Source organism: Polypterus senegalus, chromosome 12 (assembly GCF_016835505.1).
Source record: "Polypterus senegalus isolate Bchr_013 chromosome 12, ASM1683550v1, whole genome shotgun sequence".
Taxonomy (NCBI): domain Eukaryota; kingdom Metazoa; phylum Chordata; class Cladistia; order Polypteriformes; family Polypteridae; genus Polypterus; species Polypterus senegalus.
In genome coordinates, this window is record NC_053165.1 from 40,846,564 (window position 1) to 40,990,742 (window position 144,179).

General features: G+C 40.5%; 1 protein-coding gene across 2 annotated transcripts; it reads left to right on the plus strand.

Moving 5' to 3' along the window:
- Window positions 1-200: 200 nt before the first annotated feature.
- fbln2 (fibulin 2) lies at window positions 201-84,567 on the plus strand. 2 transcript variants are annotated; one of them, XM_039770941.1, is made up of 18 exons: window positions 201-625; window positions 21,452-22,619; window positions 42,881-42,992; window positions 43,309-43,438; window positions 43,902-44,088; window positions 53,478-53,669; window positions 59,720-59,806; window positions 66,103-66,204; window positions 68,092-68,232; window positions 72,339-72,473; window positions 75,386-75,523; window positions 75,752-75,895; window positions 76,103-76,231; window positions 76,322-76,447; window positions 82,592-82,708; window positions 82,839-82,967; window positions 83,079-83,202; window positions 83,858-84,567. In XM_039770941.1, the coding sequence occupies exons 2-18, from the start codon at window positions 21,497-21,499 to the stop codon at window positions 84,213-84,215; spliced, it is 3,474 nt and encodes a 1,157-aa protein (XP_039626875.1). In that variant the 5' UTR covers window positions 201-625; window positions 21,452-21,496; the 3' UTR covers window positions 84,216-84,567. The 2 variants fall into 2 exon arrangements, with proteins under 2 accessions (XP_039626875.1, XP_039626876.1); XM_039770942.1 differs by lacking the exon at window positions 68,092-68,232 and having other exon boundaries at window positions 202-625.
- Window positions 84,568-144,179: the final 59,612 nt, after the last annotated feature.

Genomic DNA, 144,179 nt, shown 5'->3' on the forward strand with positions numbered 1-144,179 from the left:
TTTATCTGATGTACAACTGTTAGTAACGTTGGAATTCCAAAATAGAAAGGCCCCGAGCGCACATGTAATAAACAAAGGAAACAGATGAGGGGAGGATTTCAAACTAATGGCACATGTTGGTAAAAAGAAGCCTTTGTACTCCTCCGGGTTAATCAAATACTTAGCAAATATAAGCAAAACGGAAGCCCCCCATGCCACGTTCAGTTAGGAGCGCTATATACACCGGTTGCACTATTTTCCTGTAAAAGACACACCTGAAGCTGCGCCGAACCGACAGTCGTGCTCTTAAGCTGGGAGCCCCGAGAGTCAGCGAGAGGACGAGAGGATCAGCCAGCCAGCCAGCCAGCCCCCCGCCCACCGAAATTATAAGAGGGAGGAACTTGGTGTGGCGGGGCCGAGGCGCCTGGATCAGGTACACACACGCCGTCACTGCGATCCGAATTGGAGCGGACCAAGAAGCTGCCAGCTCGTGGGCCACTGGCCCCCCTCTAGAAACTCAGCACAGCTCGTGCGGGACACTGCAAGGGAATACACGCCAAAGTTCCCGAGAACTTCTAGTCGGACACCAACTTGGAAAGTCGCATACTGGCTGCAGGGATCGTTTGGATATTGTGACAGCAAAAAGGTAACCGAGGCGGAGATGGTGACAAGCGGTACTGACAAGAAACATAACGGGGTGCAGAAATACGTTAACGGTCGGGCTTGTTAATGATCAGAAGCATGCAGGCAGCAGAAAAAAATGTCCAACTGGAGCATTAGGAATTACAAACGGTCCTAGGGAAAAAAGAACCCAAGCGAAGGAATGACGATCAGAACTTCGCGAAGCACGGTTCATAAAAAGTGTATATAACCAGGCCTCTAGTGATCAGAAGAAGCCCTGGATGCAACTGGGGCGCTAGCAATTGAAACCACTCCAGGGTTGAAAAGAGATACCCACGAGAGCGCTTGTAAAAAAAGTCCACGAATGTCTGATTACAAACTGTTATTACCTCAGGATATAGAAGAAAACGCTAATAATTGTCATGATCAGAGGCGCAAGGGAGTATAGAAAAAAAATGTATCGATCATTTGAGCTAGTGTCTTCATATAATAGGGTGCAGAGAAAAACGAATGTTAAAAAATAGAATGAACAATTAAGTGTACAGCTAAAAGGAGAAAAAAAAGTTTCAGATCATTAGCTTTACTGAGGGAATACAGAGAACGATGACCACTTTAACCTCAAAAACTCCGTGGTGCAAGGCTACCGGCGAGGGAAGCTGTAATGATCTGATACACCCCAGGGTTCTTACAAAAAAGCACAGCCAGTGGTCGGAACCAGTTAAGGATGCTGAGGGGAGAAAATAAAAAGAAAATCTCCCAAGCAGGAATAGAGATTTACTTTAAACCAGGTATGAAGACAGCTGTTGGTCTTTAATTAAAGGTGGCACACACTGGGCTAAAAACTCGAAAGAGCATGTTCTCTGCACATTAGATCATTTGTTTCACATTATTGTATACTTTTTAAAGCGATGTATGTGTGTTGTATAATTTTCTTTTGTTCTTTATTATTAGAACGCCAATGCGTTTTTACTGTATATAGCGCCTTTTACAGATATAATAGAAGTTGCGCCTTTGGCGCTGTACAGAACTTTGGCATTTTTTAAACGCACTCTCCTTTCAAATTGCCACAACGTCGCCCAAGGTTCCCAGTTGCCTTAAGCGATAGACACCTTTGCGAGTTAGACGGGTTACATAAAGTGGAACATATGAATCCCGAACTCAATGGGCTCTTTATAGGTGCAGCGGAGTCGCGCAGCTGGCGAGTCCAGCTGTCATAGTTCGGGACTCCCCGCGGGTGAGGAGTTCCGCTCGCCTCAGCCTCAGAGTGCACGCCAGTAATTACTTCAGCGATCGCCTTCAGTAGGGCATAGGGCTTAACCCGAATTCTCCATCACCTACGTGGTTGATATTTTTGGTGAATCCACTTGATTAGCGTGTTTTTGATGTAAAAGCACGCAAATTAACTTTATAGTAAAAATATAAAAGGGCTCTTTATATAGTTTTAGGAATAATGCCAAATGCGTAAATGTCTTTTATAAGTGAGGCTAGTATCAGTTTGTGTAGCTCCTTGTCATAGATAGTGAGTGCAGAAATACACACGCCAGGTGCTGATGATAAAGGTAATGTCATCCTTCTCTTCTCATTATTTATTTGTTGCTATTTTGGAACAATTAAGAGGCAGAATTTAAACAAATAAGTAAAGAGAAAGCAGAAAAATGAAAGAAGAAAGCTGATTATTTTAGTTTAACTTGTGACTCCATGATATGAACCTGCCTAAATTTGTTTTCCTTCTTCCTTGTATTTATAACTTTTGAAACTGAGAGGTAAACTAAACCATCTGATTAAGCAAGGAGTTCAACTGAAAACAGTAAATGGCCTCTGTTTAATAAATTGGCTAAAATGGAAGCCAACAGCCATTGGGACACTTCAGGACTAAGGCTGCACTAGCAGTATATGCTCTTTAGTTTCATTCAGTATATTAATACTGTGTGAAGACTTTGCCATTATGTTATTATTGTTATTTATCACATGGATTCTGAAAATGGATGAACAATATATCGCCAGTTTTCTTTCTTTGCAAACACAGTGCAGAAAATCAGTTACTTTCAGATTATATCCCCTTTAAAAAAGCAACATACAGAGTAAACGCAATAGTAATTACATAAAAAATATCAATGCAGCTCTGAAATGTCGTGTGACCTAACTATCTTGCAATTTAATTTCCTTGGATAGTCCATCCATCCATTTTCCAACCCCCTGAATCTGAATACAGGGTCATGGGGGTCTGCTGGAGCCAGTCCCAGCCAACACGGGGCACAAGGCAGGAGCCAATCCTGGGCAGGGTGCCAACCCACTGCAGGACACACACAAACACACCCACACACCAAGCGCACACTAGGGCCAATTTAGAATTATGGATTATGGGAGGAAACTGGAACACCTGGAGCAAACCCACGCAGACACGGGGAGAACATGCAGGCTCCATGCAGGGAGGACCTGGGAGGCAAACCCGGGTCTCCTGGCTGCGAGGTAGCAGCGCTACCACTGTGCCACCGTACCGCCCCCTCCTTGAATAGTACCTCCTGATTTTGTGACAGCTACTGTGCAGTCTAACCAGTTTCTATATGTAAGCAAATCTTGGTTGGAATAAACCAAGAGGTGATCAGCATTGGTCCTGGAGGGTCACAGTGGATGTAGGTTTTTGTTTGAACCCAGTTGCTTAATTAAAAAACACTCCTGGCCAATAACAGATCATATTTAATTTCATGACTTATTAGTGTTTTAACTTAACAATGTCATGTCATTCTTAAATCATAGATTTTTTTTTTCATTTCTACTGATATCATCCAAATAATTTAATGCCGAAATGGATGAGTACTTTTCAGTTCTTCACTTTCTTCCATTTCCTTCTGCATACTTTATTAAACCAAATGGTGTATGATGAATACACCCAGGTTGAAAAGGAAACAAGCTGGACAGAGAACTGCTGGCTCATTTGTCTTTTTAAAACTAAAATAAGCAATTAAGGGTTCAAAATTTTAACAAGTGAGATAACAAAAACAAAGCAGAAAAATGTCACTTGAGAAAAAAGTGCTTCATCAGCAATAAATAAAGCAATTGGGTTGGAACAAAAACCTCCAGCCACTGTGGCCTTCCAGCACCCATGTTGCTCCTGGCCACAGTGCATGAATATTGTGCATCCTTGATCCATTTATTTTAATGGGCTTCTTTTAGTGCAGCATCAACAGCAAACTGTCTGCTCCCCCTGTTGATGTGATGCCATGCCTTGCCCAATAGCTTCTCTGATGCTTCCATGGAGTAGAAAGGGGCAACGAGTCTTGTGAGCTCTAGCACCATTCCCGTAGCCCCCGGAGAGTCGACTGCCTTTGATTGAGTCTCATCTGTCATGACTATAATACACAGGTGCAAATGACACTGTGTTCACTTCTACATAGTAAAACATAACACCTTCATAGCTGAAAACATCAAATGGATGAAATGTACCCCCTCAACTTTTGCATTTTATTTATTCACTAGCAAAATACCCGCGCTTCGCAGTAGCGAAGTACTGCCTTAAAATTTTTATTAAGAAGAAAAGTAAACCTTTCTAAACTGAGGGAAAATATACCAATAATTATTTGTTAAGGATCTCTTTGTCTACCACATTGTCATTTCGGCCCTCCGGTTGTAATATGACCAAGCTGTGCACTGAGCTTACTCTTGAGCATGCAACGTACAGTTAGCCATGTGAAAAGCAATCTTGTTTCAAATCTCACAGCTTGGATTGCTGCTGTCATAATCGGTTTGAGTTTCATGGTTTGTTTCAATTACGTATCCACACCATAATAGACCTGGACTTGTGTTGAAGTGACATTCGGCATCTGTCAAGTGTTGTAAGCATACAACCGGTTTCATCGATAACTTTGCATCCAGCTTTTGAGAGTTTAAATAATCATAAACATCAAAGTGTCCACTACTGAAATCGTCACCTGTGAATGTAAGATGTTTAAGAGGCATTGGCGGTTGTCGAAAGGTGTAAAATATTTGGCCATTTCGGTACACTTGAAAGTGACAACCGAACAATTCAGCGGCAGCCATCAACTCACATACAGATGCATAGGTGAAGGGCTTAAGCATTTCACTCTTCTAGTGCTCCTGTGTAGTATAATTATCTCTTGTACCATCATCAGTCCACACCTTCAACCTGTCCCAGTCATTCAATACATAAGACACAATGTTCATCCGGATATCAAGAGTGAGCCTGATATGGCCGTGCAATATGTAACAAAGAGAATGGAAAAGGTAGGTGCCATCTCCGTGCATGGAAATCACTCGGTAAGTGACAGTTCTTTGATCGACGGTGATCACCTCGATAGACATGATAATGGGGGTACGGTTGTAATGATAAAGGAAATGGGTACTTGAAAAATGTAAAGTAAGTCTGAAATACCTACACAATAACTATAATCGTAATAAATGAACAATAAAACAGAGGAGAAGCCGTGGATTAAATAAAAAGGCTGTAGTTATCAGCAGGGAGACGTGAATCCCGTGGCAAAGCAAGGAAGGGAATGTAGAGACTGGAGTGATGGACGGCCTTATATAGGCAGGCAGCCAACAACGTGGGAGGCGTTGGGATGGGGGACCCAACGCCACCTCACACGGTGACCGAGCTGCAGGCTATAGACGTATATATGTACGTAAGTAGGATTCAGTTAGCTTTGGGAACCCGTGTACCAAATTTCTTGAAGATGGGCCCATAAGTAACAAAGACCGTTGAAAAGTTCAATATGGCGGCCGACAGTGGCATCATACCACCGAAATAAGTACGTACATTGGTTTCGGTTAGCGCAGGGAAGCCACCTACCAAATTTCGTGAAGATGGGGCCATAAATAAGAAAGTTCAACATGGCGGACGTTATCGACCGTTATGACCATTACGTGTAGAATTTCAAAATGAAACGTGCTTAACTTTTGTAAGTAATCTGTAAGGAATGAACCTGCCAAATTTCAGCCTTTTACCTACACGGGAAGTTGGAGAATTAGTGACATTGGAAAGTTCAATATGGCGGCCGACAGTGACATCATACCACTGGAATAAGTACGTACATCGGTTTTGGTTAGCGCAGGGAAGCCACCTACCAAATTTCGCAAAGATGGGGCCATAAATAAGAAAGTTCAACATGGTGGACGTTGTTGATCATTATGACCGTTACGCGTAGAATTTCGAAATGAAACCTGCTTTTGTAAGTGCTAACTTTTGTAAGTAAGCTGTAAGGAATGAACCTTCCAAATTTCAGCCTTCTACCTACACGGGAAGTTGGAGAATTAGTGACGTTGGAAAGTTCAATATGGCGGCTGACATTGGCATCATACCACCGAAATAAGTACGTATATTGGTTTCGGTTAGCACAGGGAAGTCGCCTACCAAATTTCGTGAAGATGGGACCATGAATAAGAAAGTTCAACATGGCGGACGTTGTTGACTGCTATGACCGTTATGACCGTTACGCGTAGAATTTCGAAATGAAACCTGCTTAACTTTTGTAAGTAAGCTGTAAGGAATGAGCCTGCCAAATTTCAGCCTTCTACCTACACGGGAAGTTGGAGAATTAGTGAGTGAGGTCTTTGTCTTTTATTAGTATTCAGTAATCCCTCACTATATCGCGCTTCGACTTTCGCGGCTACACTCTATCGCGGATTTTATATGAAAGCATAACTAAATATATAACGCAAATTTTTCGCTGCTTCGCGGGTTCTGCGGACAATGTGTCCTTTTACTTCCTGTACATGCTTCCTCAGTTGGTTTGCCCAGTTGATTTCATACAAGGGATGCTATTGGCGGATGACTGAGAAGCTAACCAATCAGAGCACGCAGTTAAGTTCTCCTGACTGAGAAGCTAACCAATCAGAGCACGTAGTTAAGTTCCTGCTTGCTGAATGCAGTGTTAACCAGGAAGTCTCGTCTCGCTCATTCAGCATCAACGTGTTTCGCTGTGTAAAGAGTTGTGCTCTTTTGTGTTTACCTTTGTGGATAGCCAAGCCCTTCATTATGGCTCCAAAACGATCTGCTACTGCTTCAGGGGCCGTGCCCAAGCGCAAACGGAAGATGTTAGCGATTGCCGAAAAGGTAAACGTTTTGGATTTGTTGAAGGCTACGATTCTTTTTATTTAAAAAGTAGGAAAGGAATATAAGATCTACGGCCGCAGTGTCCTTTTAACCAGGGTTCAAAACGAGTTGTAAATGGATGTAATAAGGCAGTAGTCTGGATGGAATCTGCTTTAGGGATTTGGATTGAAGACTGCCAGAAGAAGAACAACGGCAGTGCTACACAATCGCCTGAAGTGACTCCTTTAAGGGCTGTAACGCTCTCCTTTGTTGTGCAGTAAAATAAAACTCATTGTTATCGGACAAGTCATCGTTTCATTGTTGGTGAGTAACCATAATTAATTTTCTACTTACAGTACTTAGTACATGTACGTACGTTTAGTGTCACTGTACACACATTTACTGTATACTATTTTTCTTGCATTGTACGTATTTATTGCTGGTGGCCTGTCTATCGTAATGGCTGTAACATATGTGGTATCTGAGACACTCAATATCTTTAAAATAATATTTAGGTTTTACTGTATATAAACAATGTGTTTATATACATAATTTCAATGAATCTTACCTAATATCTAAGAGAATACAAAGGGATTATGCTGTATAACTCTGCGGGGAATATTTATAAACAGTGTGGGAGAGTTTATAAGGACTTAAAATATATACAAATAACCATACAAACATATGGTTTCTACTTCGCGGATTTTCACCTATCGTGGGGGGGTCTGGAACGCAACCCCCGTCATCGAGGAGGGATTACTGTAGATACCCCATATCTGACATTACCCAGGCACTAGTGACTGTATGGAACATTTGGTCTTCTGGCATGTGAGATGGCTTAAATGGTTTATATGTTCTGCACCATTGTTGTTTAGCCTGATTTTTCCACGTTGGCTTTTCTGTCCCGATTCTTCCATCACCTTGCCACTGGTTAATCAAATTTTCAGTGATTGTTGGCAGCATAGACAAAGTTTGACATTTAGGCTGGGATAAGGGGGTGGATTGGAGCGTTCAGTGCACTGTACTGTTATATTTTCATGGGTTAGTGATCCACCCACACAGGCCAATGGCTTGCCTTGCATTACAGACCAGTGGCCTGCGTGCACACACTGCACAAGACATCAGGCTAAGGCACATTAGTGGCCCTTTTGTAGAACAGAATTTTCATTACAATCACCGCTACACTACAGTAACAGTTACATTACAGGCTGAGTTACAACACAGTACATAATATTTGGCAATGATTATAATCAAAACAGACTCAAAACAAAAGCAAAGAAAAATAAATGAATACAATATAAAACTGACAGAATTGTTTTTCACTGAAAAATAAGAATTGCTGTTTATTGTCACAGAAAATCAAATAAAAATAATCATTTCCCTATAGAACTGCATTGTTTTTTAGTGATATTACCTGCTCACGATTAGTATCATCATGCACACTCATGATTCCGTCATATAGTGAGAAAGAGATTCAGCACGTGCATGGCACGTCAAGTGACAAGAAACGAACAGATCTATATAGGTATATATTGTATGTTTACTCCTCCATGTGCTGGCGGGTAAATTTAATCTGTCCAGTTAGGGTAAGCCAACATTGTAGAGAGCATGCCCTCTCCTTTACATGGCACAATCAGACACACAAGCAGATGTGCAATCCAGTATCTTAAACCTATAAATAAAGTATTGGTTTATTTTATTCTAGCTAATTACTACAGATAATAGTTTGAATCTGTGATCTGGGGGTGCAGTGGATAATCTTCATATCTTACATTTTTGAAAAAATATACCAATCCCCCATCCCCTGCAAATTGTCTACTCTAAACCCCATTAGCCTGGGTATGTGGCTGCTGGCAAAAAAATATCATCAGAGCCACATGGAAGGAGCCATGACAGATTGAAGAGATGGTGAGAGGCCAATCAGGGACTGACTTTTTATGAATTGAATCTAACTACAAACATCTGTAAGCACAGCAATAATTCTAATTTTCTGCAAAACAAAATTGTCCATCGGTTTCTTTGCTTCTATTTTGAGTCTGGTCATTAACATACATTATGTATTGTGTTGTAAAGCTATTTGAAATATAAGTGTTAGTTGTACCATGTAGGCTTGTAACTGTAATGTAGCAGTGTCTTAGGGCATTTGTAACACTAGTCCTATGCCATGAGGGGAGCCAACACTGTGCCATAGCCTACTGTCTTACGCAATGTCCTGAGGCAGGCCAGTGGCCTGTAATGCGTAAAGTGTATGGACAGACGAGAGACCCAAGAAACGTGATCAGCGCGGTACACTCAGTGCTCTAACTGCTGCAGCTGCTAGAGGGGATGAGACACAACAGTACTGCGACACATACCATACCCAAGGCTAAATGTTATAAATTGTTCATAATATAAATTTGCAATATGCAGTAATTCTCACATTGAAACTGAAACAGTGCCGGTCGAAACCCATTTGGAGCTCTGGGCAAGAGGGAGATGGCGTCCTTCGGTGTCCATAGCTGGCACTCTGTACTGTTAGACTTAAACAACTGTGAGGAGGCTCCCCTTGGTGTCTGGGGCATGCACCCCTTCAGCAACATAAATGGTACCCCTCTGTGTACATACTGTGCACGTTATGGACTTCACACGCTTTAACTTTCCTATTGTTATTGTGGTTCAGGCCCCCATGCTACCCATGTTGCCTATACCTAAATCCGCCACTGAGCTGAAATTACAAAAAAGAACCGTTAATGATATTTAAATGACATAAAACACTGCTTTTTTAAGTTTCTTTATTGTAATTATAGCAAAATCAGCAGTTTTTAATTTTTTTTAAACACGTTAGAAAATGCAATGGTGTGACATTTGGGTGTGTTTAGGTATTGGGTTAACTGTTTTGGAAGTTGGTAATTTTTTTAAATGTATTTTTCAAAAAAGAGACAGGTATCACATTTTTGTGTATGTAATACTTTGTATGTGTTAGATGTCCATCCATCCATTATCCAACCCTCTATATCCTAACTACAGTGTCAAGGGGGTCTGCTGGAGCCAATCCCAGCCAACACAGGGCACAAGGCAGGGAACAAACCCCGGGCAGGGCGCCAGCCCACCGCACAGTGTCAGATGTGCCATAGAGATTTGCTCAGACTGCTGCACCTCTGTTTTTACAGGCAGCACTTTCAGGCATAAGCTGAAGGCATTCACATGAATCTTTTGCCATCATAATAGCTTGCACTGAATGCTAAATATCTATTTGCCAACAGGAGCAGCTATCAAACTTGTAAAAAAATAAAAACACTGTATACAAAATATACAAGTTGAAATAAAATCTCTCTCAAACTAAATTTGAAAAAGTTAACTACTCCATAATTGATGTGGTACAAAAGGTTTACATCTTTCAGGCCCATCACTCAAACCAAATCTTAAGGTGGGCAGTTGAATATATAGGGGTCACTTGTTAATGTGATTTCCAACATAAAATGTAATTAATTCTTGGTTATGAGAGCTACTTTAATAAAGGATTGATGTTAAAAGAATTAAAATTAAATGAACAGCAGCAACAATGATGCTGTAATCAATTAAGCACCAGATAGAAGAGTCGGTTCATAACAAGAAGTCAGTGCCACTATGAGCAGACATTCCAGGCTCCAGGAAAAGAACCAGCATTGATCTTTTATTTCAAATCCACCAGCACACATATACAACCAGACAATAAAACGTTTTGAACACCACAGCAGTTTTTAGGCATAATATAAAAATATATAAATCAAATTGTATATTAATCAGTTGCACTTCTCTATAATAATGATGCACTTATCACCAGAACAGACACCAAGGCAGATAAAACAAGCATGTACAATACAAGCAGCACAAACACCATGGTGGGTATGTGACAAATGCAGCAAAATAGAGAGACAGAAATAATAACTCATTGTGTGTGGAGCACCATTAGTATGTGTTCAGTATAACTTGTTTGGGATTGTCTGTCCTTACGTCGTCCATAGTAAGCAAACTTTGAGAATATGTCACATTATGTGACTTTTTCAGCAATTTTCAGTTGTAGCCTTTAAATACAGAATGCTAGAGAGTCGGAAGTAAGTCAGCTGTGAGCTCCTATGAAGACGTCTAGCCTGACATACCCTGTGGCTCACTCCAGCTACTACCACTTACAAGGTGCATTATGTCTCCAATTGTTACCAATAATCGGGGTCATCTGCTATAACAGGATTTGAATGCAGAGTCCTTTCCAATAATCCTTCTATATAAAACCGGTTGGGATTGTCCTTCCGTCCCATGAGTGCTACGCAGGCGCGGAGTTTCACACACGCCCCGTCCATTTTGCAATACACGATGGGATTTGTAGTTTCGTTTTTCCAGGTAACAGATGATTTTCTACTCCAGACTGTGCGATATCTTCTTCTTCTTTCTTACTATATAAAAGCGGTCGGGATTGTCCTTCCGTCCTGTGGGTGGAAAGCGTAGCGGTATTCCACGTATCACAGACTTACTACTTGCAGCTTGCGGTACGAAGCGACATGATGTGAGCAGAGTTCTGGTGCTCCCATCGTTCCCTTGCTTTTGTGCGCGATGCGCTGGAAAAATAGATAAAATTATGTCTCTGGAAATAATTAATGTTGACGGAGTACAAATGCCTCACCGCGTAGTAAATATCAGGGGTGTTCAAAAGGGTGACCTCAATATAGAAAAAAAGTTTAAATTTCATCACAAAAATAACAGAAACTACGAGTATTAAAGTAATACCGCTCAAATGCAATATAACCAAATTAATGAGTTTGTATAAAATATCAAATTGATCTACATATTGAATTGCCTTAAGAAGTGGTCAACTTAAAAGTCGGTCGCCTTAAAAGGCGTCTGTAATAAAAGTTGTGGGAGTGATTTCATGCACTTTTTAATATCCGTACTATAACTTCTAAAAACAATGTTGTGTAATTATCAACAATCTACATTAACGACTTTGTGTGTATGGACAAGCTCCCGCTTGATGTAGCACTGCATTACCACCAGTATTACATATATACAGTGGTGTGAAAAACTATTTGCCCCCTTCCTGATTTCTTATTCTTTTGCATGTTTGTCACACAAAATGTTTCTGATCATCAAACACATTTAACCATTAGTCAAATATAATACAAGTAAACACAAAATGCAGTTATTAAATGATGGTTTTTATTATTTAGGGAGAAAAAAAATCCAAACCTACATGGCCCTGTGTGAAAAAGTAATTGCCCCCTTGTTAAAAATAACCTAACTGTGGTGTACCACACCTGAGTTCAATTTCCGTAGCCACCCCCAGGCCTGATTACTGCCACACCTGTTTCAATCAAGAAATCACTTAAATAGGAGCTGCTTGACACAGAGAAGTAGACCAAAAACATCTCAAAAGCTAGACATCATGCCAAGATCCAAAGAAATTCAGGAACAAATGAGAACAGAAGTAATTGAGATCTATCAGTCTGGTAAAGGTTATAAAGCCATTTCTAAAGCTTTGGGACTCCAGCAAACCACAGTGAGAGCCATTATCCTCAAATGGCAAAAACATGGAACAGTGGTGAACCTTCCCAGGAGTGGCCGGCCGACCAAAATTACCCCAAGTCTGAGAGGTCACAAAAGACCCCAGGACAACGTCTAAAGAACTGCAGGCCTCACTTGCCTCAATTAAGGTCAGCGTTCACGACTCCACCATAAGAAAGAGACTGGGCAAAAACAGCCTTCATGGCAGATTTCCAAGGCACAAACCACTGTTAAGCAAAAAGAACATTAGGGCTCGTCTCAATTTTGCTAAGAAACATCTCAATGATTGCCAAGACTTTTGGAAAAATACCTTGTGGACTGATGAGACAAAAGTTGAACTTTTTGAAAGGCAAATGTCCCGTTACATCTGGCGTAAAAGGAACACAGCATTTCAGAAAAAGAACATCATACCAACAGTAAAATATGGTGGTGGTAGTGTGATGGTCTGGGGTTGTTTTGCTGCTTCAAGACCTGGAAGGCTTGCTGTGATAGATGGAACCATGAATTCTACTGTCTACCAAAAAATCCTGAAGGAGAATGTCCGGCCATCTGTTCGTCAACTCAAGCTGAAGCGATCTTGGGTGCTGCAACAGGACAATGACCCAAAACACACCAGCAAATCCACCTCTGAATGGCTGAAGAAAAACAAAATGAAGACTTTGGAGTGGCCTAGTCAAAGTCCTGACCTGAATCCAATTGAGATGCTATGGCATGACTTTAAAAAGGCGGTTCATGCTAGAAAACCCTTAAATAAAGCTGAATTACAACAATTCTGCAAAGATGAGTGGGCCAAAATTCCTCCAGAGCGCTGTAAAAGACTCATTGCAAGTTATCGCAAACGCTTGATTGCAGTTATTGCTGCTAAGGGTGGCCCAACCAGTTATTAGGTTCAGGGGCAATTACTTTTTCACACAGGGCCATGTAGGTTTGGATTTTTTCTCCCTAAATAATAAAACCATCATTTAAAAACTGCATTTTGTGTTTACTTGTGTTATATTTGACTAATGGTTAAATGTGTTTGATGATCAGAAACATTTTGTGTGACAAACATGTAAAAGAATAAGAAATCAGAAAGGGGCAAATAGTTTTTCACACCACTGTAAGTTGGACAAAAACGATTTTGTTGCTAGGAGGTGTCTACTAAATTTAATAACAGAATAAGTAAAAAACATAATAATAACAAGAAGTGTGCCTTTCAATCAAAAAAAAAAAAAGAACGAAAAATGCCAGTTTAGTTCTCTTTAAATTCTCACATATACAGTACGACATGTGTATACATATATCTCTTTACACAATTTCTTATTTTATTTTATTAATTTTAATTAAAAGCAAATAACAGTCCATACAATCAAATCAAACTTATCAAAAACAAAATTCAAGCCCCACCCAAAAAAAAGAGAGGAGAGCCAGCCAACAAAGTAAATCTTTGAAGCAGCAAGGAAGTAAGAGTATCATTTACCCCCAATAATTATTATTTACTATTTATTATTATTTATTAGATCCTGCCATATTTTAAAAAAGTTTTGAACAGATCATCTGAGTGAGAATTATAATTTTGCCAATTTCAAATAGTATAAGGCATCAGTTACCCACTGACTTAAAGGTTTTGGGTTGATTTGAGCAAGATAAGTCTACGTGCTAGTAGTGAGGTTAAGGCAACATGTTTGTTTGTCCTTCTCCACTTTAACTCCATCTGGGAGACCACCAAACACAACTATTAATGGGTTAGGAGTGATTGTGACATCGAGGCTGTCTGATAGGCATTCACAGATTTTTGTCCACAATGATGTTAATTTGGTTTAGGCCCAAAACATGTGACCCAGTGAGGCTGGAGCTACAATTGCAATGTTCACAGGTTGACTCTTGCCCTGGAGACATTTTGGATAGTTTTAATCGAGATCAATGTGCTTGATAGAAGATTTTAAATTGAATAATTGAGTGCTTTGTGCATATGAATCTGGTACGTATTCTGTGTATGGCTGCCTTCCAATCCTTTTCTGAAATGTTAAGTGAAAGATCCTTTTCTCATTGCTCCCTGGGATCTTTGAAAGGAAGGGACTTTAAAATGTTTTTCTAAATTGTGGAGGTGCTATCTGAGTCTTCAAGACTGATCAATATTTCTTCTGAAATACAAAGATTTCCTCCGCAGGATGTCTGGGCTTTCCCTTAAAGATACGGTGAGAAGCTCAGTCATCCGGTAGGGGCTCAGAGTAGAGCCGCTGCTCTTCTGCATTGAGAGGAGTCAGATGAGGTGGCTCGGGCATTTGATCAGGATGCCTCCTGGATGCCTCCCTGGTGAGGTGTTCCGGGCACGTCCAACCGGGAGGAGGCCCCGGGGAAGACCCAGGACACGCTGGAGGGACTATGTCTCCCGGCTGGCCTGGGAACGCCTTGGGATTCTCCTGGAAGAGCTGGAAGAAGTGGCTGGGGAGAGGGAAGTCTGGGCCTCTCTGCTCCAGCTGCTGCCCCCACGACCCGACCTTAGATAAGCGGAAGAGGATGGATGGATGGGTGGAATACAAATAGGTGGGAGGTGTGGAAAACTGGGTAGGTTCAGTTTAGCAAGGTTTCTAGCTTGAAAGTAGTGAAAAAATTGTGTTGATGACAAGTTAAATTTGAAGCTTAATTACTTGTAGGATTCAGAAACATTATCGATGTAGAAATCTCTAAATGTTTTAATCCCAGACCTTTTCCAAGCATTAAATACTGTTTATGTTTGAGAAGGTGGAGAAGAGTGGTTGTCATGTAGAGGTACAAATGATAAGAGCTTCTCTGTCTTAAAGTGCTTCCTACATTAGTACCTTATTCTGAGAGAATGATGGGCGATTGGATTATTAGTGTATTGACAATAATTTGTTTTTACTGGGGCAAAGAGCAGGGCGTATAAAAAGTATTGCAAAATTTTCATTCTATTTCCAGACCAGGATTATGTATATTTATCGATTTGTGTCGATGTCCAGATCTTTATAACCTGTGTATTTGCCACCCAGTAATAAAACTGAAATTTAGGTAGTGCCATGCCACCTTCTGCTTTAGGTTGTGAAAGCTGGCCCCGGCACAGACAGACGGACATCATATTTTGCTCCCCACACACCGTTTATTTACAATAATCCAATATACAAAGTCACGTGCACTCACAAACCCCAGTGCCTCTTGCACCGAATCCCCCAAAGTCCAGGGCCCACAGTCTCTGTGCCTTTCTTCCTGGCCGCCTCCTGTCCGCTCTCCAGCTCAGTCCTTCTGCCTCCCGACTTCCACCACCGACTGGAGGGAGGCGGCCCCTTAAATAAGGCTCCCGGATGAGCCCCAGGTGTTTCCGCACCTGTTCCTTGGCCACGCCCCAGCGTGGCGGAAGTGCTGGCTGCCTTCCTGGCAGCTCTCCGGGCGCCACATAAAGTCTTCCCCCCGGCACTTCCTGGTGTGGCGGAAGTGCCGGGCTCCCGGGATAATTAGGCACAGGGGCGCCGCCTGGCGGTGGCCACGGGTCCCTACAGGGCTGGGCTTCCATGCCCTGTACCCGAGGCCCCTGCGTAACCAGGACGGACGCCCCACTCTGTCTGGAGGAGGCACTCGCCTCCTCTTGTCCTCAAGCGTCCCGGCCGGGCTCCAGCCCCAGCCGCGGACCGTGCGGGATAAACCGGCATCGGAGCGCCGCCTGGCGGTGACCACGGGCCCCTACAGGGAAGGGCTTCCATGCCTCAACCCGTGGCCCCCAACAGAACCAGGACGGACGCCCCCTCGCGGTGTGGAGGAGGCACAAGCCCTCCTCTCGTCCTCCAAGGCGTCCCGGCCGGGCTCCAGCCCCGGCCGGGGGCCACAAGGTCATTGTAGAGTTGCCTTTTGAATGCATAAATGTGTAGAATTCCAAATAAATTAGGTTATGACTGAGTTTAATTTCTTAAGAAAAAAGATTTGTTAATGTATATGGGGATATCCAACACCCCCCCGTGACCTTGTAGTTAGGATAAAGCGGGTTGGATAATGGATGAATGGATGGATGGATATGGGGATAATTTAAAATAGAAAAAGAAGCTTATGAAGTATGTTCATCTTAATACACATATTTTTAAATACAAAGCAGTATTTCTTTCTCATAAAATAATTATTAACGGATGGGCCTAACAGTCTGAAAGGGTGGGCATAGCTAACTGAGTCCAGAATGAAAGGTCTGCTCTGTTTTAAGGATTTTAAGGGTTCTTCAGATGAACCATAAAACCAAGGTTCTGACTCTCTGTGGTTATTAAAGATCCCTGGGTATCCTTCGTAAAGATCCTAATGTCCTGGCTAAATTGTCCATCATTCTGGCTTCCTAATAATCCCATCTCTGACTGGCTAATTATCTCTAACCCTTTCACCACCTAACAGCTAATGTGTGGTGAGTGTACTGGCTCAAAATGGCTGCCATTGCATTATGCTGCATATTAGTGGTGGTTGAAGTAGCTCCCCACTCCCCACTTTGAGTACCTTGAAAAGTGCTTCATAAATGTAATGAATTAGTATTAATTATAGGCAACTAGCAAGAAAGAATTTGCTTATGGCAGAATAGATTTAATGAACATATCAGTTGATTTTTAATGCAGTTACATTATTTATGTCCTTAGAAGACTTTTCACATATAAAAAAGAAACTTTATTTGAGATTTATTTTAGTAACATTGTGCATCCATTATGGTGAGTCAGACCTTCCCTAGCCATTCATTTAACTCTGTTCAAATTAACCGAGTAACTTCATAACAAATAGGTAAAATCATTTCAAATAAAGGGTAAAGTAATAGACAAGAAAACATTAAAAATGTGAAATTCTTAGAAATTGTCTCAGAATTGTCAGATTAAATTTTAGAAAATAAACTGTTTGAAGTGGCAACAGCTCTGGTTCTCCAGGAACCTAACTTCACTAGTTTGTTAATTAATCATTCATTCATTTATTCCATTCTCTTCTGAACTCACTTTTTCATTCTAACTGTAAATCCATTAGCACTGTACACGCGACAGGAACAGCCCTGGACAGTCTGCAGGACTCACTCAGGTTGATTTTATTTCTAACTTTAAATCTTCAGTTTCACTGGTCAGCAGTAGACTATTCAGCTATCGGGATTATAAAATGTATTCACTAGTGAATGGTAATAAATTGAATTCATATTTTTTTTTTTGCTGTTGAACAACAGAGAAAATGAATTTTGTCAAAATTAAAAAAGTACATATTTTTTTGAAACATTTAAAAATTCCAAACTGAAAACAAGCAACTTCTACCGTGTCTCCCTGGAATTAGTTTTTCAGTAGATGCACTACTTTGTTCCAGATTTCATCTGAGGGACATTTAGGAGAAACATCTAACATCTTTACTCATCCGGACACTACCGTTTTTTTTTTTGTGTTTTTTTTTATAATTTTGCTCCAGTCTCAGTCTCTCTGTTGCTGTATGTTTCCTGACAGGGGGTTAGGCATTACCCAGGGCACTCTGAAACATGATTGTTTTTGGTTTTCAACAACTCCATTGTGCCTTTGACCATATGTTTTAGGTCATTGTCCTGTCAGGAAATCCATTTTCTTCCACATCCCCGGTCTCATGCCAACTTCTGCAGGTTTTTCTCCATGATTTCACCCTACTTTAAAGCCTGTATGTTGAGTTCTTTCTTCACAAGTTTTCCACACCCTAACACAGAGCAGCACGCCTTTGTCATGAAGCTGTCACTGTTCTACTCAAGCGTAGGATGGCAGACACTTAGCTGTAAGGGCAAAAGAGATCTTCTTCTACTTGGTGTCAGGTTCTTTTACATGCTAATATGACCACTGATGTCAGCTTTTTAACTTTCTTTACTCTCATGAATCCCCCTGCAATTGAATTTGTATACCGAGGCACATATGAAAGTCCTAAAAAGTATTTTTCCACCTTGTTTTCTCTATGTTTTATGTTGATAATAGTTTGATGAATGCACCATTAGGTTAACTGACGATTCTAAATTGGCCCCGTGTGTGAGTGTTCAAGAGAGTGGGCCCTTCCATAGACTGACACTTTTCCAGGGTTGCTCTCTGCCTTTTGGATCACTGTGGCAAGGATAGACTGTGCCTGCCATGTGCCTGCATTTGATTAAGTGGGTTTGAGAGTATTATGTTATGCTATAAAGAACACAAATGCAACACTGTTTTATTATGAAGAAATACCCTGCGGCAGGAATTTGCATTTAAGTCCTGTCGCCCAGGTCATTATTGCTTTTATTTCCAGTATGACTCTGACTTCTGCACATTTGTTTTTTCAAATCCACCATGGCGCATTCTGCTTCATGAGTCTGTAATCCATCATTCCCTTTGGCAGTTAAACCTTATTTCATGCACAGTCCCTATGTGACCTGGGAATGTTCGCTGGTCAGATGGGATCTATTCCCAAAATGACTCTGGTAACATATTTGTCTAAGAAGCTGCATCTGGACTGTTTAGGCCTAAGGCAGTAGCCAATCAATCCTTATTTGATATAGCGCCTTTTACTGGGCTCTTCAAAGGGCAATTCCCGGGGGTCTAAATACACTCCAGTTACCGTCTTGTTTTGTTTTGTTTAACTGTTGCCACAAGGCCAAGAAGGAAAGCTCTAGAATTTCCACTGGGCCCCTCAGCAGTTTCCTTTCTCAAATGGCCAGCACATTTCACAAGCAATTTCCATATATGTTTACTTAGTTAAATGTTTCCAACCCACCGTACCATTGCCAGTGTCTGTGGTGCTACCATCTTTCCTGAGCTATAAACACCCGGATGCCCAAGATTTCCTGGCAATCACTGAGAGATGAAGAGATGAGCACAAGATCAGCCACCTGTTTCCAGAGATGACCAGGTTGCAGTTAAAATCTAATTTTCCATGACCATGTGGTTTTGCAGTACTACTTTCATTGATTTCAGCAACAATGCAGCTACTTTGTGTTTTTCTATAAATCCATAACAAATGCTGTCTTGTGGGGTCTGCTCTACCAGTTGTCTGCTATGAGACATTGTATCCACAGTCTCACAGTAAGCCCGCACTGGCTCCCTTTTTCAAACTACAAGACGCGTGGGAAATTATGGTACAACATGGCCTTCTCTGCAGGAGCAGAGATGAACTCTGGGTTCAGACATGGCCTTTACTTTGATCAGGAGACTTGATGAATAGTAAACACTTTGAAGATGCATAGGCTTTAACCTCAGGGGTGAAAGGTGACAATGATCTCCCAACAGTAGCTTACACAAAACAATCTTTGACAATTTGTTGATGAATCTCTCGCTGGAAAGAGAGAAAGAGAGAGGAAAAAAAAGGAAAGAGCCAGCAGACATTGCATAAGTGAACAGTGGGAGCTTAGCAAGATTTAACAACTGCAGCAGCTTGGGTGTAAAGAACTGCTGTTGTCATTGCAGTTGAGGTCCGTCGTTTGGACAGACAGCAAGTCACACAAATTCCACAATTTAGCAGTGTTAAGGCATTTGCAGGGTACTCAGGGTACCCAGTAGTTCAAAATACTCAGAACTAGATTAAAGAAAAGTCAGTCAGAATACTGCTGGAGAATGAAAAAAAAAACAAAAAACATCAAAAATCAAATGGCCTGGGTCCTCTGCTGTGTTACCAATGTTTGCATCATTGACTTTAATATAAAAATGCAGTAATCTCAAGAGCTGAGGACCACTCTCTTTTTAGAATCAGACCCATCCTTAGCCACTGCCTCCCAGTGTGAATCCAAGTCATGTCCCATTAGAGTTGCTAACCCATTGTGTCCATGAGTCACACCCCAGTTCAGCCACTGATGCCCAATACGCCCAGTTGGGCAACTTATGCTTGGTGCATCTCTGAGACAAAGTTCATTGACTAACACTCAAATCACACGCCAGTTTGATCACTCACATGTCATGTTCCATTTCTGACACTGATACCCAGGGTATCCCAGAGTCACATCCCTGTTCAGTCATTGATATTCATTGTGATTGTGTCGCAGAGCTTCATCCTGACTTGTCCTTGAGTCACATTTCACTGCAGTCACTGCCATCTTTAATGTCTAGGAGTTATGTCTCAGTTTAGTTACTGCAGCTCACCAAGTCCGCAGTTCCCTTTTTAATTAACCCAGTGCTGCACAACAGGTGCTTGACGAGACCCCTTTTCAATATTGTGAACCCCATCTACATATATCATGGGGTGCACTTCCAAACAGGTGCTCAGGCGTAGTACACTCATGGTATCTCTTTCAGGCTGGTGAAACATAGTGTAAGATCCTTGTCTTTTGCTCGACGGACTTTAGGACCCTGATGGCAAGATCGGACAACTTTGGCTTCCTCTTTATTAAATGCAGATGGATGGACTTGGCGTGATTACTTCAGACTGCTCCTTGTTAGCTGTGGAATATTCATCTTTGCCACTTGTGTCTCCTTTAACCTGAGAACAGAGTAATGGTACCACAGAGTTTAGCAGCTAAAGTTTTCTATGAAACATTCCTAATTTCCGGAATCCCTAGTGGCAACTTCCGTGGACAAGTGCCATCCGAGGACAACAGCATCATCTTTCTTGTGTAACATAGGTGAAGTCTCTTCATCATGATCATCCTGCCATAATTGTGTTTTGAATGAAGGCCCGTCCATTCATCCATCTTTTCTCATGAATATTGTTTTCTAGGTTTATACTTAACTGACACATTGCCAGTTACACAAGTTTACACATTATTATTATTGTGATGTGAGAGAAAAGTGGAGGACCTAGAGAAAATCCACAAGAAAACAGAAATCCAGCAAACTGTCAAGCAATCAAAGTGAGTTATACACACATGTATCTGTGTGTGCGCATTCATGTGTGATGTACTGGAAATATGCATACATTTGTTTGTATCTTTGTGCACTCACAATATGCCTGTGGGTGCAAGTGGAACAGTGGTCTGCCTTGGGTCTGCCTCTCAGCTCCAATAATGATTTGTCACGTTTTCAGGGACTGCAGGAGAATTCCCGTGAGGTGGATCTGAACTTTGAACAGAGAAAGCAGACTGACATTTGATTTGTGATGAAAATAGAAATGATGTGGTGGTTTCTAAGGAGCTAGGCATGTCTGGCCAACTTGGAATAGTGGCAGGAAGCTCATATATGTGTCTGCAAGGAAGATTGTGAGTGCTGATCATTTTCCCAGTTGGAGCTTGTTTCCATTTCTTTTAAAGCAGATCGTGTCTCTGCTCTCACTTTTCAGTTTTTTCAGTGCTGTACTACGTATTGAGGCTGGGCTGGGATGTGCTTTGTGAATCAAGTACTTGCCTGATTTTTATCTTCACTAAAATTGTTAATTCTTGTTCTCTTTCAGCTTTAAAGGAGTTATAGCTGCCCTGTACTACATTGGTCATTCAGAATGGCTGCTGCTTGGCTCCTCAGGTCGGTCCTTTTAAAAGGTCTTTTATTGTGGCAAGCTGTCATCTGCAGTGCCCAGAATGACTGCACTGGTGCTGAATGCCTTGTACTGGAAAACTGCATTGAAGAGGTGCTGGAAGTAGGCTCCTGTTGTGCATCCTGCATGAAGAAAGGTTGCACCTGCGAGGGGTACCAGTATTATGATTGTGTGAATGCAGGCTTTCGCAATGGCAAAGTCCCAGAGGGTGAATCTTACTTGGTAGATTTTGGAAGTACCGAGTGTTCTTGCCCCAAAGGAGGAGGAAAAATCACCTGTCACTTTATCCCCTGCCCTGAAATCCCCCGAAACTGCATTGAGTTGGATGAGCCATCTGACAGTTGCTCCCATTGCAAGCGAATTGGATGTACCCATGGAGACCAGACATATGAAGCTGGTTATACATTCCAGATGGACACCTGCCAGGTATGCCATTGCCCTAACACAGGAGGGGATCTAATGTGCTACCCTAAGCCAGATTGTCAGTCACAAGCCACAGAGGAAGGAAACCATCGAAAACATTATGATGAACCTTACAGCTATGATCAGGAGGCCTCAGAAGATCAACAGTCCAAAGAGCACAGCAGAAACCTCTCCATGTTCAAAACAGATCATGCACACACAATAGATAATGACTATGACTACCCAGAATTCAGCTCTACACAAAGAGCCAAGTGGAATACTGTATCACCAACTATATCATCTTTGATCCCTGCACTGGATCGTGAACACCCATCACCCAACGATACACTAAATGTGGAGCACAGGTTAAGAGATATACTTCTGGAAGAGGTCACTGACAACCCCATACTTCAGACCACCCAAGTGACGCCACTTATGGGCCCATCTGACAATGTGACTGAAACCATGATGAACCTAAAACTAGTCTCTGATCCTGGGTTGCTCACCTCTACTGATAGCCACGGGTTGACCACCTTCCCACCAGTCAGGTTCAACCCCACAAGCCAGCCTGAGGAAGTGGTAAAGGCAACTGAACATGAGCAGCAGAGAAGGCAGTCACAAAGTTTTCTACATTATGATGCCAAAGAAGAGGAGAGGCCATCTGGGACCTTGACTACAAGTGTAGGTGAGTGCAAAATCGGACAGGGTCCGCATTTGTAGAATATGATGAAAAGAAAAGGAGAGTGTCTTTATGTGGCCTCTCTCCAAACCTCGGCATGAGAATCTCTCTGAAATCCTGAATTTATGACTAAATTGGTTTTATTTGTTTCACACATCCTGCTGCCAAAGGCACTTCCCCGTCCAGAAAAACAAGTGAAACCAGACGGCGGAATTGAGTGTTTGACAGTAAGATAGAAGACTCAGGAATAAATGGAGTCTAGCTTGGCCATTCAAGTGGAGATGATGAGATGCCTGAAAGTTCTCTGGCCTTCCAGTTTAGATAGAAGTTGAGGTCAGAAAGTTTTGTCACCACTCACAGTCTTAATTTTGTCAATCAACTTTAACCTTAAGTGGCTGAAAGAACTATAAGGCAAATGGAGTGTCCTTCCTGTACCAGCAATGTGGGGAGGCACTAAAGGTCATGATTGCTGCTCATAGTCATGGCCATTTGATAAGTAAGGAGTTGGGATAAGGGGAGTGATGTTGAGGTGTCACTATATAATATAGATTGTGAGTGCCCCTCCCAGGCCCTAGCCAGTCCATAAAAATACCATCTTGCTAATTTTCTGCAATTTTGCTTTCCTTTACGAAAGTTGCTCTCTCTTTTTTGGGTGGCAATCAGGTGGCTGCTTGATGTGTGGTGCTGAAGATAGTCCTTACAGATGTGTTAATTTTCTATACAAGTGGCAAAGCGGATGACAAAAGTTGCTTGTCACAGAGGCTCATTCTGACCATCTCACTGGCCTAATTATTCGTCGCTGTTTTCCTCAGAACTCGGTGTCGTAAATACATGGTCAGTCCCGTACTCTGTCTGGCTGATGTGTGAGGCGTTTCTTTTCATTTCATGCTTGAAGTTCACCATGCATTTGAACATTGATCTCACATGTCCCCCCACACTCCAGACAGGTAATGTAATTCAAAGGAGCCAGAAGGTCCACCTCATTGTCTATAATTTATAATCAGCAGGACCGTCTTGATAGGTTAATGATTTTCACTTTAAGTTCAAGTTCTGCTGAAAATAGAAGACAGGAGTAGCTTAGCAACTAGAGCACAATGCACCATCAAAAGTGAGGAGAAACTCTGAATAGGCTACTTGGTCCTCTACTGAGTGAAACCTTTTTGAGTCCAGTCATTGTCTGCCCTTCCCCTGACATTAGGCAGCTGTGCTATCAAAAGATCTAAGCATGTTCTGCATGTGGAATCTATTGTTGCTCTACTAAGTGAACTTTTAAGTTCCATCCTAATAAAAATTAATGCCACACTAAAACAATGATAGGACCTATAATTTGACTGCATAATAAGACTGTTGGAGGTTATTATTTGGTGTATCTACCAACGTGCACAAGAGGACCGGACTGGAGGAGATGGAGATGTCTTGTACAGATTATTTTAATCTACAGTGAGCAGATTTTTGAAATGCCAAGCCTTACAATGGCAGATGTTTGGCCTTGTGGGAAAAGTGTATGGTGGAAATACTGTAGGCTTCCATACATGTGTTTGTTAGGTGTGGGGATGCATGGGACTCCCTTTTGACAATTGGCGAAGCTTAGTCAGAAAATATGAACATACAAATGTGGTGTGTGACCTGCGATCCTATGTTTTTGAGTTTCTTTTTTTTTATTCATTTTATTGTAATCATTCCATACAAATCAATCAATTTTTACAAAAAGTAGGATTGAGAACAAGTCGACCCTCACCCCTGAGAAAAAGAGCATGGCCAATGGGGTAAAACTTAAGGCTTGTTTTTGATGAGTTTGATAAGCCAATAGAGATGAATGGAGAAGAAAAAGAAATGCGGATATAATTGCTTCCTCGGTGCTTTAAGAGCTTATTCTAAAATATTATTAATTATATCCTCCCAGGTTTTGAAAAAGTTCTGCACAGATCCTCTAAGTGAGAATCAGTTACCCACTGACTTCAAAGAGGAGAGTTTTGATTCTTACAGTTTAGCAAAATAAGTCTGCGTGCCAATAGTGTAGTAAAGGCAATTACAGTTTGTTTGTCCTTCTCCACTTTAAACCCTCTGGAAGAACACCAAACACAGCTGTTAATGGGTTAGGAGGGATTGTGAGACCAAGGCTGTCTTAAAGGTAATTACAAATTTTGGTCCAGAATGATGTTAATTTGGTGCAGGCCCAGAACATGTGACCCAGTGAGGCTGGGACTTGATTGCAGCGTTCACAGGTTGGGTCCTGCCCTGGAAACATTTTGGAGAGTTTTAGATGAGACAGATGTGCTTGATATATAATTTTGAATTGAATAATTGCATGCTTTGTGCATATGGAGCTCGAGTGAATTCTCTGCATTGCTACTTTCCACTCCTTTTCTGATATATTGATTAAGAGATCTTTTCCCAGTGTCCTCTTGGATCTTTGAAAGGGAGGGACTGTAAAATAATTTTATATATTGCAGAGATGGTGTCAAAGTCCTTGAAATTGGGCAATATTTTTTCCAGCATGGACGAGGGTGCAAGATGAGGAAAATCAAGCAGGGTCTGTTTAACAAAGTTCCTAATTTGAAGACAGTGAAAGAAATGTGTAGCTGGAAAGTTAAATTTGGAATATAATTGTTCATAGGATGCAAAGATATTGTCTATATAAAGATCTCTAAGCAAGTTAATCCCACATTTTTTCCAGATATTAAAAACGGCATATGTTTGCGAAGGTTGAAAGAGGTGGTTCTCTTGCAGAGGTGCCACAGATAAAAGATTCTCCATCTTAAAATGCTTTCTACATTGGTTCCAGATTCTAAGTAAGTGAAGCACAATTGGGTTATCAGTATATTGCCGATAACTTGCATTTATTGAGGCACAAAGCAGGGAATATAAAGAAGTACTGCAGGATTTTATTTCTATTGCGGACCAAGCCTGTGTATGTTCATCTGTTTGTGTCCAGGTTTTTATAGCTTGTATGTTTGCTGCCCAGTAATAAAACTGAAAGTTAGGTAGAGCCATGCCACCTTCTGCCTTTTGTCTTTGTAGTGCCGTTCTTTGGATACGTGGATGTTTTGAGTTCCAAATAAATGAGGTTATTGCTGAATCTAATTGCTCAAAAAATGATTTATTGATGTATATATTGGAATGTTTTGAAATAAAAAAGAAGCTTAGGAAGAATATTCATCTTAACAGTGTTCATTCTTCCAGCTAGAGTGAGATGAAGGGTTGACCATCTATGCAAGTCTTGCTTAATTTTTTCTATGCAGACCTTTTTGAGTTTCTAACGATTAAAAAAAAAAAAAAGTAAATAAAAAAGCACATAGCACAAAGTAAATGCACAGTCTGAATGGAGCCAGTACTCAGTAGTGCTATCTTGATGGCATCTCGTCTATCCTGCAAATATAATGAGTTGCATGATAGCTCCAGTCATGACCTAGTCTGTGTGGAGTCTGCGTTCTCACCCCAGTAATACATTTTCATCCATGTTCCAAAGATGTATATGTGAGATTTTTTGGGAATTTTAAACTGGGTCTCTCCTACTTTGAACTGGCGGCAGAAATCAATGTTTTAGACTTGCTAAAAAGGTTGGAAAGAGGAACTTATTAGGCTGTATAAGAAACGATTATTTTTAGAGAGAAGATAAGCTTCTTATTACAAACTTGTTGCAGACTGAAACCCGCCGTCATTATATCCGCATGGGAACAGAGCTTGAGACCCCTACAGAAAGTTGTTTTACAGGCGAGACAGTGCTGATGTACACCTGAATTCCCAGAGGCCATCTTGCTGCCTTGAGGCTGAGAGTGAAATTCACAATGAGAAATATAGTTTGCTGATATACCAATATGTATGTGAATTTGAAATAAAAAAGGAATCCGCCCGTATCATCAGCTGACAAGCTCACCATGTTCTGGTACAATTCATGAATGATCTGTTCTGACTATGAAAGGCATCATACATTGTGCTGCGACCCAGTGTCCTGTCCTTTTGAGACTTCCGAGGGGCAACACGCTGTGGCCTTATCGTGCACGCCAGCAGCTGGGGGATTTCTTCCTGCTTTTGTATGGACTGAGCAGCCATGGAGGTGGCACTACAAGCCAGGCTGCTCTACTCATTTGCAGATATTAACACAAAGAACAGCCAAGCAGCACAAACACTCCCTGAACAATTGTCTTTCCTGTTTGGAGGGTAAGCTTTGCTCCTGCATAATTTGCCTTTTTTTAATTTTTAAAATCTCTGAAAGAACAATGGTAACTCCTTGCTAATGAGCTTGTTTGCTGAAAACGGGAAGGATGTTATCCTCACAAGCCATTAAGCCACATCTACCTTGGTTGGGCAAAGGTCAATGCAAGGCAAAAGGTTGCAGTGTGGAAGGTGATCTAAGCCTTCTGATTTTTAGCTTGGGTCTTGCCTAGAAAAATTAATAATCTCTCGCCCATTTGATGGTAGCTGTAGTGTTGTGTCAATGACTTGGCACCTATCAAAGTGACTGACAGACAGACAGATAGACTTATTACTGTATAAAGCCTGAACTCCCAAGATAGAAGAGCCTCTCAGTTCTTTGAGACCAGCTGGTGGACTATATAATGTAGGATATGGTGAGCGGAACAAGACTGGGATGCCTGTTCTTTGCTAAATGTTTCTTGATTATCTAACGTTAGATTGACTTATTTTTGAAACTGGAGGTGTGGCTTATAGGACTGGGCTGAATAAGGCAAGTTTGTGTTGGTGGGAACCCAGAGATCTGTGCCAAGTCTTTTGTCATTTGTGCTCCAGGATGATGTAGAAAGTTATGTGAGAAGAATACGGCAGGATTTCAGTTAGAGCCAGGATATGAAGTAAGTAAGTGCACTGGAAGAGGCGATTACCCTCCTTAGAACAGGGGATCTTAGGCTCCAGCTTTTAGGCAGCATTCGCCAAATCCCAGGACTGATAACAATGCGGCTCTGGAACCCATCAGTCTGAACTGACAATGCAAAATTACGTCTAGATATAAATAGAAACTATGGCAAGTTGTGTGAACACCCAAGCGTGGCTGGACACAGCCCGCCACTGCTTAGTGTTATCACAAAGAGAGTTGCCAGTCACAATGCAAGAACAGAGAATGGGTGCCTTCACTAGATGTCGGTTGAGTGCTTGAGTGCCTCCCAATGACCTTTGAAAGGCTACTCTGTCACTTGTCAGTAAGGGCATTTAGAATAAGAGATCTGCCTTTAGCTGACTTTTAGGAACGCAGAGGCAATGGCGTCATCTGCACTTGGCACACTTTAGGAATGCACAGGCACATAGATTATTAATTAGGAAATAATTTAAAACTCTATATGTATTATTATCTCGTGAATAGATTATTCATCTGTAAATTTTGCAAACTATCTTAATCAAATTAAGGACAGGGATAGATGGAGACAGATGATCTGAATGGCAACCACTAAATGGGAGCAGCCGAAAGATGAAGCTTAATCAGATTAAAGGGGTGCAGTGAGCTGGAGTCTATCTCGGCAACATTGGTGCAAAACTGGAACTTAACATTGTTGAGTCACATTTCTGTTTGCACCATCACTCACGTGGGGCCTGTCCAGAGTCAACAGCTTATCTAACAATGTTGGGCATGTGAGAGAAAACCCGGAGTACCTGGAGGAAAGGGCACACAGACATGAGTAGAACATGTAAACCAGGACAGAGATTTAGAGCAGTGAAACACTAAAAACTGTGCCAACATGCTGTCCAAACTTAAATAAGGAGGAGCAGAGCATCTTTAAAAAATGATACCTGAGACATAATTTAATTTAGTTGCAGATCATTTCATAAAATTGATGATTAGCAGGCTCACAACTCAAAAAGACTGGATCCAAATTGTAGCCAGTTCAACGTTTGAGTGAAGTTTGTTTGTTCTCCTTGTGTTTGTCTGCGCTTTTTGCACTGGGTATTCTGGTTCATTTCCACATTAAGTTGCTGGAATCTGTACACTGCCCAAGATCTGCGTAAATATCCTCTGTAATGGGCCAGCATCCCATCCATAGCTGTTTTCTGTTTTATACCTGGTGCTTCGGGGATTGCCTACACCAGCCTGTCACACTGTGCCAGAAAACGAGCAGGTTTTTGAAATAGATGGAAGGATATTCCAATTGTGAAATCTATAGAGTAATCTGGTTAATTAAACATTTTAAAGCTATAAAGTCACATGTTGGCATTTTTGAGCAGTTTGTACAAATATGTAAAGGGTAATGAAACTTCAGAAGATGTTACTCATGTACAGTGCATCACCAGTAATAACATAGCCGGCTGCCTGTTTGCTGCTGATAAATATTCCCCTGAAGGAATGCTGGGATGTACTTCTAGATAAATCTGTCAGCTTAACTTGTTACTTTGGTTATTGGCCTCTTAGGATGCATTTGGTTTTTAATTATCTGCTCAGCCTTTAGCCAAAGAGTGATTCACCATGTTGGTCACTACGTTTCAGCATCTCTATGGAGTTAACCATTCTAGCATGATAGAAACTCCCAAGAAAAGCTATTCAGTGAAACTTCCTGTCAGGGAGTTCACTGGCATGTTTTTTTCAGGTGATCAGCAGTGTGGACATACAATGGGTATCCATCCATCCATCCATCCATCTTATACCCAGGGCTACAATACAGTCCCAGGATCTCTTCGTTGCAATGGGTTCTAGTGGAAGCATCATATGAAAGGGATGGGCAAGAGGGCAGTGCTTAGCATAGTAATGCTGAAGCAGTAAATACAGAACTCCCAATACAAAAAACATATCTGTTTACTGTAAATCAAGAAAGTGAGATGGGCACTATACTGTGCTAATATAAATCAACATAAAATGTGGCTTTATAACAGGTCTATTTCCCTCATTAGAAATAATGCTAAAAGTTTTTCAGGAGGACCATTACTACAATTACAGCTTTTAACTAAGAAATCAAAGGTAATCCAGCTCAGCAAAACTATAAACAAATTCATTGAAAAAATAAATCATAGTAACTTATTCACATGATGCAATTTTTCTTACCTTGAGAAGACGATGAGTCTTGCTGCTATGTCTAGAGGCTCTGAGGTGGATTGTAGTTTCGCCGGATCAAGATGAGGAGGAGGCATCATGTGTAGGATTATCATTATTTTCCTTGACTCTGTCTGAGATTTTGCAACTAAACATTATTTTCATGTTTCCTTTGCTTAAAAAATGCTTCCCCATTAAAAATTGGTCGAATGGTGAATTACTTGCTTGGTGCACGAAATGTGTTTACAACTGCATACGATATCTGAGTATCAAACTGCTTCATGCAGTTCCAGTGTTTTGGTGCTCAAACAGTATGCAAGTTTTGAGGGGGTTTTTCTAAGTAACCTCCTCATCGACCATACGATCGTGCTATTAATTTGTTGTCAGGCGTACCTTTACCCAATGGAAGACGAATGGCAATTGCTTTCCTAAGAGACTAAGGAAATAGATTGATATGATTAATAACATTTAACAAATACGTTTTATTTGCCCAACTTCTAGTCTTGTGGGAACTTTCTTTTTCTTTGAAAGATTGGCTATTTTTTGTACTTGTGTTGACTACAGGGAGCTTAATAAAATCCATGGTAAAATAAACTATCCTTGGCCTCAGATTTTTACTTTCCTGGATTAGATTATGAATTTTTACATATTTTCTAAACTCAATCATAGAAATGCATACAATTGTTTTTGAACTTGTGACCTGAAAACCACGTTTAACACTAATTTCAGTTGTTATGAATCCCTGGCATCTCCTTATGGCTTGGTAAATATGCCAGTGGTTTTTCAGTCATTCATGAATGATATTTTTGATGATTTACTGGGGTCCACACAGTATTGGTTTATTTTAGTTATATCTTAATATTCACTCCTGATTTTTGACTTGCACATTTTATATGTCAGAGAAATATTATCCAGACCTGGTCCCAACAAACTGTTTCAACAGTCCTCAGTCCTGTTCTTGGGTCACTACATTATAGCAGGGCTGGTCTTGAGATGTATCCAGAAAATGTTAATGCTATTCATATCAAATTGAAACTTCCAGATTGCATCAAATAGGTTCTTTAACTGCTGTCACCACCTTTTTAGAAATTTTAGCCGCTTGATAACTCCCATTATTGGGTTTACCAAAACATCCTGCAAAAAATGGTTTGGATTGAGGAAGTTCAAAGGGCTTTTGATATTTTGAAGGAGAATTTTACCTCTGCTGTAATTGTACAACATTCAGATATTGTGTTGCCTTTTCAAGTAAGGGCAGACACAGCCAGCATAGGGGTGGGGGCAGTGTTATTTCCTAACAAGAGTATATTGTACCCCTGTTCTTATTTTTAAAGGAAGCTCTCAGTTTTGAAACAGAATTTAGTTGTGAGAGGCAGAGAAATGCTGAAAATCAATTTAGCATTGGAGGAATGATGTCATTGGCTTGAGCGTGTAGCTCATACCCTTGTGATTTTTAGGTAGTATAAAGTTTGATTTATTTAAAAAACACAAAAGAGCTGAAAGCTAATTAGTCTAGGTTGACATTCTTTTCTAACAAATTAACGTTTTCTATTATGTACCATCTAGTGAAGTAGAATTTTAAGGAATTGTCCAAGATTTTTGAATTTGAGATAGTAGATGCTAACCTCAAAAATGTATTTCCTTTGTCTTTGTTTATTAGGGCCATTTTGTTTGACCTCCCTGTTCAACTGAAAACAAACTTTACAGGCTACCTGGGCTACTTGTCATCGGTGTGATTAATATCAAGGACAAAGTCTTTGCTATGGAATCTGTTAAGGTGGAGGTCCTTAAGATGAGACATTCAATTTTTTTTCTTGAACACCCTGGTATTGAAATGGTATATGACTTCATGGAAAAATATTTTTGGTGGCATGGGCAATTTGGTTTGGCTTGTGGGGTGTGCAACAGGTTTAAAACACAATCTGGGCCCAGAGTTACACTTTTGCAACCTATTCGCCTCCTTTGTGGAAATGGGAGAACATTTCCGTGTGTTTTATGACTGACCAACCACCATCTAAATGTCATATGTAGTGGAAGGGTTTTCCAAAAGTGATTATTATATTACACTCTAAAGAGTTCCTTCAGCTAGGTTGTTAGTAGATATTTTCATCTACCATTACTTTAAACATCATATTCTTCAAAGATCAATTCTCTCAGGTCATGGCCCTCAATTTCTTTCTATGTTTTGGAAAGGTTTTTGTGCCATGATAGTCACTAAGTTTAAACTTGCTTCTGGTTATCATCCTGAGCAGCACCAGTCAGACTACATGAATAAATTAGGGTGCACTTTTAAATCATTTCAAACTAACCGGAGTTTACTGTATTTTATACTGTGGGATAGTTTGCTAGGAACCTTTTGCTAGTATAGCTTTCTTTCTCCAGTTCTGTGTGAGCATTCTATTTCTTCAGTCAGGTCTCTTGCCTGATTTCATTAATAATTTACTGATTATTTGGAGCACTGTTCAAAGGCGCTTGTTGAGGGTAGGCACCTCTGCCAAACTTCAAGCTGATAGGTTTCCAAGAAAGCCACCCCTGTTTAGGATTGTGCAGAAGGTGTAGCTTGCTATGTGTGACTTTTGCTTGAAAGTTCTATCCTGTAAATTAGCTCCAAGGTGTATTGAACCCTACTCCATTGTGAGGTGTATCGGTAAGCACCGCTTATCACCTTGCCATGCCGGAGTTATGGCCCAGAGGAAAGTTCCTGGGCTCCTGCATTAGATCTTCATGCTCCCAGACATTTGCATCATTTTCATGTTGGCAGTCCCATTGAGACTGATGGGCTTGGAATTTGCACCTTAGGGAAAGGTTGTTTTATGCTATGTTATTTATTTATTTTATATTTTTTTGGGACATTTATGTGCTTGTTTTATTTCAACTACAGTATATTAGTATTTTTCAAGAGGAACCTAATTTTGTGGTTTATTTAGTGCTCCATGGTAATTGTAACATTTTTTATATTTTTGTTTATGCTGCCCCATTTAGATATTATGTGACTCACCTTTGCATAAGCATTCAACATTCTTGGATCTCAGTTATCCCACAGTGCATAAATTAAAGTCGCCTCTAATGAGTAATGAGTTTCTTTTTGGCATCTTAATTTTAGCTTTGTTATCCTGACAATTCTTTTGGCTCTCTCCTTTGTCACTATTCTGTTTTTCCAGTATTGACTTTTGCCTGTCTGACTACACTTTGGCTGTGCTCCTCTAACTGCGCTCATTTCAGTTCTGACAAAAACATTTGTTTACCTGAGAGTGCATGTAACAGTTTCCATAGTTTATCAAGGTTTGTGACATATTTCGAGGTGAACAAAAAGCATTGGCAGAAATTGCTGCAAGTAATGAGTGTTACATGTGCAAAACAGCATTTAGCAAGGCATTGAAGAGCAGGTACTCCCGTAATGTACATACGGTATCAGAAGTAGTAAAACTACATTGATTTAGATAAGACAGAACGGTATTGGGGGAGCTGCAGCCTCAGAGTGCTTGAACTCCAGCCGAAGTGCTGTCTGTGTAGAGTTTAAGTGTCCTTTCCATTTCATCCAGAGATGTGACCTAACCCCACTGCTATGATGCCCTGCCAGGTTGACTTGCTTGATGAATCTAAATTGCCCTGTGCCTAAATTCACAATATCAGTCTTCTCTTAGCCTAGGCTGTTTATGTCTGGGTAATAATTTATGTGGCTTATACCCACACCTACAGCTCCTTACATAACTGAGTGAGCTTAAAGCAGCATATCTTCAGTTTAACATTGTTTTCAATTCATGTTTCATTCTCCTCCAGTTTCCTGCACTTCCTTTGTGTTGTGTTGAAAGTGTTTAGAAGCCGTGTTATATCTGGCACCAACATAGGTGGTGTTTGAATGTAATTCAGCACAGAAGGGTTGGAGGCTGTGCCCAAGTGTACTAAGTACTACTAAGTACTGTAAGTGGAAACATGTCAGTCCCTGTGCACCCCTGAACTCTTGCTCCTGGTGTTACACATAAGAATAACTTATAGAGCTGTCGTATAGTTCAAGACAATCTTCTTAATCTCTGCCCAGTCCTTGGGGTGAACCATGAGATTATTGAGTCAGACCCTTTTCCAGTATATTATTTGGAACTTGTTGGGCTGCAATTTGAGGAACCTTTTGAAAACTAGGGAATTCTCCTATTTATAGGCCATTTTAGGGGTGCGTGGTCTGTCACCAATTCCGAACAAGGTTATTATCGTTAAACAAAAGCTAAAGTGAGGACAAAAACTATTAACAGAAAAATATTTTCATAAACCAAAGTAAAATAATTATAATTACTTCTAATTGTATACTATAATTGATTATAAACAACTGAAATAAAAATATAAAACCGAAATGCAAAAATGAAATTAAACAATAAATTACGTGCAAAATTTTTCTTCAGTTTTCCTCACAGCCGGACTTAAGCATAAACTAAACTGGGCTGCAGCAGCTCCAAAATGAATCAAAATATATACCGGTAAACCAGTATTTGTTCTTTGTTTTCCAAACAAATTTTCTGGCCACGAGATGTTGTGAACTGGGATTCCCAAGGCATGAAACTATCAAAAAGTTACAAACACACTTCCAGTAATGCATATGAAAGGGGGATATACTGCCAAACCCCAGCTAGATTAATGGGCAAACACAGAAACCTCAGAAAAATGTAAATATTTTAGTCTACACGAAAATACTCTGTTACACAGTTAAGTTCCATAGAGCACTTTGGCAAAATGGAGTTGCCTAAAAGTCCAAGCAAACCAAGGCAAACAATGTCCCAATGTAGAAATCCCAAGTGAAGTCAAAAAACAGAACAAATGTTAAAAATCCAGAGATATCAAAAAGGATAAGCACAGGAGAAACACAACTTACCAAAACATCCTAGCACAATCAAAATGAACTACCAGGAACTATGGGAGACCCTCCAACTTATAGGGTGGAGGGCAGTTCCTGGACGGGATTGGCAGGTGGCCAGGCTCCCTGGGTGATCACCCACAAAATTCATGGAACATAGCCAGGGCATTGAAACTTAAACAGAAGCAATGGCAAATAAACACAAATAAACTTAATTTATACATAAGAACTAAAAATGAACACAGACAACATAAAATATGATATTGAACCCCAGCCTGGGGAGGAATGAGGAGTCTTCTTTAAGCCTTTTATCATTATCCCCTAAGTCAATTGCTAGCCGCATGCACACAGTCATCCCCAGTGAATAGTGGATGAAGGGTGGCTGTTTGAATTGCGTTCGTAATGACTGGACAAGCTAAATATGGGCGATCAAAATGTAGAACACATGAAGAAGGAAGCAATTTACTGTGTGACGATGGTGTCAGTTCTGTAGAAATTGACAGTGATTGCATGACAGAATCTATTTCTAGTCTTAGTGACAAATACAAAGGTGATGGTTTTGCACAAACATTAAATTATGATACCGCTTCATGAAAGTGCTTGGTTGCCACTCACTGGATTTCCAGGGAGCAAGACAGATGTATAAGGTATAGCATTACAGAATTTCGGTCTGTTCATAAGTCATGCCATGTTACCTGTAATTGTTACTGAGGCCAATATACAGTGCATCTGGAAAGTATTCACAGCGCATCACTTTTTCCACATTTTGTTATGTTACAGCCTTATTCCAAAATGGATTAAATTAATTTTTTTCCTCAGAATTCTACACACAACACCACATAATCCATCCATCCATTCTCCAACCTGCTGAATCCGAACACAGGGTCACGGGGGTCTGCTGGAGCCAATCCCAGCCAACACAGGGCACAAGGAAGGAACCAATCCTGGGCAGGGTGCCAACCCACCACAGGACACACACAAACACCAAGCACACACTAGGGCCAATTTAGAATCACCAATCCACCTAACCTGCATGTCTTTGGACTGTGGGAGGAAACCAGAGCACCACACCCCATAATGACAACGTGAAAAAAGTTTACTTGAGGCTTTTGCAAATTTATTAAAAATAAAAAAATGGAGAAAGCACATGTAAATAAGTATTCATAGCCTTTGCCATGAAGCTCAAAATTGAGCTCGGGTGCATCCTGTTTCCCCTGATCATCCTTGAGATGTTTCTGCAGCTTAATTGGAGTCCACCTGTGGTAGATTCAGTTGATGTGACATGATTTGGAAAGGCACACACCTGTCTATAGAAGGCCCCACAGTTGACAGTTCATATCAGAGCACAAACCAAGCATGAAGTCAAAGGAATTGTCTGTAGACCTCCGAGACAGGATTGTCTCGAGGCACAAATCTGGGGAAGGTTACAGAAAAATTTCTGCTGCTTTGAAGGTCCCAATGAGCACAATGGCCTCCATCATCCATAAGTGGAAGAAGTTCGAAACCATCAGGACTCTTCCTACAGCTAACCGGCCATCTAAACTGAGCAATCGGGGGAGAAGGGCCTTAGTTAGGGAGGTGACCAAGAACCCGATGGTTACTCTGTCATCTCCAGAGGTCCTCTGTGGAGAGAGGAGAACCTTCCAGAAGGACAACCATCTTTGCAGCAATCCACCAATCAGGCCTGTATGGTAGAGTGGCCACATGGAAGCCACTCCTTAGTAAAAGGCACATAGCAGCCCGCCTGGAGTTTGCCAAAAGGCACCTGAAGGACTCTCAGACCATGAGAAACAAAATTCTCTGGTCTGATGAGACAAAGATTGAACTCTTTGGTGTGAATGCCAGGCATCACGTTTGGAGGAAACCAGGCACCGCTCATCACCAGGCCAATACCATCCTTACAGTGAAGCATGGTGGTGGCAGCATCATGCTGTGGAGATGTTTTTCAGCGTCAGGAACTGGAAAACTAGTCAGGATAAAGGGAAAGATGAGTGCAGCAATGTACAGAGACATCCTGGATGAAAACCTGCTCCAGAGCGCTCTTGACCTCAGACTGGGGCGACGGTTCATCTTTCAGCAGGACAACGACCCTAGGCACACAGCCAAGATATTAAAGGAGTGGCTTCAGGACAACTCTGTGAATGTCCTTGAGTGGCCCAGCCAGAGCCCAGACTTGAATCCGATTGAACATCTCTGGAGAGATCTTAAAATGGCTGTGCACCAACACTTCCCATCCAACCTGATGGAGCTTGAGATGTGCTGCAAAGAGGAATGGGGGAAACTGGCCAAGGATAAGTGTGCCAAGCTTGTGGCATCAGATTCAAAAAGACTTGAGGCTGTAATTGCTGCCAAAGGTGCATCGACAAAGTATTGAGCAAAAGCTGTGAATACTTATGTACATGTGATTTCTCAGTTTTTTTATTTTTAATAAATTTGCAAAACCTCAAGTAAACTTTTTTCAGGTTGTCATTATGGGGTGTTGTGTGTAGAATTCTGAGGAAAAAAATGAATTTAATCCATTTTGGAATAAGGCTGCAACATAACAAAATGTGGAAAAAGTGATGCGCTGTGAATACTTTCCGGATGCACTGTATGTACATGCGTTGCAACTTGTACAGCAGCATACAGTGAAGCTAAATCACATGGTGCTCTTATGGTTTGATGTCATTTGTGGTAAACTGCTGACTTTTTTTGCACTTTTTGTATATCAAGACATAATTCAACAGCCTAAAGTTAGAATATACTATTAAACAAAACCTTTCCCTAATGGGCAGAAAATAGTGAGTGATGTACAGGAAAATTCCATTTTGAAATTAAAATAAAACTCTTCCTTGCCTAACTGATAGGGAGGTTCACAGTAGTCTACATATCTGAGCAGAATGTGTATTAAAAAGGTTATTTGACAATTAAGTGGCACAAGTCTCTACTGAACTACAGGTAAAGTTAACTGGTATTTTGACAAAAGTGACAGCAGTTTGCAAACTGGTGAAAAAATATACCTGCTCTTGTGTTCTTTTTAAACATCTTTATTTATTTAATTTTAGTATTTATTTTAGTTTTACATTCATAGCTGAAAATACCTGGTATTGCGAAAGTAAAATGTTTCCCATCCCTCCTTTCACTCTCCTTGTATCTCTCAAAATAAATAGTTGAGAGATCAGGCTCTCTTTGCTGTCAACATTTGACATGTTACTTTATATCTATACCGTGTACTGTCTATATTTTTGTCTGTATTGTTTATAACTTCTGATGCTGTTTCTATTGTTCTGTGGCTGTCCAAACACATATTGCGTGATCTCTGCTCATGGCTATTCTTAGCTGTTCCTGAGACGTGGCAGTACATATTAGTTTTTCTGAGGTTCCGTCAGTAAAGCTAAGTGAAGACCAGATTAATGATTCAAGCCCAATAAAGCTCCTTTTCCTTAACACCCAACCTGGTGTTCATGTCAGAATACAGTAGGATCTGTTTTTTGATTTTTTATAATATTTCAGGTCTGCAGTTGGCAAAATTCTGTATGCAACTTTCCTTTGACTGAGACGGCTTTAGAAATCAATGTGGGGTAAAAAAACAACAAAGCCTTGTATGGGTATTTTAGGAATACAACATTGAAACTGACACTTGTAAGTGTATTTTTGGAGCAGGATATATTGTGTGCTGTACAGGCTGTAAGGGTAAATAATCCACAAACATTAAAGCTCACTTGCAAAGTCATCACAAATTGGCCTACAAAGCATTCCTGTGCTTAGAAGAAGAAAGGTTTAAAAGCATCAAACATCAGAGCACACATGGCAGTACAGGTCTAATGACAGTAACACAAGACAACAACCATTAACATCATGACTGTAAAGGTCAGTAGCTTGGGGAACAAACTCAGTCAAATTCAAAAAATGCAAAGACGCCCAAGTTATTTTGTTAATTGAATATTTACATTGAATGTCTGCTCAAATACCCTCAAGTAGGCTTCCATGTCATCTTTATTGCTTAATGGTGCAAGTAACAGCGCAGGTTCTCGTTCTCTTTCTGTCTGTTGTTGGATCTTTTCATCTAATTGTTGTACATTGTCAAGTAATAGTTTTACATTTGCCTGTCTTCCAACTCACTACGGAAATCTTGACGACTATGCCACTGTAAAAAGTAAGGACAAATGAGACAAAAAAGAGAGTTGCTGTTCCAGTATGGAAACCCCATATATTCACCATTAGTTTTATCAAAAAAGAGATTTAGAAGCAACCTTGTCTACCACAAGCTCTGGTGATCAAATGATGCTGGACATCTTATTAGGTAGTGTTTATAAGTAATTTAGCCATGAAGGGTTGGGGCGTGGGTGTGGCCAGCTGATAATCTTCTCTTTTGGGTTGGTAGTCCTCTGTGCTGTGGGTGGTAACAGAAATATGTCAATCCCTGTGCAACCATTAACTCTTTTTCCCTGTTATAACTCATATGTACTCTCCTTGAGAGACTTTCAAAGCTGTTTTATTTGACACGCTGTAAAATCATACTACTGATGATTTTTGTTGAGAACCTTATTTGACTAAGACCTAGATAGATAGATAGATAGATTGATAGATAGATACTTTATTAATCCCAAGGGGAAATTCACAATGTCATGTCATGAACATAGGGTTCTAAGCACTGTAAGTCCCAAAAATGACTTTAAATGCCTACTAGAAGAATAAACTGTCAAACCCTGGCTAGTCACAGTATCTTCGTTAATACACAATTTCTTAATGAAAAAGTTCCTCTTGAAAAATGAAGCTCCGAAGAGCTCCAAAGGCACAGGAGCTGCAAGAAAATAATGAGGTAATCCAAGGCAAAGAAATCTCAAAGAAAAAATCCAGAAGAGCAGCTGAAAAAATTCCACTTAATCCACAAAAAGTATTCACTATTACAATGATCAATGGAACTCACCACACCACTGAGCTCATTCAATGAACTGCAAGGGACTGTGGGTTTTCCTCAGCCTTTACAGGACTCTGGGTAATCCCTTCACAGTGATGGACAGGTGGCCATGCCTCTTGGAGAACCACCCACAATATACATAAAGCATAGTTCAACATACATATACACATACAAACTAAATGAGAAACAATATTAACAACAACACAATTATCAAAAATGAAGAAAATAGACATAATAGGGCAATTTGAACCCCAGCCCTTGGATTGCCTAAATGAAACATAACACATAATATCAATGAGCTGTTGAAATTAACTAGAGAGAAGGTAACCCTATCAAAGGGCTTTAATTAATATTCTACAAATAGAGTGGAGTGCCTCATAGTACTGACAAAGAGTCAGTCAATGTCACTGGAAACTTAACATATCCACTTCTGGTGAAATGACGCACAAACACCTCAGATGTGGCTCCGTTTACTCATAATGAATCCTGGCACCGGAATGCTGTGTCCTATGCAATGAGCTTCTGTGCTTATGCAATATAATTCGGATTCTTTCCATCACTATTTTCTCAGTGTGCTTTCCTGTTTACACGACAGCAGGAGGCACAGGGTGGAAACTGCTTTCCATATTTAATGCAGCTCATCAGGGGTCAGATCCCCCACAATGATACTGATCTCAGTCCTTATAAATGGAAGTCCTGCTGGCTCCAGGACATGATCCTTGTAAGAAACACGAATCAAGGTTACACAATGTGTACTCATCTGTTTTTAATTGCTATCTCTCTCTCTTCTGCATCACTTAGACAAAGGCATGGGCCGCAGCAGCAAAAGGACTCTGAAACGCCTGCTGGGGTCAGTCCAAAAAGGGAAATGGCTTAAGGCACGTTAATTTATTCTTTTAAGGACAGGGTGTATGAATTAATGTATTATGGCAAAGAAGAACTTAACCGTCAATTCAGGACAGAGAATGTTCTCCAAGGGGGCATTTGGTTTCATCCTTGGCATAAATTATATCATCTGTGTGTGTTTAATCGTCATCCTTGAATGATATGTTTTTGGTATGTGTTTCCTTTGCTGCAAAGAGAAGTTGGATAAGTCTACTTTTGTGGAAATTTTTCCCCTAAATAAAAGGTCAAGAAGGAACTCTATAAACCTTCTAGTATCTCTCTTCTGACCCTTGGTTTGCCTGGAAGTTCATAAACAAAGCCAGCCCCTTCCCTATAATCTTCTATCTGTTTTTCTGACAGGGTCATGAGGAACAGAATTTGTTTTCAATAAGTAAACTTTGCTAAGACATGCTAATTTATACTGGGCCAATATACTGTACCCTGTCTTTTGAATGTGAGTAGAGACAGTTTTGACTATTTAAGGAAAGGGTAAAGTCTAAGAATTGAGTCTAGTTTCTCAGAGCTAGCACTATGACACCATATTTCCTTATGCTAAATGCAATATGTCTTACTATCTTTTTTCTAGCTTTGACTAAAACCAAGAAACATGTCAACATTCCTACATTCAGTGCTTCTTCAGTCACCCTTTTCAGTACTCCTGACTGTGGCCATTTAATAGCCTTTGGATTTTGGCTCTAGGGGCTTGTCATCAAAGTGTATGATTTACCCTGATATAATAAACTCTATATTAGGGCATATGCAGGCTACCCAGTCTGAAGTCTATCAAAGTCTGTGAATGGCCCTCCACGTGTATCCACAGTACCTGTCTGTGAAAGACATCTTGTATACTCCACCATACACTGCATTGTTCAGCAAGCATTTTACAAGAACTTGAAAACAGCAGACAAAATGTTCTTGGTTTGAAAAATGCATTCACACTTGCTGCTGTCTGCCTTGTTCTCTCCTTGTATGAATTCACTTCCATAACTGCTAAACAGGATTTTTGGATCCATTTACAAATGATGACCCCCATCCCAACGACTTGTGTGTTAGACTAACTGGCAATTCCAAACAGTATGTGTGAGTGGGAATAAGGATGCGTGCAAGACTGTGCCCTGCAAAAGACTGAAACCCTGCTGAGGTTTGGTTCTTGCCTTTAGTCTGATACTACTTGGATAATCTCTGGCTGTCCAAGACCATGAACTGGACTAAACAGTTTTCAGAATGTTATGTTACTAACTATGCAGCCAGTTTCTGTGTTTTGACTAAAGTAGTCCTGTGGTATGTCGATGAAATGTGTCTCAACTAAGGTATTTATGATATACATAGTTTGGGCATGAATAGGACCAAATAAACAACTGCTTCATCTAACTGTAGAGGGTTAGGGAAATTCAGCCAAGTCCATGCCTGAATCAAGAAGCAACTCTGAATATGGTATCAGTTACTCAAAGAAAGACAAAACAGAAGAGAAACATTTAAGTACATTGGTAAAAAGTAAAATATCATTGTGAGTAGTGAGTGCACAGAAACAAAGCAAACACTGTGGAAGAGAGTATAGTGCACTCTAGGCCCCTTAGCTACCAACTAGAAAGGGATGGTACCAAGTGTCATGGAATCCCTTCTTGGTGCACCACTTATCACTGGTTGTAGTACCTGCACAGGTGTATGTGTGTGTTTGAAGAGCTACAACTGTTTTTTTGTGCTTTGATCATAGCTGGGTGCTTCTGATATATCTGGTCACTCACTTGACCACAGCTAAAACACCAGCAATTTTGGGTATTTTGGTGCCAGTGAGATTACAACTGCTGTTCAACCATGTCACTTTGGGATGGCTGCGTCTCTTTAGGATCACAACTAGAATCTTGCTGGACCATGTGTGGTCCTCTATCAATGGGTGTTCAACTGTCCACTGAGAAAAGACAGGGAGTACCTGTACAGTTGACTAGCTGTAGGATCATAAGTAGTGTGGATAGAGTTTAGTAATATGCTAAGATGTCTTCACAGCTGGACACTTGAGTGATGCCAGGGATAACACCTCTGATGTGTGTGCGTTGTTTGCATGTAATTTTGTTTTTGATATTTATTTATTTTTTCTTCTGGTCTGTATGATACTACATAGTGGCTAAGGACATGAGGCATCTGACCTATGTCATTATGGTGGGCATGATATAAGAGATGGACATTCATAGAAGCATTAGTCAGATCCTTAAAAATTGAACTTCAAAGCAATGATGTTTAATTAGCCCTTTTGTACTTGCTAACCCTGTCAGTTTTTGTAAAAAGACCTTTCATTTATACTGTAGGTTTATAGGGTTATTATTATCACTTGTACAGAGTACAGTGAAATTGTTACTCGCATGTGCATCACGTTGCCTCTCTCTAGTACAGTTTTTGATTACAATTTTAGATTATCCCTTTTAACATTGGCAATTTTCCTGTTCTCTGCCACTTAAAACAATCTTTCCAATCATGACAGGCTCCTGTAGGCTACCATATATGATTCTCTTAATCCACAGCTGGGTGTACCTGTAACAGTCTTTGGAGCAACCTTCAGGTTGTGGTTGCTTCATTGTTTTTGTTCCTCCTAAACTCTTTATAAATTGTGGAGTGCCTGAAAAATACCTTCTTCTTTAGCAAGAATCACAGTTGTCCCCATTGTATCTTTTCAGTTTCCACCAAGGACTTGATTGAGTCGTGTTGTTCAGCAGGACAGCAATGGGCAGCAGCAGGTGGCCAGTGTGATAACATGCAAATGATGGACAAAAATTCATCTGTATGCAGGTATGCTCTGCAGCCATCCTTTCTCCAAGCTTAGTTATTTGCGATATTCTAGCCTGCTTTTCTCAAATGCACAGCACTGGTTAGCTGTCCCACTAGGCTAATGTTCCTTCACTTTATTAATTTTCATAAATGCTCAGAACATATGCTAGGCACTCTCTGGTGGGTTGCTTTCAGACAGGGCATATATGGTGCTTTCTTTGTAAAGAATGTAACAGTTTTCCACAGGAAATGGTCAAGTAAAGTAGCTCCCCACTGTGCCCGTCTAGTGATTCTGACTCATGTTAATGATGTTCACTCGTAATCATTTCTATTGCAGAATTGCACAGAAGCAATGCTGTATGGGATACATCAAAGAAAACAACTGCTTGGCTGGTGTCACAGCAGCCAGAGAGGGTGAGGAATGTGATGTGGATGAAAGTGACATCTGTGGAGCGGACATCTATAAGGCAAGTACCCATCTGTCAGGGAGGCTCCTCTACCACCTCTGTTATTGCACAGGTTTCTGAGGATCCAAAATGAACGTGGTGTGAAGTTTTTGAAATTTTTGCTAAAGGGCAAGAGATTAGCGGATAGCGAATCTTAAGAAAAGACAAAGCAGAGGGCCACCATCGCAATACTTCTGTAGTGTTACTCTGTCAGACAATGTATATTGGTGTACTGCATACGGTGGCAGGCTGGCATGGGCTGACATTATTTGCCCTGTGATTACATGACGAGTTTTATACAGAGAAGTCTGCCGGAGAACCAGGTGAACATTTTTATGTTTTATTCGGATATTAAGTCAGTCATACATTGTACAAATGGCTGCTGTTGTCTGCATGTAATTACTGCCTACAATGTCCCAACCTTCTGTTTTACCTGTAAGAGTTCTTAATGTTACTAATTCTTTGTTTTTTGCTTTTTCAACAGGAGTGTTGCACCTGCTGCTCTCTTGGCTTGAAACTACGCATTGAGGGCCTTGGCTGTGAGTCTCACAGCTTTTTGGGCTACCCATGCAACCACATGATCTTAGCATGCTGTGAAGGAGAAGAAGGACACATCCAATCTTCCCTCAATCAAATTTCAAAGCTGGAAACCACTTCATTACCTGAGAGAGGTAAAAAAAAAAAAAACATTTGAAATACAGAAAGTAAAGGATTCCTTTGGAACACCAGGGAAAAATCCAGTAGGCTGTTATTATTTATCTTTAGTTTCAACATCACACAATCTAAAATGTTCCAATTGAAAAAAGAATCTCAAGATGAAAACACACTTACAGTCCTGTCCTGCTATAAACTTGTCATTTGGTCTGTCACTGGTTACTTATCCAAAGAAAGAAATGAAAAAGCAAGTGTCATAAACGTACAAGGGTAGTGTCTGCCTCCATAGTGATCCTATTGCCTTTTGCAGTCATCAGTTGGTATCAGAACCTGCTTAATTAAGGGTGTTGTAGTAACCATTGCTAGAGGAGGATGCCAGTCCTTAGCAGGGCAGACTCACACACCAATGCTTACCCACATTTACCCAATTAGAGTAACAGGAGAAAAAGTAAAAGCCCTGTGTGAACTTATGCAAAGTCTGCACAAAACATGCCTGAGCTTTAAGCTGAGATACGATTCAATCATCTGTCCACTGGAAATTCATCTTGAAAAAGTATCTTATAAAATGGATTAGTCTGATAACATTTCTCTCCAGGCAGCACGGTGGCGTAGTGGTAGTGCTGCTGACTCGCAGTTAGGAGACCCGGGTTTGCTTCCCGGGTCCTCCCTGCGTGGAGTTTGCATGTTCTCCCTGTGTCTGTGTGGGTTTCCTCCCATAGTCCAAAGACATGCAGGTTAGGTGGATTGGCGATCCTAAATTGTGCTTGGTGTGTGGGTGTGTGTGTTTGCCCTGCGATGGGCTAGGACCCTGCCGGGGGTTTGTTTCCTGCTTTGCACCCTGTGTTGGCTGGTATTGGCTCCTGTGACCCTGTAGTTAGGATATAGCTGATTGGATGATGGATGGACATTTCTCTGCATTGACTCATCATAATATTGACAGGGGTTTTGAATTTTTATGATAGTTCACATATTCTACTGATATCCGCTCATTTGTAGAATTTTGTATTACTGTTATCTGTTACTATAACAGTTTTAATATATCCATCCATCCTTTTTCCAACCCGCTGAATCCAAACACAGGGTCACGGAGGCCTGCGGAGCCAATCCCAGCCAACAAAGGGCACAAGGCAGGAACCAATCCTGGGCAGGGTGCCAACCCACCGCAGGACACACACAAACACACCCACACACCAAGCACACACTAGGGCCAATTTAGTATCACCAATCCACCTAACCAGCATGTCTTTGGACTGTGGGAGGAAACAGGAGCGCCCGAAGGAAACCCACGCAGACACGGGGAGAACATGCAAACTCCACGCAGGGAGGACCCGGGAAGCGAACCCAAGTCTCCGTTTTAATATATATTAATGTTAAATGTATTTATAGTGTAAATGGTTGTGTTCTGTATGGACATGCCCCATGTACACCGAGACATTTAATTACAAATACAAGGAGCAACATAAAAACAAGTGAAATGAGTAGCACTACTCAGCTCTGTTCCATTTTGCTTTAATAGTTACTTGCATCAGTGGGTCAGCTGACCTGCTTTCCTCAGAATCTACCCAATAGTTCAGGCTGGTGCATTGGCAGACACTCTGGACTTTATACCACACAGTTGCAGTTGCAGTTGAAATTGTGACTCAGCCTGACAGTTACCTCCCTTTAGGTCTCTTAGAGCCACTTCCAGAAGGTTAAAAATGACATATTTCAAACATAAGTATGCAGGGTGTTATTTTAGACTATTTCAAGATCAGTCATTACAAATGTATAATGTTATTTTTAACTTTTGATCTTTTACTAGTGATCTAGTCCTCTATAGACCTCTATCAGAGGGTGAAAAATTACAAATTTTTATTACAATTGAGAATATTTAAAATTTAAACATTTTAATTAATGCACACATTTTAATATTTCGAACGTGTGATGCATTCTTGTTTATTATGTGATTCTACCTTATTTAGTAAATCATTACATTTCTTATGAGCATCCTGACTTAGGAGGGGTTACGCTAATTCAGGTTTTTTGTTTTGTCTGTTATCCTTCCTGTTTCCTAATGGGGCACAGAAATAGACACGTCTCTTAGTTGAATGCAGAATGCCCTTCTTTCCTGCCCCAGAAATATCTAAATCATAATAGTGTTACCTGATAGTTTAACATGAATTTTCTACTTTCCTAAACATAGAGCTCGCACCCTGAACAGTACAGCGATAAATGTTTTCTTGTCATTTATCTTGACAAAATAAAAATCCTAACTCCTTCATATGAACTCCTTTCATGACAAATACCAGGGACTGTGCATTACTTGTGAACCACACACCCTACTGACACTTACACACACACATGTCATTTATTGGGGCCTTGGCCTGATATTTTTCCTTCTGCTCCTCTGATGCAGTTTTATTCTCCTCCCAATTATAAATCCACACTCTGGAACCTTATAATACAAATAAGTGAAGGCAGTAGACAATCACAAAACAATTATACTGTAGAAAACATGAAACAGAGTAAATAATGAAAATGATGTGCAAGAAAAACCAAACTGAATAGAAATATTTAATTGTGATTTAAATGGTGATATACAGTATATATATATATATATATATATATATATATATATATATATATATATATATATATATATATATATACAGTGGTACCTCGGTATATGTCTGCTTTGGAATAAGTCCAACTTGGTATACGCCCTGCTTGGACATGAAAATTTTTGCTTGATATACGACCTTTGTTTGGAATACGACTTGCGTGCTAGAACATCGCGCGCTACCCTTGCTTACCTGTCTCAAGACATAGCCACGACTACCCATGAGCGTCAGTGTGCCAGTTGCTAGCATTCAGTGAACAACCCATGCTATAACTCTCTGTGAATTTTCATGTGTGTGGTATAGCGGGTCCACAGCTCCTGTCAAAGGCCAGTTTTAAAATAAATATTCATCGTGCTCGCGGCTTGGTAAGGGGGCGTGGTGGTTATGTGGCGGAAACGATTCTCAGGGCGATTCGCTATGTGGGCGTTTCTCACCTAAGTGCACAGGTGAGAGACCATTCGCATTAATGATTGCTCCTGGGGCTGCTTACCTTGATAAATAGTAGTGCGAGTCGGACGGGAGGTTGAGACAGACAGACAGAGAGAGAGAGAGAGAGAGAGAGAGAGAGAGAGAGAGAGAGAGAGAGAGAGAGAGAGCTCATGAAGTAGCTGAAGTAGGCAGAGTGAAGGTCAGCTGCAACTAGGGCGGCTCCCCTGTTGGGAAGCAGGGGGGCCACCAGGTAAAAAAGCATCAGGCTTCTTCTTGTTTGTTTTGTTTTTTTTAAAGAATGCTTCTTGCTGTATTTTAACCTCGTTGTTTTTAACCTCCGCATTTCACATCTGATTTTATGGATTATTTATTGGAACTTTGGAGACTGCACTTTAATTTGAACACCTTGTTTTGTTGATTGTTTTAATAAAAGCACTTTGCAATTTTTCACCATCCCCTTGCTTTGTTGTTACCGATGAGCTTAGCAGTGAGGCACATTACCGACGGTGTAAAGTTCAAGGGCTCCCTGACAAAAGATGGGAGCATACAGCAAACTCGCATTGTCACAACGTGATTTTGTGTTTTTTCACAGTAATTTGAATTGATTGTTGTATGAAGGTGGCATGCGTATCGGCGGACATGGCTGTTGCATACCGTTTGCCGAGAACGACGGTATCTACGATTGTGAAAACACAAAGACTTATTAAAAAGTAAAGTGAGGTTAAATTTTCATTTATTTCATGTATTTGCTTTTGTATTTATGTATTTTAGTATTAAACAGTGTTTAAATTACTTTATACAACCCCATCAATGTATAATATGCCAATAGCAATAAGATTTTTTTTTTTCATGGGAACGGATTAATCATTTTCCCATTATTTCTTATGGGAGAAATTAGTTTGGTATACGTCCTGTTTGGTATAAGTCAAAGGATCTGGAATGGATTAAGGACGTATACCGAGGTACCACTGTATATTAGTGCTGAGCGATTAAATGATAAAGATAATTATTGCAAAATAAGTTTTCCTCAATAGAAATATAAGACATGGTCAATATAATGTCAATAGCACTCATTTCATCCATGTTTTGATAGAAATCACAAAAAGCCAATGATAGTGAGAATAGTGCCTTGCTGAACCAATCATGGAACTGGAATAGAGTTACAGCCACGTCAGGTTAGGTTGACACACACAACACTGAGAGGAGTAGTAGCAGCACATTTGCTAATGTTTGGGCTACAGGAGCCCTGCAAACCAGTACATCAGGATTGGCAGCAAGATAAAAAATGTTGAAGGAAAATATGAATAAAAACTCGAAAAAAATCAGCGTTACTGAAGAAGACACTCTAACGTACACAGCCCAAGACTCAAAAAAAAGGCAGTAGTTTTTTTTTTATTTTGTATTAATAACTACTTTATTTACTTGGAACTGAACAAAGAATTTACTTTGTGTTGTCCTGTAAAACTTGAAAGTTTTAAGATTTTAGATTTAGATTTAAGATTTTAGAACTAAGATTTAATTTATTTGGAGTTGACCACAAATGTAGTGTGTTCTCCTGTAAAACTTGAAAGCTCTTGACTGGTTAGAATTGAGACTTTTTTATTTTGTATTACCTATTGTACTTATTTGGAATTGACATAAGAATTTAGTTGTCCATTTTGTTTGTGTTCTCCTGTAAAACTTGAAAGCTCTTGACTGGTCAGAATTAAAATTTTAGTTTATTATGTATACCTATTTTATTTTTTTTAAATACACATGTTTAATGTTCTACAGTATATTTGCATGTTCAACTTCTGACAGAAAAAAAAATTATATTTCAACCAAAATTAACCTTATTATATCTTCACATCTTCACATCTTCACATCTCGGGCGGCACGGTGGCGCAGTGGTAGTGCTGCTGCCTCGCAGTTAGGAGACCTGGGTTCGCTTCCCGGGTCCTCCCTGCGTGGAGTTTGCATGTTCTCCCCGTGTCTGCGTGGGTTTCCTCCGGGTGCTCCGGTTTCCTCCCACAATCCAAAAGACATGCAGGTTAGGTGGATTGGCGATTCTAAATTGGCCCTAGTGTGTGCTTGGTGTGTGGGTGTGTCCTGCGGTGGGTTGGCACCCTGCCCAGGATTGGTTCCTGCCTTGTTGGCAGGGATTGGCTCCAGCAGACCCCCGTTACCCTGTATTCGGATTCAGCGGGTTAGAAAATGGATGGGTGGATGGATCTTCACATCTCAGTAAAAAGGAACCTTTAAGATTGACAGAAACAGTGATTTGATTTATATCTTGATAAGTATCAATATCAACTGCTATTAAAAAAAATATTATGTTTATGAAAACAGTGTTTGCATGTGTATTTTATCATGGACATACCATGTCCATACATGCAACAATTTTCACATGAGGAGGTCGTTTTGCCCTCTATATCTCACCATTTTCGTTTCAACAGATATTTCTAAAATATTGAGCAATTGGTACTGCTTTCGATTTTGCTACCTGGTAACTTACTCCATGTTTATAGATTTCTATGAGTGAGTATTTATTTACTAGCATTTGTTGGTTCCCCTTTAACAGCGTATTATAAATTTGCATCTGGCATCGATCCTATTTACTCCTTTTAGAATTTCAAACACTTCTGTCATGTCACCAATGTATAAGATGAAACAATTCAAAACCTTTACTCTTTCCTCATAGCTGTAGTCCTGGAATAAATCTGATATCTCTTTCCGGTAATACTGTCGTGTCCACTTGTAACATAGAGTCAAAAATCACATTTGCCCACACGAATGCGCTACACAGTTTAAGTATGATCGGATTTGACTTGAACTCTACACATCTTTCTATAAAACTCAAGCCCAATGAGCCTATACAGTCTCTTCAGTACTCTGCATTGTTTAGGACAGTATTGGTCCACTAGGCCTTCCTAGTCTTTCTTAATGTGTATTAATAATAAAACATTTTAGTTCCAATGGCTAAGACTTACTGGTACCCTCTCCAGGATTGTTTTCTGATTTGTGCCTTGTGACACTACATAGAACTAAACAGATTAAAGTAAATGAATGGACCTGTAAGACTTTACAGTTATGTTCATTACTTCTAATTTCTAAAATACGGTATATCTTCCAATATGTTCATTTTATCCAGGTTCAGGTTATACAGGGATGGGTATGAAAATCCACTCCATTTTGTGTAATTTACAAATTTAACCTTATTTGTTGGTTACATGTATCTAATGTAAGACAAGAGACAGACAAATGAAAACTTTTTGGGAACCCAAAGGCTAACTCCATATAATGAAAACAAAACATGGCTTTATAAAAATGTTAAATATCAAAGAAAATGCAATGCAGGCGCAAGTCTCTGACATAGACGGCCTCAAGATAGCAGAGCCTCCAGGAATATGGAGTCCAGGCAGGAGGACACCAGAAGTGACTCAGAGATGTTAAGGTTATCAGTCTTCTGCTCTACAGAGACAAGAAGAGAAAAGGTATCCGTCAACAGTGCCCAGTGGAGTTCTGGCAAGAAATTACTATTATCTGAGCCTTTAAGCCAGTGCTTCCCAACCTCTCCCAAACTATGGCACCTTTAGTGAAATCTTTTCAGCTAACGGCACCCCTTCACTCTGATATGTCTGACACCGACACAGTTTTCATAAACAGCTGTGCCTAAAATATGCCGAGTTCTTGTTATTTGCATTCTGATGCTTGCTTTGAAAGTGATGTTACAATGTGCTTGGAACCATGGCTTCATTTGCAAGGATATCACCACACAACAAACATCACGGGTGCTGAATACCTTTTTTGTCAACAAATGTAAACCCATAATTCAAGTAACTGTCCTGATAGTATCGTGTTTTCGTTTTTTGCAACTTTACTGCTCCCCGCATTATTATTTTCATTGAGCTTGTGGATGCTGCTGTTGTTTTTACGTTTACTACTTTCACTACAGTCGGCCATTTTCAGTGCAAAAAAAACCAAACAGACAACAGGAAGCAACGTCACTTACCCTGTGGCAAGTAAGTAAATTAGAGCTAATATTTATTAATTCGTCAGACTGCAGTTGAAATAGGATGCACACAGGTAGCATGACTTTAGTCTTGAGGTGTAACTGGTATTATTATTATCAGTTCAAATCAAATTTTTTTATGTTCTGACACCTGGCAACGGCACCCTTAGTCCGTGCTCACAGCATACCAGGGTGCACATGGGTTGGGAAGCACTGCTTTAAGCTATCCCTCATGCACATGCGTGTGGAAAAGTGAAGAGTTCCAGCACTAACCTCTCTAGAACCACACTTTTCAATTCAGTAATCATATAAGTATTTCTTATTCATTGGCCATTTCTGCACCTACAATGCTCCTTTGAATTAATTGTTTACCTTTTAGCTTGACTAACGCTATCAAATGTTTTTAACTATCAAGGTATATAATGTTAAATAATCATCCATCCATCCATTATCCCACCCACTATATCCTAACTACAGGGTCATGTGGGTCTGCTGTAGCCAACCCCAGCCAACACAGGGCACAAGGCAGGAAACAAACCCTGGGCAAGGCGCCAGCCCCGCGCAGTATTATATATTCATCTATTTTCAAATGGTTTTGGTTGTAGTTGGGTTTTTAGTGTGTAGAAAAAGAAAGAACATTTTATTCGTATTCTGCTTTGAGTATTTAATTACTCCATTGCACCTCTTTTGTGGCATGTAGGAATCTGTGCATGTTTTCCTGAAAAGTAAATTTAACTAAAGCAGCTTCCTTTCAGCAGTATAAAACAGTTTTTTTTAACTAATCCTGCATATTGACAGAAAGACTTTTGTATTGGTTCACTACCATATATCCTTGTAGTTACAGTATCTTATCTATAAACGTCTATGCGTGGAAATGTGTCTATCCAGCCTGGAAGTGCAAGGAGGCCCGGAAGTGCAAAGCTACAGCATGAAGCTCAAAGAGCCGGAAAGGTGACCCCAAGTTAACAAGTCAGAAGAAGAAAGACGTACGAGGCTACAGCATGAAGCTGAAAGAAAGCGACTACATCACCAAAGTGAAACCAGCGAGGAAATACAAACAAGAGAGAAACTCACTTAGCCACTGATAGACAAGGGGGGCGAGCACGTCCACAAAACAAAACCACTGACTCTGCATTTCAATTTCTTTTTCTGACGATTTCAATAGTTTCTATGAGCCCAGGCATTTTATAGCACAGACTTACACAGCTAGTATTAAATAATGACTTGTCGGTCCTGGTTTGGATTAAGCAGGTTAGAAAATGACAAGACGTGACAATGAATGTATATTTTACATTTGAGTAAATATGACTACTGTTTGGGAATCATACACACCCATACTCTAAAATTAATGCACAGATTATAATGCAACTTTGTGATTTATACTTTTGACTTTATTTGTGTTTACATTTTTTGTTTGTTTAGTGAAGTGTGGTTAGCATTAGGGGCGGCACAGTGGTGTAGTCGGTAGCGCTGCAGCCTCGCCGTTAGGAGACCTGGGTTTGCTTCCCGGGTCCTCCCTGCGTGGAGTTTGCCTGTTCTCCCCGTGTCTGCGTGGGTTTCCTCCCACAGTCCAAAGACATGCAGGTTAGGTGCATTGGCAATCCTAAATTGTTCCTAGTATGTGCTTGGTGTGTGTATGTGTGTGTGTATGTGTACACGCCCTGCGGTGGGCTGGCACCCTGCCCGGGGTTTTGTTTCCTGCCTTGCACCCTGTGTTGGCTGGGATTGGCTCCAGCAGACCCCCGTGACCCTGTCGTTAGGATATAGCGGGTTGGATGATGGATGGTTAGCATTATGTTTTTGGCACGTCTAATTTATCAGATTAGATCAAATTTTGGTATTCAAACTCCATTCCTGCATTTGAATTTTTTTTTTTTGAGGGAGAGCTGATAAGGTGCTGAATTGTTGCCAGGCTTCAAGTGAGAATGTCTTACAGTCTGTGACCCCTCTTCTCTGTCTCGAGACATGTTGCTTAAGAGGACTGGTTGATGCTCATAATTGCCTGGGTGTGTTCCCCTCTAGGAATGAAGGAATAAAATTTTTTCCACACCTTTAGTTAAGTAATGAAGTTAAAGAGTTTGGGAATTTCCATTTGCAGGGAGCCAAATCAGGAATGTTGACTTAATAGAAAATATGCATGTTACTTAAAAAGGGATCAAACAATAAAAAGAAATGCTTTTAAATTTCAATAAGCTGTGTCAAAAATATAATGAAACACTAGTGCTTGGGGGCCTGTGGGCACATGAAGCTCATCATTTTGAGGGACAGGTTTGGAAGTGATTTTTAATTTTTTTTTTTAATATTTTGTGTGATCTTTGCTTTCTTTTTTACATCCTGTCTTTTGGTCTTAAACATTACCTGTTTACCTAATTTTTATGTCTTAAAGTTTCAGATGTTCAGTATGCAAAGGAGGCTTTCTCAGCAGGTGATGAGGAGGAAAAGGAAGTAGATGATCAGGACGAATGCCAGCTCCATGAGAGATTGTGCAGTCAGGTGTGCATCAACACCCCTCAGTCCTACCAGTGTAGCTGCTTCCCAGGATACACCCTGCAGCCTGATCACTACACCTGTACTAAAGGTGAGGAGAAACCCACTTGATAAATATATCACCTAAAGTGTCTTAATTGTGTAGTTGTGTAGGACAGTAATTTCCTGAAAAGAACTGTTGAGGCCAAATTTGTAGAGTTAGTTTGGGTGTTCAGCTACAGATTTTCTTTCATGTTGAGCACGATAGCATAGTGATTCACATCATGCTGCGGCAGGGCAGGGTGACTCAATTATAGTGGTTTTACTTGCTGTCTATTCTGTTCTGCCCTGATGCAGAAACACAACAGTGGTTTTTCATTCATGATGGAGTCACAACTCATTTTCTGCAAAAGATGACATTTAACATGTCTTACTTCCATGAGCAAAACCGTTCAATGGCAAGAGTTAGTATGTTAAAGATTCAAATATACATAATAAAAAGAAATGACATATTGCTCAAAGTAACTAATGTGCCAAGCGGAATGTCCCCATCCCTCACATCACAATTCCCAGTTTTCTTATCCTACTGATAAAAAATTTAGTGGGAATATACTTACTACTGGAAAATGAATGCAAAAGGTGGTAATTTTAGAGAGCAACTACACGAGACAATGATGAACATTCACAATGGAGGTGGAGTTGTGTTGTGTATCACAAATTTCTCGCTGTACTGAATTAAATCACAGCTGCATCAGAGTCCTAGTATTAGATAGGGGATAAAGACAGGCTGTAAGCTACAAAAAAAGGGACATCATGCATCACAAAAATCTGGAAATGAAATAAATGAAAATATAACTTTACAATGTGATACATTATTCCAGGTACATATCTGATGACATAAATTAGTTGATATAAGGTCACAAGATTATTTAGAAAAGAATCAAGCATCAATAGCCTTTATCGATAAGTCAAGTTGAAGAGCTATGTTTTAAACACCTTAAAAAAATCCAAAGAGTCAGATTTTGAATGCATCTTGGAGGAAATGCAGAAGTCCAAGAACTAAAATTAATATGTCTTTACTCTTAGAATAGCTCAAAATACAGATATTGAGGTAATTCACACAGTACAGATTTTGTGGAAGGACATGATAACACAATACTCACATACGTCAATATAATACTGCCAACAAGTCATGTGATTTACACCTGATCAAGGCCTGTGCTGCAGTGTTCTGTTCCACAGAAATGAAAACACAAATAAATAAATAAATAAATAATGACAACAAAATCCTGAGCAAGGAGGCAGAGAACATCATCAAGTATAAAGACCTAGAGACCAAAGTCAGACACACAATGTCAAGAGTGGCTCCAGTAGTCATAGGCACACTGGAAACCATCAAGACTGGGTTCCAAGGCCGGCTGGACAAACTCCTGTGTAAAGTCAGCAGGGAAGAGATCCAGAAGATCACAGTCCTCGGCATGACTTGTATTTTTTGACAAGTCCTCAGCTGAACAGCAGGCTGAGTTCAAAGCCTAAGAGATCTGGTTGACATCTGGTGAACCCACCACCATACCTTAGTGCGCTGAGAGGAGGGTGGCAATACTACCGCTACTAGTACTACTACTACTACTAAGTAGTAACAATAATGAAAATGATACAATAAAGTGTTATGATATCAACTCAAGAAAATACAGTATGTAAGGCACATCAGTTTCTCATCAGGGTAAAAGGGTAGCAGTAGTCGCCACCCAGTGATACTAGACTAAAGAAAAACCTGTTTGAATTAGGATAATAATACAATGCTAATATGTTCAGGTGGGGTGCACTGTAATTTCTAAACATGTAAACAGATATTCCGTAAAGCTTTTTTTATACCTGCTACTGAGCATCACCCAGTAGGAGAAGTACAGATTTGCCAGGTTTTATGAGAGAAACCTTTGTTATATTCAGTGATTTATTTCATAGATTGGAGATCACTTATTTAAAATAAATACATATTCATGTATCATCAGCAGAACAACTAAATTTACCCTGAAAATTATAACTATTATTCTTAAGTGGCCATTGCTGAATTTGACATCATTAACTCGTGTGGAATGAACTGAAACTCTTCCGTCAGCAGTATACTATGGAATTGGAATACTGTGAATTTTAACCTGGTGAATAACACCACAACAAACTCCACTCTATCAATAAATAAAATCTAGATGTATAAAATGCAATACTGTGCCTTTAAAATATTGTTACATATTCAAAACAGAGTTGTTTCTGCACATAAACACAGAGATGGACCAGGAATAGAGGAAATTAATTGTCGACTTTAGGCAGCACATGTGTGCACCTATCTATAAAATTAAAAGGTTACAAAATGTGCCTAAATGAAAACAGTAAACATCCATTAGAGTCCATTAAAGGCAAGTAGAGCTGTTTTGCATAGACAGAAAAAATATAAAAATTATTAAACGCAAGCAAAATGAGCCCTCGTCAGCAGACTGTATGCTGTAAGTTGTAAACAGGACTCAAGACAGGATTTCGCAGCGGGCTGCTTGTTGAAATCTTAATGGTGATCAACTTTTTATCAATAAGGTACATCTCTACTTGGATAGTTTAATTATTACTTATTGCAGTTATTTTCTTCAGGAGTATTGTTCTATTTTAATATTTTTTGTTGCACCTGAGGTTTAACTAAATGGACCATGCAAGAAAACCTGATTAATTCTGACCTATATGGTTCAAGTCAGGTACAAAACAGGTGACCACCACAGTAGCCTTTGAAGGAAATGCTATTCTGAGCTTACTTCTAAACTTCTGTTAAACAGAGAAGTATAAAATATAAAATAGGACATGTCTTCATGTACATCAAGGTGTAGCCTTCCTAGAAAGGGAAAAAATCTCTTTTCCTAAATGTCTTTAATGAGGAAACCACATCTCTCTATTATAAACAAAATCTTGGAAGGCTTGGAAGGAGATGAGATGTGATTTTCTCTGAGACACTTTAATGTCCTGCGAGACAAGGCAGTGAGACAAAAGGACAGCTGCTGTACAGTCCTTTAAATATTTGCAGATCACGCAGCACGGCAGCAGCAGCAAGCCAGCAGCTGATAGAGAAAAGAGGAGGTAAAAAAAATGTATTTGTTTCTCATTGTATCACCGTTTAAAAGGGGGTTTCGGAGGAGCGACTGCAGCTCCTTAGCGTGCCTTCAGCTCCCCTCTTCACAACGCAAGCGGCAGAGACACAAAGTGGCTGGCATCTAGCGCACTCCGGGGTAAGGGTAGTTTGGGGGTGGTGGACGAGCAAAGTGAGCAGGGGGCAAAGCCCCCTAGTTTTTCATAAAAATTCTCATTAGACAAGATGGGACTGTGAGACAGAAAGGAGTAGGAGCAGCTGTTGGTCAATGGGATGCACCTCACAGGCAAATTTATTCAGTATTTCAGATTAAGCCAACACTTAGCATATGGTCACTGTGAAGAACGTGGCCATACTACAGTATTATTGGTTATTTGTCAAGATGCTCTTTTCTTTGACTCTACCGCCATTAAATGTTTATCTGAAACGTTCAACCAGTCAGTCACACTTTGGAATACCAGCTAATCTGCCACTATAATATTAGAATGTAGTGACGTTGCTTTACTTATTATTGTAAGCCCAGCATTCCATGTGTGCCTACTATATATGTCCAGTTCTTTCTGTCTTTCCCAGGCTCTGGCAACTCAAACATTTCACTCGCTCTAGCTTCCTGGACTTGAGTGTTCCTGCTAGACAGCAGACTGCTATCTGACTGTGTGAAACACCAAATAACTCAGATGGAGAGATAAGGAAATGCATTGTTATGTGATTGTTTCCTTGTCTTTACCCTGAATGTGGTTTTAAAAATGACTTGCTTAGCCTTCCTTAATCAGTTGACCTCTCTACCCACCTCAGCCTTGCTTTCTAATTTCCCATCACCATGTTTTCAGACTTAACATAATTTTCACCATGTCACTGTTTAGTAGCATTCTATCCCAGCCTCATCCGCTTCTTTTTTTTAGATTGATTCACCACCTCCACATCTTCTGCTTGTAAACTTGATTATGTTCCCACACCTACAGTACATTTAACACTCTTTATTCCAATGACTATGTAACCAATTCTATAATACAAATACACATCCCAATCCCTCAAAAACCTTGATTCGTTTTTATATACAGTATATTTTCTTTAATTTGAAGCAAATAACATTCCTGCAATCAAATCAAACTTAACAAACCAAAATTCAGCCCCCACCCAAGAGTGGACAGCCAACAACCATAGCAAATCATTAAAAAACAGCAAGGAAGGAAGAGTATCCTTTTCCCCAAGATACAAACTTATTATAAAATGTTAAGGATACGTCTATGTACTAATAGTAAAGTAAAGGCAATTACAACTTGTTTGTTCTCCAGTTTAAGTTTAAGTGATTGTGACACCAAGGCTGTCTGATAGACATTCAAAGATTTTTGTCCAATATGATGTTAATTTGGCACACGCCCAAAACCCAGTGAGGCTGGAGCTAAATTGAAATGTTCATAGGTTGAATCTTGCCCTGGATACATTTTGGACAATTTTAAAGTAGATAAATGTGCTCAATAAAAGATTTTAAGTTGAATGATTGAGTGATTTGCACATATGGAGCTAGAGTGTATTCCATGCATGGTTGCCTTTCACTCCTTTTCTGAAATATAAAGTGGAAGATCTTTTCCCCACTGTACCCTGGGATCTTTGAAAGGAAAGGACTTTAAAATGTTTTATATATTGTGGAGATGCTATATGAGTCTTCAAGACTGATCAATATTTCTTGTGGAATAAAAATAGGAGATAGGTGAAGAAAAACTGGGCAGGTTCCGTTCAGCAAAGTTTCTAGTTTGAAAGTAGCGGAAAACTGGTGTGGATGAGAAGTTAATAGCATACAAAGCTATTATATTTGCATACAAAGATATTATATTTGCAAAAATCTCCAAGTGTTTTAATCCCAGACATTTTCCAAACATTAAATACTGTTTATGTTTGAGAGGGTGGAAAAGGTGATTGTTATGTAGAAGCGCAACAAATAAGAACTTCTCTGTCTTAAAGTGTTTCTTACATTGGTTCCATGTTCTTATTGAATGTAGAGCGATTGGATTATTAGTGTATTGAAGATAATTTGTATTTACTCGGGCACAGAGCAGGGAATATAAAGAAGTGCTGCAAGATTTTAATTTTGTTGCAGACCAGGCTTGTGTATATTCATCAGTTTGTGTCTATATCTAGGTCAGCATGGCCTGTATATTTGCCCTCTAGTAATAAAATTGAAACTTGGGTACTACCATGCCCCCTTCTGCTTTAGGTTGTTTTAGAGTCACACTTTGGATTTATGGATGTTTTGAATTCCAAGCAAATGAGGTTATGATTCAATCTATTTTTTAAATGATCTGTTAATGTATATGGGGATGCTTTGAAATAGAAAATGAAGCTTGGTAAGTATGTTCATTTTGACAATGTGGATTCTCCCTGCTAATGTGAGATGGAGGGTTTACCATCTATTCACATTGTTTATTTTTTCCAGGCAGAGAGCACATTTTTTGTTGAAAAAGAGTTTTATGTTTATTTGTTATGTTTACACCTAGGTATTTAAACTGATTTGCTAAGAAAAATAGGAAGGTGTCTAGTCTAATATTGAGTGCTAGAGAGTCCACTTGAAAAAGCACATTTTTATTCAAATGAACCCTTGATTCTTGCCTGCTGATTCTGTACTGCCTCACCTTCCCCACTAAATGCTCTGCCCTCAGTCTAGGTTCCTGTTTCTGGTGTCAGTCCAATTCTTAGCACTAACACCATCCAATCCTTACTTTAAATATTTGAACTGACTAGTTAAATAGTTAATCTGATTTTGTGGCAATATTCCCTCAACCCTCAGAATATTGACCCAACTGACCCCAAAGAGTCCCTGACACATAAATCCACTATTCTATCCAGAATGTGTAAAAATGTTCTCCCCTTCTAGGTTTCTGATTCAATCCTTTGTTTCTTTGCCCTCAGTAAAATATATACAAGTAGACCATTTGGTTGACAAAGAATAACTTATCTGTTGTGGGGTCTGAGTGTAGAGCTTTGTGGTCATTTTGGGCTCTTCTTGTCACTTTCTCTTGTGTGTGTTATTTCCACAGATTATGAAGATTTGAATGACAAAGTGGACATAATGCCCCTGCCTTCCCTGTCCCCTACCGAGACTGCTGAGCTGGACCTGTGTAGAGGTATGCTGGATTAAGCCACCAAAGAGGAGGAGGCTAAACAGGATTCTGAACTCTAATGGACTCCTAATATTTAATGGTTTAGAACAGAGTTGATTGCGTCCAGTGAGATAAAAGGCAACTAAAATCTAGTCATCAGGATGTTGAAGCCTACACCATTCCTAGGGGTGAAGAATGTGCCAGTATGCAGTAAATATGTGAAACAAGTTGCCACAGTTTCATTAACAACCTGTGTACAACCTACTGTAAACCAGTCAAACATGCTATATAGGCCACGCTTCTGTTATCAAACACTCTTAATACAGTTCAGTGTCATTTCAGGTGCATTACAGGAACCAACACTGGATGGTCCACCAGTCCATCATAGAAAACCCATACTCATTCATATAGGTCCAATTTATAGCACTATATAAAAAATAAAGTTAATACAAACAGCTGAATTACTTTCACATCCATACTGTTAATGATATCATGAGTTAATTTTTGATGGAACATTGGAAAAATGAAAATACTTGATGTTGAGTATGAAAAGATGTGTGCTTTTGGCTAAAAACACACTATAATTTACAGCATGTTCAAAATTTAATTTTGGAGTTGTTAGTCTATCACCCTCTGCAGCTTTCTCACTGTGTGCGATGATGTCAAATAATTTTCTGCAGCTTACTGGGAGGAGAACAGCTGTCTGAAGAGTGATAAACACATTAAAGAAAGGATAAAATCCTGGTAATCCTTCATGAATAGCATATAGAAACTCCTTAATCCTCAGAGTCAGGCACAGAAGATATAGTAACTGGTAAAGCTAAACTACCCTCCCTGGGTGTCTGTGGACAGGGTGGCACAATACTGGATTCATTGACCATCTGAGCTGCTGGGGGCACCATTACCCTTCCTAGGGGCATGTACTGGTGCAGAGTTTCATACTTCTTTGAGAGTATTAGGGCTGAAGATCAATCAGTCTTTATGGCTATTATTGAACTCTTGCTGCCACCGTACCAAAAGCGTATACTGCTTCTCTGGGTCTCTAAGTAGTACTAGATGGTGGCTACAATCAAAATTGATTCACTGTACAAAGCAGTATGGATACAGAATTATAGGGTCATTATTGTCATGTGTTTATAGTATCCTGAGTGAAGATAAATGCTTGGTGCCTCTGGAGGCCCAGGCAGGTGCAGCTTCTTCCATAGCCGCTCTTCCCTCAGGTCTGCCATGCTTCTGGATTACAATTTGTGCCCTAATGTAAGCTGCATAATGACATTGGGAATTCATTGTGGTCACATGGATTTCTTTCTGCTACAGTTTTCTCTTCTACGGTTGTGTAAAAATTTCAATCTTCAAATTTTTGAATCACATTCAAGCACTCCTTGCATTCATTTTACACATACCAAGAAGAGAAAGCTGACTTCCTTAGTGTATCCACAGCTATCAAAATGTGTTCTCTGTCATTTGGTAAGTGATGGCAACCAAAGAAACTACCCAAGACCTTCATCTAAAACAATTTCACTGAAGGGAGCAGAGAGTGAATTCCATTGTAATACTGTAGCTAAAAAAATGGTTTGCCTCTCCAGCATAAAATTGAAGGATATGCCAACAAAGAAGACAGTGACATTATATCAACCATGAGACTTTTATAAATGAATAATACACTAAACCCTGAAATTTTTAGAAAAAAATGCTGAATAGTTTCACTCAACGGTTTTCATGTAGCAGACTAATTTCTATGCCACAGCTGCAGCTCTGGAAATCTATTCCCTTCCCTTATAAATGATGGAAATGCCAAGCAAGAATAAAGTGACATTTTACAAGCTCTGAAATGCATATAAATAAAATGTGAAGTGCTTGATCTAGTTTTAGTTTTGCATATCCCAGAAAACGGGGCCTAGTCCCTGCGAAGAAAATCTGTTTTCGCTGAGCATTAAGTGCAGGGGACCACAACTAGAATGATGTGGCACAGGACATTCCCAGAGGCCTGGCTGATGACAAAAGAATATCTTTGAAGCACTCTTTGAATTTCATAAGTATCTTTGCACAAAATATCTCGCCAAGGAATTTAACGTCTTTTCCAAAGTAAAGTGCTACGGACTAAATTGGGGGGAGGTGAAATCAAACACTTTCTGAAAGGCTAATGCAACATTTCTCCACAAGAAGCGGCAGCCTGAGCATTTTGTTGCAGGGCATTAATGAGGTCATGTTTTCCAGAAAAGAAACAGTATTCAGCTTTAAAATAATTCTAATAATTTTATATATTACATGTACATAAGTCATATAAGAATTTTGAATCAATATCTCTTAAATGTGCCATTGAATTTTTAATATTAATGTTTAGCTGGACGAAAGAAGTATGCAAAAAGATCACTCTGATCTTCTTCTTTCAGCTGCTCCCATTAGGTGTTGCCACAGTGCATCATCTTCTTCCATATCTTTCTGTCCTCTACATCTTGCTCTGTTACACCCACCACCTGCATGTCCTCTTTCAAAACATCCATAAATCTTCTCTTAGGCCTTCCTCTTTTCCTCTTGCCTGGCAGCTCTATCTTTAACATCCTTCTCCCAATATACCCAAATCTCTCCTCTGCACATGTCCATACCAACACAATCTTATCTCTCTTTGTCTCCCAAAAGTCCAACTTGAGCTGACCCTCTAATATACTTATTTCTAATCCTGTCCATCCTCGTCACACCCAATGCAAATCTTAGCATCTTTAACTCTGCCATCTTCAGCTGTGTCTCCTGCTTTCTGGTCAGTGCCACCATCTCCAACCCATATAACATAGCTGGTCTCAGTACTGTCCTGTAGACCTTCCCTTTCACTCTTATGACTCATTATGACCCATCTGTCATAAATTACTCCTGACATTCTTCTCCATTCATTCCACCCTGCCTGCATTCTCTTTTTCACCTCTCTTCCTTAATCCATGCTACTCTGTACTGTTAATCCCAAGTATTTAAACTCATCCACCTTTGCCAACTCTACTCCCTGCATCCTCACCATTCCACTGACCTCCCCCTCATTCACACACATGTATTCTGTCTTGTTCCTACTGACCTTCATTGCTCTTCTCTCTAGAGTATAACTCCACCTGTCCAGGGACTCCTCAGCCTACTCCCTACTCTCGCTACAGATCATAATGTCATCAACAAACATCATAGTCCATGGGGACTCCTGTCTAATCTCATCTGTCAACCTGTCTATCACCATTGCATACAACAAGTAATGGCTCAGAGACAACCCCTGATGTAATTCCACCACCACATTGAATGCATCCATTAATCCTTCTGCAGACCTCACCACTGTCATATTTCCCTTGTGCATATCCTGCTCAACTCTAACATACTTCTCTGCCACTCCCAACATCCTCATACAATACCACAACTCCTCCTGTGGCACCCGGTCATATGCTTTCTCCAGGTCCACAAAGACACAATGCAACTCCTTCTGGCCTTCTCTAAACTTCTTCATCAACACCCTTATAGCAAACATTGCATCTGTTGTGCTATTTCTTGGCATGAAACCATACTGCTGCTCACTAATCATCACCTCACTTCTTAACCTAGCTTCCACTACTCTCTCCCATAATTTCATGCTGTGGCTCATGAATTTTATTCCCCTGTAGTTACTGCATTCCTGCACATCCCCCTTATTCTTAAATATCAGCACCAGTACACTTCTCCACTCCTCAGGCATCCTCTAACTTTCCAAGATTCCATTAAACAATCTTCAATGCTATCTCTCCTAAACACCTCCATACTTCTACAGATATATCATCTGGACCAATGCCCTTTCCATTCTTCATCCTCTTCATAGCTGTTCTTACTTAGTCCTTGCTAATCCATTGCACTTCCTGATACACTATCTCCCCATCATCCAACCTCTTCTTTCTCTTGTTCTCTTCATTCATTAGCCTCTCAAAGTACTCTTTCCATGTTCTCAACATACCCTCTTCGCTTTTGAGTATGTTTCCATCTTATCCTTTATCACCCTAACCTGCTGCACATCTTTCCCAGCTCGGTCCCTCTGTCTAGCCAATTGGTACAGGTCCTTTTCTCCCTCCTTAGTGTCCAACCTCTCATACAACTCATCATACGCCTTTTCTTTAGCCTTTGCCACCTCTCTGTTCAGCTTGTGCCTTATCTCCTTGTACTCTTGTCTACTTTCTGCATCTCTCTGGCTGTACCACTTCCTCTGTATACTCACCTGTACTTCTCATTGCAGTACCAGGTTTCCCTTTCCTCCTTCCTCTGTCCAGATGTCATGCCAAGCACCCTTCTTGCTGCCATCTTCTGCTGTAGTTGCCCAGCTGTCTGGTAACTCTTCACTGCCACCCAGTGCCTGTCTTACCTCCTCCTTAAACTCAACATTGCAGTCTTCTATTTTCAACTTCCACCATTTGATCCTTGGCTTTGCCCTCACTCTCTTCCTCTTCTTGATCTCCAACATCATCCTACAGACCACCATCCTATGCTGCTTAACTAGACTTTCCTCTGCCTACCAATTTGCAGTCTTTAATCTCCTTCAGATTGACTCTTCTGCACAGGATATAATCTGCAATCACCACTTTCTGTCCCTTGGGTACATTGTTCATCACTTCATTCAATTCACTCCAGAAATCATCTTTCTCATCCATCACACACCCAATTGGTGGGGCATATGCACTAACAACATTCATCATCACACTTTCAATTTCCATAATCATTACTCTGCTTGACACTCTTTTCACCTCCAGAACACTCTTGACATACTGTTCCTTCAGAATAACCCCTATCCCATTTCTCCTCCCATCCACACCATGAAAGAACAATTTGAATCCACCTCTGACCTGCCTTGCCTTACTCCCCTTCCATTTAGTCTCTTGCACACACAATATATCAACCTTCCTTCTCTCCATCATATCATCTAACTCTCTCCCCTTACCAGTCATACTGCCAACATTCAAAGTTCCTACCCTCAGTTCCACTCTCTTTACCTTCCTCCTCTGCCCTTTCTTCCAGACAGGTCTCTACCCACTTCTTTTCCTTCTTTGGCCAACAATAGCCCAGTTTCCTCCAGCACCCTTTTGGCTAGCATTGCTGGTGGCGATCTTTGTTAACCCTGGACTTGACAAATCTGGTATAGAAATCTGTATTGTTGTCCGCATGTTGATCTGGCAAAAGTTTACACTGGATGCCCTTACTGATGTAACCCTCCTTATTTAGAAACACTGGTTTCTGCATGCCCTGTGGGTGTTGTTAAAAAGATCACTCTGATCTGTTGTGAAAATCCATGCAAATGTAAATCAAGCGAAGGTACGCTTGCTTAAGTAGTGAACTGTATAGTGATCTGCAGAGCAGGTGTCAAAGGAAGCACCTTGGAAGCACGATTTGATCAGAAAGATCCTTTTATTCTTGCATTTAATTAAACATGGTATCAAGTTCAGTTACAAACAATTATTGATGAAGCACAGGTGAACTGGAACTATTGGTCATTCTTTCCAGATTGGGTGGGTGGATGAAGATAGTCTTGAACTGAAAATTTTGTATAAAGTAGACATTTGTTCCAGTAGATTGTGTATGCTTGTAAACCATCTCGTTTGTTTCTTTTCATTCTATAATTGCCTCTTACTAGTAAAAAAATGTCACTTAAAATTTTTACCTTTAATACTGTATTTATTTGTTTTTAAATTATTTTCATTTTTTAAAATTTTACTGTTCAGAAGGCATCAAAGTGACTTAATGGTAGGCACTGCTGTCTCCCAGCTTGAGGAAAATGCGTTAATATTTCAGTCTGTTGACTGTGTGTGGAGATAGCACATAAGCACTCTGATTTTCCTTCCACAACTGTGCATGTAACATTGACTAGGAATTCTCTTTTAGCCCAACGTGTGTATGTCTATGTCTATGTCTATGTGTGTACATGAACGCTGTCTGTGATAAACTGACACCTGAGGTTTGGTTCTAGCTTTACACTTAATGCTACTGGGGCAAATAGTGATAATGAATGCAGGGGAACCTCATCTCATCTCATTTTCCCATTTATGTTTCCTGATGTGGGTCATGGTGTAGGGAAACTTAGTAGCCAAAATACAAATTATTCAGAAGTGACTAATTTTAAGCTGTTCCAAATCAAAGCTAGAGGGATGAAGGTGAATGGCCCAGTGAGCTTAACACTTCTCATCACATTTTGACAGCAAGCGACAACATTCAAAATTCTCCAGTATGATGTCCTACGGTGCTTGGTATTAATATCTGTTTACTTCTCTACTAATTTAAAAATTATGACTGTGTTATTGAAATCACCTTTTATGTTTTTTGTGTTGCCTTCACAGATAATGGGCCATGCATGCAGCTCTGCACTCAGATTGAGAAGACCCTCTTCTGTTCCTGCTTGAATGGCTACACTCTCATGCAGGATGGTATCTCATGTGAAGGTTAGCTTATTTTATGTTCTTTGATACCTAGTTGAACTAATGAAACTAGATGGGCACTCATCTTGGGAAGGAAGGTGATTAATAGTGTGGGGTTGCCATTCAGTCTGCTGGGTTATGTTATCATTTTTATTTCATAGTTTTATAGGATCACTATTGTCGCATGTACATGTACAGAGTACAGCGTGTCCTAATCAACATGCAACATGTCAATACTCTTTGTAACCATGTTTAGTGGGTATAGCTAACTTACTATAAACTTCTACCTCTGAACTTCTGTTTCAATAACAGCCAAACTGCATACAGAAATGTATGTCTATATATATATATATATACTGTATATACAGTCGGCCCTCTATATCTGCAGGTTACCCATCTGCAGAGTCAACCAACTGTGGATCGAAAATGGCTCATAGGAGAAAACTTAAAACTCCTATATGGCAGCCAATTGCTGAACCACCACATAGTTCTTTAGTTGTCTAAGCTGAGCTCACACGAAGCACCCTTGTTGTATTCTGTAGATTTATCAACCTTTTTCTTCAGCAATCACATCCTTCATTAAAGGAAAGTATTTACGCTCTCCTATCTTACCTCAGATTCTGAACACTACCATTTGCAAATTTAGGAAACAGTTTCCATATTTACACTTTACACAGTACTATAGCTCTTAAATAAAACAAATATTTCAGAAAATACTCAAACAATGAAGAGTAATCAACCAATAACCAAAACGTTAAACTGAAATCAGACTTCTACAAGCCATCGTTCCCCCCAAATCTAATAAAAGCGAGCATGTCCATCAGCCCACAGCCACCTGGCCAGGCTACTAGATTTAGACTAAACTAAGGTAAGGTTATTTCTACAAGACACATGCAAAAAGCTGTGCAAGCTAGAAATGGTACTTGCTCACACATGGACTGATTTTAGGTAATCAGTACACTGTAAATTAAATACTAAAGTTTCAACTGAAAAAGCAATTATTATTGAAGTGGACAAATTCATGCATTTTGCAAGTGCAGCCCCTTCTTTAAACAAAGCCATTTAGTCATCAATCCTGTGTTTAAGGCATAGTGAGATCCTTGGCATCACATTGTGTGTATGATTCTGTGAAAAAATGGCTCCCAAAAAAGCAATTAAGTGTTCAAAGCAATCCATCAAAGGCTAAGAAGAAGTGTAAAGTGCTCTCAAAGAAATCATTATTCCCTCAACAATAAAGTATAACAACTTTTTGCATATCATTTAGATTGTATTAGGTATTAAAAATAATCTAGAGACTATTCAAAGTATATGAATGAGGATGTGCATAGGTTCCATTTTAAATACTATCCCATTTTTTAGAAGAGAACGATTTTGGTATTCATGGGGGATTGGTTCTAGGAGGTCCGACTGTATATATAGTGCAAATAATAAGTTTTACTTCTCTTGTAGTTTATGGCATTATAAAAGTTGATTTTCAATCCATCCACCCATTTTGCAAACCAACTTTCCCACTATTGAGTCACACAAAGACAGAGTTTATTCTCCTACCATTGAGTACTGATATAAATGAATGACCTAACTTTTTTCTTTGTACTGCATATTACGAAACCATCCTCAATTTAGAGTAGATCCAGAGTTTTGTTCCAGTTCAAAATTAAGTATTTTAATAATATACACAGTAGTGCAGTGTTTTTAGCTGCTGCCTCATTAAGTCTGAGCTGGCTGTCAATATGGTGGATGTTTCATTGTACCACTCTCAGATTTCCCAAACACATGGCCTAGTGCCTCACTGGCAGATACTCACAAGAATATGTTCAAAACTTGTATTTTTGTTCATCAGGGCTGAACCAAAAGCAGTGGGTGTGTTTCACAGTGCCAATGTCTCACCTGGATTTGCCTTCATTTGTGTAGATATCGATGAGTGCCTCACTGGGGTTCACAGCTGTGCAAATGGGACACGTTGTGAGAACACCAGGGGATCTTTCCTCTGTGTCTACGTTGGAGGAGAATGTCTGGAGGGTTATGTACTCGACACAGATAGGCGATGTGTTGGTAAGACGCTTGCTTGCTTTAGCATTAGTGCGTCTCATGCCATCTCATTCCATCTTGCCTTCTGAAAGCTTTCAGTTTGCCATCAGTCATTCTGCACAGGTGCTGAAGATAGCTACAGTAAGCTCATGAGGGAACTGCTTTTCCTGAGAAAGAGGCATCTCTATTCCTTCCTTAGTGCAGTCCAGTAGCAAGCCATCTTTTGGCAGAATGATGCTGAAGAGACCAATCAACCAAAAACCTTGAGACAAAGAACTAGCCTGGCAGAGGAGTTCACAATAAGAAAGATCAGTTTTATCATTGGGGGTGACTCACTGAGCACGAAATACTGCAGGCATCTGTAGGTTTTTTCATGCTTGAGTATGCAAACGATGATCGCTTCCATCACCATTTCATGTAGATATATGCTGGCATTTAAAAAGTAATCTCCTCTCAGTCGCTGAAACTTACCTAAGGTTCTCAGTTAACTCAGCTGCTTCAAAGGAAGTGTGACAAGTTCAGAGAATTGGCATGAAGCACTTGGAATCAACTGTGAGATGTGTGAGTGCGCTAGTAAGACCAGAGTCGTGGGCTCAGAAAACACACACTTTCTTTGTATGGTTTTGAAAAATCTGCCTTTTCTGTTTTCAATAAGTGGATTTTTAGTAATCCTGCCCAAGATACATGTGTGAGTGTGCATGTTCTCAAGTGTGTATGCTAATGCTTATTCACATACAGCCTGGTGATACAGTATTATGAATGTGTGATATAGAAAATGCTAAAACACAAATACAGCAACAGAAATAACCCTCTGAAACCAAGAAAACACAGAACCCAAGAAGAGAAGGCAAGAAAGTCTCCTCAAAGTGTATGGCTCACAAAGTTGTTCAGTAAATACAATGAACTAGCCACTGAGTTTTATACACTTTACCAAACAAAACACCTTTTGTCTGTAACGCCTTGCCATCAGATTGTATACTATGGACAACACACTCAGATAATAAGCATTCTACAAATATCTCATATGGTAAAACACATTTTTGAGCCTAGAAGTGTATATTCCACAACACCTGCTTCGATTAATCCAATTTGGCTTCTGTTTTTGTTATCCACAAGCTACACACCTCATAACTCCTCTGGAAACATTCATTAGATCTCTGAATCTCTGGGTTTTCACGGTGGTGTGACATTTTTTACATTCTATAGATCCTTCAGCTTTGGTTATCCAACATGTTATCGCAGTCTGGCCTTTCCTTGGCCTCATAGTCACCTGTGAACTTTCTGTTCTCCAGTTGGGTGCTATTTGTCAACCTAACACTTTTTTAATTGTTGCAAAGTGGGTCAAGAAAACATTGGCTGCATCCCAGCTATTTTTATTACCCTTGATCCTTGTTTCCTGCTAATTTAATTATTCAAAAAAAGCAAATTTTACACATTTTGTCTCATACATTATAGTCAGGGGTGCTCGGCGTCATCACAGTGTAGGTCTCTTGATGTCTTTAACTTTGGAGACTCTTTCCTGCTCCTGGAAAATTCTGTTCTCCCAGTGTTCTTAATAATACAGTGGTTTCTGGAAAATGATGTACTGCATGCTGAGTTGTAAAAGAAAAATGTCTTTGTATAGTGGATGGATATCTTGTTAAAGTCTACCTGGAACAACCTACAGAGTAGTGACCAGATGCTTTATTACATTAGGTCACCCCTTAAGATGCCTGCTGTCCTCTGTTTACCCTTTATAAAGTCAGTCAGTCATTTTTCAACCCGCTATATCCTAACTACAGGGTCACGGGGGTCTGCTGGAGCCAATCTCAGCCAACACAGGCCACAAGGCAGGAAAAAAAACACACACACACACACCCACAACCACACACCAAGCACACACTAGGGACAATTCAGGATCGCCAACGCACCTAAGCTGCATGTCTTTGGACTGTGGGAGAAAACCCACGCAGACATGGGGAGAACATGCAAACTCCACAACGGGAGGACCCAGGAAGCCAACCCAGGCCTCCTTACTGCGAGGAAGCAGCACTACCACTGCACCACCATGCTGACCCCTTTATAAAGTACAGTTTAACATTCTGAAGAGCAAATTTCCACTCCTTACTCCTTCTATAAAGCTCAGTTTAGAAACATATTTTTCTGTATTGAACAAGTTTCAGAAGATGGCATAAATTAAATATATTTAAATAGACAGACTTAGTGAATCATAGGCCTGTTTTATAAGCACATTCCAGTAGCAGATAACTAGTGGCATCTTAGAAATGCCCAAAAACAGTAAATTTGGAAAAATTCATCCTAGGCTAAGACACATTTATTTTCCATAAATAGAATATACGATAATAATTTTTATATAGCACCTTTTTCAGTATTCTGGTCCACAACATTGCACATATTCAAACAGAATAAACTTATAAATCCAATGATATGGTGCTCATAAAAATATGATTGCTATCAATCCAAATCATGATGATTGTGGGCAAGAGCTCATCTTGGCAGAAACTGAATCAGGCAGTAAACAACCCTGGACAAGATAGCAGTCCATGACAGGAACCATTTACTTTTGTACACACAGCAACATTTTTTAGTGTTTCCAATCATCATTTCCTTCATGTCTTTGGGATGCTACCGGATAACTACCGAGTACCTGGAATAAAACCCAATCAGACAGTGAGCAGACCGTTGTTCATTCTCCAGTGCTTTAAGCAGCACCACAATTCACTGCATCATCGTCCTGCAAAATAATATGACAATTATTGAATATGCTTGTGCTTGTGGTCAACCAATCCGCACAATTCAACGTCCGTGTTTCATCCACTATAGTTATTGGTTGAACAAAAAGTACTTACACTGATGTAGGAGCTAAAAAAGTACTAGGAGATACAAATGGTCCAAGCTCCTGCAATGAGAAAGTATAAAAAGTTTCTAAAAAGTCTGTGGTCTTGCTCTGGGAAAGTGCCTATAGTTTTGAGAAATAAAGCTCTAAGGACACATTATTCTTAAGAGAATTCATAGGACCCACATGAGTGAGCCCCTTACCCCCTTTATAGACAGTCAACAATCTATTGTAACATTTGTTGCTGATGATGCCCCTCTTCTTTTTCAGTGTAAGATCAAGGCTGAGTAAAATAACTTTGTAGCAGGAAGCTGAGAAGACAAACTGACTCAGGCAATACTTCCATAGAATAAGATGTCGAAGTGAAGCAAGAGCCTTGGTCATACATTTTCTCTGCAGTAAGCAGGATTAAGGGATCCTTAACTTGTGTTTTGGTGGGAGAGGATTTCTAAATGCATTTTGTGTTTTTTTTCTCTCAATTTTATTTTCAGCCTTCAGTTGTCCACCCATTCAGAATTTCTTCCTGTTTGGTACATGTTGCTGCTGGGATAGGCTCTGGCTCCCTGTAACTCTACAACTGAATATGAAGGTTTAGTATTTAAATAAGCACATATACGAACACACCCACACACAAACTCACTCTTCTACACACACACACACATCAGAAAATGAATTTTATACAGCCAGATTTCTCATTTGCAGAAATAAAGGAGCTGAATTTTGCCATTGCCTCACTAGTCGGGAATTTTAAGGCCTCCTAGTTATCCTGCTTCAGGGACATGTAAAATTCCTTGCCAAGTATCCATCTCCAGTTGCCCTGTTGTCGCTCATTACTCATCCCCAGGGGTGTTTCTGAGGGCCTCACAGCACACGTGACAGAGTGTATGTTTGTGTGTGTGAGCATATGCTGAGATACTTCAAATAAAATATCACAGCCTTATTGTGGTCTGGGTTTTGCTGTTATTGCCTGATTACCTCCCCAGTGTGTTTCTGTGCTCTCCAATCATGGTCTCCCAAAGCAGGCAGAGTATGTAAATTTCTTGTGTCATTCATGGCAGGCAGGACTCAGTCCTGTGACTAGAGTGGCAGGATGATGAGTGGATGGTCAGTGACATTTTGAGGGTCAGGTGAACCTACTGATGAAGCACTGGAGTAAAATGTGTCAAATAATGAAATCTGACTGAGAAAAAAGAGCAGAGAGACAAGTAGAGTTAGTCTATGAGAAAAATCCCTACACCTCCAATTGTTCCTCAAATTTTTGATATAATTTCTTTTTTGATGTTGCTTCCCGCAGATATTAATGAGTGTCTCACCGATTCCCATACCTGTCACTCCAGGGAACGCTGCATTAATACTGTTGGCTCCTTTAGGTGTGAGGGAGTCCTGACCTGTCCACCTGGGTACCAAAACAAAGATGACATCTGCGAAGGTAAATATATCACCCCAATTATAGATTTTGTCTTGTTCACTATCAATATGTTGCACCAGCCGAGAAGGATAAGCAAATAATCTATTTAAATACAGTTTTGCCTCAATAAGTAATAAGTACGGGAAGACAGAGCAGAATATAAATACTGTACTTACTCAGGCAGGAGTCCAACAAATAAGGGTACTCCACATACAGTACCATATGCTATACACGGCACTGGGTGTTGTTTATGTTACATTTGGTTATTATGTTCTTTACCGTTAATCACAAAGAAAAATGTTACTCGTATGCATGTTGACTCCGGCACAAAGTAAGACTTTCTTCCTGAGTGCAGGGTTCTTCTTGTTTTGTATCCCAAATCTTTAATGTGTATTCTAGTGTTGATCAATGAAATTCACCAAAGCAGTTTTCACTCTGAATATGCTGTGTTTGCCAGTAGTCCAGTTCAGTGAACATCTTCCTAGAAATTGGCCAAGCGATTGGCTTAAAGGAACATTTTTTTTCCAAGTGCCGTATGTAGCAGCACCACATGGCTCATTTTCATACACAATAAACCATGTGCTGCCCTTACTAGTAGAGACAAGCCTTAAAGGCATCCTCCCACTTCTTCAGAAAGAAAAAAAACATGTGAAATAATAATGATAATGTAAGATTACTGTATACATAATGTTTGTAAATTCCTGATGGAAGAACAAAGTGCAACGTATCTGCACAAATACTGTAGATCGGAAACAAAAAAGTAATAACTGCACCCACTGCCCAGACTTGGAACAAACCAGGCCCACACTGCCACTTTGTAGCATGGCCAGTGTGTCCTCCAATATTGTAACTCTGTTAAAGCAATTATATATGTTTGTTGTTTGAGGCATGGTGGCGCAATGAGTAGCACTGCTGCTTCATAGCTCAGATAACATTTTTGCCCACAGTAATCCATCCAGCATAGTTTGCAAAGACTTCACTAGTCCTCTGTTACACTTGAACACCATTATAATTCTGTCAAACCTACTTCAGTTCCTCTTTCCCCATTAACTGCAATACATTTCAAGGAGTTCAACAAAGTTCCTAAAAACTTTCATGGTCAGGGTAAAGCATTTGCTCATCACTAGTGTATACCCTGGAACAGATACTCTCTTGCTTTCATTAACAGGGGTGATCTTGTTACCTTATGCCACTGATAACTTGAAAAAGGTTGAAGAAACAGATACTTCTCGATTTTAATACTGGAGGGAGTGGATATAAATAATAAATTTGGTGGCTGGCCCAATACTTGATGCTTATTCTGTTTTTACCTTCATCTGTTATCCTCCCCATTTTCTGGAGACTTTAGTGTCCTTCATTCAGATTAATCTGCTAGTGTGATCATGCAGGCCATATACTCAATGTGTGATGCTCTAAAGTAAAGTATTGTTCATATCGAGCAGTAATAAAAGGAATGACAGAGAACTCTTAGAGGCTTCTGTCCATTAGCATCCCTCCATTCCTGCATGTAGATAGATGTCCTTAGTCATGTGAAAGGACAGGTTTCACATATCTCTCTTCTAGCATAAGCAATGTCGCATTAGTTATTAACATTAGGTGGCAACAAAGTGTGGCCTCCTTACCATTTCCACAAGTTGTCATGCATTTGGTATTCTGATGTTAAACTTTAATCCCCAGTGGCATCAATTATTACCCACCAACACACTCATCAGGGGCAGCAGCAGCCAGGGGTCCAAGCCTGTCCTTAATAAGGAAGCAGTTTCAGCATTCATTTTAGTGCCATGTTTATTCAGACTTTCTGAATAAGACATTTGAAATGTTGGATATTTTAATAAGTTATTTTTTCTGCTTCAGCTAGCAATATAACAATAATGCAAGGTATACTAACACTGCTTTTTTGCCCAATACGCTATACCAGGACTAATTCTGGGCAATCCCAGAGTTTGTAATAGTACCCTCTGTGCCTAGCTGTTTTTGATGTAACAGCTTTTGGAAAGAGTGATGGGTTAGGTTAGGGAGTTATGCTCTTAAATGTAAGATAAGATTAAAATATTTCCTTTTCTTGTGGTAGAACCAAGTACAATCTAAAGATAATCATGTACTGAAGGACAGTGAAGTCTAGCCATTTTAGCGAAGCTGCATCCAGCATCTCTTAGTGACATCAATGTCCAATACCCCTTTTTAATTTGCTCAACCATGAGCACCTGTCTTGATGGCTACATTTCATACAGGTCCTAGTGAATGACAGGAAGAAACTCATATCTACAGGCTATAAGAAAAGGAGCAGGTAACAAGAAGACTATGCTACCAATCTGTTATTGGGATGAGATACAGTAGCTTTGAGACTTCATCCTGGCAGACAGCAAGACAAATGCATCCCCTTTTCTCCACATTCGAGTATAGACAGATTCAACACAAGCCTGCAGAAGGTGCTGATGTAATGAACGTGAAGTGTGGTGTGGGGGAGGAGAAATTATTAGCAACTGTATTGTAAACTCCCTATGATTCCTATTGCCATAGTGCCATCTACAGGCAGAAGAAAAAATGAAGCAACCTAGTCTTTCAGCTGAAGTCATTTGTGTATGGAGGTTTTCTGTTTAATGCCGTTTGAGTGTCTAATTTATAGTGCTATATTTTTATTCATTGCCGGGTGGTGGGGTTCATCTAGTGAACCTTCAGTGCATGCTTAATGCATGGGACGTTTGAAGAAAATGGCAGACATAGGGTCTGTACAGAAGGTCTGTACCAGCTTATCCAAGGTGAGGATGAGTAATGGGAAAATTCAGAGGATATCTAGTACCCTTTCTTCAATCCTCTTTATGTCACTCTATTATGGGACATTGCTGTTTACACCTCATTAACATATGACTCCACTCAAAACTGTGATGTGAGATCTTGTGAACCGTGACACTAAACCACATCACTCTCTGCAGATATTAATGAGTGTGAACTGGAGACTCATAACTGCAAAGCCGACCTCCAATGTCAGAACACAGCCGGCTCCTTCTACTGCAGTCCAAAGCAAAGCTGCCTGACAGGGTTCACACGGGATCAGCATGGGAACTGTATAGGTAAATGTTTGAGCTCATGTGTCACGAATGCATGTCTCTGTATGTTTGAGTAGAAGGGGGCATGTCTCCTGCTGCTACCTGCTTTTCTCCTTAGTAGGGAGCTTGCTTACCTGTTTCAAGAACAGCTGATTGATATTATCGTTCTGCTTATCCAGATGAGTGTTACAATGGCAGTTGTCCATCTTTAACATCACCATGTTGTCCTGACTTTGTCTCTGACTCTTCCAGATATTGATGAATGTAGCAGTGTACTGAAACCCTGCAGTTCTGGCTTTAACTGTATCAACACTGTGGGCTCCTACACCTGTCAGAGAAAGGTTATCATGTGCAGCCAAGGCTACCATGCCAGCTCTGATGGAACCCGCTGTGTTGGTGAGTGGTGGTTACATGAAGACCTCAGGTTTCTTCAAAGTTATATAAATATTTGTATGATTTGTAACAGCAGGTACAAGTAGCCAGTGGAAGACAAAGTTTATATTTGCATTTGATGACTATGAGGTATAGCCTATTTCTCCACTACTGACCAAAGCTTGTTCTTGTGTGTTTTTCTATGAATATCTTCATGATGTTTTCTTATAGATGTGGACGAATGCCAAGCTGGAGTGCATCAGTGTGGAGAAGGACAAGTTTGCCATAATTTGCCTGGGACTTATCGCTGTGATTGTAAACCAGGTTACCAGTATGACATGTTCAGCAAGACATGCTTGGGTAAGGAACACTATAGCACCCTGCAGGGGGAAGCCTGCCTTTGCTTGCTTGTGGCCACACTGGATTAACATGTCCTTGTCATGTTGTCAGATATCAACGAGTGCTGGCGTTACCCGGGGCGGCTCTGTGCTCAGACTTGTGAGAACACTCAGGGCTCCTATCACTGCTCCTGTACAACAGGCTTCACTCTGGCTTATGACGGCAAAAACTGTGAAGGTATGCACAAGAAGGGTGGCGGCCCTGAACCATGAGGTAAAAAGAGCCAAAATGAATTAAGAGGTATAGTGGGAAGACAGCTAAGGGCAGACACTAATGTGCTAAGGGAAGAGACAAATGAGTGTGTCTGTCTGTCTGTCCTTGTTGGTGTGTATGTATAGAAGTTGTTTCATCGAACGATTACAGGCTTGTTTTTACATTTACATTTCAATGCAGATTTCTCCTGTGAGAGTAATGAGTGTACAATGTAACAGATACTAGAGTACTTTTTGAATGGTTTAATATATAAAATGAGAATACCGTAATTCATTTTCATCTTTATATTCATATATTTAAAAATTTCTGACTGTCTCCTTATTCTTGCATGTTGAATGGAGTATAATTACCAGATCTGCCTTCTGGTCACTTGAAGGGCAAGCCAATCCTTTTGATCACGCAAGGGGCCAAGTGGCTAAGGACTGTAGTGCAAAGCAATGACTTCATAATTTCAACTGATGGCCCTTTGGAAAACATCCATCTGTCCGTACTCATAGCATATGAGAAATGTGTTTTTATTAATTTCAGTGTGAGGAAGATTGGATTGGCATTTGCATCCAAAAGCACTGAGTATACTAATAATGATTAGGATTAAGTTTATTAATTTCTTTTTGCAAGCTGTTCTAGTATTGTTATCTATCTATCTATCTATCTATCTATCTATCTATCTATCTATCTATCTATCTATCTATCTATCTATCTATCTATCTATCTATCTATCTATCTATCGATCGGGCCTGTCTCAGAAGAGCAAGCCTATCAGCCTGTTGTCCATTTTGTAACCAGTCTGTCATAAGCTTTTTTGGTCATCAAGCAGACACATATGGACATGTTCTCCCAGACCAAACAAACCTGGGTGTCAAGCTCAGTTGTTTGTTCAAATCATTTTTTTATTAAACACTTAAGGTAACAGTTTATTTTCTTTGGTATTTTTTAGATTACTTGTGCTTTAAAATTCATAACTTCTAACTATTCTCTTACTCTCAAACAGTTGACTTTACGTCTGTAACTTTGAAATGTATTAGCAGGTTAGGAAGTAGGTGGAACTGAATTCAGTTTTTAATGGCTTTTTTAACAAATTGCCAATTAATAATGAGAGGCAAACACCGTAACAAAGGAATCAAGAGCTACCTTGTTACCTAGGGCCTGTTTTTACATGTGTGTTCATTATAAACTGTTTCACTACCGGTACTATATTTGTAAAAATAAGCAAAGGAAAGTGAAGCCTTGGGAAGCTCCATCCCACAAAGCATTTCTGTGATGCACTCAGAAGGTGAAAATCTAAAATATTAGAAATATCCGATGTGGCAGAATGAGAAAACTAACCAGCCATAGAGTAAAGGACATATTTCGTTAGTAGCAGGAGGTGGCTACTCATTAAGAAATTGGAAAGAGCAAAAGCCTGAAGCCACTACAGCCCTCCAGGAACAGAGCTTGAGAACCCTACAGGGAAAAAGAGTATGGTATAAAACATAAATGAATCCCAGATTTCCATTTTTTAGGCTGATTACTTGTTAAGAAGAGAGCAGAATGCAGTCCTGTCTCGTCTAAAGCCATAAAGCACATCTGTTCAAATCTCTTGCCTCCACTAGGGGCTCATAAGTTTGACTCTGATACTTTGTTGTGATGCCTGATTTAAATTTAAACCAAGACCCAAGTTCTTTAGAGTACAGCTCCGGCATTTAGTTAACCTGTAATTTAACTGCCTTGAACAAGTCAGCAATTTAACTTAATGTGTGATTAAACTTTTTTAAAAAGTTTAGAATGCAGAATGCAATGGTCTTACTGTTCAAAGTCACAACACGCATTGTGGCATAATCCTTAAAGCATTACACTTTAAATGGCGTGATTTTCGCATCAGTCTCTGTCACTGACTCACTGTGAGGTCCTTTAACCTGCCCGTAACTGTAACTGTAAAAACTGTTTGCAAGCAACTAAATCATTATTTTGTCCTGTTATTTAAAGGTGGCAGCCAAAATACAATAATAATCGGTATCCGTCTTCATTTTTAATTATGTTTAGGATGCCTAAAGCCTTCATCATCCATCCATTCATTATCCAAGGTCACGGGGGTCTGCTGGAGCCAATCCCAGTCAACACAGGGAGCAAGGCAGGAAACAAACCCCGGGCAGGGTGCCAGCCCACCCCAGAGCCTTCATCATTTTAATAAATTTAGCTCACCTTTTTGACTTGACCACATGTTCCAAACTCAATTATATTTTACATGTGAACAGACCTCGGACCCAGGCCACCATATGAAATTAAAAAGAGTATTCAATGTACACTCTGTTCCACTGGCAACATGAAAAGTAAGATATTCTAAAATTAAATGAGCTGCTTCCGACATCATTCCTCAACTAAACAAAGCTTTGTGTACATTTGTGATTCTGGTGGGTTAGCATATTCTGCAGTTTTTCAAAGATCTGCTGTATTTCAGAAAGACTGGCGGCAACTATTCCATTTCACATTAGAATTCCTACCCGGGTTTTAACTTGTGTTCATATAATAAGTGGACTTTATAAAGAAGGTTAACAAAACTAGAGTAACCTCAGTTTATATTGTTGGACAAATGAGACTGGAGATGTAGGCTTTCTTCATGAGTGTTTATTTTGATAACTCACTACTTTAATAAAGCGTTGAGCTGCATATGATCTACGCAAGACTAAAACTAGAAATCCAGCATTTTTGAATGTATTAATATTTTGTTTAAGTCAGAAACCAACCTCTGATGTAGAACGCAAGACGTGGTTGAGCTGGGATTTGAGGCTGGCTTAGTAAAGCCAAGAGACGCTAATCGGTCTGCTGCTCCCATTAGTGCACATAATTATTGCTATTATCCCCTTCATTGTTAGTGATTTATTTAAAGTGTCAATACTACTGTTTTAAAAGTGATTCTTATTTCTTCTTTTTCTACCAGATATCTGGAGATTTACGTTATAATAATATTATGAAGAACTGGTGTCTTTATATGTACTTAAAAATTGGAGCTCATACATCTTAAAGGATAACTTTGTTTTTATTTAATTCAAAGTTATTTCTTCAAAATCAAGATAAACATTATTGGCAACATGAGAATGTGTTTTAAAGTTTTTTATAAATGTTAAAAAATATCATTCCTATTCGTCTAAAATGATGTTAAGGGGCAAATATAAACACAATCTTAAAAAACGTATCAAATACTGTATGTAAATTTTTCAAGACGAGTGTTATTACGTATTGATCCAGGTCATGAGATTGCAAATATATCGTAAACCAGTGTATTCACATTGTCTTAAGAAGGAAAAAAGTAAAACAGTATTTTAAGATTCAGCCATTTTAAAAAGGTTTACAGCTGTGCAGTTTTGCTCATTGCTGATCTCCCTCTGTGGAAACCTTTCATCTCCAGGAATGTTTTATCCTTGAAAAATTGTCCCTAAATGCTTAACATTAATAAACGTTGATGCCCAGATGTGAGTGGCTGTCTGTTCTGTGCAGGCCAATAGACAATGATCACTGAGAAAGGTCACACATACAATGACTCGCAGACCACTACTAGATATAATACAGAGGGTTTCATAGAAATTAGATTTGAAAAACTGTTAGCACTCAGTTAACAGACAGCTATTTCAGCCATGGATTGCAGAAAGTATCTGGAACAGGTGGGGCAATTGTGGATACACAGAGAGTGCTGAAGGATTCTGTATTAACATGAGGCAGCACCAGCAGAGGAAAATCCACCCATCCATCCATTTTCTAACCCGCTGAATCCGAACACAGGGTCACAGGGGTCTGCTGGAGCCAATCCCAGCCAACACAGGGCACAAGGCAGGAACCAATCCAGGGCAGGGTGCCAACCCACCGCAGGACACACACAAACACACCCACACACCAAGCACACACTAGGGCCAATTTAGAATCGACAATCCACCTAACCTGCATGTCTTTGGATTGTGGGAGGAAACCGGAGTGCCCGGAGGAAACCCACGCAGACACAGGGAGAACATGCAAACTCCATGCAGGGAGGACCCGGGAAGCGAACCCAGGTCTCCTAACTGCGAGGCAGCAGCGCTACCACTGTGCCACCGTGCCGCCAGCAGAGGAAAATGATAATTAAAAATAATTCAAAGCTGATTAAAAATTTCTGTGAATCACAACTCAAAAGTACCTTATCATTTTATGGGCTTGATTAAATATTTACCAAGGAAACAAGGAAAGTTAATTAGTTTCACTAACAATTTCAGTTGTTGTTTTATTACTGTATCCTCAGCAAGAGCAACAGCAAGCACTATAAAATTTGTTAATTTGTTTGTGGTGCTTCAATCGACTTCAGTATGGTTTAGTTCTATTTTATAATCTTCCTTTTTCAAATGTGCAACAGTTGACATCCCAGACAAGAGCATCAAAAGTGGCAGGTTTTCTCATGCGCAATAGAATCGTGATGTCATCCCTTCAAAGTTTTTGTCAGCCCCTAAATGAGCCCCTAACAAGTGGGCATGGGCCAAGTCACAAACCGTGTGATGATTGCCCTGTGGGACAAGCAACTGGCTCTGCGGCTCGCCTTGGGAATCTGCCACTCAATATACCAGATTATTGTTTAGCATGAATTAGGACTTAAATGGCATTTAGCGATTATCTACTCTCTGGTGGGCTTAATGTATACAGAAGCAGTCACATTATTTGTAAACTTCAAGGAGTCACTGTTCCACTGCTTGCATTTAAATGAAGCAGGCGGGAGCAAAACTGAAGTTGCAGAGATGCTATGGTCTCTGGTGTGGCACCATCTAATGAAGCTAGGTCAAAGGTGGAAGATGGCGCTGACAACAAAGGCACATTGACACTCCTGTTCTTCACATTGGTTAAGTCATACTGTGTAACCACACACTTTTCCAGCCTGCTTTCATTGTGGGGTCTTTGTCTGTCACAAAGTCTGCATTTTCTTTACTCGCGGACAATACAAGCCAAATTCATTTTTTGGCCAGTCTCTTCTCAGTCTTGCAGTGTAAGAAGGCTGAGGCACCACACTCAATCATCAGAGGTTCCCTTAAACATAGAGCCTACAGATGTCAGTGGGTTAGGCCCAGATCTTACCGTGGATATAGGTGAGACCGACCTGCTTCCCATCATACTGTCATGGTGGGACATAGGAGGCTGCAGCAATGGTAGTGTTGCTTCCAGAATCATAGAGTACTTGAACAGGGTATCCATTTAAGTAGGCTGTGCCTGAAAAGAGAATCAAGAGAGGGTTAGCTATGAGTGCACAACAGTACCTGTTTCTGTTTGCCCAACCACACTTCATTAGATCATACATCTTGGAGCAGCTCATCACCATATTCCCCTTCCCTCAGCAGTAGCGTAAATTATGGCCTGGGATTGATCCCTTCACTGGCAGCAACAGTGCCCCCTCTCATCCTGGAATAGTATTGTGTTCCTTATCTGAGTCTCGAAGGTAATCCTCAGATGCCCATGTGTGACAATATATACATATATGTATGTAGGCTTCAGCAAATGTGCAAACCTGAAACTCAATTTGCACAAACATTTCACTCCCCAAACAGTGGTAGGCATTGAAACAGTGATTGATTTGGATGGCATGTAATATAGATGAAGACAATAAGTGCGATTAATACAGAGGTCTTCAGGTAATCTCGCACAATCAAGAGCCCACTTTAAGCACATTTTCTCATCCTTTCACATTTTGTGTAATTCTAGCAGCTTACCCATATTTGAAGAGTGAAAAACACAAATATGATGGAAGAAAAATAAAATACCAATATGCTGCCAAGTTTCATTACACTAGGTTTGTTATGAACAGGAGTACTGTAACTGTGTAACGCATTTGTTGAAACAAACCCCATTAGACACAAGAACCTGGACACAGTTTGTGAAATCTTGATTAAGGCTACATGTATTTCCATCCTAGCACAGCATATGACTTCAATGTAAGACCAATCGCAAGCACATTTGTGTCTGCATAGCCAACCACAATGTAAGTCTGCCTTCAGACCGGCAACCTTCCTTCTATGGTTGTTTTTTTATTTATGTTTTGAGTGTTATTCTAATACAATGTTTGGATTCTACTGACCAAAATGTTGCCAACTGCAGAGTCTTATCTGCTTTTATGTCTTTTAGATGTGAATGAATGCACAAACAACCCATGCAGTCAGGAGTGTGCCAACATCTATGGCTCTTATCAGTGCTACTGCCGACAAGGATTTTACCTGAAAGAAGATGGTCATACCTGTGAAGGTATGCACATGTCCACCTTCTGTCTCTCATCCCATCTTGTTTAGTTTTATAGTATTATTGCTATTTATTGCATCTTACATCATTACATACCTTCTCCTTTCTATGGTTAACTGACTCCTGTTCTCCACAGACATTGATGAGTGTTCACAGAGCATTGGCAACTTTTGCACCTTCAAGTGTGTAAATGTGCCAGGCAGCTATCAGTGCACCTGTCCAGAGACAGGCTACACTATGTCGCACAACGGCCGTACCTGCAGAGGTAAGTTATTCTGAGTAATGCAAAAGTGATGACTTAGGTAGTAAGAGGAGTTAAGCCGGCAAAGACACCTGATCCACTTTGGTTGAGATACATTTTTATTTTTATTTTCAGACATTGATGAGTGTGCTGCGGGAACCCATAACTGTAGCACAGATCAGATGTGCTACAACATTCAAGGTGGCTTCCGTTGTTTATCTTTCAGCTGCCCACAGAATTACAGGAAGGTGTCAGACATGTAAGTCATTTTTTTCAAAGACACATTATCTCTGTGATACCAGCTGTGTCCTCTCTCTCTCTCCTCTACTAGTTTGCTAGTCCTCCACGTAGCCAATGTCATTCCTTGGCCCTCCTCTCAGCCTATATATTTTAATTGTATGCCGTAATTGCTCTTCTTTAACTTTCCCTTACTACTTGGACCCCATTGATGTATCTACTAGTAACTAATTTTCCATCTCAAATCTGACAGAATGTGGTTTAACCCCTGGGAAAGCACAGTGGGACTGTGTTAAAGTTGCTGCCTTACAGTTCCAGGAGACAGGAATTGAATTGAAGCCCAGTCAATGTTCATGTGTAGTTTGAATGATCCCCCTCTGTTTTATGGGGTTTCCTCTGTTCTGACTGTTCCTCCTTATCCCAAAGACATACATATATATAGTAAGTAAAAAGGCAGCTGTAAATTGGTCTAGATTGTGGCTGTTTGTGAATGTGCCTGAAGTGGAAAGGTGCCTCCATCCTCAGCTGGCTCTTGCCTTACTCCTAATGATTCCAGGACTGGCTTGAGTTCACTACATTGTTGGATGATCCGATGATGACATAGTTTGATCCCTTGTGTCTGTGATGCCATTTACATCTTCTTCAGATTTTATATGGGTCCATTCATGTTTTAACAGGCGCTGTGAACGCCTTTCCTGTCTCAACTACCTGGATTGCCAGAACAGCCCTTTGAGGATCACCTACTACCAGCTGAGCTTTCAGACCAACATCATGGTGCCGGCACAGATTTTCCGCATTGGGCCTTCACCAGCCTACGCTGGGGACAACATTATGATAAGCATCACTGGTGGTAATGCAGAGGGCTACTTTAGCACCCGTAAGCTGAATTCCTACACGGGTGCTGTCTTCCTGCAGAGGGAGGTGCTGCAGCCCCAGGACTTCCTGATTGATGTGGAGATGAAGCTCTGGCGACAGGGCACATTAACCACCTTCCTTGCCAGGCTCTATGTGTTCATCACAGCCCACACACTCTGAAGTGGTGCTGCCCATATTGATCACTTGTGATGGCAGCTGCTTGTTTATTACCATACTGTATAAGTGCGATCTTTCTTGGAGTAGCTTTCACATACATTCTGCTGATGGTGCCCATCATCATGTACCTGTAACATTCATATTTTGTGCCAATGATACCAGGTGGTTGGGAGGAGGATCCTGCTTGTCTTGCTGAATTGCCTGCAGAGGGAGGAAGAATAAGTTTATCCACCCCTATCAGCTTGCTGCTGACTTTTCAGTGGTGAGATAAATATTACAACATACTTTGAAATGAGTATTTACAGTTTATGGGTGACAGCAGCACATAACCACTCTTCCAGTGAACTTGGGGAGGGAGGGGTGGTGGGGGTTTAACAGAAGCAACCATCCAATCATTGTCTCTGGGGATGAATTTCCCAATTCATTTAAAAGCGAATTACTAAATCAGAGGCTAAGAGTCAGATTGGATTATCGGAGTAGCCTATTCTACCATACCTGGTTGCAGAGAACAAGGGGCGTACAGATGAGTCTGTTTCTGGGTGAATGAGACAGCAGGGCTTGGCCAAATGTCAGGCTAGCACTATGCCTCATGAGAACATAAAACCTCATCAGGCAAGCAGACTGAAACCCTGTCTCTTCCTTGGGGGCTCCATGTGGAACAAGCAAGATCTTTATAGCATTGTCAGGGAGTAACTCTCCCTGTTTCTGTGCTAATGTGGGTACTGGACATTTCCTTATGTGCTTTCTCATTTACCCAGTCTCTTTATCGATCAATAAAATGATTTGGTGTGTCTTTAGTTGTGCCTTGAATATCCAAGAAGTGTGGAGTCTTGGCCCAGTTTCTCTGGCATGTCCGCTGCTTCCAGTGATCGCTACAGTTAGGAGGACAGGCAGGCTACACCCTCATACCTCAATGCCACAGTCCCACTCCCTATCACATAATTGAAAAAGCCATTAAACGTCTTCTCTAAGCACCCTGGCCCCAAGGCAGAGCTGTCTAATCATCCTTTTACTTGGCTTAATGGACAGTTGTATGCAAAGATTTGGGCACCCCTAGTAAACTGAATGTTTCACTGAATCTCTAAATGAAAATAAGTTCATCCATTCCCTATAAGACACAAATGTAAATGTGACACTTCTGCATATGTAGAACTTCAACTACTGAGTTTAACAAACTGAAAAAATTAAACCTTGATTGTGACATGGGTGTATTTACGCACTCTATCTGTCAGTACTTACTAACACCTTGTTTGTCGGAAATCAAAGTTTCCAAAAAGTTCTTGTAGCCAACTATGAGTCTTCTTGCAGAACTCCTCAAAGATAAAAGTGTTATTATTTAACATAGACTGCATGTTTGATGTCTCAACTTGGTCAAATTTACGTCTCGGGCCTGTGAAGGCTATTCCCCAGCACCAGTCTTTTAGTTTATTCTCATGTTTATTTTGGGTTGTTGTTTTGCCAGAACATCCAGTTTATTTCTCTTTTCATTTCCTTAATTGTCTCCCTTAACTTTTTGCATTTGGTGTTTAGTTGAATCCATTCTTTCTTTCACCCATGCATTGCTTGCGTGACTGGCCACAATAAAGCCCCAAAGCACAACAACACATTTACTGTTTAATGGTTGCTAAGGTTTACTTTTGTTCACAAGTATCTTCAAATATATCTTTTTTTGGTTTTAAGGACAAAATCCATTTTTATTTCTAATTGCCTGCACTACTCTGTTACTAAAGGTTTCTGGATTATCTAAGTATTGTTTTAAATACTTTACAAGCTGACTTCAGTGGGAAAGGCTCAAGAAAGACAATCATGCGACAACTCTTCCATGCTTGCAGTCATTAGTGTAAGTTGTTGACCTGTGGATTACCACTTAATTGTCATCTAAACATTTCTGCAGGCGTTTGCACTGCTTTCTATGTCTGGTTTCCTCACCAGAAATGTTATCATATTTTTCTTCAAATCCTGCCTTGTCTTGAATAGTCAATGTCACAGTTTCTTAATGATTATTCTGACAGTTGAAATTACAAGTGTTTATATATTTTATATCCATCTCCTGCTATGCTGGGAGTAATTATCTCGATGTTCAAATCATCAATCAGCTGCTCAGAGGAACCTACGGCTGTTAAGAGTAGGCATAAGATCCTGAGAGGTGAGGAGTGTCAAAGTATTTAATCAATCCTGCCATTTGTCTTCTCTTGCTTTAATTTAAGGTCTAATGTTAAATTCAGTGAATAAATAGTAATTGTGCATTAAAATGTGTAGAAATTTGCCATTTTTAAGTCTGTTACGTCCAAAGCTTGCAAAATTTTTTCCTTTAGATATTTGGGGAAACATGCCATTTGACTAGGGTGTCCAGGCATTTGCATGCGGCTGTCCTGTTGAACGTTAGGTTGTCAGAACTTGTGTCTGGCGTTTTGCAGGTAGCCAGAGAGGCATCAGCAAAGGCTGTTGTCTACTCATAGTCTATGACCTTCAGAAGACTTTGGACTGTGTGACCTTGTGTCTTATGTATTGAAAATGTCCACTGTACGTCTGGATGGTTTAACTGTCTCACTCCAACCCTAACCAACTTTATAAGTTTTTTGTAACCAGTACATTTCGGCACAGTTTGATGGTTGCTTTATATACTATAGACAATAATGTCACACTTTGCTGAACTTAAAGTCAGTAAATACGTAGCCCTTATGATAATCAGTAAATCTAACCCTGATGTTAAATCTGTATGCCTAATGTTAATATTTTAGTATATTCAAACATTTTGCATGTTGCAAGTGACCACCAGACTTCTGGACACTGATTCAACTTTTTTATATGTTTACGTCACCACTAAACCACGATAAAATTAGAGCCAATGCTTTGAAAACCGTAAGTGACTGTCAAACCCCTGGATAGTTAGACCCCCACATACCTTCCTTATGTAATTGAGTAGAACAGGATCAGGAGAGTTCAGCCCCATGCTTTACATGCTAGTGACCTGCCTGGCTGTGAATAGTTGGGTTCCATGCCTGCTACATTTTCAGTGACTGCCAGAGCTCTGCATTGCTCTGCCTTATTGTACTTAGCTATAGACAGTCTTAAACCCCAATACTGTAGGTTTACACGTGTGTCCTGTAAAAATGTTTTTGTGGCTTTCAACCAGGATGTCTAAGGGTGGTTCACTTTCAGAACAATGCAACTTTGCCCATAAACTTGTTTTTTACTTCTTTTTATCTTCTGTAGCAATATTTGTCTGAACTCATAGGTTCATAGCCTGCATTTATTAAGAAATAAGATGGTGATTCTACCAGAGGATGGTTAGAATGAAACACTATTCCTAGCTCAGTTGTTCGAACAGGTAAACAAGGTCTGCCACATGCTGCCATCCAACCTTCCTGAGGTCCATGCCTCTCCTCATGCATTTGCATCAAAGCACTGTCTGTACCTTGCACAGGCCATTTAAAAATGTACATTGTAGAACTGGTTAGATGTTCGTTATGGAATACTCTAGGAGTAAAGCCGAATTTTGGGAAGAAAATACCAGCAGTGTGGTTTTCTGAATTATTGTGGGTCACTTCTTGTTTATTCCTGTATTTCAACTTCCTTAGTAAATGCATATGAAATAATAGTGAATGAGTTGTGATCTAGACCAATGGTGCAAAGAGCCAAGATAATGTGGTTAATTGCACAATCAATCTGTATATTAGATCTTTAATAATAAGAACCCTCATAAGATGCTTCATAACTAAGAACAAGATGGAGTATATAAAAATACACTACAAGTACATAAGCAGAGGTGCAGGAAACATGATAACTATAAAGGAATGGCTTTGAAAAAGGCTTGGGTCAATGTTAAGGATGACAAATTAAGAGCAGGAGTTTATCCTGCCTTGATTTAACTGTGAGTGCTAAAGGCTAAGGAAAAATAGCAACATACATTTGAGTCTTTTGAATTGGTGCAGCAAGACTTTGAAGTGTGGAGAAGGTTTGCATCAGTGGCTCTAATGCACAGTAAGCAGCAGTGATCATTAAAAGTATTGGAGGTTATTATGATTTCAAACAAAATGGTCTCAGAGATTTTGCATACAAAAATGGAACAGTTTTATTTTTCTGTCAAAGGCAGGAGAGAGCAAAAGGAATTTACTAGTGTGAAAATAATAGAAAAAAAACGTAACTTTCCATTTGGTCTTAAACTCAAGTGTTGGCCTGCTATAGCAAGTGGTGTGACTTGCCCACTTGCATGCCTTAAAGCACCAGTTTTACACTACCCACCTACCTTAACTGTGATGTCAGTAATGATCTGGACACACATTCTCTGTGTTGCTGACAATCTGCCCGACCTGACTTGCAAAATGTGGACTCGGCAGAGAGTGACCGTGTACAACCCTTCATGTTGTCATTTCTGATTAATGGATGGATTCTTTTCTGTGTTCAGAGGAAGTCCTTGCAGGGTATTCGGCCGAAATCACCTTTTAGTGGATTCTGAATCCATTGCATCTGTACTCTCATCTCCATGTCTAAGAGCTCTATATATTTTCTATGTTGCTCTGTGCCATAACCAACTAGACTTCTGTAGGTAGTATGTACCTGACGTTTTTTTTTTTTTTTACTTTTTTTCTTATGTTAAGTTCCTCTCAGACTATTGCTTTCCTTGAGTTCATTGTAGTAAATCCATTGCCAAGTGAGGGCACACGGCACACATCATAAAGTTCAAGACTTTGTTTGTAAGGAGCATAATTCTGAACATGACTTCAAATCTACTGGGAAACCAATACATTAAAGACAACTGAGGCAGAATTGTTGTGTGTGATGTGAGTCAAAATTCTAATAGCATAATTTCAAGCCCATGGTAATTTATGCAGGAAGATCACTGGCAAAGCTATGACTTCATGGTTTAACTATAAGTATGAAGTGATATTGTGGCTGTTGCTCACAGATAATAATGATTAAATCAGCGTAGTCACCAGGATCTAGGATTCAGTGAGCTATTTCAGTCCATTCAATATTTCAGATACTGAAGTTCTGACATCTTTAAAGCCAATGAAACACATACGCCTGGCCCACCACATTCAGTGGAAAAAGCTCTTTGTCAGTAGGAGCATGGTGATAAGAAAAATGAAGCAGCCTTTTGAGTGTTGCCTTTTGAGACAACGGACTCAACACCAGCAGAGAATGATAACATGCAGGCAGAGTCAGAAAAAAACACTTTCCACCAGCAACTTTTCTGGTGTCTGCCATAAGTCTTCTATCATTTTCAGGTGAGCACAGCTGTCAACAGTGCTGAAAGAAATGGAGAAAAACCAGCTTGAGGTGTTCATTTTGAGATACTGTATTGAGACACTCCATGCTTGAGAGGCCCCAATATATGTGCATTGACACCATTGTTCCTTAACTGTACTCTTTTTGCTGTTGGCCAATTTCAAGAAAATACTTAATGCTCATAGATAGATAGATAGATCTTTATCCATCACATGAGGGAAATTAAGCAAAGTAATCATCTTCAAATACCCCTCCAGTTAGCCATTAGTCCCATTCAGTGTTTTGGAGAGAAAACAGAGTGCTTCAGAGTGTGATATTGTGGGGTCTTTAACAAGTGAGCTATTGTTATTTAATAACTCCAGGTCTGGAGTTATTATATTATATTATATTATATTATATTATATTTATTTATTTATTTATTTATTTATTTATTTATTTATTTATTTATTTATATAGGATTAGTTAGAACAGCTTCTCCAAGTGGATGAATGTATACACCTCTCATTCTGTGATGATAAATCAGAAGCTAAATGCCCTGATGAATGTTGTGATTTATTGGTCATCTAATTCACCTTGGTGATTTAAAGAGTGGTATTATGAATATAGACTACAAAAATGAGGTCACTGAGTTTCTCCTGACATACGGTGAGGAACACAGCATTACATGGGAACTGTTGCTTTATGCCAGTTCAGGTTGTTTGGACATGTAATCATGATGTCACTGGGTGTTTCCCATGAGGGGGTAAACTAGGCACGGAATACTTTGAGAAGACCTGGTGGCAAACTGCTTGGAAATTCCCCAGGAGATGCTGCAGATGGTTATTTGTAATATCGTGACCTGTTTATTCAATTTAACATGCTGCCTCTGCTTTCCTCACCCAGATGAATGGATGTAAAATGAAAAAGTGTATTCTTTTATAGTGACATTCTTACATATCTCATTCTTCGTCATATTCCTCCAAAGGTTTTGAATAAACCTGGTTAAAGGAAACAAAGGAAACGTTGCCTGCTCAGGAGTTGTGGATAAAAGAAGCAAATACATAAAACTACAAAATTTAGGGCTATATGCTGGTTACATCAGTGCAAAGACTATCTCACATGCTCATAGGCAGCAGAAACTGACTTGGACTAAAGATACAGACTTAGGAATGAAAGTAACACAAGCCTCAAAATAGAAGAAGATGAAGATTCCATATCTTAGTTTGTTTAGAATGAAAAGGAAGTTCAGTGATATCAGGCACAGCTAGAGAAAATAAACATGTAAAGGAGATAATGAGCATAAAGAAAGTAGAAGTAGGCAAGATCCAAACACCGGAAAGATAGAGGAGTACTGAGCATTGATCTTGTCTCAAAAAACTGGGGGAATTCATTTCAGGTTAGAGAGCAAATGAAGGTTTTGTCATTTTCCTGAGATGTTGTGTTCCCTATTCAGTATATTTGTGGGACACGTCGACTGTTGTGACCTGCCAGGTGAGTAGATCAGATTTCTGTGCATATTTTGAGACTTGGTGACCACAAAACTTGCTCCATCCACGGAACCAAGCCTTCAGCTGTTCAAGTTCATCCGCATAACAGCAGGAGATACATTTGTTTGGTAGTTCTCCAAAGCTCCAAGAGTAACAGGATGAATTCCAGTTTGTGGCCCTAGTGTCCCCACACTCCTTACCCTTTCAATATCCCCTAAGTACTTTATCTCCTGAACAGTCTTCATATTTCCTGCTTTGAAGAGTTTTCAGTGTCCTAGTGTTTCATGTTAAGGATTGTATGCTGCTAAATGATGGGCTGAAGGTTCTTGACAGATCTTCTATCAAGACACCAACATTAAAATAACAATACAGTCCAACTTCTCTTGTCTTATGCCAGTCCTCCTTGGTGTCACACAATTTAAGGTTCAAGAATGTATTTTAGGAGTTGAGTTGCCTACCTGCTGCCTTCACACTTTAGGAAGGATAACAGGGTGTACCTCCTAATATTCACAGGACCTCTCCTGCACGTGATGGGCTTTTCTCTGCTTTATGAAGGTCTTCTCTGTGGCTTTACCTTTCCCAGTATTATACAGATGATATCCTTACCATTGTCTTCCCCTTTCTACGTAAGCATTATATCCCATTGTACCAATGAGCAGTGTGACACATAAGTCACTGTCTTGCACCCCAAAACACGAGGCTGAGTCTCAGTACTTTAGCAAAACCAGCTTAATTCAACTTGAAACAGGAACAGCAGGTTGATTTATTGCAACGGGAGCTACCACTCTCCTATATACAGACACAGCAAACGTGCATAGTCTGGGCCAGGTCAGTGGCCAAGTTATACTATTCTCTGCATTTGTAATGTTCCTTGCATCACTTATCGGCAATAGCTGCTTATAGCGACCGCAGTCAGCTTGCAGTTATTTCCACAGTGCTATGTGACCATACAAGCCGGGCTTTGCCAGGCAGGAGAGAACATCAGCATTGGTGTCCTCTGGGATGGTGGAGAACATCAAAAGCCAAAGCCTGCAAGCTAACAGACCACCGAATGAGCTGGGCGTTCGTATCCCTCTATTTGTATAGCCACTGAAGCGGGGTGTGGTCAGTCACCAGGGTAAACCATCGTCCCCAAAAGTAGTAAAGGAGAGGGTGTTCTTCCTTCTCAAAACATTGTGAGAGCACTGCTCCTAAACCGAAATCATGTGCATCCGTTTGCAGAATAAATTAATTTGAAAAGTCCGGATTGTGCAGATCAAAGCATAGTACAAAGCAGCCTTTAGGTCCGAGAAGGCTCTGTCACAGATGTTGGTCCAGACAACAATATGATTCTTTATACCCTTTGTCAAGTCAGTGAGGGGGCGGCCCAATGCACAAAGTTGGGAATGAACTTCCTGTAGTACCCCGCAAGGCCAAAGAAGGCATGAACCTGCCTCTTTTTATCGGGACGTGGATATGCAAGCACCTCCCACACCTCATCCATTTGAGGCTTGAGCAAACCCTTCCCCATGGAATATGTCAGATAATGGGTTTCCGACATACCCAGCCTGCACCTCTTACGTTAGCTGTCAACCAAGCCAGCCATAAACTGTCAAGCACTGCCCAAAGACAAACGAGATGAGATTCCTGTCATTACTGAAAATGACAACATCAACAAGAAAGGCACCTGTGTATGCAGAATGAGGACGCAGGATCTTGTCCATCATCCACTGAAAGGTCAACAGTGCACCATGGAGACCAAAAGGGAGCGCTATAAATTCAAACAGCCCGTCTGGAGTGGCTAACTCGGCCTTCTCGCAGCTGGACTCCTCCAAAGGCACTTGCCAATATCCCTTCGTGAGGTCTAGGGTGAAAATATGAGGCCTGCCTGAGCTTCTCCAACAGCTCATCCACACATGGCTTTGAGTATACATCAAACTTGGAAATCTTATTCCAATGCCTAAAATCAATACAGAACCGAAACATCGAGCTTTGATACAAGTAAAATTGGGCTCCGCCACTTGCTTTTGCTTGGATGAATTACACCTAATTGAAGCATCTCCTGTACTTCTTCGTGTATCACCTTCCTTGTCACCTATGGCAAGCGTTACAGGGGTACCTGTACGGTAACACAGTGAACCCAACCACTCAGCTCAAAATTTATGCAGATCCAAAAGAATTAACACCAGTCCAGTGATATTTTCATAACGAAAATGAGAACTACAACAAAAAATGTTGTTTTTCGTTTTACGAGAACAAAAACTGAAATTAAGGCAAACAGAGAAACTAAATAAAAATAAAAAATTAGTGATATGTGAACGAACTAAAACAAGAACGAAAATTGAGTAAAAACCGAAAAAACAGCAATAGCATTTACGTTCAATCTGATCCAGTCACCCTGAGCGTTCAGTTTTATTGCACTGTTCACTATGTGGTACCTTATCAATATACTGTATATAACAACAACAACAACATTTATTTATATAGCACATTTTCATACAAACAGTAGCTCAAAGTGCTTTACATATTAAAGAATGAAGAGAAATGAAAGACACAATTATAAAACAAAATAAAATAAATCAACATTAATTAACATCGAATAAGAGTAAGGTTCAATGGCCAGGGGGGACAGAAAAAACAAAAAAAACTCCAGACGGCTGGAGAAAAAATAAAATCTGTAGGGATTCCAGACCATGAGACCGCCCAGTCCCCTCTGGGCATTCTACCTAACATAAATGAAACAGTCCTCTTTGGATTTAGGGTTCTCACGGAAGGACTTGATGATGATGGTCACGTAGACTTCTGCCTTTCAATCCATCCATCATTGTTGGGGCATCATGAAGCTTTGAGTAGGTGGTGGTGGTGCAGGCCACCACCACAAAGAAACCGGAAAAAGAAACAGAAAAGAGAGTAGGGGTCAGTACGGAGTGGCACAACTTCCGTAAAGGACCATTGTTTGTTTGTTGAGCAATTTTGGTTCGTCAGGTCGAAGCAGTAAGCATGTGTGGTTGCCGATGGCGAGTTTTGCACAGATGTTTATGGGTAGAAAGCAAGAAAGTAACGTGTGGAAATAATTTAATTACAGTGCAGATGATAATAAAAGCAAATGTAGCGTGTGAGAAGAAGAAAAGAGTCTTGGAGTTTCAGTGCAGGACCAACTGGATCATAGCTTAGCGGAAGTCCAGCACTTCTCTGGCACCATGACTGCACTCCAGTATAGGGACGTGCGAACGGGGGCAGGCTTGAAAAGTAAAAAAAAAAACAAAAAACTAATAATAACATAAAATAAATATGTCCAGTGGCCTGTGCTATAAGTTTGTATTCTGTATGATTCCAATATTTTTTTTATCTTTTTTACTGTCAAAATCGCTGAATTTGTGCATTTCCTGATCAAAAACAAGGGAGAAACGCGAAGTGCGGTAGCGACGAGCGTAGCCTCAGCTCAGACTAAGCTATACGTCACACACTAGGTTGATGCATGCAATTGGCATGTGCCTGTTGCTGCCTCTCTGTGTGTTGCCAATGCAACGTTTGCAGACACGTTTATTATACACCCTGACTTTCCACAGTCTGGCTAATATCTTTGATGAATGTGTGTGACATATCTAGTCTTGCTGATTGGACATAAAACAAACGGAGAAGGATAGGCGCATGGACTTCATCTATACTAATAAAAGGCAAAGCCCTGACTGACTGACTGACTGACTCATCACTAATTCTCCAACTTCCCGTGTAGGTAGAAGGCTGAAAATTGTCAGGCTCATTTCTTACAGCTTACTTACAAAAGTTAGGCAGGTTTCATTTCAAAATTGTACGTGTAACGGTCATAACTGGAACCTACTTACATACATATATACGGCCATTGCCTGCAGCTCGGTCACCGTGTGAGGTGGAGTTGCGTCCCTCATCTTCACGCCTCCCACGTAATTGAGTGCCTGCCCATATAAGGCCGTCCGTCAGCATTACACACTTGAGAAGACAGCAAAAGAATATGAAGCGAGTGACGCACACCAGCATATTCATAAGTGCTGCTACTGCGGAAACAAAGCACAGTGTAAAGCTTAAGTTTAAAATTAAGTTCATAAACATGCTGCTGCTAAATATTCGCAGGCAAATCCACAACTTAATACTGGGAATGCCTGTTAAACATCTTAGATTCACGAGTACCGATTTGGGTAGTGATCACTTCGATGAATGAAACCTGTTATCCTTACACCGGTTGACAAACACGAAATATAACTTGAACACAACACATCCTCCAAATATGAACGTGATTGAAAGAAATAATGATAATCAAATCATTGATGACAGCAACACTCATAACAGTCACAAAACAATTACATTAACAATCATGTTACGTTATTTTTAAAATGTTTCCTTTTCTTTTTCACACTACTTCTCCGCTGCGACGCGCGGGTATTTTGCTAGTTTACAAATAAATGTAAGACCATAAACGATTTCAAATTTATAATAAATGGGGTCAGACTAAGAAAAAAATCCAATATTTAAAGACTAAATTTTGACCTTAAATAAAATATTCGTTTGTTTTTCTTGTTATCCTTTTGTTGAACATTCTGTATTAAAATTGATTAAAGCATAAGAATTAAAATCATTTAAAAACAACTAAATATTTCAATTAAGGTCAAAATTGAAATCTTTTTTTGTACACCACAATATACTTTCATTTATATTGAATGAGTATGAATTGTGAAATTGCAACAGCAAATTTAGAACATATGAAGGGTGCAGAGCAAATGCGCTCTCTCTCACCGCTATAAATGTAACGTTCTTTCTTTGCCAAATATGTGTGTAAAGAATGTTGATGAAATATTAAGCATAACCAGTAGTCAATGTGCATGCTGCAAATCGAATAGTGAATAAGATATGGGTTCATATATTTGTATATCTGATTCTGAAGGAGTCAGTGCCTCACAAACCTCACCGCATGTCACTGCTTCAATACTGGCAGCAGAAATCGTTAACATACAGTCTGCTGGAGCCCCTCATAGTGCTGAGGACCTTGTCTGTGCATCTGCATTACAGGCGCTCATCAAGTGAATATTTTTACTGTCTGGCTATCTATGCAATGGATGTCATTGCAGCACGAGCAAATCTCTCGAAATGCGCTCTTGTTTAAAGCTTAACAGCAATGTGCTTGTATAGATTGGTTTCTTGGGTTGAAACATTTCATCTTGCTGACTATTCTCATTAGGCCACTTAATCTGTTTGCTCATTGATAGTCAAGCTGTGTTTAATGGCATTATGAACTGTGAGTTTATTTTGTTGACTGAAACATACCTTACATTGAAATATGTGTAGACCAGCATTTGTGGTCTTGCAACAGAAAAAAAAAGTAAAATTGTATTATTATTATATAAAAATTCAAACTAAATAAAATAAATGCTAAAATTTTAAACAGAGAACTAAATAAACATAAAAATAAATTTAATAAAATAAGATAAAAACTAAAATTAATATCAGAACTGAAATATCACTGCACCAGCTCCCGATCCCCCTTCTTAAACTTGTAAACTTTACTTGTCTTGTCATAATGACGTTTCTGCGCCTCCTGCTCATGCTGAAGATTTTCCACCGCAATAACTGACAGTCTGGAAATCTCTTCCTTCAGTGACACAACTCGGCTGACAAACCTGCCCCCTCGATGTGTTGGATAAGTCCTTGTCCACTCTTCTTAAAAAATGTCTAACACACTACGCAGTCGGTGGCCAAAGAGTAGCTCGAAAGGGCTCAGCCTGGTAGACGCTTGTGGAGCCTCCCAAACAGCAAACAGGAGGAAGGGCACTGCTGCATCCCAGGTCGGATCGTTATAGGTGAATCGTCGAATCATCTGTTTTAGGGTTTTATTTGTAACGGCCGACCCCTTACCCAGCCGGTAGCTACACCTGCAAGACCTGTGGCCTGGATAATTTACTGAGAAGAATCTAACTATCAAGCCGTACCTCTAACAAAGTACACTTTTCCCCACAATCGACGGTGTAAATATAAAACTCACAAAAGCAGATATGAAAAATTATACTGATTAAATGTATTAAATGAAACAACAAGACAAATACAAAAAATAGAAAGAAACTTAAATATAAATATCCCTCCACCATATCAACAACGAGACACCACCATATATAAATACAACAAAACCCTCCCTTGCCCCTGTAACATATAACAAGCGACACAAATAACAAAAATAAATGAAATACGGAAATGATTATGAACCTGAGTCCGGTTATAAAAACTGTCCTGAATATGGTTGACTGAACTAATGGTAAATGAGACGTTTGATTTTCCCGGAACAAAATAGAACAGCCTCACTGTGGATCCTCAGTGCGTGGTGGATGATAAAGTCCGACCCCGGGGTCTCTCGTGATGAGGATATGGATGTCAGTCCGGCGAATTGAAAAACAAACTGGATGAAATGCGCGTGGTGGAATACGGCAGATATGGATGGCTCGTGGTTGTGAAATGAAAGTCTCCTTCTATTCCTCCTCTCTTCTCCCTTTCTCTCCTTCCTTTCTGATGGCTTAAATAGTCCTGTGATGGCAGTAATTGGTTAATAGCGAACAGGTGTTTTCCAGGTTTGAGGCTGTGGTCTTCTTCCATGACATTTACTGATACACACACAAACAGCAAACAGGACAATGAAACGAGACGCTCTCAGTACTGACATTTGACAACACAACCTATGTAGCCCCGCTACATATTAAATCGTTCAATCAGGGCATTCATCTGAGGATGATAAACTGTGAAATGTAACTGTTTAATTGCAAAGCTTTCGCATAGCTGGTTCATACATAACAGACATAAAGGGTGTGTCCTGATCAGTCAACATATCGCAAGGGATACTAATATGCGTGAACATTTCTGAGAGTGCTTTTGCAACAGATACCCGGCCACGTCTGGGTATCTTGTGGCGTAATCAACTAACATGAGCATACTGAAAGCCTCTCAAAGGGGACATCTAAAATATACATTGGTACAAGGGGTGCCCTGGCGGGTCTGTGAGCGGAAACTATTTGATATTCAGGACAGCCCTTACAGAATTGCTCCACATCCTGGCTTATATTCACCCAATAAAAGCTCTTCGAAATCAATTTCCATCATCTTTTCTCTGTCGAGGTGACCCCCAAAAGTGTGACTGCGAGCAATTTTTAAAACCTTCTCCCTTTGCCCACTTGGCACTACCAACTGCCTATCACCCATGCAATCAGAAATTACCCAATACAGAAAACCATCCTTAAGTAAAAAGTGTGGTGTTTTAAAATTCGGGTCCTCTCTCCAAATAGTAAGAGTCATTTACAACGTGGGCTTGTCTGAATGCAAAATCCAAGTTGCTATTGGCTCATTGCAGGCGAGCAAACTCCATCAAGATGGCAGTCTCTGCTTCCTCTGTGTCCACTGCAGCATCACACTCATCTCCCACTGCTATTTAATTTTCATCCAGGTCCATATTGAGTGTCCGGTCTGGGGAGGCTGTTGGTGCGACGACGTGGAAAAGACTGCCCGCTGTCCTGGGTCTTCTCTTGAGGATTCGTCCCCCACCTCGCTGGACAACTCCAGTTCAATTTTAAACCATGTTCCTTAACAGACATTGTCTGCGACAAGCCTCTCTTTATCCACTAAAGGGGCAAGGCACTCTGCAGATGTCCAAGACTAGTGAGAAGAGGGCAGGGCCAGGGGGAGGTGTCTAATATGGCAGTCCAAACCTTAAAGTTCTTCCATTTAAATTACAGAAAGAATAATATAGTTTCACATGTTTTAATGTCCCCATGGATGCAGCAGATGTTAATTTTGTCTGTGGTCTTTTATGGAATCTGCTGAAGCAAGCCATGGCGGACTATGCAGAGGTCGCTACCAGAGTCCAACAGTGTCGAGAATTCCAGTCTGGCCAACGTAATAGAGACCTTAAAATTGTCCTTCTTTAACATCTTGGGGGACACTTGCAAGCCGTATGCCTGGGCCAGACTGATGGTCATGGTTTGCGCAGGTGGGAGATGCTATTCCCAGTCCCAGTTGATAACAGCAAAAGCAGCTGCATTCAGTCTGCACTATGGTGTTCCCATGATGGCGTCTTCCACCTGTGGCACCGGCGACCCTGGAAGTCTGTGCTGGCTTGATTGAAATCGGGGTCAGGCCTGGGTAGCCCCATTGTTTCCAGGTGATTTGTGCTCTCTTTAGTCAGTTCAGATCCAGCAGCGAGTAGACTTCTTTCCATAGTATTTCATCACACAGGCTCTCATCTTTGTCTGACAGAACTGCATCAATAGAGAACTTCTCCCCAATGCACTCAAAAGTGTTTTTTGGGGATCCAGCTTTGAATCAGGTTCACAAAGCCCTGGACCTGTCCTCGTATGGAGTGGTCCAGATCAATATGCCACAGACAAAACTGGTGCCCCTTGGCCACCGGGCTCACAGCCAATGGGAGAAGAATCTGTTCCTTCAGGAAGTCATAATCATCAAGTCGTTTGGGAGGGAGGCTTTGCACGACCTGTAGGGCTTCCCCAGTTAGAAACGGTCCCACTATAGCCAGCCAGGCTTACTTGTCCCAATGCATCAAACTTGTCGTGTGCTCGAAGCAGAACAGGAAACACTCTGGGTTGTCCAAGGGAGCCTTCTTCTCCAGCATATCTCTAGGGAGTTCAAAGGAGCCTCATTTTGCTCTGCTGGTACAGTGGAACCTCGGGTCACGAACGTCTCAGACCACGTACAAATCAGGTTACGACCTAAAAGTTCGCCAAACTTTTGCATCTGTTCATGACCACACACTCGAACAAGTGACAAACAAGCCAGTTTCCCTTCCGGTTTGTACGTGCCGATGATTTCCGCACGTGTTCAGTCTCTCCCTATGCATTCCCTGTGCAACGAGCAAGCGAGTGAGAGAGAGAGAGAGAGCGAGAAGGCAGTTAAAGAAGGCAGCAAGGCTTTAAAGAGACTGCTTCGAGCATTGTTTTAATTTTCTTGTATTTAATGAAGACTTTTTTTCTATTGGATTTTAATCTCCACATCACTTCTGTTTTTATTCAGTGAAGGATTCTGAAAGCACTGCACTTTATTTAATTTGGTCTTTGTTTTTGATTGTTGTTTTGTTGATTTTAATAAAAGCACTTGGCACTTTTTGCACCATCCGATTGCTCCATTGTAGTGCCTCACTGTCGTGCTCATCGGTAACATTACCGACGGTGACTGGTTTAAGGGCTCCTGGAAGCGAGATGGGAGCATGCAGCGAACCCGCATCGTCACAGACTTTACCTCAGAACTGTAATCTCCTCTCCACCCAGCTCCTCCTCACTTCTTTCATGCCAGAACTTGACTCATGCAAGGTTAGTTTTCTTGGTTGTTTATGGTTAGTTTTTGTATAAATTAAGGATTTTTCAAATTTTCATTTTTTTCCCTGTGCTTAAAATTCATTAAAAAAAGTGTTTACAGCGAGCGGTTCGTAAGGCTATAGACTCTATAGTATAGAGTGAACTCTTGCAATGTCAGTTTTCTCTGTTCAAGGTTTTCTCAGTGTTATTCAATGTTTTTACATTTAGTTTACTATTACACTGTTGGTGCAAAGCCTCCCTCCCAAACGACTTGATGATTATGACTTCCTGAAGGAACAGATTCTTCTCCCATTATACAATGGTATAATTAACTAGTTTTGTGCTCTAAAATCTTTTAAAAATATATATTTGCATACAGCTCATACGGTCCGGAATGGATTAATTGCATTTACATACAATCCTATGGGGGAAATTACTTCGAATTACAGTCGTGAACCGAGGTTCCACTGTATTGGGGTATCATATATGTCTTAGGGTTCCATTGGTGCAACTCCTGGTGCCATGTGATGCATATGTCACTGTCTTGCACCCCAAAACACGAGGCTGAGTCTCAATACTTTAGCAAAAGTGGCCAAGTTATACTGTTCCCTGCATTTATCATGTTCCTTGCATCACCCGTCGGTGGCAAGCACTTATAATGCGACCGCGATCAGCTTACAGTTGTTTCCGTGGCACTATGTGGTTGCCTCTGCGGTGGACATGCAGTCCTCCACAGACACAGAAGTCACGCGTCAGCATATCATCCCCTTGGACAGGGATCTTAAAAGAGTTCAGAAACCTCACAGCAGATTAAGTCTCAAATTTGAAAAAATGAAAGGAAGGGTGCTTTTCTACTTTTAACCACCCAGCTACCGTTTCTTGAAAGTCCAACCTTTTCTTATTTGACTGGTTTTGATGACCATGTGGTAATAATTTAATTTATATTTCTTTGTCAGATTAGAATTGTTTTGTTTTGTTTTGTGTTATACTAGGTTAATCGATATTACATTCATTCTTGTCCATAAATTCACTAGAATGAAGAAGGTTTAGTGCTGTCAGCCATTCATTCTGCTGTTTATTAGCCAGCTTTGAAGTGGGTGGAGCAAAATTAAAATAAAAGTAAGGAATGACTAATGTCTGCCTCAGCCAAATGTTATCTTAGTACATTTGAAGACATATGTATCATTGACTAACCCTGCTCATTAAATTGAATAGCCCTCAGTCTCATAGAGTGGTTCTTATACAGTGTCGTTTAAATCACTTTACAAGGCAAGCAACTAGATAACAACACAAAACAAATTAAACCACATGTTAATGTCTGAAAGTAGGTGAGTGAGCACAGTCACCAAATGAACATCTGTGAAGCACTGCAGCCACAGAAAGAACCACACAGGCCAGGCTCCTCAACAAAACTAGCTAAAAGGAAACAACTATGATGGCTGAGTACAGGTCATATAGGTGGCATTGACCATGAAAACCAAGAGTTATTCAAAGAACATTATCCATACAAGCAAGTCAAGCTTAACAAAACTGGGTTCGAAACAAATCGACCCACACCCACGAGGAGAGTAAAACTTTAATAACAGTAAAAATATGTGGATAACTAAATGAATAAAAATAAATAGAAAAAAAGAGGGGAGAGAATCCGCTTCCTCAATGCTTTAAATGCTTACTCTAAAATTTTATTGATCAGATTCTGACAGGTTTTGAAAAACCTTTGGACAGCTCCTTTAAGTGAGAATTTGATTTTTTCCAGTTTTTGTGTTGCTATTGCTTATTGGAAGAATTCTGGTTTAAAGATTTATGTACTCGGACACTTGGTGCTGTAGAATGATTTGCAAAAAAAGTGTCTGTAAATAAATGGTCGATCAACACCACCTGGTGTCCAAATTGTATAATGCTGTTTTCTTTGCTTAAGTGACTGTCACACAGCGAGTGCTGGTACAATCTGCAGTGAGGACTGTTGCCTTGAGTTTTTGAGGAAGTGGTTCAAGTGGATATTAGGCAGCACATGACCTCATGCCTGGAGGTCTCTGTCACACCCCGCATGGGCGAGGTCCTGCCCTGTCGTTACACCCTGAAGTCAAGTAGACTTCCCGAAGCACTGTCAACACAGGAAAGAGCAGGAATTGTTCTCCGACAGCAGTATGAATGTTTAGGAGACACTATAACAGAAGCCACGGCCAAGTATCTGCTGGCAGGCTTGAAATATATCAGCAAAGGTCATGGTGGCAGAAACTCCTCATTAGAAATGCTCGTCTCCTACTGGATCTTTCTCACTGAATGAATAGCACAAAATGGGGGAAGGGCTACCAGAATATCCCCAGCTCTGGAAGTGTTGTAGGCCTGCTAGCCTGGGAACCCTCACTGTGCTGCACCGGCATCCTAATTAGCATGCAGCCCACGGTTCCACCCAATAATCCAGAGAGCTGGTCGGATGTTCAGTCTGAGAAGATCAGACTATTCAGTCGCCAGTGTGCCACATTTAAATTAGGCCACAGGGTGACTACTTGCCACTCTTTGCAGCTTAGTGAAAAAGGCAAAGGGCGGCAAGATGATAGAGCAGGGTGATCATCCTCATTCAGTCGCTCCCAACTTGCACCCTCTCTTGGTACACTGCATATGTTAATGATTTGCATAAAAGAAGATTTCCAAAATTCTCTCCACCTGCTTTGTTTGCTTTTAGTATTGAATTCAAATAGGAAATGAGTTTTTCTTGGCAATGTTAGTCTTCTTTCATTCCCTCCCTGAATGGTGTCCTTGTTTCTCTAATGGCCTCTCACTGTTCCAAACACCACCCCCCCATTAGCCCCCACTCCTAATAAACACCTCTGCTAAAAGCTTATTGATATCTAGTTGACCCAAAATTTGACCTCGACTTTGGTAATCATTAACAGGCGGCAGCACCCATGAGGATATCTACCACATGTCTGATATATCTACTTCCTTTAATCGATTACATGTCAGCCTTCCTACTGAGGGCAAGAAACATTTCCAATATCATCAAGAGAGCACATGAAGTCTACGAGAACTTTCTTTTGCTCTTAAATCCTCATTGTTCTTCAATTTATATACCTCCTTTCATGGTGACATTCATGAAATACGCTACCACCAAATAGGGGACCTAAGTGACTAAATGCAAATTGTTAGTCTGTATATCATGTTGATTTTTCAAGACCTCATATTCTTAGTGGCATCACTTTTTGTCACATTTGCATCTTAGTTTTGTCACTTGGTGCATTCCATCCATCATTTCATCCACCCATATTATGAACCCACATACTCTAGAAAAGGTTCTTTGCTACTTCAAGCTGATCCCCAAAGAATGGGATAAAGAAGGTGCAGACCTTGAATGAGACATTAGCCTGTTACTGGACATAAGCTTTCGCATTCTGACATGCAATTCACAAATGCTAAACAAGCTGAACTACACATTTGGGATATGAGAAGTTAGTGTGTAGTTAAAAATCCACACAAACACAGAAGCATGTTTAAATCAAACACCAACAGTGGTTTGACAGGAATAAGGAATATGGGATAAGGAATGCCAGGAATAAGGCAGGAATGCTACCCATGTTACCACCCTACAACCCTGTTCCAAGTTATTCCTCCATTTACTGAGGCTGGCAGTCCCCATTTAGAGATAGGGACATGCAAAGCATATACCAAGACAGGAATAAATCATAGATGAGATGTCAGAACATCACAGGGCATTCACTTCCGCACTCCTTCATATGGGATAAGTTTACAGTTTAACACATATCTTTAGGATGTAGGATGAAACTGGAGCACTTAGAGGAAAATGCCTGCAGAGAACATGCCAACTGCACACACACAGTAACTGAGGCTTTATGTGAACCCAGTTTTCCAAAGCCTTCAGGTAGCAGCATTAAAAATTCCCCTAGCTTGGTGATTATCAGATGGAAATTATTGGTGCCCCTCAGTGATTTGATTTGAATAGCAGCCATAATACTGTGCCATCAAGAAGCAGAATAGCAGCAAACTAAACACGATCATCCAGCAATGTCTAAATTTAGGTGTTGCATTTCTCAGGGGCATCCCAGTACTTAAGTGATTTGTTTAATTCCAGTATTTGAGTTACATCCCACAATTCCATCCCAGTATTTTAGTCACATCCTTCAATTTTGTCCGAATAGCCAAATGACATCACTCTCATTATCCTATTTGTATCATTCAGTGGAATTCTGGAATCCTAGTTAGATCATTGTGTTTAATTTCAGTATATAGTACTAGTCATAACTGCATAATCCTGGCATTCTAGTCATATCCTGCAGTATAACCCCAATATTTTAACTATATCACTCCATTTAAATCCAGTATCCTAGTTAAATCCTTATTTAATTTTGGTATCCCAGTCATACTGCTCTGTTTAATCACAGTAACCTGGTCACATCACTCTCTTTAATTCAGCATCTTAGCTGTATAACTCTTTGAATATCCCAGATCACTCTGATTAATTTCAGCATCATTGGCATATCCCTCATTTTAATCCCAGTATCCTAATCATACCAGTCTTTTTTCAATTCTGGTATCCTAGTCACATTCCTTAATTTACTCCCAGTAACCCAGGCATATCACTTTTATTCATTATATTATCCTGAATGTTTACATTTAAATTTCCATTGATTTGCTAAGCAGATGTTTTTATCTAAAGTGATTTACATAAGACGTCAGCGCAGTTTGGAGACTGCCTCACAGTTAGGAGACCCGGGTTCGCTTCCTGGGTGGAGTTTGCATGTTCTCCCTGTGTCTGCGTGGGTTTCCTCCCACAGTCCAAAGACATGCAGGTTAGGTGCATTGGTGATTCTAAATGGTGTGTGTGTGTGTACGCCCTGCCCGGGGTTTGTGCCCCGTGTTGGCTGGGATTGGCTCTGTAGTTAGGATATAACTGGATGGATAATCGAATAAACATCATCTAGGTAACAAATGTTACAGGACAAGGGTACAAAAATTGATCATCACAAGTGGAGAGCTCAGAACAAAATACAATTGAGTTACAATTCCTAGATCATACAAACCTAACAGCTAATATCAGAGAAAAAGGTCTTTAAATTCTTCTTAAAAACGTTGAGGTACTCAGAATTTCAAATGGAAGTGGGCAGCATGTTCAAAAAAAGTTTGGAATGAGACTAGATGTGACACAGGGGTGGCATCACTAGATGCCATTCACCAGCAGACCTGACTGGTTGAGGAAGAGCAAAGGGACTCACAAGTATCTCTATATATATATATATATATAGACAACGACCTATCAACTACACTTTTGGCAAGCATTACAGATTTGAACTTAATACGTGTTGCTACAGGAACTAGGATAGTGATCTAAAGAGAGGAGTGACATGTGCCCACCTGAATTGGTTGAACGTCAGACAGCTGTTGATCTGTTCATTTACATTTTTCTGGTTAACCAGAATATCCCTCAATATAATCCCAATAATGTATCATTTCACTCTTTATCCTACTACAATCATCAATGTAATCTCAGTGTCTGAATTGTACCACTGCTGTAAACCCATTCCTCCAGTGATGTCCATACATTTAAGTCTGTTGTCCTGGTCACATCCCTCTGTTGCATCCTGGTGTTTGATTTCTGTCACACGGTTCGTTTATTTCATTTTATTTGCTATTAGTGGGTAACTAAAACAGCCAAGCCTGTGTTTCATGTGGCAGAGAGACATCTAGGGAAAGGAGTTTTATCAAAATCAAAATAATAAGATGGAGCCTAAGGATCATTCAAATGTGAGCAGATCTGTGAAGCAGCACATACATTTCCATCAGATACAGTATGACTGCAGCAAACACCTTGGGGTTTTGTGCATTTTGGCCACAAGGGGTCACTATTGATCACATGAAAATGTACGCAGTGAAAAGCAGCCTGAAGGCTATTAAGTGAGCATGTTGTACAGAAAACGGTCGCTTATCCTGCAGTGTCATATATCTTGTTGGTGTGGCATTAGGAAGCTAAAGTACTTCTCCCAAGATGCTACTGAGCTGTCTCCTCTGTGTGGCCTTGTATCTGCAATGAACCGCTCTCAGGTGATCATGTCCAGTTGTTGTTTTCACTTTCTCAATAACAAGTGTGGACCTTACCAGCTCTATATTATTATTGGGTGTTCCTTTCCATTTTGACTTTCATTTGAAAGGGGTCTGGAATTTGTAAGGCTTTTCAGAAAGTACACTCTGACCCATTGAAGAGGAGTCTCCGATGGCAGGGCTGTCCTTTCCTCTTGTACATAGCACTTCCCTGCATTGATGTCAGCTCCTCAGTATGATGGATAGTCCTCTTCCCACCCAGTGGCTTTATCAGGCTCCCTTCTGACTTGCTTCCAGGCATAGATGGGAAATAAAGGAGAGGCATCCTGGACACGCAGTCAAGGAAAGAAGAAACCATCATATCTTGGGGGATGGGGTCGAGCCTTATGAAGCTCTCATTACACAACAGCAGCCTGGTGGCAATGATCTGCGGGAGCCTAGGATGGTGTGTCTTAAAAGGCAGCTTCTCCAACTCTTTCTCTCACCCTCAGGTGTCTAAAGGGGAAATGAGGTGAACAGAAGAAGGGAGTATGCGGTCCCATTCTATGGCCCTGACAGGTAACAGCCGGATGGACGTGTGCGGCTGTCACTCCCACTGGAGGCCGCAGGATCTAAAATGCAGACTCATCTGGCACAGCAGACAGCAACCGTGTTTGTTTTTCTTCACCCGACGCAATTAAATTAACGGCACGGCTGTAAATCACAGTCTAGACATTATAGGGCACAAAACCGCACTCATTAATGAAGTTCCCCTCTCATTAAAAGAGGCAAACAGACCAGCACAACACCCGCAGGCATGTTATGCAGATGAGAAAGGTGCACCAAATATCAAAGTAATCCTCCAGATGCATCTGCTGCCAACAAACCTTTCAGAGATGCACCCACTATGCCCACGGTGTGCAGGTGTCAGGCTTCAGTTAGAGGTGTGTTAACAGTTGCTGACCACAGGGAGGAGGTGTTCTGCCCCATTGCGTCTCACTCACTGTCAAAATGAGGAGTTAGAGGAGGCTGGTAGACAATCTCCGGTCACGAGTATGAGATTAACTCCTGTCCTGACAGCTACAGTACTATAAATTAATGTGTGTCAGATATCTCTGCATTCATCCCTTCTACACCAAATGCTAATAATTTAATGGAACAGACTTTATCAGAGGAGACATTCTTTGATAGACCCTTAAGTAGCCCACCTATTGGAAACCTGCACCCTCCTTGTCTTCATGAATTGTTCTTACCCTGCCATGAGCCATGTGTTGGCGCGTTAATTGCTGGACAGAAGTCTTTATAGATCTGAAAGCATAACCAGTTATAGCATGTGTTAGCATGTGTTCAGGTGACTGTCTCATGTACTACTGAACATGTGTGTGTATGTACAGTTGCGCTTGAAAGTTTGTGAACCCTTTAGAATTTTCTATATTTCTACATAAATATGACCTAAAACATCATCAGATTTTCACTCAAGTCCTAAAAGTAGATAAAGAGAAACCAGTTAAACAAATGAGGCAAAAATATTATACTTGGTCATTTATTGAGGAAAATGATCGAATATTACATATATGTGAGTGGCAAAAGTATGTGAACCTCTAGGATTAGCAGTTAGTTCGAAGGTGAAATTTGAGTCAGGTGTTTTCAATCAATGGGATGACAATCAGGTGTGAGTGGGCACCCTGTGTTATTTAAAGAACAGGGATCTATCAAAGTCTGATCTTCACAACACATGTTTGTGGAAGTGTATCATGGCACGAACAAAGGAGATTTCTGAGGACCTCAGAAAAAGAGTTGTTGATGCTCATCAGGCGGGAAAAGGTTACCAAACCATCTCTAAAGAGTTTGGACTCCACCAATCCACAGTCAGACAGATTGTGTACAAATGGAGGAATTTCAAGACCATTTTTACCCTCCCCAAGAGTGGTCGACCAACAAAGATTACTCCAAGAGCAAGGCGTGTAATAGTCGATGAGGTCACAAAGGACCCCAGGGTAACTTCTAAGCAACTGAAGGCCTCTCTCACATTGGCTAATGTTCATGTTCATGAGTCCACCATCAGGAGAACACTGAACAACAATGGTGTGCATGGCAGGACATCTGTCCATGAACTGAATCTCAAGAGAAGATGGGTCATGCACTAAGACAACGACCCTAAGCACACAAGTTGTTCTACCAAAGAATGGTTAAAGAAGAATAAAGCTAATGTTTTGGGATGGCCAAGTCAAAGTCCTGACCATAATCCAATCGAAATGTTGTGGAAGGACCTGAAACAAGTAGTTTATGTGAGAAAACCCACCAACATCCCAGAGTTGAAGCTGTTCTGTATGGCGGAATGGGCTAAAATTCCTCCAAGCCGGTGTGCAGGAATGATCAGAAGTTACCGGAAACGTTTAGTTGCAGTTATTGCTGCAAAGAGGGGTCACACCAGATACTGAAAGCTAAGGTTCAAATACTTTTTCCACTCACAAATATGTAATATTCGATCATTTTCCTTAATAAATAAATGACTAAGTATAATATTTTTGTCTCATTTGTTTAACTGATTTCTCTTTATCTACTTTTAGGACTTGAGTGAAAATCTGATAATGTTTTAGGTCATATTCACAAACTTTCAAGCACAACTGTGTATTAGACAGACTCTGAGGCTTAGAAGTTAATGAGACTACAGGCCGCAAAGGTGCTGGTTAAAGTGCTGCCTACATCGATGCCTTCTGCTCAGTTCTGCTGACTGCCAGGTGGTCTCAAGACATTGTGTGTTTACATAAAGTGACATGAGTGTGTATAAGGGTAAAGGGTGTGTTGCTCCTATTTGTTGGTCTGGCAGCCCTCATGTATGCTATCTTGTGCAGAGAAGTACTTGGAGGTGCACCACTGGGCCCTGCTTTCTGACTGTAATATTTCTTTGTCATTTTGGAATCAGCCACAGGGTGGCAGAACTCTGACCCATCACAATTGTGATTTTTATGTGCAATTAGGAGTGAATGATCTTTCAAACATCTGAATCGGGGATATGATATGTCTAAGGGACACAGGTAGTGTGACCTGTGAAAATATTTTGGAGTAAAGAGTGATTCAGCAAAGTCAGATGACCACATGTGGCATGAAGAGAATTTTTGAATTGTTGTGCCCCCTTTTTTATTTTTATTTCCATTATTTTTCACATAAATGTAATTTCTGAAGTGCTCTCCAGCCTCATGTTCTCAGTTTATTGTTTGTGGCAGGTACAGCATCACATTATTACAGTGTGAAAACATGGTGGCTTACATGGTTCCACGGATATGGACAGCATTGTGCATTTGATCTTCTTTTACTATTGGGTCCCTTCATTTAATATCATTTAGCGTTGTTGGGAATCTCATTGAATTCTGGTCCCATTTGTCAGTATCTTTACGAGACTTGAGGTCTGCTACACACAGAAAAAAAAAATATTCCTCCCTACTTCAGGGTAAAAATGAAGACACACAGAAATGGGCCAGAAAGACCACAGCGCCCCCTGCATGTACTACACTGGTGTCAAAACCCTGCAATACAAGACATGTCTGAGGAATCTGGGGAGTGGTGTTTAACCCTTCGTGCCTCCCATTTAGCCTCCTCGAGTGATAGATGAGCCATGACGTGGAGGGGGAGAGCAGGTGGGGATGGAGAGGAATTTGCCCAAAAGGGAAAAGGATCAGCCATACGAACAGACGTGTCACATTTTTACTCAAGCTGCGGCTCCTTTTCCTGTTTATGACTTCTTCCACGTTGTGAAGTGATTGGTATCCACTTGCTAGCGGCGTCGCTAAAACATCTTCTACCTGGGTGGGATGGTTTACTTACTTTGTGAGTGCTGCCACCTTTGAACCCGCAAAAGGGGTATGATGCCCTCATGTTGCACCTGCTGCTGTGTCTCTCAGCAGATGTCATTATTTCATTAGAAAGTCTGGGAGTTTCTTTTTATCTGATATTTAAAGAATTTAGGAAAAGTACAAAAAATGATTATGAGGTGCAGCAAGCCACATTAAAGAGCAGAAAGGTAGCAATCTTTTATCTATTACAGGCATCCAGGTGCGGGCACTTCATAGAGGGGAGAAATCAGGTAAAATCCACTGTGCCTTCATAATTGCCAGACTGTGGTCAGCACATTCCCAATACTCAAGCAGAAAAAGGGTTAGAATGCCAGTGCAAGGTGGCCTGTGCTTAATGTCCCTGGCACACACACTTGTATGGAGTAACATCAATATCTAGGTCAAATGGTGCCAGGCATTCAGTAACCATTGCAGCTGACTGACACCTTGGCTCATGCAAGTGGTCTGCTACTGTGCCAGCTCAGCTAGGAGGAATCTTGAAGTGTTGACGTCTAAATTTGTGGACAATACAAAGAATGATTCAATACCAAACACAAAGGCATCCAAAACTGGCCGGTAACTCTTGAATGACTGCATGTACTGAGATAGTCAAACTCCTTGTCTTCATCCTCTCCACCTGCTCCTCCAACAGTTCAATTACAAGTGTTCTCCGGCAGGTGACCTGAAATTGCCATAGGAGGGCTGCCTGTCAACACTTGTTAATGTACTATGGGGACAACAATAAAAAAAAATTGTTCCTCTAGTGTGTGTGTTACTTGGAAAAAACAAAAAAGTATGTGTATGGGATTGGGTGTGGGGGACAATAAATAAACGTGAGGGTGAGGTAAGGCAGTGTAAGGGATGGGAGAAGGAGTGAGTGTGTGGGAAGGGGTGGTAAGAATGGGCAGAGCCGAGGAGCACAGATGAAGGGGTGAGGCAGAGCAAATGCTGAGAGGAGACTATGACAAAGTAATGGGGTAATAAAGGGGAGAAGATTATAAGGGCTTGGGCGAATGGGTACAGCTTTTTCTTAGATGAAACTCAATTTGATAGATGTTAGCTTGTCTATCAGCAGGACTTGTAAACACGAGTCCTTATTGCTTCTCATAACTGTGAAAATGGCAATTTCAGGAAATGATTTATTGTTTCTTGCTTGTAATACACAAAAAGGAATGAATCCTTTACAAGATCTGTGAGAGTAAATACAGAGTGAGACTCGGAGCAGGCGCCTGAGGGGCTCTTAATTCCTGGGTGCTAAGCTCTTTCTGCCAGTCTTTAGGGATCTGTATGGGGCAACTGTGCACAGAACCAATATCTCACAATTACAGTTGAAATATTTGGGGGTTTTGCAGTTATGGATATTTGTGAGGTTATAGTGTGAAGATGTCAGCTATCTGGAGCATTTTGGAAGGGACCTAATGCCTGCTGCTTGAAAGATTCGACACATGCAATGATTGCATTTGTGTTGCTGAAATACATTGAAACATAAATTAATTTAAAATCCAAGGTCTGAGCCATTCTGTAAGAACCATTTAAGGGTAAATGGTTGCGTTGATGGCCAATGTGTTCTGCAGTACAAGCTGATGGTGGCAAAGTGCCTAATTTATGCAAAACAGCATGTCAGCAGGTAATGCGCAAGAAGTGTTGTTTTTGGCATTGAAGTCACCATGTATTACACTTTAATAAACTTGTTGTCAATTTTGTAAAAGCTTTCCCAAGTTCTGTTGATGATGGCGGAGCTCCATAACGTTTCTGTAATTGAAATGTTTAGTACGTGAGAGCTTTATTATACAAGGATCACTGTAGGGCTGGGAAAAGGAATGGGTGTGTACTTCATGGAGCCACAGCAAATGGCAGATTGTATAGGGTTATGATTGATGGGATGGGCAGAACACGGCACCCCTAGGGGCCTGAGCAGTGAGTACAGCACACTTTAAGGTGGCAGCCAGAGACTCTGTTTGGAAACAGTGATATGCAACATCACCAAGTTCGCCTAAGGTGGCAGACAAGAAAATATTGAGAGGTCACTGCTAGGAAGGAATATGGAATGGATTGAGTCCATTAAAAGGGTGTGGCGCAGAATGGAGTCTGTTCTCTGTCCAAGAGGAGGAGTGAATTTGTCAAGGGGCTAGAGTATACAAACACTAAATGGACTAGAGTGAGATGTAAAATTTTCAGAGAGTGTTGGGGACCAGACAGAATATGTTTACTAAAGAAGAGACTAGAATTGAGTAATTTCACAAAGAGATTGGAGAAAGAAGGAAGTGAGTTCACAAAGGGCATGCAGAATAGAATAAAATGATTAATTACATAAAAGGTGGAATATACACAGTGAGTGTACAAAGATGGATTCAGCACAGAACTACAACTGCACTAAGGGTTGAGCCAAGAATGTAACAAGTTTTCTCCAGGGGTAAAGAAGAGACAGAGCTCATTGAGGAGATTGGACATAGAATGTATTATGGGGGGGGGCCTTGGCAGAATTACTTCACTAAGGGGAGGAGCTTGGAACTGAGTGATGCCACCAAAGCCGAAGTCACATTACCCAAAATTTAGTCATGGAGTATGTTAGACTTGCTGACTGCGGTTGCTGATTTCATCACGAGACTGTGTCAATTTAAAGCACTGAAATTTCCTGGGCCTGTCTAATTTACTGACTGCATGTCAACCTTCGAGCACAGTTGCATTTGCCCGTATTTGTGAGAGCAAATAGCATACTACCTGACAGAGCCAGCACTATATGAAGGCTTAATAGCTATGTTGAGTTGAGCTGCAATCTTGACCTTTTTCTTTTTTCATTCTTTCAGAGTACATAAAACAAGAGACATCAGACAGCCAAGCTTCTGTTCTGTTTGTGAGGTTCAAAACATGTACATTCATTATTCCTTCTTGTTGTATTATATGCATTGTATTTCAAGATGAGTCTTTGTGGACTAATTGGAGCATGTCACATTACATGACTGGCTTCACAGGAGCGGGCTGACAACTGCCTTCATCTCACTAAGATTATAGAAATGAAGGTTACAACTGGAAAAACTTACATAATGCAATATGACCTTAAGAGGAAAAGAATGGAATGGAGTGGAGTAAGTTCACTATTTGTGACAGTATAGTGTATACAATAGGACTTCACTCAAAGGATGACATATAGGAAGATTCTGTGTACTAAGAGGAAGAACCTTCTAAGTGATTTCAAAAAGCAGTGGAGCAGACAATGTGTCACTGCATTAAAGAAAAAGGAGAAATGAGGGAATGAGTTCAGTAAAAGGGGAAAGCTTGAGGGTTTAACTGTATAAATATTGTGAGCTCAAACATTTTTCTGACATCCAATAACATGCTACCTGACTGAGTCGAGATTGTATGAATGTTTTCCTTTTTTTTTCTTTTTTCCATTCTGTCATGCTGTGTAAAACACAAAACATCAGGCTCTCTTCTGTTCATGAGGTACAAAACACCTATGTTCTTTATTATGTGTAGCAACATTATATGTATTGTTAATCCGAGTGAGTATTAACTTGTTGTCAGCTCTTGCATACACATGTACCCACCCCTGCAACTTAAGACCAAATCACATCAGTTGCAGAGACTGAGCTTTCAAATTCCAGCTGAAGATTCAGTACTTCAGTTTAGCATAGAGCTGCTGATTAACTGTACAAACTGCATCTCTGTTGTTAGTCATTAACACTAAAACATCAGTAATAAGTTATAATTCGTTACTAACTGTCAGGGATGCCAGGGGCGACAACCCGGCTGGGACGCCCTAAAGGACCGGAAGAGGGTCTACGCCCGCCCTAGATCATGTGGGGGCCGCCACCCTAGTTGCTTTGGGGGCCACGGGTAGAGGGCTTGGAAGCCCAACCCTGTAGGGGCCCGTGGTCACCACCAGGGGGCACCCCAATGCCTTGGGAACCCTGGACCTCAGCACTTCCGCCACACCAGGAAGTGCTGGGGGGAAGAGAAGCAGGGACACCCGGAGAGCTTCCGGGAGAACAGCCGGCACTTCCGCCACACTGGGGCGTGTCAGCGGGAGATTGCCGGGGAGCACCTGGAGCACATCCCGGTGCGGTCAAAAAGGGGCCGCCTCCCTTCATTCAAGGCTGGAGACAGGTGGAGGCAGGACAAGGCAGAAGAAGAGAGTTTGGAGGCGGCCCGAAGAAGAAGGCATTGTGAGGCCAGGATTTTGGGGACTTGGGGTGTGTGCACTTTTGGACTTTGTAAATAGTTGTAAAATAAACGTGTGGTGGTGGATTACAACATGTCTGCCTGTCTGTGTCCGGGGCTCATTCACATAACCCTCACCTATTCTTTTCTCTTCTCGGTACTCAAATGTTGCACTTCATGCCAATGCCCACCTGCCTAAGGTAACGTCATCTTTGATGAAGGATCACAGGAATTGTTGGGCAGACGGTCCTTTCATCAGATTGGCTGGCCCAGCACTGTTTAAGCTGTGGAATGGCGAAATGGGGGAGGCAGCTTGATGGCTGACATCTCCAGGAATCTAAACCATTCCAAATCATATTATGTGATATCATCTACTGTTAAATTCTGCTCTGCACTTGTAATATTTTTATTTTACTATTATACTGTACTAGCCAACCCGCGGCGTGGCATACGCCGCATAATCAGGCCGCTTTTTAAATGATTTTTAAGCACAGAGGAAAAAATAAATATTTGAAAAATCCGTAATTTAATAAACCACCAAGAAAAGTAACATTGCAACAATGCACGCTATGAACCAACATACAATTGTCCGTGACTGAAAACCGGAGGAGCGCCGTCGCGCTTTCTCCTTCCAAAGTGAAGGACGGGGTTGAACGGCGCGCTCGTTCAGTACGCACTGCCCGCTTATGTGCCCGCCCCAACTCCCTACCTGAGTCGCTTTCGTCTGTGTACAGTCCACACGCACCTGTGAGTCACGTTGACTGTTAATTTTCCAAACACCACCTCAGTCGATTTCCACATTGATTTTTCATTGTTCTTGGCGGTTCCGGCTGTTTTTTTTTATATATAATCCACCAAGTCACCCGACCATGGAGGGCTTTACAAAGGGCAGGGACGTAATCACTGCAAGCGTATGACCCGCACGTACTGGGAATTTCGTTCGTGGGGAACAATTGGAAGCCACGGTCTCCATCACGAATGGGGTTCAACGGCTTACCTACGCCTCCCCGCGCCGGGTAGACACACGTTGATCCATTCAGTGTAGCGCGTCATACAAGTGCATCACAGACCTTTTAATGCTCAATCTCACGTGGCTGAAAGCCACTTGTCCCTCTAAGAATTTGGATGCCGACCGCTGTTGGGTCGTGTAACTATTTGGCAGACGGGAGTCTCGTTCGTTTTCGGAAATAACCAGCCAAATCGCTCCACCAACTAAGAACTGCCATGTAGCACCACCCACAGAATCGAGAAAGAGCTATCAACCTGTCAATCCTGTCCGTGTCCGGGCCGGGTGAGGTTTCCTGTGTTGAGCCAAATGAAGCGAAAGGCTCCACACCTGGTGGTGCCCTTCCGTCAATTCCTTTAAGTTTCAGCTTTGTAACCATACTCCCCCCTGAACCCAACGACTTTGGTTACCCGGTTGGCTGCCCGGCGGGTCATGGGAATGACGCCGCCAGATCGCCTGTTGCGGGGCCTGCATTGGTGAAGCAACTGAGACGGTAATGAAACTGTGGCACAGGGCTTATTGGTTTTTAAAGACTGCTTCCTTCATTGGGAACGAACCAACACACAATCGTCCGTGCGGCGCTCAGGGTGGAACGGGAGGAGAGGAAAAAGACATCCACTCCGCTCCCTCCGTCATGCTAGTCTGCTGATTTCTAGTCCAGTATGCACTGCCTGCTCATGTGCCCACCTCCAACTCGTCACTTGAGTCGTTGTCGTCTTTGTACAGTCCAGATGCACCTGTGACTCACGTAGACTTTTCATTGCTCTGTGCGTTTTTGGCTGCCTTTCTATATATAATCCACCAAGACCACGGTGGGAGGGGGGTGTGTACAAAGTGCAGGAGTATCTAAGAAGACGCATGTTTGTCTCGGATGCGAATTGCTGTATGTGGCGTGTAAAACAGTTTGCTATGGTGCACGCGGTCGTACGTTGTAACCGAAAACTCGTTTTTTAAAGACTGCTCACCTCATTATGTTTTAGCCTAAGTTGTAAAGGAACGTTTTAAGGATCCCATGGGATACCCCTCGCAAACAGTTTTACACGCCACATATGGCGATTCACCTCCGCGAGAAACATGCCTCTATTAACAGTCAACGTGGGTCGGAGCTGCATGTGACCTCTACGACAGACGAATATAAATGACACAGGTTTTTCTGTGTCGTCGCGTCCGAGTTGGTGGGCGTGGCTCTGTGAGTTGTCGTCGTATCCAATAATCTTGGAGTTGTTGAGCGTGGCTCCTTCCTGCGTGCGCACTAGGTGTCTCACTTGTCGGCGGCTTAGTGAATCAACGCCCCTTCCGGCGTGCTTTCCATGGTTGTCTTGCCTTAGTGAATGATATATATAGATTGAGAAGTACTTGTGTTCTGTGTATTTTATTGTATTGACCCCCTTCTTTTTGACACCCACAGCACACCCAACCTACCTGTAAAGGGGTCTTTCTTTGAACTGCCTTTCGCAAGGTTTCTTCCATTTTTTTCCCTACGTTTTTTTGGGGAGTTTTTCCTTGCCTTCTTAGAGAGTCAAGGCTGTGGGTTGTCAAGAGGCAGGGTTTGTTAAAGGCCTTTGTGGTAGTTCTTGTATGATTTTGAGCTATACAAAAATAAATTGTATTGTATAAAATCATGTATTGTGGCTGGGCCTTGATGAGTAATTGCCCAGGATGGGTGTAAAACGGAATTAGTATGCTAAAGGGTTGGTGCATAGAAATTCACATGCACATTCACTAAGGATGTACAGTAGTGCATAGTTGGAATGAACTTACCAAGGAGATATAATATTAAAACCATAGCTGCACTAAAAGGAGTGGAACATAGAATAGAGTGTATTAAAAAGAGAAGAATATGGGTATAGGGTTTATAAAGAAATGAGATAACTAAGGAGGGGAGGATAAAGTAGAGTGAATTTACTGATGGTGGGACTTAGAAACAAAGTGCATCCTCTAAAGAAAAGGAGATATAGAGGATGTGTTCCTTAAACAAACCTTAAAATGAACTTTAATTTTATTTCTGCGGTTAAAACCAACCCAGGGTGCTCATGTATAAATGTTGTGTTCGAACGCTTCCATGCTCAAATCGCGATGTATAAAACCTAAACTTGGCGTAAAGCCATTCACATTTCCATGGTAGCTCATACCCTGTTGTACGCAAATTCTCTGCTCGGTTTTGCAGACTGGCGGCACCCAGAGTCAAAGCAGTGCTGCTGTTCCTGTGTGGTTATTCTTTCTTTTTTAGATCCACATCCCTGACACAGCTTTATAAATACACTGAAATTAACCGCATATTATTTATTAGTTTAATGCATCTGATTGTAATTAACCTGTAACAATATAATGGTAGACAGAATGGTCAAACTATTCCAAATACCATAACTGCTTTAGCATTGTTACTCTCACTGCACCTTGGATCCCACATCGGATCATCTTTTTCCAAATTACTCTCACTGCACCACTCGGAGTATTTATATCACTGTATCTGAGTGTGAATCACAGCTGTACAGCAGCTGATCGGAAAGAGAATTATCAGTATACAGCATCAAGCACATGCTGCCTCAGCCATGCTGTCTATTGAAATGCACTCATATGACAAATGCTTCAGAGCCTTTCCTGTTCTGACCTCGCAGTTCAGAAACAGGTTCATCCCAAGAACTATAAACGCAATCAATCAGTCCATCAAGTGCTCCTTGTAGAACTGTTTGTACTTATAAGTACAATTACCCCACTGTAAACTTGCACTACAGTTATAATATTGCACGACCTGAGCCACTCTATAAAGCGCGTATTTAATATGATGGCAATATCATTTTTAAGATGAAATGCAGCAAAATATGTTTATTATATTATACAGATTAAACTTTAACTACACGGTGCCGCAGCTCTAGTGAGCTGCTGGCGCTCTGTTCACGGATTGTTCCTGCCTCGCACTGTATTCTTGTTGGTGCTGACGCGACACTGGAAGGATAGATGGATAGAATAATTAAACATGCACTACGAAGATATTTTGATGTTCCTTAAAAGTTTTGAAGAATCGGCGTTCTAAGCTTACAGATGGTTTTACATCTATTACTGAGCTGATTGTGTGGCGATTGGGTATTTGGAGAAAGAAAAGTAAGAACAGGAACTGGAGCTTAGTATGTTTGAAAGAGACAGTACTGCTACAATAAAGTATTTCATCGAAGGTTTAAACCAACAAATAGTATGTTTTTCTTTGCCTACACTTGGTATTCGCTGAAATTCTTCTATTTTCCCTCTTGCTTTTGTCATTGCCTTTTCACAGAAGGCTGAGCTTAAGGGCTATTTATGTTGATTTGCATATTCAAAGATGCGTAATTCTGGGAGGAGCTGGGGTGGGACAGCAAGCGCATGCACGTGCGTTACTTTTCACGCTGATCGGGATTTATGTAGCGGAAGAACGTGGAAGTTGACAAACACACAGATTTATGCACCTGGATTTTTTTGTGCGTACACACATTCCCGCTTTTGTGCTTACGCCATATTATAGTGTGAGCTCTACGCACGGCGTTATACATGAGGCCCCAGGACACTCTAAAGACAGACTTCAGATTGCTTACATGTATATTATTTTACATTTTGAGTTCAATAAGGTAAGGTGACTCGTTCTGGAGTACACACTGATTTAACTGACACTCTTGAGTATGTATGAGTATGAGTAGCATATCTAAAACTAAAACAACAGAATTTGAATCATATTTTACTAGCTACACGTGTGGTGCCCCTGCATGAGTTAAGGAGGTGGAAAGATATAGAGGGGCGTCAAAGCTTCAGTGTGAGTATCAAAAAGGAGTGTCCTGAACTAACTCTTAAACCAAAGAATGAAAAGGAAATAAAAGTCAAACTTGCTTAGTGTTTCTTTATTTATGCCCAGTGTTTTCTTAGTTTGAGGTACTCAAAACATGATCCAAAATGTTTACAAATGATTTAATTGACAAGCACTACAGAGGATCTCCTCATTGAGCCCTGTGGTGTTCTTGTTTTTTAAGCCTGGAGAAGAGAGGTTCAGGGATGGGGAGGGGTGGACCGTCAGTGCTTGCAGGTGTGTATCAATTCATAATCCGTAATTCTACAGACTGACCCTGGCAGTCTGCACAGCTGGATGTTTCGTTGTCAAAAAAGAGAGTAGCAAGGAGACATTGGAGGGGGGCAGCCTGGATAAAGCCACAGAGAGCCAAAGCCTGAAGCAGTCAGAAGCAGCTGGCGCTGAGGCACAAACCAGCTGTGAGCGGCTACTTTTGCTGAGGTATTCTGTGCATGACGTGAAAGGACTGGCTAGTAGTCAGCATATGAAAACCTATGGAGGAGGACGGGGATTGGAGTTTACCTCCTGTGATGGCCATTGTGCCATTATGTCGAGGTGGGACTCTGTTGACAGAGCAGTTTTTGTGTCCTGAATGAGGTAGTGGAGTCTGAGTCAAGTGGGAAGAAATTGGAGTAATGTCACTAAAAAAGAGAAGTACATCTGTAATAAAGGAGAAACCACTGTTTTATTAGTTCACTTTCTAAACATTATCCTTTCCATAGAGGGTTGTGAAAACCAGTGCCTCAGGAAGGAACCAATCCTGGATGGGAGTCCAGTCCATTGCATGACAAATTCGCTCACAAACTCCGTTTACACTCACCAGTCAACATGACCTACATATATTTAATATTAGTGTATTTAGTTTGGGTAGGCATGGCGGTGCAGTTGTTAGTGCTGCTACTCTACAATTCCAAACTTCAGCATTTAAATCCTATCACCGTCAAGTATGGACTCTGCACATTATCTCTAAATCCTGTTGGGTTTGTTTCTATGGCCGCTCTGATTTTCCTCTCTACTCACGAAGGTAATGCATGCTTGGTTAACCGGGGACACTTTACTGATCATGTATGTTTATGTGAGGGAGGACAGGGTGACACACTTGATGGTGCGCTTTTGTCTCTCCTAATTCCTTTGTCTTGGTGTTGTGAAGGCCACTGGACAAACCACCAGAGGAAAACAGTGCAACATCATTGCCTTCTCTCCATAATATTAACCATGGGTGGAGAAACTCAGTGGTTGCCCATAGCTATTGTCTTTACTACATCAGGCTTCAGTTCAGAATTTTTAACTTGTTTTAAGGACCAAGAGATTTTATGCCACTTTTAGTGTTTTTTACGCTGCCTTTCCTCTATAGTCTATGGTTACTATTAAAGCCTTACTTGAGGAGCAATGACGTGTGTATGCCCATGTTGTTGATTTCAGGGTCCCCTAGAATGGTACCCAATTCAGCACATGCCTGTACATTCAAGGGTTTTTCTACACTGCCTGAGAACCCCATATGCCAACTGAGAATGAGATTGTCTGATGGCTGATCTAGTTTCAGGCTTTGCTCTGTTTCTCTGGCCTTTTTTTCCTCACACCCTCATGCTGCCTGCTCACTGAGCCATGCCGTCTTTAGGAACAAAGTGAGAAAATAATTTGCTTCCCAATTTTAAAAATTCAGTCCATTTCTTAGCAGGGTTCACTGCAAAAGAACAGACAGGGAGAATGGCGTGAAGTGAATGTGTTACTTCTCCAGTGTCAAAATAAGATAAGAGATGCTTGGTCTTTAGAAGCGCGTGCATGCAGGCAGCATTAGTGGCACTTATAGCTCGCCTTACTACCCGCACGGTCGCGTTTAGGTTTGGAGAAAGAACACACCTGTAATAGCTGCAGTTAAGCTTTATATCACTAGCATGTCCAGTACTTGGTCAGCGAGTCAGCATGACCAGTTTCCTTTTGGTTCAGCCCAGTGCTTTCAGTGGACCCAGATTACTGGCCGTTCTCTGTTTATGGTAATACAGTGATAGTGGATTAAATAGTCTGCAGTGGTGGGAATATTTGGGGGGATAGTGTCCTCCTTGAAGATTCATGAAGAGCTATCAGTAGTCACTGGTACACTTAGAAAAGTTGCCATAACGAAATGTAGATCGTCATGATGCAAAGACAACCAATGAAAGTGAATGGGGGGAATGTGGGATCTCCTGAGAAAATTCCTGAAAACATTCCAGTTCAGAAAAGGTGGAAGTGGTGTTGGTACTGCGTTAGGGTGAGTGCCAGCCAAGCTCAAGCACTGGCTTAGCCTAAACATTAGTAAGCAAGTTCAGTGAGGTGGCATCTTAACTCTTAATATATAGTTAGAAGAAAAGACAGGGAAGAAAAGAGCTCATAATGGACAAAACATTTTGACAGGGAGAGGAGGTGAACATAATGTTAAGGACAGGAAAGGGAGGACAGTTTTTAGAGAAATAGAAAGTGGACTAAAAAAGGAGGAGGAAGCTGGCCAGAAAGCCAGGAGTACTCAAGCAATTTAATACTGACCCAAGGACTCCATATGAGGAACGAGAAGCCATCTGCACTGGGAAAATAAGCGTATGCATCGATTTTCAGGAGTCAGAGGAGTTGGCAGTGATGCTCTGGGCAGATTTTCCTCCTTCTTCTGACAGGAGAGCCAAAGAACATATTTTAGTGTAATGAGCCCATCACAGTTTGTCAACACCAATGCGGTTGTTCATCTCCTGCTCCTCTGCTTGTCCATCAGCACTTGACATGAAGTCCCATTTATCTTGTGTACTGCTGGGATGGCCACCTTTAAACCCGATACCTGCGCATACCTCAGGCTGAAGAACAGCGGCTGGTAATGCATTCAGTAATTCCTCTGCCTTCATTAAATTGTCAGTAAAATGTTGTAAAGTGCGGAGGTGCTGGGCGACGGGCAAAGTGGACGTGACGTCCCTCAACCAGCTAGCCAATCTGCCTGTGCCTTCTGGAAACTTTACACCATGGGGGGTGCCGAATGATCATGTAACACAAAAGAAAATATTTGTGGCAAACCTGTTGCCTCCGGGTGGCCTGCAAGTCTAAGTGACGACTTGGGTACAGTTCTTTTGGTCACTGCTTCAAGTGTGTCCAAGACCTGATAACCACTTGGAGCTAAGTGTCTGAGGTACCCGCCCCCGAAAGTGAGTGGCAAACATCAAAGAGCCTCGGCCAGCCAGTGCAGACAATTCCGATGATCTCACACGCTCAATGAAACAACCTTCTTTCATCCCGACCATTGAAGATGAAAGCACAGATATGAAAGCTCCATCACGTAAGGGGCGGCCTCTCTCTGGGCGACTCGTCACACTTTGCATGATTTCATTTGAGCAAAGTAAGTCATTTTAGAAGCTGGAAATGATTTCTTTTTTCTAAGCTTAACTTTTCAAAATCCTCTTTACTTTCATATTTAATGCGCCTCAGGCACTGATCTCTTTTTCAAGTCTCTTTTGGAAAAGTGAAAAGAATTCTTTAGAAACTGAAGTAATGCAACAGGAATCATTTTCTGAACCCTCTGTCATGTATCTCTTAGATCAGGAATGATCATTTGCCACCTTCTCTCCCTCAGGTGCCTTCTGGGTCCAGGTGCTGTTTTCCTTGGCGGGCTGTTCTCTATGCCCACGCTCCAGGAGCAATTCTGTGCTATATCGTTGTGACCAGGAAATCAATTAAAATATAATGGACGGCACAGCGATAAAACTACCCTAGAGCTCTTTGACCTCAGTTCCATTTGTGAGCTAGAAAACCTTCTTTGTAGATATGGCAGAATATGCCTGTGTTGACGCGGATTAGGGATTCTAGTCCAAAGACACAACATTAAGCTCCATCCATCAGTTTTCTAGCATGTGTTATCCAATTCAGAGTTATGGGAAACAGTTATCTATCCTGCCAGGACTGCATACAAGGTGCAAAGTAGTGTTGATCAAAAGAGCTGAATTTCATTTCACATACAGTCTCACAATCTTCTTCTTCTTCTTTCAGCTGCTCCCATTAGGGGTTGCCACAGCGGATCATCTTCTTCCATATCTTTCTGTCTTCTGCATCTTGTTCTGTTACATCCATCACCTGCATGTCCTCTCTCACCACATCCATAAACCTTCGCTTAGGCCTTCCTCTTTTCCTCTTCCCTGGCAGCTTAATCGTTAGCATCCTTCTCCCAAGATACCCAGCATCTCTCCTCTGCACATGTCCATCAACCATCCTTCTCTCCATCATATTTGCTAACTCTCTCCCCTTACCAGTCATACTGCCAACATTCAAAGTTCCTACCCTCAGTTTCACTCTCTTTACTTTCCTCTTCTCCTCCTGCCTCCAGACATGTCTCCCCCCTCTTCTTCTCCTTCTTCTTCTTCTTTGGTCAACAGTAGCCCAATTTCCGCCAGCACCCTGTTGGCTAACAGTGCTGGTGGTGCTCGTTGTTAACCCGGCGCTCGATTGATCCGGTATGGAATTTTGTATTGTTGTTCACATATTGATTTGGCAAAATTTTACACCTAATGCCCTTCCTGACGTAACCCTCTCCATTTATTCGGGTTTGGGAGCGGCACGAAGAAACACTGGTTTGTGCATCCCCTGTGGCTGGTTTACATACAGTCTCACAATATAGACTCTAAAATTTAATTTGCATCAATTTTCACAATCTTGGCACTGAACATTCACTGGAAAGATTTTATTTTTTGTGTGGAAAGCAAGGACTATTGCAGCTGCTGTGTGTGCCTGTTTGCCCATTTGTGCTGATGCTGTCTGCTCACCCAGCATTTCCACTGGTGCTTTGTGTCATGTGACTTGCTAAAAGTGCCACATTTCCTATCACATTGCCTGTCACAGCATTGTGTTAACCCAACAAATGACAGCTTATGTGCACAACTGCTCAACTGGGCAGTAATGCAGGGGAACATTCAATATAGTGGGTGGGATAATGGTTATTGGGGGATATTCCAGGTTAACAAATAATAATAATTTGGTGATGGGTTGGAGGCAGGCATACTGGGGAGAATGTCATGTGTATGTAATGGACACTGAACATCTTCCTTCCAGTGTGAATGGTGCAAATTCCGTTGGTTGTGACATCCCATAGGTTTGTAAACTTTTTTTAAAAAAATTTAATTTTGCAAAATGAATCAGTTTTGTACAAATGACTACCTTATCATTACCAGGAACCAATCTAGAATATAGTGCCAGTCCATCCTGGGGGACAATTCACTCACACAACTACAATCACTCAAATTGAGTCAATTTAAATGAGACAAAAAACCAAGGAGACAGCATTCATCTCTGCCCTGTGAATGACCAAACAGGGAACCACAATGATATTCACAATTCTAAACTGATCAATGGGTGTGCAGTTGCTGTCTGTGAGTAGCTATTCTAGGTTGGCTTCACCTTGAAACCATTATTTTTGGGTAACTTCCAGCACCCGTCTCCCTCTAATAAATAAGGAGCATGGAATATAATGTCCTTTGTGCTACATTCACTTTCAACATTTAAAAAAGGAGCCAGCGGAGGTAAACTGTATAACAAAGAAAATGTCCGTCTTGTTTCTGCCAGCCTTGCCCTGAAAGTGACCAGTCCAACACGACTGGGAAGCCCATTCTATCCAATCTTCGTACTAAGAGGTGCCAGCAGAGGGATGAAGAAGTGCCCCTCTTTCTACTTCGCTACTTCTAGGTGAGGGGGGAGCCAGCTAAACAACAATTCCAGTGTTCAACCCTTCAACCCGGTGCGCCCCCCAAACTTGGCATGTTTGTTGCGACACGAGGTCTCCTCAAATGCTGTACGGCGCTAGCAACTGAGGAATCTAATACGGAACGAGCTGGGAGGTAATTAGAAAATGAAATTCAGTCAAGGCTTATTAAGGAGATTATTACGGACTGAAGATGAAAGGAACGCAGAGATGACTAATTATTGATTTTCCTATAAAATTAGACAATTTGCAAGGTAAAAAGAGGACTCTTGTGTGAGCTGCCTTGCAGGATGATGGAATAGTTCTATTACTGAGAGCAGCCTTGCAAGACGCTACAGGTCGTTTCTTTCATTACCGTCTGCATACCGCGCTGACCGCAGTCTAACTATTACTTTTTTAATTTTATGCCCTCAGGCGGCATGATAATGCTATGTACTCCTTCCAAAAATGCAACTTATGTGATATGTGCAGATGATTTGTTTGTGTTTATCCCTACAGCAATTTTGTTCTGAACGTCTTTATTAAAATGAGCTGTGTGTGTGTGTGTGTTTTTTTTTTCTCTCTATAGTTTTGAAGGGAGTATAAGGGGAAACATTTTATTATTATTATTATTTTTATGCAGGTTTTTAATTTCTTGCCAGATCATGTCATCTAAAGAATGGCTCTGCCCTTCCTACAGAGTGTATCGGTGTATTGCTCGTCTCTGCTAAAGCTAATTGCCGTAAACCGTTTCAATGCACGTTGGGACTGTGGTTAGCGCTGCTGCCTCACAGCCCCTCGGTTACTTTGAACCCTCAGATGGTACTTGTCTATGCGGGTTTTCCATGTTTTCTTTATGTTTCCATGGCTTTCTTCCTCTGATTCTACTGGTTTCCTCACACCTCTTAAACTTAAGCAGGTTAGATTTATTGGGGATTCCTGCTGTGATTTGAGTGTGTTTTATGGTGAATGGCTGTCCCGTTCACGGCTGCTTCCTGCCTTGCATTCTAAACAGCTGATTGAGTTTGTCTCATGCAACACTGCATTGGAATTGGTTTAATCAAGTAAATGGAAATGCCAAATGAGTGGATTAAAAAATAAAACCTAGTGACTGAGAAGGGGCATTAAAAGAAAACATATCACCTCTCTAGATTCAAATCAGTATAGGCTAAAAGCCAGTCTAGCAGGCATTGCCTTTCAATGACTTCTTAGTAGGAAGAGTAAAATGAAAACTGTAAAAGGATTACTCTGTAAAGTCATTTTTACAAACCTATTTTTTAACACCATGTAATCTCCAACAGATTATGTGAAAAAGTGTACACCCCATGAAATGTTTTTCTTTTTCTTTTTTAACTTACATGGGCATATAAAGATTTGATCTTCATTTAAACAGTATCCTTGGATAAGGGTCATATAACTGAAAAAAAGGTATTCAATGGAAAATGAACAGATATGCCATTCCTGTCTGAAGAAAAAGTCAATAGACCCCTTGGTTCTAATAGCTGGCATTGCCCCTTCTAGTTAATGTCTCCTATAACTGTCTACCAGTCTCTGATATCAAATGGGGGGAAGTTTTTTCAAACTTGTCCATACAGAATTCTATGTGATATTTAAGGGCTGCCGTAAATGCACCTCCCATAGCATCTTGATGTGATGTAGGTTCAGATCTAGGTTTTGACTTGGACATTCCAGATCCCTTTATTTCTTTCTTTTCATCCATTCCTTGGTGAACATGATACGTTTAGAGTCATTATCATGTTTCAAAGTGCTCTCTCAGTTAAGATTCAATCTTCTGGCAGATGGTCTTACATTACCCTCAAGCACCCTATGGTACAATTAAGAATTCATAGTGGATTTTATGATGAGGAGCTGCCCAGACCCTGATGCAGCAAAACAGCACCAGACTATAACATTCCCATCCCCACACTTTATGGTTGGTTTCAGGTTCTTCTGGTTAAATGCTATCTTTCATTTTTGCATGTCTTCTGTTAGTGTGGCCAAATTGCCTCATCTATCCAGAGCACTTTGTTCCAGACATTCTAGTCTTAGCAAAAAAAAAAAGTTTAATTTCAACAAAAAGCAAAAGAAAACAAATTTTCAAGCACTCCAAAGTGTCTTCTTTATATATATAACAAGTCCTTCAATCAGACGTTCTTTTACTCGAAGATGGTTTCTAGCTTGGTTTAGCGATAAAGGCAGGTTACCGTTAATATGCGATGCCATCATCCTGATGTGGCCTCTTTTTATATGCTGCAGACTCGGAGGAGCAGGGTTCTTTCATCTTGGTGCCCTCTTGTCCCTGGGTGCTATTACTTAATTTAGGCGAACTTGGAAGATAGCCCTCTGGCACACATGTGTGACACCTGATATTCTTTCTGGACAGTAAAGGTTCCCTTCTGGCACACCTCCCACGTAGATCTAGTTTTTGCAGTCTCTTTCCAATTGTAGACTCATGCATTTTGACATAATAGTGGCAAGAGCTACCTGTAGGTACTGTGATGAAATTCAACGGTGTTTAGAGACTTCTTGCATTCTGCTCTCTGGCTTTCTAGGGTGGCATGGTTTGGACAAGCTGGCAGTTATTTTGAAATCTGCTCCACTTGCTGATGATCTTCTGGACAGTGGAATGTATGATTTCTAATCTTTTTATGGATCTTTTAAAATCACTTCACAGACACATAGGCATCTAAACTCTTTTTTCTGAAGGCTTCAGAGAGCTTTTTCTATCTAGGTGTGATGATAGCACACACTTCAACAGCAAAGAGCAAACTAAACTAAATGTCTGAGGTTTGAAAAAGACCAGTTCCTCCAAGATCCTCCCTAATAATGTTCTAATCTTTTGCACCTGATCTGGTGCACCTGAGTTTAATTTTAGGCATTTGATCTGTTTTATATTATATTACTTTTACCTATGGGAAAATGATCAGTGTGTAAATGAACTTGAAATCTAGATAAGTCTGTATATATTAACATCGCCACATCTTTATAATACTTACTCATTAGGTCAGACTGTACTTGATTGCACACTCACAATCCACCAATTGTTTGTTTTACAAACAAGACATTTTCCTGCCAAAAATAAAACAAGATTTATATCAAAATAAAACAGCATTTTTCCAATCAGTTATGAAATCTGAAGAGTTGTCTGGTTTAAGCTGCACTCCTGTCTCTGCATCATCTAGAACTAGACAAGAGTCCAAGAAGGCCTGCAGTGAGGGCCACACTGATTCATTAAGTACTCATTTTTTATCAGAAGTGATCCATTACTTTAATTTGTTTTCTCAAAAACTTTAGTTTCATGGAATTTGATTTGGTGAAGTTTATACAAATAAGCCACCAATAGAAACATACACCAAAAGGATAAATGAAGTCATTGGCCCCAATACCTCACAAACCAAAAAAATAACATGAACACACTTGGACATTTTTATCAACAAGACAGGAGCTTAAGGTCAAGAAATTCAGTTTATCTTTGTACTGATGTTTTCAGTTTTGACCGATGACACAGTAGTAGCCAGTCTGAGGATGAGGTTCCCAAATTAAGGTATGGTGCCCTGCTGCAACTATTGCTTTTTTGTTATATTCATCACCCATTTTTACGTCCAATCCACCCATGCATTCATTTGTCTACACATCTTTCCAGCTACATATCCAGTGCGTTGCAAAGCTCACTCACACCAGTTTACTTCAGAGGCTTTAACTTGTCTTGGTTTGTGGGAAAAAAAAAACAAAAAAAATAATCCATAGAGGAGAGGAACATTCCTGTATTTTATTAAAGATGAATTTTATTAGTACAGTGGTGCATTGTATAAGTGTCCCGTAAGCAAGCAAGTTTTACAATTCTCTTCTGTGTCTCTTTTCTGTTTTATTAAATTACTAGGGGACTTTGCCCCCTACTCGCTTTGCTCACCCCCCCGCCCAACACCTCTCTCTGGGGGCGCACTTCACGCTCACCACTTCACGTCTCTGCCGCTGTGTTCTGCATGTCATGCTGCACGCCAGTCATTTAAAAGCCTGTACAGCAGCTGTACTTTTGTCTCACTTCCTTGTCTCCCGGGACGTTAAAGCGTCTCCGAGAAATTGTTTGTAAGTAGGGCATGACGTGCAAGTAGTCTCGCCGGACTGCAAAGTGTCTCCCCAAGATGATCACATCTCGACCCAACATTTTTTTATATAATAGATAGAAACATATTTAGTCAAATTTGGGAATTTATTTATTAAAAAAAAAATCTGTATATGTAAAAAAGGGGGCATTCACCAGGCAACTAGAAGAATAAAGGAAATAAGCACAACCTTATTAGAGTCAGCCACATTTGAATTTCTTCTACTTTTTTATTTTTGTAAGGCAGATGAGGTATTGTAGTGATACTCACAGTTGACTTCAGAGGCATTCCAGGCCTTATGACTGTTTGTGTAATTTAGAGCAAGCCAGATCAGATTTATGGAGAAATGTGCCTGTAGAATGGCTGAGGCACAACCAGCAGTCCTACCATGCACTGATGCTGCACTTGTGGATGGTCAGTGTGTCTGCACCAGCCATGGCTTCAAGAGTTAACCCAAGACTCAGTTTCCTGCCTGATTAAAAAAAATATATATATATATTGTGGACTTTGACCCGGACACAGGCAGACGGACAACATAGTTCCACCACACACTGTTTATTTACACTACTATTTACAATAATTATGTGCACTCACACACCCCAGTGCCTCCAGCACCGATTCTCCCAATGTCCAGGCCTCACTCTTTCAGTGCCTTTTTCTTGGCCACCTCCCTTCCTCTCTCTAGCTCTGTCCTCTTCCACCCGACATCCACTGCTGACTGGAGGGAGACGGCCCCTTATATGGGAACCCGGATGGGCTCCAGCTGCTTCCCTGCAATCAGTCATGGCCACATCCCAGTGTGGCGGAAGTGCCGGCGCACCCAGAAGCCGTCCGGGTGTCCCCTGTTCTCTTCCCCCCAGCATTTCCTGGTGTGGCGGAAGTGCTGGGCTCCAGGGTTCCTCAGGCACCTGGGCGCCGCCTGGCGGTGGCCACGGCCCCTACAGGGTTGGGCTTCCAAGCCCTCTACCCGTGGCCCCGAATACAACCAGGGCGATCGCCCTCTTGCGGTCTGGAGGAGGCACAAGCCCTCCTCTGGTCCTCCTGGGCGTCCCGGCCGGGTTCCAGCCCCGGCCGGAGTCCACAATATATACATCTCTTCTTCTATTGCAGCCTACTGTGCAGAATCTCATCCGTTATTTACCAATTGTCCATACTTCTGCAACTTTAACATTTTTTCATTGAAGGCCAATGAAATTTCTTAAAATAAGCAAATTGCATTCCAAATGACCAACAGTCAAGAACAGCAGATGGTAACTTGAATCACAAATAAACTGCACATTCGACAAATGACTTAGGATACCTGGGTGTCTGTGGCTCCTAGAGGACTGGGAAATGCAGGGCCTCTCTTCAATCTTTTTGTAATGTTCTTGTAACTAGAAATCACAATGTAGATAAGGGAAGAAAGCATCTCAGGATTGTATGAGATCATGAGGTGGCCCTGGGTTTCACTGCAGTACAGAGACTCGGGGAAAATCTCCCTAGGTAGCTTATGATGGTTTATCAGCCATTCATGAACGAGAAGATCTGTATAATCTTCAGACATACTGCAGGCTCACTTTATTAATAATCCTCATTCAGTATTACCTAACAGCTTTTGCAAATAAAATGACATTTAAATTCATATTATTAAATTAAGTATATGCACTAAGGAGTGGTAGAAATATGCTTACATTTTAAGTTGATATTTATTTAATACTACATATTTAATAGGTATCAATTTGAATCTTATTTTTTTTTGCAAATTATTTTGCTATTGTAAGGTGTGAAATTTGAGGACAAGGCAGGAGAAAAAGTCTCCATTCCATTTACTTCTTTTCCTTTTCTTTAAAAACACAATGCATTTGGTCAGCAGGAGCTGTAACTTTTAAGCATTGTTTAAAATAAAAATATATTGATGGTTCCTAATTTTGTGTGAAAATGGCATTATACCGAATTCACATCCAAATACATGCTGTGATTGCTTGAAAAATGAGTTCTAGGGACTTTCTTAATGTCAGGCACTTAACAAGCAAGCGATTGCAAATCTATCATCTTGAAATTTCATTCTACGATGAAAGCTGTTTAATCAAGGACAACTGGACCAGAACTCTTAACAGCAAAATACAAGCAATATAGACACACTCATTCCCATGGATGTTGGCTTGGCAGTGCAGTAGTTAGCACTAACACCTCAGAGCTTCGGGAGACTGAGTTTGAATTTCTATCCTGGACACTTTGTGGAGTTTGCGCGTTCTCCCTTTGTTGGTATGGGGATTTTATCTGGGTACTCACCAGTGTCTCAAAATTGGAAATATACAGTAAGATTAACTTCAAATTCACAAATTGGCCTTTAAAGAATGAGGGAAGTTCTGTGTGAATGGATCCTGTGATGGACTGGTGCTCTTATTTAGGGTTGCTCCCCATCTTGCAACTGATGCTGCAGCTCCTGGCCATAGCCCTACGTATAATCCTAAACTCGATTCAGCAGGTATTAAAATAGTTGAATAGGTGTTTGCTAGTTGATTGGAGTCAGTAACACGCTCAATGAACTAAGAAAAAGATTAGAAATCTGTTACAACTATGCAAATCATCATTTACCATATCCTGTACAAAAAGACACATACTCAGATGGCACACAAAAAACAATAGCCTAAAAGCAGGAGGACATGGTATGAAGTTTGTGGGCATTGACAATTCTACATCTTATTTAGATGATAAGCTTAATAATGAATCATTAATATGCCTAATTTTCTCAGTTAGGATATCTGAACCCAATTTATCTGAACTATTATGTTCAGACAGGACTAAAACCGGTGACTTCTAAAACAAACCCATGATGTGAAGTGGCAGAGATAACCAATCTTTTAGGTGCTGAAAACCCTGTTTAAACTGAGACTGGAGCCATATAAAAGTGTGGTGAATTTGTACACTAAATTTGAATCGTAATTGTAAATATGTACCAGTGGAACAAAGAAATGTGGCAGTAATGGAAGGGCTAGTTATAAAATGTGGTTTAAAATTATCAGTGACACCATCAGTAAAGTATTAAGCTCGAAGTGAACCCTGGTTTGCCCCTGAGAAAGCTGTCCAAATGCCAATGATGTGTTTTACAATGTTACAGGTTATTTGTAGGCTGTTGGAGTGGTGCTCCCCTTTCAGTACACAACCATGCATGTCACGATCGTTCTGAAAGTTGGAAGATTGTTTTTTCATAACCATGACATGACATGTTTAAAAACGCAACAAACATGTTTCTGTCATCCATTAGTTAATTTGCTTAAACTCCTCTTCATGTTTTTGAAAATGTTGGCAATATGTAAAGCAAGGTAGAGTAACCTTCCTTCTCCAAGTAACAGTATTCAGTTCCTCCTGGGGACCTCTAAGCTTCACCTGTGCTAAAAGAGAGGGTCAAGAGAAACGGTGTAATCCACAGAGGTTACTTTAGTTTCTGTTCAGTTTATCTCGTACTGAAGAAGCACAGGTTACTTCCCACGGTATCCTATCCTATCCTAATCTATGCTTAAAAATAATGCTCTACTTTGATGTTCCCCAAAATTAGCAAGCTATTCAAGTATTCAGGTAGAATGAGGCAAGCTATTCTGTGTAGGAAGCTTCTTGTACCATTCCTTCTATTACAATCCAGGGTCTTGACTGCATGGGGAAATGGTGATGAAAGCAAAGGTAGATTGAAGGCTTCAAGAGATGTCTTAGCTTTCATTTCATTATCATTGACTGGTGCAATTTGTTGCCTAAATTCACAGTCCTCGCTCTTCGTACTTGATATTCATGTCCAATCACTTCTTGACCTAAGGGAATTGCTTTTTTACAGTCAGAACCTTTGACCTGAGGTGTGGCAGTGTTGAGTGTTATGTTTCAGCCACAGTTTATTCCCTGGCTTATGTCCATTCACTGTTTTATTATTGTTGTAGTTAATTTTAAATTACTCTTTACATTTCTCCATCATTTTTGTGTTAATTTATGAGTTATAACTTGGGTTCTATACCTTTAAATGTGCAATCACTTTCTTGTTGGTGGACCCCTGGAACTGCCCTGATGTCACCACAACTGGGTTCACCCTCTGCCTATATATTGAGTTGAGATGGAAAGATTCAGCAATGGTTCACTGATTGGCTATCATTTGGAGAGTGTTGTTTTTTGTAAGTACTGATTTTCCAGCTTCTTTTTTCTTGCATTATTGGAGTTTGATTAGAAGCTTGTAGATTAAGATGTGTTGCTGTTGGCATTTTGTTGTATTTTGAGACATCTGAACTTTAAAAGCCTGTTCCCCAGTTTTGGGGCCTGCACAGGCCCAAAGCCTGCCTGTAGAGTTGGGAGACCAGGCTGCCTAAAGCTTAGGCATATCCTGGACAGGGTAGAAAAGGCACAGGGTCCTAATTTATAAAGCTTGCGTAAACATAACAAGAGGCTTGAAATGTATGTATACATAAGGGTAGTCTGTCAGTTCTGCGATCCAAATTCAAAGAGTTAGGTACCAAGCTGAGGAGCAGAACTGACAAGGTAGTCTTCTCCGAAGTTCTGCCTGTGCCACGCGCCAGTCCAGGTAAGATTGAGGAGATTAGAAGGCTTAACGCGTGGCTCAAATCTTGGTGCAGGGTAGAAGGGTATAGGTTTATGGGGCATTGGGACTCCTTTTGGAACAGATGGGACCTGTTCCGCCATGACGGGTTACATCTGAACCGGAGGGGCACCAATGCATTGGGGAGGCGTATGTGTAGGCTAGTCGAGGATTGTTTAAACTAGGGAATGGGGGGGCAGGGAGTTTAGGACAGGCCAGATTTAGATCTATACATGGAAGAACAAACAATGGTGTAGAAATAAAAATGCATAGTAATGTAAATTTTAAGCAAACATGTAAAGGTAGAAGGATTAACACATTAAAAATAGCTTGCCTTAATGCTAGAAGTATCAAAAATAAGGTAAGTGAGTTGGAGTTGTATGTAGCAGAGCATAATTATGATATTATAGCAATAACGGAAACCTGGCTAAATAACAAAGATGGGGATGAGTGTAACATAGAGGGATACACATTTTTAGGAAGGATAGACAGAACAGAAAAGGAGGTGGGGTTGCTGTTTATGCCAAACAGGGATTAAATGTAAGTCATCTTCAGTTGGATGATGAGCCCCATCTTAGTGAGGACATGTGGCTTCGCCTGGAAAATATTAGGGAAAAGGTCTTTTTAGGAGTGTGTTATAGACCACCCAATTCAGACAGTAATGTCAACACACATCTTTTAGTAATATCAAAAAGGCAAGTTTACAGGGGGATATTATAGTCATGGGGGACTTTAATTATCCAAATATTAACTGGGATAACCTTACAGATGGAGGAGCACAAGAGCAGGAGTTTTTAGAAGTAATCAGCGACTGTTTTTAACACAGCATGTTAAAGCACCAACAAGGGGTGAAGCCTGTCTGGATTTAGTATTCTGTAATAATCAGGATAGAATTGAGGGTGTAGAGGTGATTGAACCACTAGGGTCAAGTGACCATAATGTAATACAATTCTCAGTATTTTGTAAGAGTACAGATGCAAAGACTAAAATTGTTAAGTTGAACTTTAGTAGGGCTAATTTTGAGCAGATGCGACAAAGTCTAAGTAGGATAGACTGGGATAAGCTTTTAAATGTGGAGACAGTCGAGGAGCAGTGGAACAGGTTTAAAATGTTTTACATGTAATGCAGGACAGATACATACCTAAATTTGGAAGTAATAGGAAACTAAAAAAAAATCCACGATGGATTAATAAAGATTTAAAAAGAAGTTGCAAAGGAAAAACTGCTGTATAAGGCATATAAGACTAATGACTGCAAAGAGAACCGTAGCGTATGAGAAAATGAGGGCAACCATTAAGAAGGATATCAGAGAGGCTAAAAGACAGTTGGAGAGGAATATAGCAGATAAGGGAAAGAAGACCCCAAGAGATTCTTTCAGTATTTTAGTAGTAAAAGAACAGTTAAGGAGGAGGTCAAGTTCATCAGGAATAGTAAAGGGAATTAAAAGATACAGACAATGAAATAGCAGATGCCCTAAACTTACATTTTTCTGAGGTGTTTACAAGTGAGCAAGTGGATAACCTGCCAGAGGTAAACACAACTACTAAGGAGGTACTGAGGGATTTGGAAATTGTAGAGGGAGAAGTGCTGCTCAGATTAAATAAGATGAAATCAAACAAATCACCAGGCCCAGATAATATTTATCCTCGTGTTCTTAAGGAGGCTAGTGAGTACATATATAAACCCTTGACACATATTTTTAGGAAGTCACTGTGCACTGGAGAGATTCCAAAGGACTGGAAAATGGCAAATATCATCCCATTATATAAAAAGGGTGACAGGGCAGATCCAAGCAACTATAGGCCAGTAAGCTTAACAAGCATCACAGGAAAATTAATGGAAGGAATTATTAAGGATAAGATTGAGCAACACATGACAAGGACAGGAGTTATTCTGAACAGTCAGCATGGGTTCAGAAGAGGGAGGTCGTGTTTTACTAACATGTTGGAATTCTATGAGGAGGCAACAAAAGGATACGATCAAAGTGGAGCTTATGATATTATTTATCTGGACTTTCAGAAAGCATTTGATAAGGTGCCACATGAGAGGTTGGGCATCAAGTTAAAAGAAGTGGGAATTCAGGGTGATGTTTTTAGATGGGTGCAGAATTGGCTCAGACACAGGAAGCAGAGGGTGATGGTGCGAGGAACCTCATCAGAACTGGCGATGTTAAGAGTGGTGTTCCACAGGGGTCAGTGCTAGGGCGCTGCTATTTTTAATATATATAAATGATTTAGATAGGAATATAAGTAACAAGCTGGTTAAGTTTGCAGATGATACCAAGATAGGTGGATTAGCAGATAATTTGGAATCCGTTATATCATTACAGAAGGACTTGGATAGCATACAGGCTTGGGCAGATTTGTGGCAGATGAAATTTAATGTCAGTAAATGTAAAGTATTACACATAGGAAGTAAAAATATTAGGTTTGAATACACAATGGGCGGTCGAAAAATCGAGAGTACACCTTATGAGAAGGATTTAGGAGTCATAGTGGACTCTAAGCTATCAACTTCCAAACAGTGTTCAGAAGCCATTAAGAAGGCTAACAGAATGTTAGGTTATATAGCACGATCTGTGGAGTACAAGTCCAAGGAGGTTATGCTCAACCTTTATAATGCACTGGTGAGGCCTCATCTTGAGTACTGTGTGCAGTTTTGGTCTCCAGGCTACAAAAAGGACATAGCAGCACTAGAAAAGGTCCAGAGAAGAGCGACTAGGCTGATTCCAGGTCTACAGGGGTTGAATTATGAGGAAAGATTAAAAGAGCTGAGCCTTTACAGTTTAAGCAAAAGAAGATTAAGAGGTGACATGATTGAAGTGTTTAAAATTATGAAGGGAATTAGTACAGTGGATCGAGACTTGTATTTTAAAATGAGCTCATCAAGAACACGGGGACACAGTTGGAAACTTGTTAAGGGTAAATTTCGCACAAACATTAGGAAGTTTTTCTTTACACAAAGAACGATAGACACTTGGAATAAGCTACCAAGTAGTGTGGTAGACAGTAAGACGTTAGGGACTTTCAAAACTCGACTTGATGTTTTCTTGGAGGAAACAAGTGGATAGGACTGGCGAGCTTTGTTGGGCTGAATGGCCTGTTCTCGTCTAGATTGTTCTAATTCTTGTTCTAATTCTATAAATAAACAAGTTCCCACAAAAATTTTGAGATTTATAAAAGAAAACTTGATGGGTCAACATGCCATATTTATGGCATCTCTGACCCATGCATATGCAACATTTCAGAGAAACTAGGAAATGACAATATCACTTTTCAGAGAACTAGCCAATATAAAGAATGCCTTAATGTGCTTTGTCAGAACCCCAGCCTTGATTGTCTAAGAAGAGAAGAAAAAAAATTCAAAAACCCTTGCAGAACAAAAATGAAGAAATCTTGGGAGGGGTAATTCAAAAAGAGACTCCTTCCAGGTAGGCTGGGCATGGAGTGGGTGTCAAAAACAGGATAAAATACAAAACAGAAAAAGAATGCAAATAGTCCAGAGCTAGATGGCTATTTTACATAGTTATTGATCTCACATTAATGAGTACATCAAGAAACAGAGAATATCACTTAGATTGTCTGTGATGGAACAAGCTGGGATTGGTCTGCAGATCTTTCAGTAGAAGACTTTTGCTGGTCTTTGGCACATACTCACAAGGGGAACAGGTTGGCATGCTCTAAAAAGACCTCAGGATGCAGATTCCAGGATAACTTGAAAGAATAAAGTGTTCTAGCAACATTTGAGTTGATCATTCATTCCTTTATGTCATTATTTTTGAGCGCAATAGTTGGCTCCGTTATCCCAGGCTAGGACAGCCTAACTAAAGGAGAAAAGAAAGAAGGCAGCATAGGTCATAGGGCTTTCTGAGACATCAGCACCTCTTCACCACCATTTTTATGTATCATCCTCATGTGGTACCTTATCAAGTGCCTTCTGAAAATGAGCATAAACAATATCACATGCTTCTCTCTTATGAAATATTTTTGTTGCCTCCTCATAGAATTCCTGCATATTAATAAAACATAACCTCCCATCTGAACCCATTCTGACTATTTGCTAATACGCCTAATCTTAACATGTGCTACCCAATCTTTTTTTTAATAATGGTTTCTATGAATTTACCCATGATGCTTGTTAAATTTATTGGCCTATAATAATTTGGATCAGCCTGATCACCCTACCAATTTACGGGAATACAGTAACCCCTCCATATTTGCAAACTTGACATTCTCAGTTTAGGATACTTGCAAGTTGACTGTGAACAATTAAATGGGAATATTTTTGGATCTTACTGAAAAATCGCAGACAATACTCAAAATTATTTGTATCACATAAAATCATATAATTTATAAATATTATTATTATTTAATATTTGTTACTGGAAATGTATATTGTTCCTTTAATATTAAAAGTATTTTTTTGTAAAAACAAAGAACTGTGAGGCAGTGAAGTCTGTCCTTCACTGAACTGATGGTGCAAACACCATTCCAGGTCTTTTTCTCTGCTTTGAGACTCTTCCTCCATGATTACCCTGTATCTCTGTGATCTGTCTCATCCCTTGTCTGCACAGTTTTACCAACGGCATTGCTTCACATGGCACATCTGGTGTCAGTGGCATCTAGATTTGCCATACTTTCTCCCAAAAAAGCTCCATCAGCATCTGAGCACCCAGGCCAGTGGATTTTAGCAGACTGAGAAGCACTAACCTCCTTAAGCCCTCCACTATCAATGTTATCTGGTAGTGGTGATTTGTTAGATTTCAGCTTATTTCAATCCTAGCAATACTTCACCCTGTACAATTTTCAAATTACTCAGTACTTCCTTAGTAGTTCATGTTACTACTGGGAAGTTATCCACTTCTTCATGTGTAAGGAAGTCACAACTTACCAACAATTTGCACTTCTCCTTGTGTTTCTGTAGGTTTTACTTTCCATATCTCATGTTAAAAATATGGGTTGGTGGCTGTGTGGGTAGGTCATGCAATGGATTGCAGTCCTATGGAATTTCTTGTCTTGTGCCTGATGCTGCCAGAATATGTTGTATGTTGTATTGTATGAAGTACAATAGGTCTGAAAATATTATGTTATATAATGAATGTGAAAGATCAGTTACTTGGGTATTGGTATCTATGTATAAAGTTAAATAAATGGCTCTTTGAGCTTGAGAATATGGACAAATATATCTGTTTACATTTTATTACTGGTTTACTCAGATGGGGATATAACTCTTTTCTTATTTGCTTTATATATATTACATATATACTCAGCAAAAAAAGAAACGCCCCTTTTTCAGGACTGTGTATTTCAACAATAATGTTTTAAAAATCCAAATAACTTTACACATCTTCATTTTAAAGGGTTTAAACAATGTTTTCCATGCATTTTCAATTAACCATAATCAATTAATTAACATGCACCTGTGGAATGGTCGTTAAGACCTTAACAGCTTACAGAAAGTAGGCATTTAAGGTCACAGTTCTAAAAACGCAGGACACTAAAGAGACTTGTCTACCGACTGTGAAAAACACCCAAAGAAAGATGCCCAGGGTCCCAGCTCATCTGCGTGAACGTGCATTAGGCATGCTGCAGGGAGGCATGAGGACTGCTGATGTGGCTAGGGCAAAAAATTGCCATGTCCGCACTGTGAGGCGCCTAAGACAGCGCTACAGGGAGACAGGAAGGACAGCTGATCATCCTCGCAGTGGAAGACCACGTGTAACAACACCTGCACAGGATCGGTACATCCGAATATCACACCTGCGTGACAGGTACAGGATGGCCACAACAACTGCCCGAGTCACACCAGGAACACACAATCCCTCCATCAGTGCTCAGACTGTCCGCAATAGGCTGAGAGAGGCTGGACTGAGGGCTTGTAGGCCTGTTGTAAGGCAGGTCCTTACCAGACATCACCAGCAACAACGCCTATGGGCACAAACCCACCTTCGCTGGACCAGACAGAAGTGGCAAAAAGTGCTCTTCACTGATGAGTCACGGTTTTGTTTCACCAGGGGTGATGGACGGATTTGTGTTTATTGTCGAAGGAATGAGCGTTACACCGAGGCCTGTACCCTGGAGCGGGATCGATTTGGATCGAAGCCGTCTGGAGTTTTTGTTTTTCTGTCCCCTGGCCAATGCGATGTTAATGTTGATTTATTTTTTATAATTATGTCTTTCATTTTTCCTTTAATATGTAAAGCACTTTGAGCTACTGTTTGTATGAAAATGTGCTATATAAATAAATGTTGTTGTTGTTGTTGTTGATGGCTAGGGCCATTCCCCCCAGAAATGTGCAGGTGCCGTGGTAGAAGAGTGGGGTAACATCTCACAGCAAGAACTGACAAATCTGGTCCAGTCCATGAGGAGGAGATGCACTGCAGTACTTCAAGCAGCTGGTGGCCACACCAGATACTGATTGGTACTTTTGATTTTGAGCCTCCCTTCATTCAGGGACACATTGTGAAACATTTTTAGTTTATGTCTTATGGTGTTGACTCTTTTAGTGTTATACAAATATTTACACATTAAGTTTACTGAAAGTAAAAACAGTTGAAAGTCAAAGGACGTTATATATATACACAGTGGAACCTCGGTATACGTCCTTAATCCGTTCCAGACCCTTTGACTTATACCAAACAGGACGTATAACAAACAAATTTTTCCCATAAGAAATAATAGGAAAATTATTAATCCATTCCCATGAAAAAAAAAAAATCCTATTGCTATTGGCATATTATACATTGATGGGATTGTATAAAATAATTTAAACACTGCTTAATACTAAAATACATAAATACAAAAGCAATTAGATGAAATAAATGAAAATTTTACCTCACTTTACTTTTTAATAACATCTTTGTTTTTCACAATCGTAGATTCTCGGCAAACGGTATGCAACAGCCATGTCCCGGATACGCATGCCACCTTCATACTTTTCAACAATCAATTCAAATTTACATGAAAAAAACACAAAATCATGTTGTGACGATGCAGGTTTGCTGTATGCTCCCATCTGCTGCCGGGGAGCCCTTGAACCCTACACCGTCGGTAATGTGCCTCACTGCTAACCTCATCGGTAAAGCAAGGGGATGGTGAAAAGTACTTTTATTAAAACAATTAACAAAACAAGGTGTTCAAATTAAAGTGCAGTCTCCAAAGTTCCAATAAATAATCCATAAAATCAGAAGTGAAACGTGGAGGTTAAAACAATAGAAAAAAGTCTTCTTAAAAACAACGAAGTTAAAATACAGCAGGAAGCATTCTTTAAAAATAAAAAAAATAAAAAACAAGAAGAAGCCCAGTGCCTTTTTTACCTGGCGGCCCCCCCTGCTTCTTTCTTTTTACTACCCTTCAAGCCAACTCTTGCTTCTGTTTATCAAGATAAGCAGCCCCAGGAACAATCATGAATGCGGATGGTCCCTCACAAGTGCACTTTGGTGAGAAACGCCCACATCGCTAATCGCCCTGACAACCTTCAGCCACATAACCACCACACCCCCTCACCAAGCTGCGAGCGCGGTGATTTTTATTTTAAAGCTGGACTTTGACAGGAGCTGTGGACCTGCTATATCACACACGTGAAAGTTCACAGAGAGTTATAGCACGGGTTGTTCACTGAAAGCTAGCAACTGGCGCACTAACGCCGTGGGCAGTCGTGGCTTTGTCTCGAGAGAGGTAAACAAGGTTAGCATGCGAGTCGTATTCCAAACAAAGGTCGTATACCAAGCAAATTTTTTTTTGTCCAAACAGGACGTATACCAAGTTGGACTTATTCCAAAGCAGACATATACCGAGGTATCACTGTATATATATATATATATATATATATATATATATATATATATACACAAGCAAAATACCCCCACTGTAGTGTGTTAAAAAAGTTATGAAAAAGAAAAGGAAACATTTTAAAAATAACGTAACATGATTGTCAATGTAATTGTTTTGTCACTGTTATGAGTGTTGCTGTCATCAAGGATTTGATTATTATTCTTTCTTTCAATCAGGTTCGTATTTGAAGGATGTGTTGTGTTCAAGTTATATTCCGTGTTTGTCAACCGTTGTAAAGATAACAGGTTTCATTCATCGAAGTGATCACTACCCAAATCGGTACTCGTGAATCTAAGATGTTTATCAGGCATTCCCAGTATTAAGCTGTGGATTTGCCAAAAATGAAACACCAGTAGAAACTCTACCCAGTTAGGAACTTTGATAGTGCTAGTATGCTACCAAAGGTAAATCTGTGAAGACATATTTGTCTAAATTAGAATAGATAAACAGGAAAAATTTACAAAGGATTTTTTTTTCAATTGAATTTATCATAATCAAATAACATTCCATACAAGCAAGTCAAGAATTACAAAACTAGGTTTTAAACAAATCAACCCCCACCCCTGAGACAGAGACCTAGGCCAACAGAATAAAAGTTCAATAGTAAGAAAAATAAGAAAATAAATAAATAGAATTAAAAAAAAGGAAGAGAATCTATTTCCTCAATTGAAATGCTTACAGGGGGTCCTTGGGTTACGACACAGTTCCGTTCCTACAACAGTGATGTAACCTGAATTTTGATGTAAGTCGAAAAATACCCTAGCCTAAGTCACTTACCTATCCTAACACATTTGCAAAATCATAATCTAGAACATAAAAACACAACTAAGCCATAGAAAAAGGAAAAGGACATAAATATACTGTACTGTACACCGTACTGTAGTAACAGAAAAAATGACAAAAAATGAGTGAAAAAATTTCCTTGCCTTTATTCCATCTGATCTCTTTACGTTTAATTTCACTTCCATCGTGATGACTTTTCTCTTCTTCGAAGCACTACCATCTAAAGACTCTGACTTTCGTTTAGGAGCCATGATAAGGGCCAAAAAGTCACCAAACAAAGCAACACAAACAGAATACCGGTGCCGGCCGCAACCAAACCGCTAACTCCCTCACTCATATGCTGCGTTACTATGTATTCTTCCACTGTGCGGAACCAAATTAGTTTGCTCACGTAGTCTGTAAGTATGACGCTAAAGGCGTAAGCTGAAACACTCACGTCTCAATTTTTTTAAGTTTTTATGGGAGTGAATCTTGTAAACTCGAATTATCGTATGTCGAGGCATTGTAACCCAAGGACCCCCTGTATTCTAAAATGTTATTGATTAGATCTTGCCAGGTTTTGAAGAAGTTTTTTACAGATCCGCTAAGTGAGAATTTTATTTTTTCCAATTATATAACATGTTACCCACTGACTTAAAAAAGGTGAATTATGATTCTTTAAGTTGAGCAAGATAAGTCTACTTGCCAACAGTGAAGTAAAGGCAATTACAGTTTGTTTGTCCTTCTCCACTTTAAGCCCATCTGGAAGAACACCAAACACAGCTGTTAGTGGATTAGGAGGGATTGTGACTCAAAGGCTGTCTGAAAGGCATTTAAAGATTTTGGTCCAAAATTATGTTAATTTGGAGCACGTGCAAAACATATGGCCCAATGAGGCTGGAACTTGATTGCAACATTTGCAGGTTGGATCTTGCACTGGAAACATTTTGTACAATTTTAAATGAGACAGATGCACTCGATATATAATTTTAAGTTGAATAATTGTATGCTTATTATATATGGAGCTAGAGTGAATTCTGTACAAGGCTGCCTTCCACTCATTTTCTTAAATGTTGACTAAGAGATCATTTTCCCACTGTACTCTGGGATATTTGAAAGTGAGGGACTTTAAAATGTTTATATATATTATGGAGATGCTGAGTCATCAAGACTGATCAATATTTTTTCCGGAATAGAATTCGGTGAGAGGTAAAGAAAATTGGGCAGGTTTTTTTAGCAAAGTTTCTAATTTGGAGGTAGTGAAAGAAATGTGTTGCTGGAAAGTTAATTTTGGAGTGTAATTGTTCGTAGGATGTGAAGACATTGTCTATGTACAGATCTCTGATTTAATCCCAAATATTTTCCAGACATTAAACTGCATACATTTGAGACGGTGGAAAAAGGTGGTTCTTGTGCTGAGGTGCCACAGATAAAAGCTTCTCTGTCTTGAAGTATTTTCTACATTGCTTCCATATTCTGAGTGAATGAAGCACAATTAGGTTGTTAGTATAATGGAGATAACTTGTACTTATTGGGGTTCAAAGCAAGGAGGTACTGCAGGATTTTATTTCTATTGTGGACCAAGCCTGTGTATGTTGATTTATTTGTGTCAATGTCCAGGTTTTTATAGCTTGTATATAATAAAATTGAAAGTTAGGTAGAGCCATGCCACCTTATGCCTTAGGTCTTTGTAGGGTTGCCTTTTAGATATGTGGATGTTTTGAATTCCAAATAAATGAGGTTATGATTGAATCTAACTTCTTACAAAAGATTTATTGATGTATATTGGAATGCTTTGAAATAGAAAAAAGCTTAGGAAGGATATTCATCTTGACAGTGTTAATTTTTCCAGCTAAAGTGAGATGAAGGGTAGACCATCTATGCAAGTCTTGCTTAATTTTTTCCATGCAGACAGCAAAATTTTGTTGATAAAAAGCTTTATGTTTACTTGTGATGTTTACCCCTAGGTATTTAAACTCATCTGTGATGATAAAAGGGAAGGTGTCCAGTCTAATATTCTGTGCTTGGGAGTTCACTGGAAGAGCACACTTTTATTCAAATTAATTCTGAGACCAGAAATCTTTTGAAAATCTGTTAGTGCTGTTAGGACTGCAGGAACAGTATTTTGTGGATCTGATATATATATAGTACCATATCATCTTCATATAGTGAAATTTTCTGTTCAAGTCCTTCTCTG

Coding starts and splice junctions, on each gene's coding strand:
- fbln2 (XM_039770941.1), top strand. CDS start 21,497: ATGGCTGCTGCTTGGCTCCTCAGGTCGGTCCTTTTAAAAGGTCTTTTA. Junction 75,896..76,102: donor TGATGGAACCCGCTGTGTTG/GTGAGTGGTGGT, acceptor GTTTTCTTATAG/ATGTGGACGAATGCCAAGCT. Junction 76,448..82,591: donor TGACGGCAAAAACTGTGAAG/GTATGCACAAGA, acceptor TATGTCTTTTAG/ATGTGAATGAATGCACAAAC.